This window comes from Triturus cristatus, chromosome 11, assembly GCF_964204655.1.
Source record: "Triturus cristatus chromosome 11, aTriCri1.1, whole genome shotgun sequence".
NCBI classification, from domain to species: domain Eukaryota; kingdom Metazoa; phylum Chordata; class Amphibia; order Caudata; family Salamandridae; genus Triturus; species Triturus cristatus.
Genome location: NC_140594.1, coordinates 816,859,695 through 817,003,873, shown reverse-complemented (window position 1 = coordinate 817,003,873; position 144,179 = coordinate 816,859,695).

Genomic DNA, 144,179 nt, shown 5'->3' with positions numbered 1-144,179 from the left:
TCAATGTGACCAAAATTGCCATTTTTACAGACTTTTTCTCCTACTCAGAAACTACTATTTTGACCAATATCAGGCATTAAAATGACTCTAAACACACTTATTTTAGTTCCAAAGGTGATAATTCACATGCAATATTCATTTACAGTCAAAAAACTGCAACATTAAAAAATTACCATTTCTGACAATCTGGAGAAAGTTCGACAGGTTACGGGTCATCGATTTTCATCAGAAAATTGATTTTTTTGGACTGTAGAAAAATTGACTCAAAATGTCATTTGGATTGTGCCTCATGTTGAATAACTACTTTTTAAAGCCTCAATGTGAACAAAATTGCCATTTTTACAGACTTTTTCTCCTACTCAGAAGCTTCTATTGCGACCAATTTCAGGCATTAAAATGACTCTAAACACACTTATTTTAGTTCCAAAAGTGATAATTCACATGCAATAGTAATTTACAGTAAAAAAATTCAACATTCAAAAATTACCATTTCTGACAATCTGGAGAAAGTTCGACAGGTCACGGGTCATCGTTTTTCATCAGAAAATTGATTTTTTGGACTGTAGAAAAATTGACTTAAAATGTCATTTGGATTGTGCCTCATGTTGAATAACTATTTTTTAAAGCCTCAATGTGAACAAAATTGCCATTTTTACAGACTTTTTCTCCTACTCAGAAGCTTCTATTTCTACCAATTTCAGGCATTAAAATGACTCTAAACACACTTATTTTTGTTCCAAAAGTGATAATTCACAGGCAATAGCCATTTACAGTCAAAAAATTAAAAATTAAAAAATTACCATTTCTGACCATCTGGAGAAGGTTCGACAGGAAACGGGTCATCGTTTTTCATCAGAAAATTGATTTTTGGGACCGTAGAAAAATTGACTCAAAAAGTCATTTGGATTGTGCCTCATGTTGAATAACTACTTTTTAAAGCCTCAATGTGACCAAATTGCCATTTTTACAGACTTTTTCTCCTACTCAGAAGCTTCTATTTCAACCAATTTCAGACATTACAATGACTCTAAACACACTTATTTTTGTTCCAAAAGTGATAATTCACATGCAATAGTCATTTACAGTCAAAAAAATAAAAAATACAAAATTACCATTTCTGACCATCTGGAGAAGGTTCGACAGGTCATCGTTTTTCATCAGAAAATTTATTTTTTTGACTGTAGAAAAATTGACTCAAAATGTCATTTGGATTGTGCCTCATGTTGAATAACTACTTTTTAAAGCCTCAATGTGACCAAAATTGCCATTTTTGCAGGCTTTTTCTCCTACTCAGAAGCTTCTATTTCGACCAATTTCAGGCATTAAAATGACTCTAAACGCACTTATTTTTGTTCCAAAAGTGATAATTCACATGCAATAGTCATTCACAGTCAAAAAATTTAAAATGAAACAATTACCATTTCTGACCATCTGGAGAAGGTTCGACAGGTCATCGTTTTTCATCAGAAAATTTATTTTTTTGACTGTAGAAAAATTGACTCAAAATGTCATTTGGATTGTGCCTCATGTTGAATAACTACTTTTTAAAGCCTCAATGTGACCAAAATTGCCATTTTTACAGACTTTTTCACCTACTCAGAAGCTTCTATTTCAACCAATTTCAGGCATTAAAACGACTCTAAACACACTTATTTTAGTTCCAAAAGTGATAATTCACATACAATAGTCATTTAAAGTCAAAAAACTTAAACATTAAAAAATTACCATTTCTGACCATCTGGAGAAGGTTCGACAGGTCCCAGGTCATCGTTTTTCATCAGAAAATTGATTTTTTTGACTGTAGAAAAATTGATTCAAAATGTCACGTGGATTGTGCCTCATGTTGAATAACCACTTTTTAAAGCCTCAATGTGACCAAAATTGCAATTTTTACTGACTTTTTCTCCTACTCAGAAGTTTCTATTTTGACCAATTTCAGGCTAAAATGACTTTAAACACACTTATTTTTGTTCCAAACGTGATAATTCACATGCAATAGTCATTTACAGTCAAAAAATTAAACATTAAAAAACCTACCATTTCTGAACATCTGGAGAAGTTTCGACAGGTCACGGGTCATCGTTTTTCATCAGAAAATTGATTTTTTTGACTGTAGAAAAATTGATTCAAAATGTCACTTGGATTGTGCCTCATGTTGAATAAATACTTTTTAAAGCCTCGATGTGACCAAAATTGCCATTTTTACAGACTTTTTCTCCTACTCAGAAGCTTCTATTTCGACCAATTTCATGCATTAAAATGACTTTCAACACACTTATTTTTGTTCCAAAAGTGATAATTCACATGCAATATTCATTTACAGTCAAAAAATTAAAAATTAAAAAAATACCATTTCTGACCATCTGGAGAAAGTTCAACAGGTCCCGGGTCATCGTTTTTCATCAGAAAATTGATTTTTTTGACTGTAGAAAAATTGATTCAAAATGTCACTTGGATTGTGCCTCATGTTGAATAACTACTTTTTAAAGCCTCAATGTTACCAAAATTGCCATTTTTACAGACTTTTTCGCCTACTCAGAAGCTTCTATTTCAACCAATTTCAGGCATTAAAACGACTCTAAACACACTTATTTTAGTTCCAAAAGTGATAATTCACATACAATAGTCATTTAAAGTCAAAAAACTTAAACATTAAAAAATTACCATTTCTGACCATCTGGAGAAGGTTCGACAGGTCCCAGGTCATCGTTTTTCATCAGAAAATTGATTTTTTTGACTGTAGAAAAATTGATTCAAAATGTCACGTGGATTGTGCCTCATGTTGAATAACCACTTTTTAAAGCCTCAATGTGACCAAAATTGCAATTTTTACTGACTTTTTCTCCTACTCAGAAGTTTCTATTTTGACCAATTTCAGGCTAAAATGACTTTAAACACACTTATTTTTGTTCCAAACGTGATAATTCACATGCAATAGTCATTTACAGTCAAAAAATTAAACATTAAAAAACCTACCATTTCTGAACATCTGGAGAAGTTTCGACAGGTCACGGGTCATCGTTTTTCATCAGAAAATTGATTTTTTGGACTGTAGAAAAATTGATTCAAAATGTCACTTGGATTGTGCCTCATGTTGAATAACTACTTTTTAAAGCCTCGATGTGACCAAAATTGCCATTTTTACAGACTTTTTCTCCTACTCAGAAGCTTCTATTTCGACCAATTTCATGCATTAAAATGACTTTCAACACACTTATTTTTGTTCCAAAAGTGATAATTCACATGCAATATTCATTTACAGTCAAAAAATTAAAAATTAAAAAAATACCATTTCTGACCATCTGGAGAAAGTTCAACAGGTCCCGGGTCATCGTTTTTCATCAGAAAATTGATTTTTTTGACTGTAGAAAAATTGATTCAAAATGTCACTTGGATTGTGCCTCATGTTGAATAACTACTTTTTAAAGCCTCAATGTGACCAAAATTGCCATTTTTACAGACTTTTTCGCCTACTCAGAAGCTTCTATTTCAACCAATTTCAGGCATTAAAACGACTCTAAACACACTTATTTTAGTTCCAAAAGTGATAATTCACATACAATAGTCATTTAAAGTCAAAAAATTAAAAATTAAAAAATTACCATTTCTGACCATCTGGAGAAGGTTCGACAGGTCCCGGGTCATCGTTTTTCATCAGAAAATTGATTTTTTTGACTGTAGAAAAATTGATTCAAAATGTCACGTGGATTGTGCCTCATGTTGAATAACCACTTTTTAAAGCCTCAATGTGACCAAAATTGCAATTTTTACTGACTTTTTCTCCTACTCAGAAGTTTCTATTTTGACCAATTTCAGGCTAAAATGACTTTAAACACACTTATTTTTGTTCCAAACGTGATAATTCACATGCAATAGTCATTTACAGTCAAAAAATTAAAAATTAAAAAAATACCATTTCTGACCATCTGGAGAAAGTTCAACAGGTCCCGGGTCATCGTTTTTCATCAGAAAATTGATTTTTTTGACTGTAGAAAAATTGATTCAAAATGTCACGTGGATTGTGCCTCATGTTGAATAACCACTTTTTAAAGCCTCAATGTGACCAAAATTGCAATTTTTACTGACTTTTTCTCCTACTCAGAAGTTTCTATTTTGACCAATTTCAGGCTAAAATGACTTTAAACACACTTATTTTTGTTCCAAACGTGATAATTCACATGCAATAGTCATTTACAGTCAAAAAATTAAACATTAAAAAACCTACCATTTCTGAACATCTGGAGAAGGTTCGACAGGTCACGGGTCATCGTTTTTCATCAGAAAATTGATTTTTTGGACTGTAGAAAAATTGATTCAAAATGTCACTTGGATTGTGCCTCATGTTGAATAACTACTTTTTAGAGCCTCAATGTGACCAAAATTGCCATTTTTACAGACTTTTTCTCCTACTCAGAAGCTTCTATTTGGACCAATTTCAGGCATTAAAATGACTCTAAACACACTTATTTTTGTTCCAAAAGTGATAATTCACATGCAATAATCATTTACAGTCAAAAAATTAAACTCAGAAAAATTACCATTTCTGACAATCTGGAGAAGGTTCGACAGGTCCCGGGTCATCGTTTTTCATCAGAAAATTGATTTTTTTGACTGTAGAAAAATTGATTCAAAATGTCACTTGGATTGTGCCTCATGTTGAATAACTACTTTTTAAAGACTCAATGTGACCAAAATTGCCATTTTTACAGACTTTTTCTCCTACTCAGAAGCTTCTATTTCAGGCATTAAAATGACTCTAAACACACCTATTTTTGTTCCAAAAGTGATAATTCACATGCAATAGTCATTTACAGTCAAAAAATAAAAAATTAAAAAATTTACATTTCTGACCATCTGGAGAAGGTTCGACATGTCCCGGGTCATCGTTTTTCATCAGAAAATTGATTTTTTTGACTGTAGAAAAATTGATTCAAAATGTCACTTGGATTGTGCCTCATGTTGAATAACTACTTTTTAAAGCCTCAATGTGACAAAAATTGCCATTTTTACAGACTTTTTCTCCTACTCAGAGGCTTCTATTTTGACCAATTTCTGGCATTAAGATGACTCTAAACACACTTATTTTTGTCGTAAAAGTGATAATTGACATGCAATAATCATTTACAATAAAAAAATTAAACTTAAAATAATGACCATTTCTGACCATCTGGAGAAAGTTCAACAGGTCCCGGGTCATCGTTTTTCATCAGAAAATTGATTTTTTTGACTGTAGAAAAATTGATTCAAAATGTCACTTGGATTGTGCCTCATGTTGAATAACTACTTTTTAAAGCCTCAATGTGACCAAAATTGCCATTTTTACAGACTTTTTCGCCTACTCAGAAGCTTCTATTTCAATCAATTTCAGGCATTAAAACGACTCTAAACACACTTATTTTAGTTCCAAAAGTGATAATTCACTTACAATAGTCATTTACAGTCAAAAAACGTAAACATTAAAAAATTACCATTTCTGACCATCTGGAGAAGGTTCGACAGGTCACGGGTCATCGTTTTTCATCAAAAAAAATTTTTTTGACTGTAGAAAAATTGATTCAAAATGTCACTTGGATTGTGCCTCATGTTGAATAACTACTTTTTAAAGCCTCAATGTGACCAAAATTGCCATTTTTACAGACTTTTCTCCTACTCAGAAACTTCTATTTCGACCAATTTCAGACATTAAAATGACTCTAAACACACTTATTTTTGTTCCAAAAGTGTTAATTCACATGCAATAGTCATTTACAGTCCAAAAATTAAACATTAAAAATTACCATTTCTGACCATTTGGAGAAAGTTCAACAGGTCCCGGGTCATTGTTTTTCATCAGAAAATTGATTTTTTTGACTGTAGAAAACTTGATTCAAAATGTCACTTGGATTGTGCCTCATGTTGAATAACTACTTTTTAAAGCCTCAATGTGACCAAAATTGCCATTTTTACAGACTTTTTCTCCTACTAAGAAGCTTCTATTTCGACCAATTTCAGGCATTAAAATGACTTTAAACACACTTATTTTTGTTCCAAAAGTGATAATTCACATGCAATAGTCATTTACAGTCAAAAAATAAAAATTTAAAAATTAACATTTCTGACCATCTGGAGAAGGTTCGACAGGTCATCAGAAAATTGATTTTTTTGACTGTAGAAAAATGGATTCAAAATGTCACTTGGATTGTGCCTCATGTTGAATAACTACTTTTTAAAGCCTCAATGTGACCAAAATTGCCATTTTTACAGACTTTTTCTCCTACTCAGAGGCTTCTATTTTGACCAATTTCTGGCATTAAAATGACTCTAAACACACTCATTTTTGTTCCAAAAGTGATAATTCACATGCAATAGTCATTTACAGTCAAAAAACTTAAACTTAAAAGAAATACCATTTCTGACCATCTGGAGAAAGTTCAACAGGTCCCGGGTCATCGTTTTTCATCAGAAAATTGATTTTTTTGACTGTATAAAAATTGATTCAAAATGTCACTTAGATTGTGCCTCATGTTGAATAACTACTTATTAAAGCCTCAATGTGACCAAAATGCCATTTTTACAGACTTTTTCTCCTACTCAGAGGCTTCTATTTTGACCAATTTCTGGCATTAAAATGACTCTAAACACACTTATTTTTGTTCCAAAAGTGATAATTCACATGCAATAATCATTTACAATAAAAAAATTAAACTTAAAATAATTACCATTTCTGACCATCTGGAGAAAGTTCGACAGGTCCCGGGTCATCGTTTTTCATCAGAAAATTGATTTTTTTTGACTGTAGAAAAATTGATTCAAAATGTCACTTGGATTGTGCCTCATGTTGAATAACTACTTTTTAAAGCCTCAATGTGACCAAAATTGCCATTTTTACAGACTTTTCCTCCTACTCAGAAGCTTCTATTTCGACCAATTTCAGGCATTAAAATGACTTTAAACACACTTATTTTTGTTCCAAAAGTGATAATTCACATGCAACAGTCATTTACAGTCAAAAAATTAAAAATTAAAAAAATAACATTTCTGACCATCTGGAGAAGGTTCGACAGGTCCCGGGTCATCGTTTTTCATCAGAAAATTGATTTTTTTGACTGTAGAAAAATTGATTAAAAATGTCACTTGGATTGTGCCTCATGTTGAATAACTACTTTTTAGAGCCTCAATGTGACCAAAATTGCCATTTTTACAGACTTTTTCTCCTTCTCAGAAGCTTCTATTTGGACCAATTTCAGGCATTAAAATGACTCTAAACACACTTATTTTTGTTCCAAAAGTGATAATTCACATGCAATATTCATTTACAGTCAAAAAATTAAAAAATTAAAAAAATACCATTTCTGACCATCTGGAGAAAGTTCAACAGGTCCCGGGTCATCGTTTTTCATCAGAAAATTGATTTTTTTGACTGTAGAAAAATTGATTCAAAATGTCACTTGGATTGTGCCTCATGTTGAATAACTACTTTTTAAAGCCTCAATGTGACCAAAATTGCCATTTTTACAGACTTTTTCGCCTACTCAGAAGCTTCTATTTCAACCAATTTCAGGCATTAAAACGACTCTAAACACACTTATTTTAGTTCCAAAAGTGATAATTCACATACAATAGTCATTTAAAGTCAAAAAACTTAAACATTAAAAAATTACCATTTCTGACCATCTGGAGAAGGTTCGACAGGTCCCAGGTCATCGTTTTTCATCAGAAAATTGATTTTTTTGACTGTAGAAAAATTGATTCAAAATGTCACGTGGATTGTGCCTCATGTTGAATAACCACTTTTTAAAGCCTCAATGTGACCAAAATTGCAATTTTTACTGACTTTTTCTCCTACTCAGAAGTTTCTATTTTGACCAATTTCAGGCTAAAATGACTTTAAACACACTTATTTTTGTTCCAAACGTGATAATTCACATGCAATAGTCATTTACAGTCAAAAAATTAAACATTAAAAAACCTACCATTTCTGAACATCTGGAGAAGGTTCGACAGGTCACGGGTCATCGTTTTTCATCAGAAAATTGATTTTTTGGACTGTAGAAAAATTGATTCAAAATTTCATTTGGATTGTGACTCATGTTAAATAACTACTTTTTAAAGCCTCAATGTGAAAAAAATTGCCATTTTTGCAGACTTTTTCTCCTACTCAGAAGCTTCTATTTCAACCAATTTCAGACATTAAAATGACTCTAAACACACTTATTTTTGTTCCAAAAGTGATAATTCACATGCAATAGTCATTTACAGTCAAAAAAATAAAAAATACAAAATTACCATTTCTGACCATCTGGAGAAGGTTCGACAGGTCATCGTTTTTCATCAGAAAATTTATTTTTTTGACTGTAGAAAAATTGACTCAAAATGTCATTTGGATTGTGCCTCATGTTGAATAACTACTTTTTAAAGCCTCAATGTGACCAAAATTGCCATTTTTGCAGGCTTTTTCTCCTACTCAGAAGCTTCTATTTCGAACAATTTCAGGCATTAAAACGACTCTAAACACACTTATTTTAGTTCCAAAAGTGATAATTCACTTACAATAGTCATTTACAGTCAAAAAACGTAAACATTAAAAAATTACCATTTCTGACCATCTGGAGAAGGTTCGACAGGTCATCGTTTTTCATCAGAAATTTTTTTTTTGACTGTAGAAAAATTGATTCAAAATGTCACTTGGATTGTGCCTCATGTTGAATAACTACTTTTTAAAGCCTCAATGTGACCAAAATTGCCATTTTTACAGACTTTTTCGCCTACTCAGAAGCTTCTTTTTCAATCAATTTCAGGCATTAAAACGGCTCTAAACACACTTATTTTAGTTCCAAAAGTGATAATTCACTTACAATAGTCATTTACAGTCAAAAAACGTAAACATTAAAAAATTACCATTTCTGACCATCTGGAGAAGGTTCGACAGGTCATGGGTCATCGTTTTTCATCAGAAATTTATTTTTTTGACTGTAGAAAAATTGACTCAAAATGTCATTTGGATTGTGCCTCATGTTGAATAACTACTTTTTAAAGCCTCAATGTGACCAAAATTGCCATTTTTACAGACTTTTCTCCTACTCAGAAGCTTCTATTTCGACCAATTTCAGGCATTAAAATGACTCTAAACACACTTATTTTTGTTCCAAAAGTGTTAATTCACATGCAATAGTCATTTACAGTCCAAAAATTAAACATTAAAAATTACCATTTCTGACCATTTGGAGAAAGTTCAACAGGTCCCGGGTCATTGTTTTTCATCAGAAAATTGATTTTTTTGACTGTAGAAAACTTGATTCAAAATGACACTTGGATTGTGCCTCATGTTGAATAACTACTTTTTAAAGCCTCAATGTGACCAAAATTGCCATTTTTACAGACTTTTTCTCCTACTAAGAAGCTTCTATTTCGACCAATTTCAGGCATTAAAATGACTTTAAACACACTTATTTTTGTTCCAAAAGTGATAATTCACATGCAATAGTCATTTACAGTCAAAAAATAAAAATTTAAAAATTAACATTTCTGACCATCTGGAGAAGGTTCGACAGGTCATCAGAAAATTGATTTTTTTGACTGTAGAAAAATGGATTCAAAATGTCACTTGGATTGTGCCTCATGTTGAATAACTACTTTTTAAAGCCTCAATGTGACCAAAATTGCCATTTTTACAGACTTTTTCTCCTACTCAGAGGCTTCTATTTTGACCAATTTCTGGCATTAAAATGACTCTAAACACACTCATTTTTGTTCCAAAAGTGATAATTCACATGCAATAGTCATTTACAGTCAAAAAACTTAAACTTAAAAGAAATACCATTTCTGACCATCTGGAGAAAGTTCAACAGGTCCCGGGTCATCGTTTTTCATCAGAAAATAGATTTTTTTGACTGTATAAAAATTGATTCAAAATGTCACTTAGATTGTGCCTCATGTTGAATAACTACTTATTAAAGCCTCAATGTGACCAAAATTGCCATTTTTACAGACTTTTTCTCCTACTCAGAGGCTTCTATTTTGACCAATTTCTGGCATTAAAATGACTCTAAACACACTTATTTTTGTTCCAAAAGTGATAATTCACATGCAATAATCATTTACAATAAAAAAATTAAACTTAAAATAATTACCATTTCTGACCATCTGGAGAAAGTTCGACAGGTCCCGGGTCATCGTTTTTCATCAGAAAATTGATTTTTTTTGACTGTAGAAAAATTGATTCAAAATGTCACTTGGATTGTGCCTCATGTTGAATAACTACTTTTTAAAGCCTCAATGTGACCAAAATTGCCATTTTTACAGACTTTTCCTCCTACTCAGAAGCTTCTATTTCGACCAATTTCAGGCATTAAAATGACTTTAAACACACTTATTTTTGTTCCAAAAGTGATAATTCACATGCAACAGTCATTTACAGTCAAAAAATTAAAAATTAAAAAATTAACATTTCTGACCATCTGGAGAAGGTTCGACAGGTCCCGGGTCATCGTTTTTCATCAGAAAATTGATTTTTTTGACTGTAGAAAAATTGATTCAAAATGTCACTTGGATTGTGCCTCATGTTGAATAACTACTTTTTAGAGCCTCAATGTGACCAAAATTGCCATTTTTACAGACTTTTTCTCCTTCTCAGAAGCTTCTATTTGGACCAATTTCAGGCATTAAAATGACTCTAAACACACTTATTTTTGTTCCAAAAGTGATAATTCACATGCAATAATCATTTACAGTCAAAAAATTAAACTCAGAAAAATTACCATTTCTGACAATCTGGAGAAGGTTCGACAGGTCCCGGGTCATCGTTTTTCATCAGAAAATTTATTTTTTTGACTGTAGAAAAATTGATTCAAAATGTCACTTGGATTGTGCCTCATGTTGAATAACTACTTTTTAAAGACTCAATGTGACCAAAATTGCCATTTTTACAGATTTTTTCTCCTACTCAGAAGCTTCTATTTCAGGCATTAAAATGACTCTAAACACACCTATTTTTGTTCCAAAAGTGATAATTCACATGCAATAGTCATTTACAGTCAAAAAATAAAAATTTAAAAATTAACATTTCTGACCATCTGGAGAAGGTTCGACAGGTCCCGGGTCATCGTTTTTCATCAGAAAATTGATTTTTTTTGACTGTAGAAAAATTGATTCAAAATGTCACTTGGATTGTGCCTCATGTTGAATAACTACTTTTTAGAGCCTCAATGTGACCAAAATTGCCATTTTTACAGACTTTTTCTCCTACTCAAAAGCTTCTATTTCGACCAATTTCAGGCATTAAAATGACTTTAAACACACTTATTTGTGTTCCAAAAGTGATAATTCACATGCAATAGTCATTTACAGTCAAAAAATAAAAAATAAAAAAAAAGAACATTTCTGACCATCTGGAGAAAGTTCGACAGGTCCCGGGTCATCGTTTTTCATCAGAAAATTGATTTTTTGGACTGTAGAAAAATTGATTCAAAATGTCACTTGGATTGTGCCTCATGTTGAATAACTACTTTTTAAAGACTCAATGTGACCAAAATTGCCATTTTTACAGACTTTTTCTCCTACTCAGAAGCTTCTATTTCGACCAATTTCAGGCATTAAAATGACTCTAAACACACTTATTTTTGTTCCAAAAGTGATAATTCACATGCAATAATCATTTACAGTCAAAAAATTAAACTTAGAAAAATTACCATTTCTGACCATCTGGAGAAGGTTCGACAGGTCATCAGAAAATTGATTTTTTTGACTGTAGAAAAATTGATTCAAAATGTCACTTGGATTGTGCCTCATGTTGAATAACTACTTTTTAAAGCCTCAATGTGACCAAAATTGCCATTTTTACAGACTTTTTCTCCTACTCAGAGGCTTCTATTTTGACCAATTTCTGGCATTGAAATGACTCTAAACACACTCATTTTTGTTCCAAAAGTGATAATTCACATGCAATAGTCATTTACAGTCAAAAAACTTAAACTTAAAAGAAATACCATTTCTGACCATCTGGAGAAAGTTCAACAGGTCCCGGGTCATCGTTTTTCATCAGAAAATTGATTTTTTTGACTGTAGAAAAATTGATTCAAAATGTCACTTGGATTGTGCCTCATGTTGAATAACTACTTTTTAAAGCCTCAATGTGACCAAAATTGCCATTTTTACAGACTTTTCCTCCTACTCAGAAGCTTCTATTTCGACCAATTTCAGGCATTAAAATGACTTTAAACACACTTATTTTTGTTCCAAAAGTGATAATTCACATGCAACAGTCATTTACAGTCAAAAAATTAAAAATTAAAAAATTAACATTTCTGACCATCTGGAGAAGGTTCGACAGGTCCCGGGTCATCGTTTTTCATCAGAAAATTGATTTTTTTGACTGTAGAAAAATTGATTCAAAATGTCACTTGGATTGTGCCTCATGTTGAATAACTACTTTTTAAAGCCTCGATGTGACCAAAATTGCCATTTTTACAGACTTTTTCTCCTACTCAGAAGCTTCTATTTCGACCAATTTCATGCATTAAAATGACTTTCAACACACTTATTTTTGTTCCAAAAGTGATAATTCACATGCAATATTCATTTACAGTCAAAAAATTAAAAATTAAAAAAATACCATTTCTGACCATCTGGAGAAAGTTCAACAGGTCCCGGGTCATCGTTTTTCATCAGAAAATTGATTTTTTTGACTGTAGAAAAATTGATTCAAAATGTCACTTGGATTGTGCCTCATGTTGAATAACTACTTTTTAAAGCCTCAATGTGACCAAAATTGCCATTTTTACAGACTTTTTCGCCTACTCAGAAGCTTCTATTTCAACCAATTTCAGGCATTAAAACGACTCTAAACACACTTATTTTAGTTCCAAAAGTGATAATTCACATACAATAGTCATTTAAAGTCAAAAAACGTAAACATTAAAAAATTACCATTTCTGACCATCTGGAGAAGGTTCGACAGGTCCCAGGTCATCGTTTTTCATCAGAAAATTGATTTTTTTGACTGTAGAAAAATTGATTCAAAATGTCACGTGGATTGTGCCTCATGTTGAATAACTACTTTTTAAAGCCTCAATGTGACCAAAATTGCAATTTTTACAGACTTTTTCTCCTACTCAGAAGTTTCTATTTTGACCAATTTCAGGCTAAAATGACTTTAAACACACTTATTTTTGTTCCAAACGTGATAATTCACATGCAATAGTCATTTACAGTCAAAAAATTAAACATTAAAAAACCTACCATTTCTGAACATCTGGAGAAGGTTCGACAGGTCACGGGTCATCGTTTTTCATCAGAAAATTGATTTTTTGGACTGTAGAAAAATTGATTCAAAATTTCATTTGGATTGTGACTCATGTTAAATAACTACTTTTTAAAGCCTCAATGTGACCAAAATTGCCATTTTTGCAGACTTTTTCTCCTACTCAGAAGCTTCTATTTCAACCAATTTCAGACATTAAAATGACTCTAAACACACTTATTTTTGTTCCAAAAGTGATAATTCACATGCAATAGTCATTTACAGTCAAAAAAATAAAAAATACAAAATTACCATTTCTGACCATCTGGAGAAGGTTCGACAGGTCATCGTTTTTCATCAGAAAATTTATTTTTTTGACTGTAGAAAAATTGACTCAAAATGTCATTTGGATTGTGCCTCATGTTGAATAACTTCGTTTTAAAGCCTCAATGTGACCAAAATTGCCATTTTTGCAGGCTTTTTCTCCCTCAGAAGCTTCTATTTCGACCAATTTCAGGCATTAAAATGACTCTAAACGCACTTATTTTTGTTCCAAAAGTGATAATTCACATGCAATAGTCATTCACAGTCAAAAAATTTAAAATGAAACAATTACCATTTCTGACCATCTGGAGAAGGTTCTACAGGTCAAGGTTTTTCATCAGAAAATTTATTTTTTTGACTGTAGAAAAATTGACTCAAAATGTCATTTGGATTGTGCTTCATGTTGAATAACTACTTTTTAAAGCCTCAATGTGAACAAAATTGCCATTTTTACAGACTTTTTCTCCTACTCAGAAGCTTCTATTTTGACCAATATCAGGCATTAAAATGACTCTAAACACACTTATTTTAGTTCCAAAGATGATAATTCACATGCAATATTCATTTACAGTCAAAAAACTGCAACATTAAAAAATTACCATTTCTGACAATCTGGAGAAAGTTCGACAGGTTACGGGTCATCGATTTTCATCAGAAAATTGATTTTTTTGGACTGTAGAAAAATTGACTCAAAATGTCATTTGGATTGTGCCTCATGTTGAATAACTACTTTTTAAAGCCTCAATGTGAACAAAATTGCCATTTTTACAGACTTTTTCTCCTACTCAGAAGCTTCTATTTCGACCAATTTCAGGCATTAAAATGACTCTAAACACACTTATTTTAGTTCCAAAAGTGATACTTCACATGCAATAGTAATTTACAGTAAAAAAATTCAACATTCAAAAATTACCATTTCTGACAATCTGGAGAAAGTTCGACAGGTCACGGGTCATCGTTTTTCATCAGAAAATTGATTTTTTGGACTGTAGAAAAATTGACTTAAAATGTCATTTGGATTGTGCCTCATGTTGAATAACTATTTTTTAAAGCCTCAATGTGAACAAAATTGCCATTTTTACAGACTTTTTCTCCTACTCAGAAGCTTCTATTTCTACCAATTTCAGGCATTAAAATGACTCTAAACACACTTATTTTTGTTCCAAAAGTGATAATTCACAGGCAATAGCCATTTACAGTCAAAAAATTAAAAATTAAAAAATTACCATTTCTGACCATCTGGAGAAGGTTCGACAGGAAACGGGTCATCGTTTTTCATCAGAAAATTGATTTTTGGGACCGTAGAAAAATTGACTCAAAAAGTCATTTGGATTGTGCCTCATGTTGAATAACTACTTTTTAAAGCCTCAATGTGACCAAATTGCCATTTTTACAGACTTTTTCTCCTACTCAGAAGCTTCTATTTCAACCAATTTCAGACATTAAAATGACTCTAAACACACTTATTTTTGTTCCAAAAGTGATAATTCACATGCAATAGTCATTTACAGTCAAAAAAATAAAAAATACAAAATTACCATTTCTGACCATCTGGAGAAGGTTCGACAGGTCATCGTTTTTCATCAGAAAATTGATTTTTTTGACTGTAGAAAAATGGACTCAAAATGTCATTTGGATTGTGCCTCATGTTGAATAACTACTTTTTAAAGCCTCAATGTGACCAAAATTGCCATTTTTGCAGGCTTTTTCTCCTACTCAGAAGCTTCTATTTCGACCAATTTCAGGCATTAAAATGACTCTAAACGCACTTATTTTTGTTCCAAAAGTGATAATTCACATGCAATAGTCATTCACAGTCAAAAAATTTAAAATGAAACAATTACCATTTCTGACCATCTGGAGAAGGTTCGACAGGTCATCGTTTTTCATCAGAAAATTTATTTTTTTGACTGTAGAAAAATTGACTCAAAATGTCATTTGGATTGTGCCTCATGTTGAATAACTACTTTTTAAAGCCTCAATGTGACCAAAATTGCCATTTTTACAGACTTTTTACTCCTACTCAGAAGATTCTATTTCGACCAATTTCAGGCATTAAAATGACTTTAAACACACTTATTTTAGTTCCAAAAGTGATAATTCACATGCAAAAGTCATTTACAGTCAACAAATTCAACATTAAAAAATTACCATTTCTGACAATCTGGAGAAAGTTCAACAGGTCACGGGTCATCGTTTTTCATCAGAAAATTGATTTTTTGGACTGTAGAAAAATTGACTCAAAATGTCATTTGGATTGTGCTTCATGTTGAATAACTACTTTTTAAAGCCTCAATGTGACCAAAATTGCCATTTTTACAGACTTTTTCTACTACTCAGAAGCTTCTATTTTGACCAATATCAGGCATTAAAATGACTCTAAACACACTTATTTTAGTTCCAAAGGTGATAATTCACATGCAATATTCATTTACAGTCAAAAAACTGCAACATTAAAAAATTACCATTTCTGACAATCTGGAGAAAGTTCGACAGGTTACGGGTCATCGTTTTTCATCAGAAAATTGATTTTTTGGACTGTAGAAAAATTGACTCAAAATGTCATTTGGATTGTGCCTCATGTTGAATAACTACTTTTTAAAGCCTCAATGTGAACAAAATTGCCATTTTTACAGACTTTTTCTCCTACTCAGAAGCTTCTATTTCGACCAATTTCAGGCATTAAAATGACTCTAAACACACTTATTTTAGTTCCAAAAGTGATAATTCACATGCAATAGTAATTTACAGTCAAAAACATTAAACATTCAAAAATTACCATTTCTGACCATCTGGAGAAAGTTCGACAGGTCCCGGGGCATCGTTTTTCATCAGAAAATTGATTTTTTTGACTGTAGAAAAATTGATTCAAAATGTCACTTGGATTGTGCCTCATGTTGAATAACTACTTTTTAAAGCCTCAATGTGACCAAAATTGCCATTTTTACAGACTTTTCCTCCTACTCAGAAGCTTCTATTTCGACCAATTTCAGGCATTAAAATGACTTTAAACACACTTATTTTTGTTCCAAAAGTGATAATTCACATGCAATAATCATTTACAGTCAAAAAATTAAACTCAGAAAAATTACCATTTCTGACAATCTGGAGAAGGTTCGACAGGTCCCGGGTCATCGTTTTTCATCAGAAAATTGATTTTTTTGACTGTAGAAAAATTGATTCAAAATGTCACTTGGATTGTGCCTCATGTTGAATAACTACTTTTTAAAGACTCAATGTGACCAAAATTGCCATTTTTACAGACTTTTTCTCCTACTCAGAAGCTTCTATTTCAGGCATTAAAATGACTCTAAACACACCTATTTTTGTTCCAAAAGTGATAATTCACATGCAATAGTCATTTACAGTCAAAAAATAAAAAATTAAAAAATTTACATTTCTGACCATCTGGAGAAGGTTCGACATGTCCCGGGTCATCGTTTTTCATCAGAAAATTGATTTTTTTGACTGTAGAGAAATTGATTCAAAATGTCACTTGGATTGTGCCTCATGTTGAATAACTACTTTTTAAAGCCTCAATGTGACCAAAATTGCCATTTTTACAGACTTTTTCTCCTACTCAGAAGCTTCTATTTCGACCTATTTCAGGCATTAAAATGACTTTAAACACACTTATTTTTGTTCGAAAAGTGATAATTCACATGCAATAGTCATTTACAGTCAAAAAATTAAAAATTAAAAAATTAACATTTCTGACCATCTGGAGAAGGTTCGACAGGTCCCGGGTCATCGTTTTTCATCAGAAAATTGATTTTTTTGACTGTAGAAAAATTGATTCAAAATGTCACTTGGATTGTGCCTCATGTTGAATAACTACTTTTTAGAGCCTCAATGGGACCAAAATTGCCATTTTTACAGACTTTTTCTCCTACTCAGAAGCTTCTATTTCGACCAATTTCAGGCATTAAAATGACTTTAAACACACTTATTTGTGTTCCAAAAGTGATAATTCACATGCAATAGTCATTTACAGTCAAAAAATCAAAAATAAAAAAAAAAAAAAATTCTGACAATCCGGAGACAGTTCAACAGGTCCCGGGTCATCGTTTTTCATCAGAAAATTGATTTTTTGGACTGTAGAAAAATTGATTCAAAATTTCACTTGGATTGTGCCTCAAGTGAATAACTACTTTTTAAAGACTCAATGTGACCAAAATTGCCATTTTTACAGACTTTTTCTCCTACTCAGAAGCTTCTATTTCAGGCATTAAAATGACTCTAAACACACCTATTTTTGTTCCAAAAGTGATAATTCACATGCAATAGTCATTTACAGTCAAAAAATAAAAAATTAAAAAATTTACATTTCTGACCATCTGGAGAAGGTTCGACAGGTCCCGGGTCATCGTTTTTCATCAGAAAATTGATTTTTTTGACTGTAGAAAAATTGATTCAAAATGTCACTTGGATTGTGCCTCATGTTGAATAACTACTTTTTAGAGCCTCAATGTGACCAAAATTGCCATTTTTACAGACTTTTTCTCCTACTCAAAAGCTTCTATTTCGACCAATTTCAGGCATTAAAATGACTCTAAACACACTTATTTTTGTTCCTAAAGTGATAATTCACATGCAATAATCATTTACAGTCAAAAAATTAAACTTAGAAAAATTACCATTTCTGACCATCTGGAGAAGGTTCGACACGTCCCGGGTCATCGTTTTTCATCAGAAAATTGATTTTTTTGACTGTAGAAAAATTGATTCAAAATGTCACTTGGATTGTGCCTCATGTTGAATAACTACTTTTTAAAGCTTCAATGTGACCAAAATTGCCATTTTTACAGACTTTTTTTCCTACTCAGAGGCTTCTATTTTGACCAATTTCTGGCATTAAAATGACTCTAAACACACTCATTTTTGTTCCAAAAGTGATAATTCACATGCAATAGTCATTTACAGTCAAAAAATTAAAAATTAAAAAATTTACATTTCTGACCATCTGGAGAAGGTTCGACAGGTCCCGGGTCATCGTTTTTCATCAGAAAATTGATTTTTTTGACTGTAGAAAAATTGATTCAAAATGTCACTTGGATTGTGCCTCATGTTGAATAACTACTTTTTAAAGCCTCAATGGGACCAAAATTGCCATTTTTACAGACTTTTTCTCCTACTCAGAAGCTTCTATTTCGACCAGTTTCAGGCATTAAAATGACTCTAAACACACTTATTTTTGTTCCAAAAGTGATAATTCACATGCAATAATCATTTACAGTCAAAAAATTAAAAATTAATAAATTACCATTTCTGACCATCTGGAGAAGGTTCGACAGGTCCCGGGTCATCGTTTTTCATCAGAAAATTGATTTTTTTGACTGTAGAAAAATTGATTCAAAATGTCACTTGGATTGTGCCTCATGTTGAATAACTACTTTTTAAAGCCTCAATGTGACCAAAATTGCCATTTTTACAGACTTTTTCTCCTACTCAGAAGCTTCTATTTCAGGCATTAAAATGACTCTAAACACACCTATTTTTGTTCCAAAAGTGATAATTCACATGCAATAGTCATTTACAGTCAAAAAATAAAAAAATAACAAATTTACATTTCTGACCATCTGGAGAAGGTTCGACAGGTCCCGGGTCATCGTTTTTCATCAGAAAATTGATTTTTTTTGACTGTAGAAAAATTGATTCAAAATGTCACTTGGATTGTGCCTCATGTTGAATAACTACTTTTTAAAGCCTCAATGTGACCAAAATTGCCATTTTTACAGACTTTTTCTCCTACTCAGAAGCTTCTATTTCGACCAATTTCATGCATTAAAATGACTTTCAACACACTTATTTTTGTTCCAAAAATGATAATTCACATGCAATAGTCATTTACAGTCAAAAAATTAAAAATTAAAAAAATACCATTTCTGACCATCTGGAGAAAGTTCAACAGGTCCCGGGTCATCGTTTTTCATCAGAAAATTGATTTTTTTTGACTGTAGAAAAATTGATTCAAAATGTCACTTGGATTGTGCCTCATGTTGAATAACTACTTTTTAAAGCCTCAATGTGACCAAAATTGCCATTTTTACAGACTTTTTCGCCTACTCAGAAGCTTCTATTTCAACCAATTTCAGGCATTAAAACGACTCTAAACACACTTATTTTAGTTCCAAAAGTGATAATTCACATACAATAGTCATTTAAAGTCAAAAAACGTAAACATTAAAAAATTACCATTTCTGACCATCTGGAGAAGGTTCGACAGGTCCCGGGTCATCGTTTTTCATCAGAAAATTGATTTTTTTGACTGTAGAAAAATTGATTCAAAATGTCATTTGGATTGTGCCTCATGTTGAATAACTACTTTTTAAAGCCTCAATGTGACCAAAATTGCCATTTTTACAGACTTTTTCTCCTACTCAGAAGCTTCTATTTCGACCAATTTCATGCATTAAAATGACTTTAAACACACTTATTTTTGTTCCAAAAGTGATAATTGACATGCAATAATCATTTACAATAAAAAAATTAAACTTAAAATAATGACCATTTCTGACCATCTGGAGAAAGTTCAACAGGTCCCGGGTCATCGTTTTTCATCAGAAAATTGATTTTTTTGACTGTAGAAAAATTGATTCAAAATGTCACTTGGATTGTGCCTCATGTTGAATAACTACTTTTTAAAGCCTCAATGTGACCAAAATTGCCATTTTTACAGACTTTTTCGCCTACTCAGAAGCTTCTATTTCAATCAATTTCAGGCATTAAAACGACTCTAAACACACTTATTTTAGTTCCAAAAGTGATAATTCACTTACAATAGTCATTTACAGTAAAAAAACGTAAACATTAAAAAATTACCATTTCTGACCATCTGGAGAAGGTTCGACAGGTCACGGGTCATCGTTTTTCATCAGAAATCTTTTTTTTGACTGTAGAAAAATTGATTCAAAATGTCACTTGGATTGTGCCTCATGTTGAATAACTACTTTTTAAAGCCTCAATGTGACCAAAATTGCCATTTTTACAGACTTTTTCGCCTACTCAGAAGCTTCTTTTTCAATCAATTTCAGGCATTAAAACGGCTCTAAACACACTTATTTTAGTTCCAAAAGTGATAATTCACTTACAATAGTCATTTACAGTCAAAAAACGTAAACATTAAAAAATTACCATTTCTGACCATCTGGAGAAGGTTCGACAGGTCATGGGTCATCGTTTTTCATCAGAATTTTTTTTTTTGACTGTAGAAAAATTGATTCAAAATGTCACTTGGATTGTGCCTCATGTTGAATAACTACTTTTTAAAGCCTCAATGTGACCAAAATTGCTATTTTTACAGACTTTTCTCCTACTCAGAAGCTTCTATTTCGACCAATTTCAGGCATTAAAATGACTCTAAACACACTTATTTTTGTTCCAAAAGTGATAATTCACATGCAATAGTCATTTACAGTCCAAAAATTAAACATTAAAAATTACCATTTCTGACCATCTGGAGAAAGTTCAACAGGTCCCGGGTCATTGTTTTTCATCAGAAAATTGATTTTTTTGACTGTAGAAAACTTGATTCAAAATGTCACTTGGATTGTGCCTCATGTTGAATAACTACTTTTTAAAGCCTCAATGTGACCAAAATTGCCATTTTTAGAGACTTTTTCTCCTACTAAGAAGCTTCTATTTCGACCAATTTCAGGCATTAAAATGACTTTAAACACACTTATTTTTGTTCCAAAAGTGATAATTCACATGCAATAGTCATTTACAGTCAAAAAATAAAAATTTAAAAATTAACATTTCTGACCATCTGGAGAAGGTTCGACAGGTCCCGGGTCATCGTTTTTCATCAGAAAATTGATTTTTTTTGACTGTAGAAAAATTGATTCAAAATGTCACTTGGATTGTGCCTCATGTTGAATAACTACTTTTTAGAGCCTCAATGTGACCAAAATTGCCATTTTTACAGACTTTTTCTCCTACTCAAAAGCTTCTATTTCGACCAATTTCAGGCATTAAAATGACTCTAAACACACTTATTTTTGTTCCAAAAGTGATAATTCACATGCAATAATCATTTACAGTCAAAAAATTAAACTTAGAAAAATTACCATTTCTGACCATCTGGAGAAGGTTCGACAGGTCATCAGAAAATTGATTTTTTTGACTGTAGAAAAATTGATTCAAAATGTCACTTGGATTGTGTCTCATGTTGAAAAACTACTTTTTAAAACCTCAATGTGAGCAAAATTGCCATTTTTACATACTTTTTCTCCTACTCAGAAGCTTCTATTTCGACCAATTTCAGGCATTAAAATGACTCTAAACACATTTATTTTTGTTCCAAAAGTGATAATTCACATGCAATAGTCATTTACAGTCAAAAAATTCCAAATTAAAAAATTACCATTTCTGACCATCTGGAGAAGGTTCGACAGGTCCCGGGTCATCGTTTTTCATCAGAAAATTGATTTTTTTGACTGTAGAAAAATTGATTCAAAATGTCACTTGGATTGTGCCTCATGTTGAATAACTACTTTTTAAAGCCTCAATGTGACCAAAATTGCCATTTTTACAGACGTTTTCTCCTACTCAGAATCTTCTATTTCGACCAATTTCAGGCATTAAAATGACTCTAAACACACTTATTTTTGTTCCAAAAGTGATAATTCACATGCAATAGTCATTTACAGTCAAAAAACTTAAACTTAAAAGAAATACCATTTCTGACCATCTGGAGAAAGTTCAACAGGTCCCGGGTCATCGTTTTTCATCAGAAAATAGATTTTTTTGACTGTATAAAAATTGATTCAAAATGTCACTTAGATTGTGCCTCATGTTGAATAACTACTTATTAAAGCCTCAATGTGACCAAAATTGCCATTTTTACAGACTTTTTCTCCTACTCAGAGGCTTCTATTTTGACCAATTTCTGGCATTAAAATGACTCTAAACACACTTATTTTTGTTCCAAAAGTGATAATTCACATGCAATAATCATTTACAATAAAAAAACTTAAACTTAAAATAATTACCATTTCTGACCATCTGGAGAAAGTTCGACAGGTCCCGGGTCATCGTTTTTCATCAGGAAATTGATTTTTTTGACTGTAGAAAAATTGATTCAAAATGTCACTTGGATTGTGCCTCATGTTGAATAACTACTTTGTAAAGCCTCAATGTGACTAAAATTGCCATTTTTACAGACTGTTCCTCCTACTCAGAAGCTTCTATTTCGACCAATTTCAGGCATTAAAATGACTTTAAACACACTTATTTTTGTTCCAAAAGTGATAATTCACATGCAACAGTCATTTACAGTCAAAAAATAAAAAATTAAAAAATTTACATTTCTGACCATCTGGAGAAGGTTCGACATGTCCCGGGTCATCGTTTTTCATCAGAAAATTGATTTTTTTGACTGTAGAAAAATTGATTCAAAATGTCATTTGGATTGTGCCTCATGTTGAATAACTACTTTTTAAAGCCTCAATGTGACCAAAATTGCCATTTTTACAGACTTTTTCTCCTACTCAGAAGCTTCTATTTCGACCAATTTCATGCATTAAAATGACTTTAAACACACTTATTTTAGTTCCAAAAGTGATAATTCACATACAATAGTCATTTAAAGTCAAAAAACGTAAACATTAAAAAATTACCATTTCTGACCATCTGGAGAAGGTTCGACAGGTCCCGGGTCATCGTTTTTCATCAGAAAATTGATTTTTTTGACTGTAGAAAAATTGATTCAAAATGTCATTTGGATTGTGCCTCATGTTGAATAACTACTTTTTAAAGCCTCAATGTGACCAAAATTGCCATTTTTACAGACTTTTTCTCCTACTCAGAAGCTTCTATTTCGACCAATTTCATGCATTAAAATGACTTTAAACACACTTATTTTTGTTCCAAAAGTGATAATTGACATGCAATAATCATTTACAATAAAAAAATTAAACTTAAAATAATGACCATTTCTGACCATCTGGAGAAAGTTCAACAGGTCCCGGGTCATCGTTTTTCATCAGAAAATTGATTTTTTTGACTGTAGAAAAATTGATTCAAAATGTCACTTGGATTGTGCCTCATGATGAATAACTACTTTTTAAAGCCTCAATGTGACCAAAATTGCCATTTTTACAGACTTTTTCGCCTACTCAGAAGCTTCTATTTCAATCAATTTCAGGCATTAAAACGACTCTAAACACACTTATTTTAGTTCCAAAAGTGATAATTCACTTACAATAGTCATTTACAGTAAAAAAACGTAAACATTAAAAAATTACCATTTCTGACCATCTGGAGAAGGTTCGACAGGTCACGGGTCATCGTTTTTCATCAGAAATCTTTTTTTTGACTGTAGAAAAATTGATTCAAAATGTCACTTGGATTGTGCCTCATGTTGAATAACTACTTTTTAAAGCCTCAATGTGACCAAAATTGCCATTTTTACAGACTTTTTCGCCTACTCAGAAGCTTCTTTTTCAATCAATTTCAGGCATTAAAACGGCTCTAAACACACTTATTTTAGTTCCAAAAGTGATAATTCACTTACAATAGTCATTTACAGTCAAAAAACGTAAACATTAAAAAATTACCATTTCTGACCATCTGGAGAAGGTTCGACAGGTCATGCGTCATCGTTTTTCATCAGAATTTTTTTTTTTGACTGTAGAAAAATTGATTCAAAATGTCACTTGGATTGTGCCTCATGTTGAATAACTACTTTTTAAAGCCTCAATGTGACCAAAATTGCCATTTTTACAGACTTTTTCTCCTACTAAGAAGCTTCTATTTCGACCAATTTCAGGCATTAAAATGACTTTAAACACACTTATTTTTGTTCCAAAAGTGATAATTCACATGCAATAGTCATTTACAGTCAAAAAATAAAAATTTAAAAATTAACATTTCTGACCATCTGGAGAAGGTTCGACAGGTCCCGGGTCATCGTTTTTCATCAGAAAATTGATTTTTTTTGACTGTAGAAAAATTGATTCAAAATGTCACTTGGATTGTGTCTCATGTTGAAAAACTACTTTTTAAAACCTCAATGTGACCAAAATTGCCATTTTTACATACTTTTTCTCCTACTCAGAAGCTTCTATTTCGACCAATTTCAGGCATTAAAATGACTCTAAACACACTTATTTTTGTTCCAAAAGTGATAATTCACATGCAATAGTCATTTACAGTCAAAAAACTTAAACTTAAAAGAAATACCATTTCTGACCATCTGGAGAAAGTTCAACAGGTCCCGGGTCATCGTTTTTCATCAGAAAATTGATTTTTTTGACTGTATAAAAATTGATTCAAAATGTCACTTAGATTGTGCCTCATGTTGAATAACTACTTATTAAAGCCTCAATGTGACCAAAATTGCCATTTTTACAGACTTTTTCTCCTACTCAGAGGCTTCTATTTTGACCAATTTCTGGCATTAAAATGACTCTAAACACACTTATTTTTGTTCTAAAAGTGATAATTCACATGCAATAATCATTTACAATAAAAAAATTAAACTTAAAATAATTACCATTTCTGACCATCTGGAGAAAATTCGACAGGTCCCGGGTCATCGTTTTTCATCAGAAAATTGATTTTTTTGACTGTAGAAAAATTGATTCAAAATGTCACTTGGATTGTGCCTCATGTTGAATAACTACTTTTTAAAGCCTCAATGTGACCAAAATTGCCATTTTTACAGACTTTTTCTCCTACTCAGAGGCTTCTATTTTGACCAATTTCTGGCATTAAGATGACTCTAAACACACTTATTTTTGTTCCAAAAGTGATAATTCACATGCAATAGTCATTTACAGTCAAAAAATTAAAAATTAAAAAATTACCATTTCTGACCATCTGGAGAAGGTTCGACAGGTCCCGGGTCATCGTTTTTCATCAGAAAATTGATTTTTTTTGACTGTAGAAAAATTGATTCAAAATGTCATTTGGATTGTGCCTCATGTTGAATAACTACTTTTTAAAGCCTCAATGTGACCAAAATTGCCATTTTTACAGACTTTTTCTCCTACTCAGAAGCTTCTATTTCGACCAATTTCATGCATTAAAATGACTTTCAACACACTTATTTTTGTTCCAAAAGTGATAATTCACATGCAATATTCATTTACAGTCAAAAAATTAAAAATTAAAAAAATACCATTTCTGACCATCTGGAGAAAGTTCAACAGGTCCCGGGTCATCGTTTTTCATCAGAAAATGGATTTTTTTGACTGTAGAAAAATTGATTCAAAATGTCACTTGGATTGTGCCTCATGTTGAATAACTACTTTTTAAAGCCTCAATGTGACCAAAATTGCCATTTTTACAGACTTTTTCGCCTACTCAGAAGCTTCTATTTCAACCAATTTCAGGCATTAAAACGACTCTAAACACACTTATTTTAGTTCCAAAAGTGATAATTCACATACAATAGTCATTTAAAGTCAAAAAACTTAAACATTAAAAAATTACCATTTCTGACCATCTGGAGAAGGTTCGACAGGTCCCGGGTCATCGTTTTTCATCAGAAAATTGATTTTTTTGACTGTAGAAAAATTGATTTAAAATGTCACGTGGATTGTGCCTCATGTTGAATAACTACTTTTTAAAGCCTCAATGTGACCAAAATTGCCATTTTTACAGACTTTTTCTCCTACTCAGAAGTCTCTATTTTGACCAATTTCAGGCTAAAATGACTTTAAACACACTTATTTTTGTTCCAAACGTGATAATTCACATGCAATAGTCATTTACAGTCAAAAAATTAAACATTAAAAAACCTACCATTTCTGAACATCTGGAGAAGGTTCGACAGGTCACGGGTCATCGTTTTTCATCAGAAAATTGATTTTTTGGACTGTAGAAAAATTGATTCAAAATTTCATTTGGATTGTGACTCATGTTAAATAATGACTTTTTAAAGCCTCAATGTGACCAAAATTGCCATTTTTGCAGACTTTTTCTGCTACTCAGATGCTTCTATTTCAACCAATTTCAGACATTAAAATGACTCTAAACACACTTATTTTTGTTCCAAAAGTGATAATTCACATGCAATAGTCATTTACAGTCAAAAAAATAAAAAATACAAAATTACCATTTCTGACCATCTGGAGAAGGTTCGACAGGTCATTGTTTTTCATCAGAAAATTTATTTTTTTGACTGTAGAAAAATTGACTCAAAATGTCATTTGGATTGTGCCTCATGTTGAATAACTTCGTTTTAAAGCCTCAATGTGAGCAAAATTGCCATTTTTGCAGGCTTTTTCTCCTACTCAGAAGCTTCTATTTCGACCAATTTCAGGCATTAAAATGACTCTAAACGCACTTATTTTTGTTCCAAAAGTGATAATTCACATGCAATAGTCATTCACAGTCAAAAAATTTAAAATGAAACAATTACCATTTCTGACCATCTGGAGAAGGTTCGACAGGTCATCGTTTTTCATCAGAAAATTTATTTTTTTGACTGTAGAAAAATTGACTCAAAATGTCATTTGGATTGTGCCTCATGTTGAATAACTACTTTTTAAAGCCTCAATGTGACCAAAATTGCCATTTTTACAGACTTTTTACTCCTACTCAGAAGGTTCTATTTCGACCAATTTCAGGCATTAAAATGACTTTAAACACACTTATTTTAGTTCCAAAAGTGATAATTCACATGCAAAAGTCATTTACAGTCAACAAATTCAACATTAAAAAATTACCATTTCTGACAATCTGGAGAAAGTTCAACAGGTCACGGGTCATCGTTTTTCATCAGAAAATTTATTTTTTTGACTGTAGAAAAATTGACTCAAAATGTCATTTGGATTGTGCCTCATGTTGAATAACTTCGTTTTAAAGCCTCAATGTGACCAAAATTGCCATTTTTGCAGGCTTTTTCTCCTACTCAGAAGCTTCTATTTCGACCAATTTCAGGCATTAAAATGACTCTAAACGCACTTATTTTTGTTCCAAAAGTAATAATTCACATGCAATAGTCATTCACAGTCAAAAAATTTAAAATGAAACAATTACCATTTCTGACCATCTGGAGAAGGTTCTACAGGTCATCGTTTTTCATCAGAAAATTTATTTTTTTGACTGTAGAAAAATTGACTCAAAATGTCATTTGGATTGTGCCTCATGTTGAATAACTACTTTTTAAAGCCTCAATGTGACCAAAATTGCCATTTTTACAGACTTTTTACTCCTACTCAGAAGGTTCTATTTCGACCAATTTCAGGCATTAAAATGACTTTAAACACACTTATTTTAGTTCCAAAAGTGATAATTCACATGCAAAAGTCATTTACAGTCAAAAAATTCAACATTAAAAAATTACCATTTCTGACAATCTGGAGAAAGTTCAACAGGTCACGGGTCATCGTTTTTCATCAGAAAATTTATTTTTTGGACTGTAGAAAAATTGACTCAAAATGTCATTTGGATTGTGCTTCATGTTGAATAACTACTTTTTAAAGCCTCAATGTGACCAAAATTGCCATTTTTACAGACTTTTTCTCCTACTCAGAAACTACTATTTTGACCAATATCAGGCATTAAAATGACTCTAAACACACTTATTTTAGTTCCAAAGGTGATAATTCACATGCAATATTCATTTACAGTCAAAAAACTGCAACATTAAAAAATTACCATTTCTGACAATCTGGAGAAAGTTCGACAGGTTACGGGTCATCGATTTTCATCAGAAAATTGATTTTTTTGGACTGTAGAAAAATTGACTCAAAATGTCATTTGGATTGTGCCTCATGTTGAATAACTACTTTTTAAAGCCTCAATGTGAACAAAATTGCCATTTTTACAGACTTTTTCTCCTACTCAGAAGCTTCTATTGCGACCAATTTCAGGCATTAAAATGACTCTAAACACACTTATTTTAGTTCCAAAAGTGATAATTCACATGCAATAGTAATTTACAGTAAAAAAATTCAACATTCAAAAATTACCATTTCTGACAATCTGGAGAAAGTTCGACAGGTCACGGGTCATCGTTTTTCATCAGAAAATTGATTTTTTGGACTGTAGAAAAATTGACTTAAAATGTCATTTGGATTGTGCCTCATGTTGAATAACTATTTTTTAAAGCCTCAATGTGAACAAAATTGCCATTTTTACAGACTTTTTCTCCTACTCAGAAGCTTCTATTTCTACCAATTTCAGGCATTAAAATGACTCTAAACACACTTATTTTTGTTCCAAAAGTGATAATTCACAGGCAATAGCCATTTACAGTCAAAAAATTAAAAATTAAAAAATTACCATTTCTGACCATCTGGAGAAGGTTCGACAGGAAACGGGTCATCGTTTTTCATCAGAAAATTGATTTTTGGGACCGTAGAAAAATTGACTCAAAAAGTCATTTGGATTGTGCCTCATGTTGAATAACTACTTTTTAAAGCCTCAATGTGACCAAATTGCCATTTTTACAGACTTTTTCTCCTACTCAGAAGCTTCTATTTCAACCAATTTCAGACATTACAATGACTCTAAACACACTTATTTTTGTTCCAAAAGTGATAATTCACATGCAATAGTCATTTACAGTCAAAAAAATAAAAAATACAAAATTACCATTTCTGACCATCTGGAGAAGGTTCGACAGGTCATCGTTTTTCATCAGAAAATTTATTTTTTTGACTGTAGAAAAATTGACTCAAAATGTCATTTGGATTGTGCCTCATGTTGAATAACTACTTTTTAAAGCCTCAATGTGACCAAAATTGCCATTTTTGCAGGCTTTTTCTCCTACTCAGAAGCTTCTATTTCGACCAATTTCAGGCATTAAAATGACTCTAAACGCACTTATTTTTGTTCCAAAAGTGATAATTCACATGCAATAGTCATTCACAGTCAAAAAATTTAAAATGAAACAATTACCATTTCTGACCATCTGGAGAAGGTTCGACAGGTCATCGTTTTTCATCAGAAAATTTATTTTTTTGACTGTAGAAAAATTGACTCAAAATGTCATTTGGATTGTGCCTCATGTTGAATAACTACTTTTTAAAGCCTCAATGTGACCAAAATTGCCATTTTTACAGACTTTTTACTCCTACTCAGAAGGTTCTATTTCGACCAATTTCAGGCATTAAAATGACTTTAAACACACTTATTTTAGTTCCAAAAGTGATAATTCACATGCAAAAGTCATTTACAGTCAACAAATTCAACATTAAAAAATTACCATTTCTGACAATCTGGAGAAAGTTCAACAGGTCACGGGTCATCGTTTTTCATCAGAAAATAGATTTTTTGGACTGTAGAAAAATTGACTCAAAATGTCATTTGGATTGTGCTTCATGTTGAATAACTACTTTTTAAAGCCTCAATGTGACCAAAATTGCCATTTTTACAGACTTTTTCTCCTACTCAGAAGCTTCTGTTTTGACCAATATCAGGCATTAAAATGACTCTAAACACACTTATTTTAGTTCCAAAGGTGATAATTCACATGCAATATTCATTTACAGTCAAAAAACTGCAACATTAAAAAATTACCATTTCTGACAATCTGGAGAAAGTTCGACAGGTTACGGGTCATCGTTTTTCATCAGAAAATTGATTTTTTTGGACTGTAGAAAAATTGACTCAAAATGTCATTTGGATTGTGCCTCATGTTGAATAACTACTTTTTAAAGCCTCAATGTGAACAAAATTGCCATTTTTACAGACTTTTTCTACTACTCAGAAGCTTCTATTTCGACCAATTTCAGGCATTAAAATGACTCTAAACACACTTATTTTAGTTCCAAAAGTGATAATTCACATGCAATAGTAATTTACAGTAAAAAAATTCAACATTCAAAAATTACCATTTCTGACAATCTGGAGAAAGTTCGACAGGTCACGGGTCATCGTTTTTCATCAGAAAATTGATTTTTTGGACTGTAGAAAAATTGACTTAAAATGTCATTTGGATTGTGCCTCATGTTGAATAACTATTTTTTAAAGCCTCAATGTGAACAAAATTGCCATTTTTACAGACTTTTTCTCCTACTCAGAAGCTTCTATTTCTACCAATTTCAGGCATTAAAATGACTCTAAACACACTTATTTTTGTTCCAAAAGTGATAATTCACAGGCAATAGCCATTTACAGTCAAAAAATTAAAAATTAAAAAATTACCATTTCTGACCATCTGGAGAAGGTTCGACAGGAAACGGGTCATCGTTTTTCATCAGAAAATTGATTTTTGGGACCGTAGAAAAATTGACTCAAAAAGTCATTTGGATTGTGCCTCATGTTGAATAACTACTTTTTAAAGCCTCAATGTGACCAAATTGCCATTTTTACAGACTTTTTCTCCTACTCAGAAGCTTCTATTTCAACCAATTTCAGACATTAAAATGACTCTAAACACACTTATTTTTGTTCCAAAAGTGATAATTCACATGCAATAGTCATTTACAGTCAAAAAAATAAAAAATACAAAATTACCATTTCTGACCATCTGGAGAAGGTTCGACAGGTCATCGTTTTTCATCAGAAAATTTATTTTTTTGACTGTAGAAAAATTGACTCAAAATGTCATTTGGATTGTGCCTCATGTTGAATAACTACTTTTTAAAGCCTCAATGTGACCAAAATTGCCATTTTTGCAGGCTTTTTCTCCTACTCAAAAGCTTCTATTTCGACCAATTTCAGGCATTAAAATGACTCTAAACGCACTTATTTTTGTTCCAAAAGTGATAATTCACATGCAATAGTCATTCACAGTCAAAAAATTTAAAATGAAACAATTACCATTTCTGACCATCTGGAGAAGGTTCGACAGGTCATCGTTTTTCATCAGAAAATTTATTTTTTTGACTGTAGAAAAATTGACTCAAAATGTCATTTGGATTGTGCCTCATGTTGAATAACTACTTTTTAAAGCCTCAATGTGACCAAAATTGCCATTTTTACAGACTTTTTCGCCTACTCAGAAGCTTCTATTTCAACCAATTTCAGGCATTAAAACGACTCTAAACACACTTATTTTAGTTCCAAAAGTGATAATTCACATACAATAGTCATTTAAAGTCAAAAAACTTAAACATTAAAAAATTACCATTTCTGACCATCTGGAGAAGGTTCGACAGGTCCCGGGTCATCGTTTTTCATCAGAAAATTGATTTTTTTGACTGTAGAAAAATTGATTTAAAATGTCACGTGGATTGTGCCTCATGTTGAATAACTACTTTTTAAAGCCTCAATGTGACCAAAATTGCCATTTTTACAGACTTTTTCTCCTACTCAGAAGTCTCTATTTTGACCAATTTCAGGCTAAAATGACTTTAAACACACTTATTTTTGTTCCAAACGTGATAATTCACATGCAATAGTCATTTACAGTCAAAAAATTAAACATTAAAAAACCTACCATTTCTGAACATCTGGAGAAGGTTCGACAGGTCACGGGTCATCGTTTTTCATCAGAAAATTGATTTTTTGGACTGTAGAAAAATTGATTCAAAATTTCATTTGGATTGTGACTCATGTTAAATAATGACTTTTTAAAGCCTCAATGTGACCAAAATTGCCATTTTTGCAGACTTTTTCTGCTACTCAGATGCTTCTATTTCAACCAATTTCAGACATTAAAATGACTCTAAACACACTTATTTTTGTTCCAAAAGTGATAATTCACATGCAATAGTCATTTACAGTCAAAAAAATAAAAAATACAAAATTACCATTTCTGACCATCTGGAGAAGGTTCGACAGGTCATTGTTTTTCATCAGAAAATTAATTTTTTTGACTGTAGAAAAATTGACTCAAAATGTCATTTGGATTGTGCCTCATGTTGAATAACTTCGTTTTAAAGCCTCAATGTGAGCAAAATTGCCATTTTTGCAGGCTTTTTCTCCTACTCAGAAGCTTCTATTTCGACCAATTTCAGGCATTAAAATGACTCTAAACGCACTTATTTTTGTTCCAAAAGTGATAATTCACATGCAATAGTCATTCACAGTCAAAAAATTTAAAATGAAACAATTACCATTTCTGACAATCTGGAGAAAGTTCGACAGGTTACGGGTCATCGTTTTTCATCAGAAAATTGATTTTTTGGACTGTAGAAAAATTGACTTAAAATGTCATTTGAATTGTGCCTCATGTTGAATAACTATTTTTTAAAGCCTCAATGTGAACAAAATTGCCATTTTTACAGACTTTTTCTCCTACTCAGAAGCTTCTATTTCTACCAATTTCAGGCATTAAAATGACTCTAAACACACTTATTTTTGTTCCAAAAGTGATAATTCACAGGCAATAGCCATTTACAGTCAAAAAATTAAAAATTAAAAACATTACCATTTCTGACCATCTGGAGAAGGTTCGACAGGAAACGGGTCATCGTTTTTCATCAGAAAATTGATTTTTGGGACCGTAGAAAAATTGACTCAAAAAGTCATTTGGATTGTGCCTCATGTTGAATAACTACTTTTTAAAGCCTCAATGAGACCAAATTGCCATTTTTACAGACTTTTTCTCCTACTCAGAAGCTTCTATTTCAACCAATTTCAGACATTAAAATGACTCTAAACACACTTATTTTTGTTCCAAAAGTGATAATTCACATGCAATAGTCATTTACAGTCAAAAAAATAAAAAATACAAAATTACCATTTCTGACCATCTGGAGAAGGTTCGACAGGTCATCGTTTTTCATCAGAAAATTTATTTTTTTGACTGTAGAAAAATTGACTCAAAATGTCATTTGGATTGTGCCTCATGTTGAATAACTACTTTTTAAAGCCTCAATGTGACCAAAATTGCCATTTTTGCAGGCTTTTTCTCCTACTCAGAAGCTTCTATTTCGACCAATTTCAGGCATTAAAATGACTCTAAACGCACTTATTTTTGTTCCAAAAGTGATAATTCACATGCAATAGTCATTCACAGTCAAAAAATTTAAAATGAAACAATTACCATTTCTGACCATCTGGAGAAGGTTCGACAGGTCATCGTTTTTCATCAGAAAATTTATTTTTTTGACTGTAGAAAAATTGACTCAAAATGTCATTTGGATTGTGCCTCATGTTGAATAACTACTTTTTAAAGCCTCAATGTGACCAAAATTGCCATTTTTACAGACTTTTTACTCCTACTCAGAAGGTTCTATTTCGACCAATTTCAGGCATTAAAATGACTTTAAACACACTTATTTTAGTTCCAAAAGTGATAATTCACATGCAAAAGTCATTTACAGTCAACAAATTCAACATTAAAAAATTACCATTTCTGACAATCTGGAGAAAGTTCAACAGGTCACGGGTCATCGTTTTTCATCAGAAAATTTATTTTTTTGACTGTAGAAAAATTGACTCAAAATGTCATTTGGATTGTGCCTCATGTTGAATAACTTCGTTTTAAAGCCTCAATGTGACCAAAATTGCCATTTTTGCAGGCTTTTTCTCCTACTCAGAAGCTTCTATTTCGACCAATTTCAGGCATTAAAATGACTCTAAACGCACTTATTTTTGTTCCAAAAGTAATAATTCACATGCAATAGTCATTCACAGTCAAAAAATTTAAAATGAAACAATTACCATTTCTGACCATCTGGAGAAGGTTCTACAGGTCATCGTTTTTCATCAGAAAATTTATTTTTTTGACTGTAGAAAAATTGACTCAAAATGTCATTTGGATTGTGCCTCATGTTGAATAACTACTTTTTAAAGCCTCAATGTGACCAAAATTGCCATTTTTACAGACTTTTTACTCCTACTCAGAAGGTTCTATTTCGACCAATTTCAGGCATTAAAATGACTTTAAACACACTTATTTTAGTTCCAAAAGTGATAATTCACATGCAAAAGTCATTTACAGTCAAAAAATTCAACATTAAAAAATTACCATTTCTGACAATCTGGAGAAAGTTCAACAGGTCACGGGTCATCGTTTTTCATCAGAAAATTTATTTTTTGGACTGTAGAAAAATTGACTCAAAATGTCATTTGGATTGTGCTTCATGTTGAATAACTACTTTTTAAAGCCTCAATGTGACCAAAATTGCCATTTTTACAGACTTTTTCTCCTACTCAGAAACTACTATTTTGACCAATATCAGGCATTAAAATGACTCTAAACACACTTATTTTAGTTCCAAAGGTGATAATTCACATGCAATATTCATTTACAGTCAAAAAACTGCAACATTAAAAAATTACCATTTCTGACAATCTGGAGAAAGTTCGACAGGTTACGGGTCATCGATTTTCATCAGAAAATTGATTTTTTTGGACTGTAGAAAAATTGACTCAAAATGTCATTTGGATTGTGCCTCATGTTGAATAACTACTTTTTAAAGCCTCAATGTGAACAAAATTGCCATTTTTACAGACTTTTTCTCCTACTCAGAAGCTTCTATTGCGACCAATTTCAGGCATTAAAATGACTCTAAACACACTTATTTTAGTTCCAAAAGTGATAATTCACATGCAATAGTAATTTACAGTAAAAAAATTCAACATTCAAAAATTACCATTTCTGACAATCTGGAGAAAGTTCGACAGGTCACGGGTCATCGTTTTTCATCAGAAAATTGATTTTTTGGACTGTAGAAAAATTGACTTAAAATGTCATTTGGATTGTGCCTCATGTTGAATAACTATTTTTTAAAGCCTCAATGTGAACAAAATTGCCATTTTTACAGACTTTTTCTCCTACTCAGAAGCTTCTATTTCTACCAATTTCAGGCATTAAAATGACTCTAAACACACTTATTTTTGTTCCAAAAGTGATAATTCACAGGCAATAGCCATTTACAGTCAAAAAATTAAAAATTAAAAAATTACCATTTCTGACCATCTGGAGAAGGTTCGACAGGAAACGGGTCATCGTTTTTCATCAGAAAATTGATTTTTGGGACCGTAGAAAAATTGACTCAAAAAGTCATTTGGATTGTGCCTCATGTTGAATAACTACTTTTTAAAGCCTCAATGTGACCAAATTGCCATTTTTACAGACTTTTTCTCCTACTCAGAAGCTTCTATTTCAACCAATTTCAGACATTACAATGACTCTAAACACACTTATTTTTGTTCCAAAAGTGATAATTCACATGCAATAGTCATTTACAGTCAAAAAAATAAAAAATACAAAATTACCATTTCTGACCATCTGGAGAAGGTTCGACAGGTCATCGTTTTTCATCAGAAAATTTATTTTTTTGACTGTAGAAAAATTGACTCAAAATGTCATTTGGATTGTGCCTCATGTTGAATAACTACTTTTTAAAGCCTCAATGTGACCAAAATTGCCATTTTTGCAGGCTTTTTCTCCTACTCAGAAGCTTCTATTTCGACCAATTTCAGGCATTAAAATGACTCTAAACGCACTTATTTTTGTTCCAAAAGTGATAATTCACATGCAATAGTCATTCACAGTCAAAAAATTTAAAATGAAACAATTACCATTTCTGACCATCTGGAGAAGGTTCGACAGGTCATCGTTTTTCATCAGAAAATTTATTTTTTTGACTGTAGAAAAATTGACTCAAAATGTCATTTGGATTGTGCCTCATGTTGAATAACTACTTTTTAAAGCCTCAATGTGACCAAAATTGCCATTTTTACAGACTTTTTACTCCTACTCAGAAGGTTCTATTTCGACCAATTTCAGGCATTAAAATGACTTTAAACACACTTATTTTAGTTCCAAAAGTGATAATTCACATGCAAAAGTCATTTACAGTCAACAAATTCAACATTAAAAAATTACCATTTCTGACAATCTGGAGAAAGTTCAACAGGTCACGGGTCATCGTTTTTCATCAGAAAATAGATTTTTTGGACTGTAGAAAAATTGACTCAAAATGTCATTTGGATTGTGCTTCATGTTGAATAACTACTTTTTAAAGCCTCAATGTGACCAAAATTGCCATTTTTACAGACTTTTTCTCCTACTCAGAAGCTTCTGTTTTGACCAATATCAGGCATTAAAATGACTCTAAACACACTTATTTTAGTTCCAAAGGTGATAATTCACATGCAATATTCATTTACAGTCAAAAAACTGCAACATTAAAAAATTACCATTTCTGACAATCTGGAGAAAGTTCGACAGGTTACGGGTCATCGTTTTTCATCAGAAAATTGATTTTTTTGGACTGTAGAAAAATTGACTCAAAATGTCATTTGGATTGTGCCTCATGTTGAATAACTACTTTTTAAAGCCTCAATGTGAACAAAATTGCCATTTTTACAGACTTTTTCTACTACTCAGAAGCTTCTATTTCGACCAATTTCAGGCATTAAAATGACTCTAAACACACTTATTTTAGTTCCAAAAGTGATAATTCACATGCAATAGTAATTTACAGTAAAAAAATTCAACATTCAAAAATTACCATTTCTGACAATCTGGAGAAAGTTCGACAGGTCACGGGTCATCGTTTTTCATCAGAAAATTGATTTTTTGGACTGTAGAAAAATTGACTTAAAATGTCATTTGGATTGTGCCTCATGTTGAATAACTACTTTTTAAAGCCTCAATGTGACCAAATTGCCATTTTTACAGACTTTTTCTCCTACTCAGAAGCTTCTATTTCAACCAATTTCAGACATTAAAATGACTCTAAACACACTTATTTTTGTTCCAAAAGTGATAATTCACATGCAATAGTCATTTACAGTCAAAAAAATAAAAAATACAAAATTACCATTTCTGACCATCTGGAGAAGGTTCGACAGGTCATCGTTTTTCATCAGAAAATTTATTTTTTTGACTGTAGAAAAATTGACTCAAAATGTCATTTGGATTGTGCCTCATGTTGAATAACTACTTTTTAAAGCCTCAATGTGACCAAAATTGCCATTTTTGCAGGCTTTTTCTCCTACTCAAAAGCTTCTATTTCGACCAATTTCAGGCATTAAAATGACTCTAAACACACTTATTTTTGTTCCAAAAGTGATAATTCACATGCAATAGTCATTCACAGTCAAAAAATTTAAAATGAAACAATTACCATTTCTGACCATCTGGAGAAGGTTCGACAGGTCATCGTTTTTCATCAGAAAATTTATTTTTTTGACTGTAGAAAAATTGACTCAAAATGTCATTTGGATTGTGCCTCATGTTGAATAACTACTTTTTAAAGCCTCAATGTGACCAAAATTGCCATTTTTACAGACTTTTTCGCCTACTCAGAAGCATCTATTTCAACCAATTTCAGGCATTAAAACGACTCTAAACACACTTATTTTAGTTCCAAAAGTGATAATTCACATACAATAGTCATTTAAAGTCAAAAAACTTAAACATTAAAAAATTACCATTTCTGACCATCTGGAGAAGGTTCGACAGGTCCCGGGTCATCGTTTTTCATCAGAAAATTGATTTTTTTGACTGTAGAAAAATTGATTTAAAATGTCACGTGGATTGTGCCTCATGTTGAATAACTACTTTTTAAAGCCTCAATGTGACCAAAATTGCCATTTTTACAGACTTTTTCTCCTACTCAGAAGTCTCTATTTTGACCAATTTCAGGCTAAAATGACTTTAAACACACTTATTTTTGTTCCAAACGTGATAATTCACATGCAATAGTCATTTACAGTCAAAAAATTAAACATTAAAAAACCTACCATTTCTGAACATCTGGAGAAGGTTCGACAGGTCACGGGTCATCGTTTTTCATCAGAAAATTGATTTTTTGGACTGTAGAAAAATTGATTCAAAATTTCATTTGGATTGTGACTCATGTTAAATAATGACTTTTTAAAGCCTCAATGTGACCAAAAATGCCATTTTTGCAGACTTTTTCTGCTACTCAGATGCTTCTATTTCAACCAATTTCAGACATTAAAATGACTCTAAACACACTTATTTTTGTTCCAAAAGTGATAATTCACATGCAATAGTCATTTACAGTCAAAAAAATAAAAAATACAAAATTACCATTTCTGACCATCTGGAGAAGGTTCGACAGGTCATTGTTTTTCATCAGAAAATTTATTTTTTTGACTGTAGAAAAATTGACTCAAAATGTCATTTGGATTGTGCCTCATGTTGAATAACTTCGTTTTAAAGCCTCAATGTGAGCAAAATTGCCATTTTTGCAGGCTTTTTCTCCTACTCAGAAGCTTCTATTTCGACCAATTTCAGGCATTAAAATGACTCTAAACGCACTTATTTTTGTTCCAAAAGTGATAATTCACATGCAATAGTCATTCACAGTCAAAAAATTTAAAATGAAACAATTACCATTTCTGACAATCTGGAGAAAGTTCGACAGGTTACGGGTCATCGTTTTTCATCAGAAAATTGATTTTTTGGACTGTAGAAAAATTGACTTAAAATGTCATTTGGATTGTGCCTCATGTTGAATAACTATTTTTTAAAGCCTCAATGTGAACAAAATTGCCATTTTTACAGACTTTTTCTCCTACTCAGAAGCTTCTATTTCTACCAATTTCAGGCATTAAAATGACTCTAAACACACTTATTTTTGTTCCAAAAGTGATAATTCACAGGCAATAGCCATTTACAGTCAAAAAATTAAAAATTAAAAACATTACCATTTCTGACCATCTGGAGAAGGTTCGACAGGAAACGGGTCATCGTTTTTCATCAGAAAATTGATTTTTGGGACCGTAGAAAAATTGACTCAAAAAGTCATTTGGATTGTGCCTCATGTTGAATAACTACTTTTTAAAGCCTCAATGAGACCAAATTGCCATTTTTACAGACTTTTTCTCCTACTCAGAAGCTTCTATTTCAACCAATTTCAGACATTAAAATGACTCTAAACACACTTATTTTTGTTCCAAAAGTGATAATTCACATGCAATAGTCATTTACAGTCAAAAAAATAAAAAATACAAAATTACCATTTCTGACCATCTGGAGAAGGTTCGACAGGTCATCGTTTTTCATCAGAAAATTTATTTTTTTGACTGTAGAAAAATTGACTCAAAATGTCATTTGGATTGTGCCTCATGTTGAATAACTACTTTTTAAAGCCTCAATGTGACCAAAATTGCCATTTTTGCAGGCTTTTTCTCCTACTCAGAAGCTTCTATTTCGACCAATTTCAGGCATTAAAATGACTCTAAACGCACTTATTTTTGTTCCAAAAGTGATAATTCACATGCAATAGTCATTCACAGTCAAAAAATTTAAAATGAAACAATTACCATTTCTGACCATCTGGAGAAGGTTCGACAGGTCATCGTTTTTCATCAGAAAATTTATTTTTTTGACTGTAGAAAAATTGACTCAAAATGTCATTTGGATTGTGCCTCATGTTGAATAACTACTTTTTAAAGCCTCAATGTGACCAAAATTGCCATTTTTACAGACTTTTTACTCCTACTCAGAAGGTTCTATTTCGACCAATTTCAGGCATTAAAATGACTTTAAACACACTTATTTTAGTTCCAAAAGTGATAATTCACATGCAAAAGTCATTTACAGTCAACAAATTCAACATTAAAAAATTACCATTTCTGACAATCTGGAGAAAGTTCAACAGGTCACGGGTCATCGTTTTTCATCAGAAAATAGATTTTTTGGACTGTAGAAAAATTGACTCAAAATGTCATTTGGATTGTGCTTCATGTTGAATAACTACTTTTTAAAGCCTCAATGTGACCAAAATTGCCATTTTTACAGACTTTTTCTCCTACTCAGAAGCTTCTGTTTTGACCAATATCAGGCATTAAAATGACTCTAAACACACTTATTTTAGTTCCAAAGGTGATAATTCACATGCAATATTCATTTACAGTCAAAAAACTGCAACATTAAAAAATTACCATTTCTGACAATCTGGAGAAAGTTCGACAGGTTACGGGTCATCGTTTTTCATCAGAAAATTGATTTTTTTGGACTGTAGAAAAATTGACTCAAAATGTCATTTGGATTGTGCCTCATGTTGAATAACTACTTTTTAAAGCCTCAATGTGAACAAAATTGCCATTTTTACAGACTTTTTCTACTACTCAGAAGCTTCTATTTCGACCAATTTCAGGCATTAAAATGACTCTAAACACACTTATTTTAGTTCCAAAAGTGATAATTCACATGCAATAGTAATTTACAGTAAAAAAATTCAACATTCAAAAATTACCATTTCTGACAATCTGGAGAAAGTTCGACAGGTCACGGGTCATCGTTTTTCATCAGAAAATTGATTTTTTGGACTGTAGAAAAATTGACTTAAAATGTCATTTGGATTGTGCCTCATGTTGAATAACTATTTTTTAAAGCCTCAATGTGAACAAAATTGCCATTTTTACAGACTTTTTCTCCTACTCAGAAGCTTCTATTTCTACCAATTTCAGGCATTAAAATGACTCTAAACACACTTATTTTTGTTCCAAAAGTGATAATTCACAGGCAATAGCCATTTACAGTCAAAAAATTAAAAATTAAAAAATTACCATTTCTGACCATCTGGAGAAGGTTCGACAGGAAACGGGTCATCGTTTTTCATCAGAAAATTGATTTTTGGGACCGTAGAAAAATTGACTCAAAAAGTCATTTGGATTGTGCCTCATGTTGAATAACTACTTTTTAAAGCCTCAATGTGACCAAATTGCCATTTTTACAGACTTTTTCTCCTACTCAGAAGCTTCTATTTCAACCAATTTCAGACATTAAAATGACTCTAAACACACTTATTTTTGTTCCAAAAGTGATAATTCACATGCAATAGTCATTTACAGTCAAAAAAATAAAAAATACAAAATTACCATTTCTGACCATCTGGAGAAGGTTCGACAGGTCATCGTTTTTCATCAGAAAATTTATTTTTTTGACTGTAGAAAAATTGACTCAAAATGTCATTTGGATTGTGCCTCATGTTGAATAACTACTTTTTAAAGCCTCAATGTGACCAAAATTGCCATTTTTGCAGGCTTTTTCTCCTACTCAAAAGCTTCTATTTCGACCAATTTCAGGCATTAAAATGACTCTAAACGCACTTATTTTTGTTCCAAAAGTGATAATTCACATGCAATAGTCATTCACAGTCAAAAAATTTAAAATGAAACAATTACCATTTCTGACCATCTGGAGAAGGTTCGACAGGTCATCGTTTTTCATCAGAAAATTTATTTTTTTGACTGTAGAAAAATTGACTCAAAATGTCATTTGGATTGTGCCTCATGTTGAATAACTACTTTTTAAAGCCTCAATGTGACCAAAATTGCCATTTTTACAGACTTTTTACTCCTACTCAGAAGGTTCTATTTCGACCAATTTCAGGCATTAAAATGACTTTAAACACACTTATTTTAGTTCCAAAAGTGATAATTCACATGCAAAAGTCATTTACAGTCAACAAATTCAACATTAAAAAATTACCATTTCTGACAATCTGGAGAAAGTTCAACAGGTCACGGGTCATCGTTTTTCATCAGAAAATAGATTTTTTGGACTGTAGAAAAATTGACTCAAAATGTCATTTGGATTGTGCTTCATGTTGAATAACTACTTTTTAAAGCCTCAATGTGACCAAAATTGCCATTTTTACAGACTTTTTCTCCTACTCAGAAGCTTCTATTTTGACCAATATCAGGCATTAAAATGACTCTAAACACACTTATTTTAGTTCCAAAGGTGATAATTCACATGCAATATTCATTTACAGTCAAAAAACTGCAACATTAAAAAATTACCATTTCTGACAATCTGGAGAAAGTTCGACAGGTTACGGGTCATCGTTTTTCATCAGAAAATTGATTTTTTGGACTGTAGAAAAATTGACTCAAAATGTCATTTGGATTGTGCCTCATGTTGAATAACTACTTTTTAAAGCCTCAATGTGAACAAAATTGCCATTTTTACAGACTTTTTCTACTACTCAGAAGCTTCTATTTCGACCAATTTCAGGCATTAAAATGACTCTAAACACACTTATTTTAGTTCCAAAAGTGATAATTCACATGCAATAGTAATTTACAGTAAAAAAATTCAACATTAAAAAATTACCATTTCTGACAATCTGGAGAAAGTTCGACAGGTCACGGGTCATCGTTTTTCATAGGAAAATTGATTTTTTGGACTGTAGAAAAATTGACTTAAAATGTCATTTGGATTGTGCCTCATGTTGAATAACTATTTTTTAAAGCCTCAATGTGAACAAAATTGCCATTTTTACAGACTTTTTCTCCTACTCAGAAGCTTCTATTTCTACCAATTTCAGGCATTAAAATGACTCTAAACACACTTATTTTTGTTCCAAAAGTGATAATTCACAGGCAATAGCCATTTACAGTCAAAAAATTAAAAATTAAAAAATTACCATTTCTGACCATCTGGAGAAGGTTCGACAGGAAACGGGTCATCGTTTTTCATCAGAAAATTGATTTTTGGGACCGTAGAAAAATTGACTCAAAAAGTCATTTGGATTGTGCCTCATGTTGAATAACTACTTTTTAAAGCCTCAATGTGACCAAATTGCCATTTTTACAGACTTTTTCTCCTACTCAGAAGCTTCTATTTCAACCAATTTCAGACATTAAAATGACTCTAAACACACTTATTTTTGTTCCAAAAGTGATAATTCACATGCAATAGTCATTTACAGTCAAAAAAATAAAAAATACAAAATTACCATTTCTGACCATCTGGAGAAGGTTCGACAGGTCATCGTTTTTCATCAGAAAATTTATTTTTTTGACTGTAGAAAAATTGACTCAAAATGTCATTTGGATTGTGCCTCATGTTGAATAACTACTTTTTAAAGCCTCAATGTGACCAAAATTGCCATTTTTGCAGGCTTTTTCTCCTACTCAGAAGCTTCTATTTCGACCAATTTCAGGCATTAAAATGACTCTAAACGCACTTATTTTTGTTCCAAAAGTGATAATTCACATGCAATAGTCATTCACAGTCAAAAAATTTAAAATGAAACAATTACCATTTCTGACCATCTGGAGAAGGTTCGACAGGTCATCGTTTTTCATTAGAAAATTTATTTTTTTGACTGTAGAAAAATTGACTCAAAATGTCATTTGGATTGTGCCTCATGTTGAATAACTACTTTTTAAAGCCTCAATGTGACCAAAATTGCCATTTTTACAGACTTTTTACTCCTACTCAGAAGGTTCTATTTCGACCAATTTCAGGCATTAAAATGACTTTAAACACACTTATTTTAGTTCCAAAAGTGATAATTCACATGCAAAAGTCATTTACAGTCAACAAATTCAACATTAAAAAATTACCATTTCTGACAATCTGGAGAAAGTTCAACAGGTCACGGGTCATCGTTTTTCATCAGAAAATAGATTTTTTGGACTGTAGAAAAATTGACTCAAAATGTCATTTGGATTGTGCTTCATGTTGAATAACTACTTTTTAAAGCCTCAATGTGACCAAAATTGCCATTTTTACAGACTTTTTCTCCTACTCAGAAGCTTCTGTTTTGACCAATATCAGGCATTAAAATGACTCTAAACACACTTATTTTAGTTCCAAAGGTGATAATTCACATGCAATATTCATTTACAGTCAAAAAACTGCAACATTAAAAAATTACCATTTCTGACAATCTGGAGAAAGTTCGACAGGTTACGGGTCATCGTTTTTCATCAGAAAATTGATTTTTTTGGACTGTAGAAAAATTGACTCAAAATGTCATTTGGATTGTGCCTCATGTTGAATAACTACTTTTTAAAGCCTCAATGTGAACAAAATTGCCATTTTTACAGACTTTTTCTACTACTCAGAAGCTTCTATTTCGACCAATTTCAGGCATTAAAATGACTCTAAACACACTTATTTTAGTTCCAAAAGTGATAATTCACATGCAATAGTAATTTACAGTAAAAAAATTCAACATTCAAAAATTACCATTTCTGACAATCTGGAGAAAGTTCGACAGGTCACGGGTCATCGTTTTTCATCAGAAAATTGATTTTTTGGACTGTAGAAAAATTGACTTAAAATGTCATTTGGATTGTGCCTCATGTTGAATAACTATTTTTTAAAGCCTCAATGTGAACAAAATTGCCATTTTTACAGACTTTTTCTCCTACTCAGAAGCTTCTATTTCTACCAATTTCAGGCATTAAAATGACTCTAAACACACTTATTTTTGTTCCAAAAGTGATAATTCACAGGCAATAGCCATTTACAGTCAAAAAATTAAAAATTAAAAAATTACCATTTCTGACCATCTGGAGAAGGTTCGACAGGAAACGGGTCATCATTTTTCATCAGAAAATTGATTTTTGGGACCGTAGAAAAATTGACTCAAAAAGTCATTTGGATTGTGCCTCATGTTGAATAACTACTTTTTAAAGCCTCAATGTGACCAAATTGCCATTTTTACAGACTTTTTCTCCTACTCAGAAGCTTCTATTTCAACCAATTTCAGACATTAAAATGACTCTAAACACACTTATTTTTGTTCCAAAAGTGATAATTCACATGCAATAGTCATTTACAGTCAAAAAAATAAAAAATACAAAATTACCATTTCTGACCATCTGGAGAAGGTTCGACAGGTCATCGTTTTTCATCAGAAAATTTATTTTTTTGACTGTAGAAAAATTGACTCAAAATGTCATTTGGATTGTGCCTCATGTTGAATAACTACTTTTTAAAGCCTCAATGTGACCAAAATTGCCATTTTTGCAGGCTTTTTCTCCTACTCAAAAGCTTCTATTTCGACCAATTTCAGGCATTAAAATGACTCTAAACGCACTTATTTTTGTTCCAAAAGTGATAATTCACATGCAATAGTCATTCACAGTCAAAAAATTTAAAATGAAACAATTACCATTTCTGACCATCTGGAGAAGGTTCGACAGGTCATCGTTTTTCATCAGAAAATTTATTTTTTTGACTGTAGAAAAATTGACTCAAAATGTCATTTGGATTGTGCCTCATGTTGAATAACTACTTTTTAAAGCCTCAATGTGACCAAAATTGCCATTTTTACAGACTTTTTACTCCTACTCAGAAGGTTCTATTTCGACCAATTTCAGGCATTAAAATGACTTTAAACACACTTATTTTAGTTCCAAAAGTGATAATTCACATGCAAAAGTCATTTACAGTCAACAAATTCAACATTAAAAAATTACCATTTCTGACAATCTGGAGAAAGTTCAACAGGTCACGGGTCATCGTTTTTCATCAGAAAATAGATTTTTTGGACTGTAGAAAAATTGACTTAAAATGTCATTTGGATTGTGCCTCATGTTGAATAACTATTTTTTAAAGCCTCAATGTGAACAAAATTGCCATTTTTACAGACTTTTTCTCCTACTCAGAAGCTTCTATTTCTACCAATTTCAGGCATTAAAATGACTCTAAACACACTTATTTTTGTTCCAAAAGTGATAATTCACAGGCAATAGTCATTTACAGTCAAAAAATTAAAAATTAAAAAATTACCAGTTCTGACCATCTGGACAAGGTTCGACAGGAAACGGGTCATCGTTTTTCATCAGAAAATTGATTTTTGGGACCGTAGAAAAATTGACTCAAAAAGTCATTTGGATTGTGCCTCATGTTGAATAACTACTTTTTAAAGCCTCAATGTGACCAAATTGCCATTTTTACAGACTTTTTCTCCTACTCATAAGCTTCTATTTTGTCCAATTTCAGGGATTAAAATGACTTTAAACACACTTATTTTTATTCCAAAAGTGATAATTCACATGCAATAGTCATTTACAGTCAAAAAATTAAAAATTAAAAAAATACCAATTCTGACCATCTGGAGAAAGTTCAACAGGTCCCGGGTCATCGTTTTTCATCAGAAAATTTATTTTTTTGACTGTAGAAAAATTGATTCAAAATGTCACTTGGATTGTGCCTCATGTTGAATATCTACTTTTTAAAGCCTCAATGTGACCAAAATTGCCATTTTTGCAGACTTTTTCTCCCACTCAGAAGCTTCTATTGCGACCAATTTCAGGCATTAAAATGACTCTAAACACACTTATTTTTGTTCCAAAAGTGATAATTCACATGCAATAGTCATTTACAGTCAAAAAATTAAAAATTAAAAAATTACCATTTCTTACCATCTGGAGAAGGTTCGACAGGTCCCGGGTCATCGTTTTTCATCAGAAAATTGATTTTTTTGACTGTAGAAAAATTGATTCAAAATGTCACTTGGATTGTGCCTCATGTTGAATAACTACTTTTTAAAGCCTCAATGTGACCAAAATTGCAATTTTTACAGACTTTTTCTCCTACTCAGAAGCTTCTATTTCGACCAATTTCAGGCATTAAAATGACTTTAAACACACTTATTTTTGTTCCAAAAGTGATAATTCACATGCAATAGTCATTTACAGTCAAAAAATAAAAAAATTAAAAATTACCATTTCTGACCATCTGGAGAAGGTTCAACAGGTCCCGGGTCATCGTTTTTCATCAGAAAATTGATTTTTTTGACTGTAGAAAAATTGATTTAAAATGTCACTTGGATTGTGCCTCATGTTGAATAACTACTTTTTAAAGCCTCAATGTGACCAAAATTGCCATTTTTACAGACTTTTTCTCCTACTCAGAAGCTTCTATTTAGACCAATTTCAGGCATTAAAATGACTCTAAACACATTTATTTTTGTTCCAAAAGGGATAATTCACATGCAATAGTCATTTACAGTCAAAAAATTCCAAATTAAAAAATTACCATTTCTGACCATCTGGAGAAGGTTCAACAGGTCCCGGGTCATCGTTTTTCATCAGAAAATTGATTTTTTTGACTGTAGAAAAATTGATTCAAAATGTCACTTGGATTGTGCCTCATGTTGAATAACTACTTTTTAAAGCCTCAATGTGACCAAAATTGCCATTTTTACAGACTTTTTCTCCTACTCAGAAGCTTCTATTTCGACCAATTTCAGGCATTAAAATGACTTTAAACACACTTATTTTTGTTCCAAAAGTGATAATTCACATGCAATAGTAATTTACAGTAAAAAAATTAATCATTAAAAAATTACCATTTCTGACCATCTGGAGAAAGTTCAACAGGTCCCGGGTCAACGTTTTTCATCAGAAAATTGATTTTTTTGACTGTAGAAATATTGATTCAAAATGTCACTTGGATTGTGCCTCATGTTGAAAAACTACTTTTTAAAGCCTCAATGTGACCAAAATTGCCATTTTTACAGACTTTTTCTCCTACTCAGAAGCTTCTATTTCGACCAATTTCAGGCATTAAAATGACCCGAAACACACTTATTTTTGTTCCAAAAGTGATAATTCACATGCAATAGTCATTTACAGTCAAAAAATTAAAAATTAAAAAATTACCATTTCTGACCATCTGGAGAAGGTTCAACAGGTCCCGGGTCATCGTTTTTCATCAGAAAATTGATTTTTTGGACTGTAGAAAAATTGATTCAAAATGTCACTTGGATTGTGCCTCATGTTGAATAACTACTTTTTAAAGCCTCAATGTGACCAAAATTGCCATTTTTACAGACGTTTTCTCCTACTCAGAATCTTCTATTTCGACCAATTTCAGGCATTAAAATGACTTTAAACACACTTATTTTTGTTCCAAAGGTGATAATTCACATGCAATAGTCATTTACAGTAAAAAAATTAATCATTAAAAAATTACCATTTCTGACCATCTGGAGAAAGTTCAACAGGTCCCGGGTCAACGTTTTTCATCAGAAAATTGATTTTTTTGACTGTAGAAATATTGATTCAAAATGTCACTTGGATTGTGCCTCATGTTGAAAAACTACTTTTTAAAGCCTCAATGTGACCAAAATTGCCATTTTTACAGACTTTTTCTCCTACTCAGAAGCTTCTATTTCGACCAATTTCAGGCATTAAAATGACCCGAAACACACTTATTTTTGTTCCAAAAGTGATAATTCACATGCAATAGTCATTTACAGTCAAAAAATAAAAATTTAAAAATTAACATTTCTGACCATCTGGAGAAGGTTCGACAGGTCCCGGGTCATCGTTTTTCATCAGAAAATTGATTTTTTTTGACTGTAGAAAAATTGATTCAAAATGTCACTTGGATTGTGCCTCATGTTGAATAACTACTTTTTAGAGCCTCAATGTGACCAAAATTGCCATTTTTACAGACTTTTTCTCCTACTCAAAAGCTTCTATTTCGACCAATTTCAGGCATTAAAATGACTCTAAACACACTTATTTTTGTTCCAAAAGTGATAATTCACATGCAATAATCATTTACAGTCAAAAAATTAAACTTAGAAAAATTACCATTTCTGACCATCTGGAGAAGGTTCGACAGGTCATCAGAAAATTGATTTTTTTGACTGTAGAAAAATTGATTCAAAATGTCACTTGGATTGTGTCTCATGTTGAAAAACTACTTTTTAAAACCTCAATGTGAGCAAAATTGCCATTTTTACATACTTTTTCTCCTACTCAGAAGCTTCTATTTCGACCAATTTCAGGCATTAAAATGACTCTAAACACATTTATTTTTGTTCCAAAAGTGATAATTCACATGCAATAGTCATTTACAGTCAAAAAATTCCAAATTAAAAAATTACCATTTCTGACCATCTGGAGAAGGTTCGACAGGTCCCGGGTCATCGTTTTTCATCAGAAAATTGATTTTTTTGACTGTAGAAAAATTGATTCAAAATGTCACTTGGATTGTGCCTCATGTTGAATAACTACTTTTTAAAGCCTCAATGTGACCAAAATTGCCATTTTTACAGACGTTTTCTCCTACTCAGAATCTTCTATTTCGACCAATTTCAGGCATTAAAATGACTCTAAACACACTTATTTTTGTTCCAAAAGTGATAATTCACATGCAATAGTCATTTACAGTCAAAAAACTTAAACTTAAAAGAAATACCATTTCTGACCATCTGGAGAAAGTTCAACAGGTCCCGGGTCATCGTTTTTCATCAGAAAATAGATTTTTTTGACTGTATAAAAATTGATTCAAAATGTCACTTAGATTGTGCCTCATGTTGAATAACTACTTATTAAAGCCTCAATGTGACCAAAATTGCCATTTTTACAGACTTTTTCTCCTACTCAGAGGCTTCTATTTTGACCAATTTCTGGCATTAAAATGACTCTAAACACACTTATTTTTGTTCCAAAAGTGATAATTCACATGCAATAATCATTTACAATAAAAAAACTTAAACTTAAAATAATTACCATTTCTGACCATCTGGAGAAAGTTCGACAGGTTACGGGTCATCGTTTTTCATCAGGAAATTGATTTTTTTGACTGTAGAAAAATTGATTCAAAATGTCACTTGGATTGTGCCTCATGTTGAATAACTACTTTGTAAAGCCTCAATGTGACTAAAATTGCCATTTTTACAGACTGTTCCTCCTACTCAGAAGCTTCTATTTCGACCAATTTCAGGCATTAAAATGACTTTAAACACACTTATTTTTGTTCCAAAAGTGATAATTCACATGCAACAGTCATTTACAGTCAAAAAATAAAAAATTAAAAAATTTACATTTCTGACCATCTGGAGAAGGTTCGACATGTCCCGGGTCATCGTTTTTCATCAGAAAATTGATTTTTTTGACTGTAGAAAAATTGATTCAAAATGTCATTTGGATTGTGCCTCATGTTGAATAACTACTTTTTAAAGCCTCAATGTGACCAAAATTGCCATTTTTACAGACTTTTTCTCCTACTCAGAAGCTTCTATTTCGACCAATTTCATGCATTAAAATGACTTTAAACACACTTATTTTAGTTCCAAAAGTGATAATTCACATACAATAGTCATTTAAAGTCAAAAAACGTAAACATTAAAAAATTACCATTTCTGACCATCTGGAGAAGGTTCGACAGGTCCCGGGTCATCGTTTTTCATCAGAAAATTGATTTTTTTGACTGTAGAAAAATTGATTCAAAATGTCATTTGGATTGTGCCTCATGTTGAATAACTACTTTTTAAAGCCTCAATGTGACCAAAATTGCCATTTTTACAGACTTTTTCTCCTACTCAGAAGCTTCTATTTCGACCAATTTCATGCATTAAAATGACTTTAAACACACTTATTTTTGTTCCAAAAGTGATAATTGACATGCAATAATCATTTACAATAAAAAAATTAAACTTAAAATAATGACCATTTCTGACCATCTGGAGAAAGTTCAACAGGTCCCGGGTCATCGTTTTTCATCAGAAAATTGATTTTTTTGACTGTAGAAAAATTGATTCAAAATGTCACTTGGATTGTGCCTCATGATGAATAACTACTTTTTAAAGCCTCAATGTGACCAAAATTGCCATTTTTACAGACTTTTTCGCCTACTCAGAAGCTTCTATTTCAATCAATTTCAGGCATTAAAACGACTCTAAACACACTTATTTTAGTTCCAAAAGTGATAATTCACTTACAATAGTCATTTACAGTAAAAAAACGTAAACATTAAAAAATTACCATTTCTGACCATCTGGAGAAGGTTCGACAGGTCACGGGTCATCGTTTTTCATCAGAAATCTTTTTTTTGACTGTAGAAAAATTGATTCAAAATGTCACTTGGATTGTGCCTCATGTTGAATAACTACTTTTTAAAGCCTCAATGTGACCAAAATTGCCATTTTTACAGACTTTTTCGCCTACTCAGAAGCTTCTTTTTCAATCAATTTCAGGCATTAAAACGGCTCTAAACACACTTATTTTAGTTCCAAAAGTGATAATTCACTTACAATAGTCATTTACAGTCAAAAAACGTAAACATTAAAAAATTACCATTTCTGACCATCTGGAGAAGGTTCGACAGGTCATGCGTCATCGTTTTTCATCAGAATTTTTTTTTTTGACTGTAGAAAAATTGATTCAAAATGTCACTTGGATTGTGCCTCATGTTGAATAACTACTTTTTAAAGCCTCAATGTGACCAAAATTGCCATTTTTACAGACTTTTTCTCCTACTAAGAAGCTTCTATTTCGACCAATTTCAGGCATTAAAATGACTTTAAACACACTTATTTTTGTTCCAAAAGTGATAATTCACATGCAATAGTCATTTACAGTCAAAAAATAAAAATTTAAAAATTAACATTTCTGACCATCTGGAGAAGGTTCGACAGGTCCCGGGTCATCGTTTTTCATCAGAAAATTGATTTTTTTTGACTGTAGAAAAATTGATTCAAAATGTCACTTGGATTGTGTCTCATGTTGAAAAACTACTTTTTAAAACCTCAATGTGACCAAAATTGCCATTTTTACATACTTTTTCTCCTACTCAGAAGCTTCTATTTCGACCAATTTCAGGCATTAAAATGACTCTAAACACACTTATTTTTGTTCCAAAAGTGATAATTCACATGCAATAGTCATTTACAGTCAAAAAACTTAAACTTAAAAGAAATACCATTTCTGACCATCTGGAGAAAGTTCAACAGGTCCCGGGTCATCGTTTTTCATCAGAAAATTGATTTTTTTGACTGTATAAAAATTGATTCAAAATGTCACTTAGATTGTGCCTCATGTTGAATAACTACTTATTAAAGCCTCAATGTGACCAAAATTGCCATTTTTACAGACTTTTTCTCCTACTCAGAGGCTTCTATTTTGACCAATTTCTGGCATTAAAATGACTCTAAACACACTTATTTTTGTTCTAAAAGTGATAATTCACATGCAATAATCATTTACAATAAAAAAATTAAACTTAAAATAATTACCATTTCTGACCATCTGGAGAAAATTCGACAGGTCCCGGGTCATCGTTTTTCATCAGAAAATTGATTTTTTTGACTGTAGAAAAATTGATTCAAAATGTCACTTGGATTGTGCCTCATGTTGAATAACTACTTTTTAAAGCCTCAATGTGACCAAAATTGCCATTTTTACAGACTTTTTCTCCTACTCAGAGGCTTCTATTTTGACCAATTTCTGGCATTAAGATGACTCTAAACACACTTATTTTTGTTCCAAAAGTGATAATTCACATGCAATAGTCATTTACAGTCAAAAAATTAAAAATTAAAAAATTACCATTTCTGACCATCTGGAGAAGGTTCGACAGGTCCCGGGTCATCGTTTTTCATCAGAAAATTGATTTTTTTTGACTGTAGAAAAATTGATTCAAAATGTCATTTGGATTGTGCCTCATGTTGAATAACTACTTTTTAAAGCCTCAATGTGACCAAAATTGCCATTTTTACAGACTTTTTCTCCTACTCAGAAGCTTCTATTTCGACCAATTTCATGCATTAAAATGACTTTCAACACACTTATTTTTGTTCCAAAAGTGATAATTCACATGCAATATTCATTTACAGTCAAAAAATTAAAAATTAAAAAAATACCATTTCTGACCATCTGGAGAAAGTTCAACAGGTCCCGGGTCATCGTTTTTCATCAGAAAATGGATTTTTTTGACTGTAGAAAAATTGATTCAAAATGTCACTTGGATTGTGCCTCATGTTGAATAACTACTTTTTAAAGCCTCAATGTGACCAAAATTGCCATTTTTACAGACTTTTTCGCCTACTCAGAAGCTTCTATTTCAACCAATTTCAGGCATTAAAACGACTCTAAACACACTTATTTTAGTTCCAAAAGTGATAATTCACATACAATAGTCATTTAAAGTCAAAAAACTTAAACATTAAAAAATTACCATTTCTGACCATCTGGAGAAGGTTCGACAGGTCCCGGGTCATCGTTTTTCATCAGAAAATTGATTTTTTTGACTGTAGAAAAATTGATTTAAAATGTCACGTGGATTGTGCCTCATGTTGAATAACTACTTTTTAAAGCCTCAATGTGACCAAAATTGCCATTTTTACAGACTTTTTCTCCTACTCAGAAGTCTCTATTTTGACCAATTTCAGGCTAAAATGACTTTAAACACACTTATTTTTGTTCCAAACGTGATAATTCACATGCAATAGTCATTTACAGTCAAAAAATTAAACATTAAAAAACCTACCATTTCTGAACATCTGGAGAAGGTTCGACAGGTCACGGGTCATCGTTTTTCATCAGAAAATTGATTTTTTGGACTGTAGAAAAATTGATTCAAAATTTCATTTGGATTGTGACTCATGTTAAATAATGACTTTTTAAAGCCTCAATGTGACCAAAATTGCCATTTTTGCAGACTTTTTCTGCTACTCAGATGCTTCTATTTCAACCAATTTCAGACATTAAAATGACTCTAAACACACTTATTTTTGTTCCAAAAGTGATAATTCACATGCAATAGTCATTTACAGTCAAAAAAATAAAAAATACAAAATTACCATTTCTGACCATCTGGAGAAGGTTCGACAGGTCATTGTTTTTCATCAGAAAATTTATTTTTTTGACTGTAGAAAAATTGACTCAAAATGTCATTTGGATTGTGCCTCATGTTGAATAACTTCGTTTTAAAGCCTCAATGTGAGCAAAATTGCCATTTTTGCAGGCTTTTTCTCCTACTCAGAAGCTTCTATTTCGACCAATTTCAGGCATTAAAATGACTCTAAACGCACTTATTTTTGTTCCAAAAGTGATAATTCACATGCAATAGTCATTCACAGTCAAAAAATTTAAAATGAAACAATTACCATTTCTGACCATCTGGAGAAGGTTCGACAGGTCATCGTTTTTCATCAGAAAATTTATTTTTTTGACTGTAGAAAAATTGACTCAAAATGTCATTTGGATTGTGCCTCATGTTGAATAACTACTTTTTAAAGCCTCAATGTGACCAAAATTGCCATTTTTACAGACTTTTTACTCCTACTCAGAAGGTTCTATTTCGACCAATTTCAGGCATTAAAATGACTTTAAACACACTTATTTTAGTTCCAAAAGTGATAATTCACATGCAAAAGTCATTTACAGTCAACAAATTCAACATTAAAAAATTACCATTTCTGACAATCTGGAGAAAGTTCAACAGGTCACGGGTCATCGTTTTTCATCAGAAAATTTATTTTTTTGACTGTAGAAAAATTGACTCAAAATGTCATTTGGATTGTGCCTCATGTTGAATAACTTCGTTTTAAAGCCTCAATGTGACCAAAATTGCCATTTTTGCAGGCTTTTTCTCCTACTCAGAAGCTTCTATTTCGACCAATTTCAGGCATTAAAATGACTCTAAACGCACTTATTTTTGTTCCAAAAGTAATAATTCACATGCAATAGTCATTCACAGTCAAAAAATTTAAAATGAAACAATTACCATTTCTGACCATCTGGAGAAGGTTCTACAGGTCATCGTTTTTCATCAGAAAATTTATTTTTTTGACTGTAGAAAAATTGACTCAAAATGTCATTTGGATTGTGCCTCATGTTGAATAACTACTTTTTAAAGCCTCAATGTGACCAAAATTGCCATTTTTACAGACTTTTTACTCCTACTCAGAAGGTTCTATTTCGACCAATTTCAGGCATTAAAATGACTTTAAACACACTTATTTTAGTTCCAAAAGTGATAATTCACATGCAAAAGTCATTTACAGTCAAAAAATTCAACATTAAAAAATTACCATTTCTGACAATCTGGAGAAAGTTCAACAGGTCACGGGTCATCGTTTTTCATCAGAAAATTTATTTTTTGGACTGTAGAAAAATTGACTCAAAATGTCATTTGGATTGTGCTTCATGTTGAATAACTACTTTTTAAAGCCTCAATGTGACCAAAATTGCCATTTTTACAGACTTTTTCTCCTACTCAGAAACTACTATTTTGACCAATATCAGGCATTAAAATGACTCTAAACACACTTATTTTAGTTCCAAAGGTGATAATTCACATGCAATATTCATTTACAGTCAAAAAACTGCAACATTAAAAAATTACCATTTCTGACAATCTGGAGAAAGTTCGACAGGTTACGGGTCATCGATTTTCATCAGAAAATTGATTTTTTTGGACTGTAGAAAAATTGACTCAAAATGTCATTTGGATTGTGCCTCATGTTGAATAACTACTTTTTAAAGCCTCAATGTGAACAAAATTGCCATTTTTACAGACTTTTTCTCCTACTCAGAAGCTTCTATTGCGACCAATTTCAGGCATTAAAATGACTCTAAACACACTTATTTTAGTTCCAAAAGTGATAATTCACATGCAATAGTAATTTACAGTAAAAAAATTCAACATTCAAAAATTACCATTTCTGACAATCTGGAGAAAGTTCGACAGGTCACGGGTCATCGTTTTTCATCAGAAAATTGATTTTTTGGACTGTAGAAAAATTGACTTAAAATGTCATTTGGATTGTGCCTCATGTTGAATAACTATTTTTTAAAGCCTCAATGTGAACAAAATTGCCATTTTTACAGACTTTTTCTCCTACTCAGAAGCTTCTATTTCTACCAATTTCAGGCATTAAAATGACTCTAAACACACTTATTTTTGTTCCAAAAGTGATAATTCACAGGCAATAGCCATTTACAGTCAAAAAATTAAAAATTAAAAAATTACCATTTCTGACCATCTGGAGAAGGTTCGACAGGAAACGGGTCATCGTTTTTCATCAGAAAATTGATTTTTGGGACCGTAGAAAAATTGACTCAAAAAGTCATTTGGATTGTGCCTCATGTTGAATAACTACTTTTTAAAGCCTCAATGTGACCAAATTGCCATTTTTACAGACTTTTTCTCCTACTCAGAAGCTTCTATTTCAACCAATTTCAGACATTACAATGACTCTAAACACACTTATTTTTGTTCCAAAAGTGATAATTCACATGCAATAGTCATTTACAGTCAAAAAAATAAAAAATACAAAATTACCATTTCTGACCATCTGGAGAAGGTTCGACAGGTCATCGTTTTTCATCAGAAAATTTATTTTTTTGACTGTAGAAAAATTGACTCAAAATGTCATTTGGATTGTGCCTCATGTTGAATAACTACTTTTTAAAGCCTCAATGTGACCAAAATTGCCATTTTTGCAGGCTTTTTCTCCTACTCAGAAGCTTCTATTTCGACCAATTTCAGGCATTAAAATGACTCTAAACGCACTTATTTTTGTTCCAAAAGTGATAATTCACATGCAATAGTCATTCACAGTCAAAAAATTTAAAATGAAACAATTACCATTTCTGACCATCTGGAGAAGGTTCGACAGGTCATCGTTTTTCATCAGAAAATTTATTTTTTTGACTGTAGAAAAATTGACTCAAAATGTCATTTGGATTGTGCCTCATGTTGAATAACTACTTTTTAAAGCCTCAATGTGACCAAAATTGCCATTTTTACAGACTTTTTACTCCTACTCAGAAGGTTCTATTTCGACCAATTTCAGGCATTAAAATGACTTTAAACACACTTATTTTAGTTCCAAAAGTGATAATTCACATGCAAAAGTCATTTACAGTCAACAAATTCAACATTAAAAAATTACCATTTCTGACAATCTGGAGAAAGTTCAACAGGTCACGGGTCATCGTTTTTCATCAGAAAATAGATTTTTTGGACTGTAGAAAAATTGACTCAAAATGTCATTTGGATTGTGCTTCATGTTGAATAACTACTTTTTAAAGCCTCAATGTGACCAAAATTGCCATTTTTACAGACTTTTTCTCCTACTCAGAAGCTTCTGTTTTGACCAATATCAGGCATTAAAATGACTCTAAACACACTTATTTTAGTTCCAAAGGTGATAATTCACATGCAATATTCATTTACAGTCAAAAAACTGCAACATTAAAAAATTACCATTTCTGACAATCTGGAGAAAGTTCGACAGGTTACGGGTCATCGTTTTTCATCAGAAAATTGATTTTTTTGGACTGTAGAAAAATTGACTCAAAATGTCATTTGGATTGTGCCTCATGTTGAATAACTACTTTTTAAAGCCTCAATGTGAACAAAATTGCCATTTTTACAGACTTTTTCTACTACTCAGAAGCTTCTATTTCGACCAATTTCAGGCATTAAAATGACTCTAAACACACTTATTTTAGTTCCAAAAGTGATAATTCACATGCAATAGTAATTTACAGTAAAAAAATTCAACATTCAAAAATTACCATTTCTGACAATCTGGAGAAAGTTCGACAGGTCACGGGTCATCGTTTTTCATCAGAAAATTGATTTTTTGGACTGTAGAAAAATTGACTTAAAATGTCATTTGGATTGTGCCTCATGTTGAATAACTATTTTTTAAAGCCTCAATGTGAACAAAATTGCCATTTTTACAGACTTTTTCTCCTACTCAGAAGCTTCTATTTCTACCAATTTCAGGCATTAAAATGACTCTAAACACACTTATTTTTGTTCCAAAAGTGATAATTCACAGGCAATAGCCATTTACAGTCAAAAAATTAAAAATTAAAAAATTACCATTTCTGACCATCTGGAGAAGGTTCGACAGGAAACGGGTCATCGTTTTTCATCAGAAAATTGATTTTTGGGACCGTAGAAAAATTGACTCAAAAAGTCATTTGGATTGTGCCTCATGTTGAATAACTACTTTTTAAAGCCTCAATGTGACCAAATTGCCATTTTTACAGACTTTTTCTCCTACTCAGAAGCTTCTATTTCAACCAATTTCAGACATTAAAATGACTCTAAACACACTTATTTTTGTTCCAAAAGTGATAATTCACATGCAATAGTCATTTACAGTCAAAAAAATAAAAAATACAAAATTACCATTTCTGACCATCTGGAGAAGGTTCGACAGGTCATCGTTTTTCATCAGAAAATTTATTTTTTTGACTGTAGAAAAATTGACTCAAAATGTCATTTGGATTGTGCCTCATGTTGAATAACTACTTTTTAAAGCCTCAATGTGACCAAAATTGCCATTTTTGCAGGCTTTTTCTCCTACTCAAAAGCTTCTATTTCGACCAATTTCAGGCATTAAAATGACTCTAAACGCACTTATTTTTGTTCCAAAAGTGATAATTCACATGCAATAGTCATTCACAGTCAAAAAATTTAAAATGAAACAATTACCATTTCTGACCATCTGGAGAAGGTTCGACAGGTCATCGTTTTTCATCAGAAAATTTATTTTTTTGACTGTAGAAAAATTGACTCAAAATGTCATTTGGATTGTGCCTCATGTTGAATAACTACTTTTTAAAGCCTCAATGTGACCAAAATTGCCATTTTTACAGACTTTTTCGCCTACTCAGAAGCTTCTATTTCAACCAATTTCAGGCATTAAAACGACTCTAAACACACTTATTTTAGTTCCAAAAGTGATAATTCACATACAATAGTCATTTAAAGTCAAAAAACTTAAACATTAAAAAATTACCATTTCTGACCATCTGGAGAAGGTTCGACAGGTCCCGGGTCATCGTTTTTCATCAGAAAATTGATTTTTTTGACTGTAGAAAAATTGATTTAAAATGTCACGTGGATTGTGCCTCATGTTGAATAACTACTTTTTAAAGCCTCAATGTGACCAAAATTGCCATTTTTACAGACTTTTTCTCCTACTCAGAAGTCTCTATTTTGACCAATTTCAGGCTAAAATGACTTTAAACACACTTATTTTTGTTCCAAACGTGATAATTCACATGCAATAGTCATTTACAGTCAAAAAATTAAACATTAAAAAACCTACCATTTCTGAACATCTGGAGAAGGTTCGACAGGTCACGGGTCATCGTTTTTCATCAGAAAATTGATTTTTTGGACTGTAGAAAAATTGATTCAAAATTTCATTTGGATTGTGACTCATGTTAAATAATGACTTTTTAAAGCCTCAATGTGACCAAAATTGCCATTTTTGCAGACTTTTTCTGCTACTCAGATGCTTCTATTTCAACCAATTTCAGACATTAAAATGACTCTAAACACACTTATTTTTGTTCCAAAAGTGATAATTCACATGCAATAGTCATTTACAGTCAAAAAAATAAAAAATACAAAATTACCATTTCTGACCATCTGGAGAAGGTTCGACAGGTCATTGTTTTTCATCAGAAAATTTATTTTTTTGACTGTAGAAAAATTGACTCAAAATGTCATTTGGATTGTGCCTCATGTTGAATAACTTCGTTTTAAAGCCTCAATGTGAGCAAAATTGCCATTTTTGCAGGCTTTTTCTCCTACTCAGAAGCTTCTATTTCGACCAATTTCAGGCATTAAAATGACTCTAAACGCACTTATTTTTGTTCCAAAAGTGATAATTCACATGCAATAGTCATTCACAGTCAAAAAATTTAAAATGAAACAATTACCATTTCTGACAATCTGGAGAAAGTTCGACAGGTTACGGGTCATCGTTTTTCATCAGAAAATTGATTTTTTGGACTGTAGAAAAATTGACTTAAAATGTCATTTGAATTGTGCCTCATGTTGAATAACTATTTTTTAAAGCCTCAATGTGAACAAAATTGCCATTTTTACAGACTTTTTCTCCTACTCAGAAGCTTCTATTTCTACCAATTTCAGGCATTAAAATGACTCTAAACACACTTATTTTTGTTCCAAAAGTGATAATTCACAGGCAATAGCCATTTACAGTCAAAAAATTAAAAATTAAAAACATTACCATTTCTGACCATCTGGAGAAGGTTCGACAGGAAACGGGTCATCGTTTTTCATCAGAAAATTGATTTTTGGGACCGTAGAAAAATTGACTCAAAAAGTCATTTGGATTGTGCCTCATGTTGAATAACTACTTTTTAAAGCCTCAATGAGACCAAATTGCCATTTTTACAGACTTTTTCTCCTACTCAGAAGCTTCTATTTCAACCAATTTCAGACATTAAAATGACTCTAAACACACTTATTTTTGTTCCAAAAGTGATAATTCACATGCAATAGTCATTTACAGTCAAAAAAATAAAAAATACAAAATTACCATTTCTGACCATCTGGAGAAGGTTCGACAGGTCATCGTTTTTCATCAGAAAATTTATTTTTTTGACTGTAGAAAAATTGACTCAAAATGTCATTTGGATTGTGCCTCATGTTGAATAACTACTTTTTAAAGCCTCAATGTGACCAAAATTGCCATTTTTGCAGGCTTTTTCTCCTACTCAGAAGCTTCTATTTCGACCAATTTCAGGCATTAAAATGACTCTAAACGCACTTATTTTTGTTCCAAAAGTGATAATTCACATGCAATAGTCATTCACAGTCAAAAAATTTAAAATGAAACAATTACCATTTCTGACCATCTGGAGAAGGTTCGACAGGTCATCGTTTTTCATCAGAAAATTTATTTTTTTGACTGTAGAAAAATTGACTCAAAATGTCATTTGGATTGTGCCTCATGTTGAATAACTACTTTTTAAAGCCTCAATGTGACCAAAATTGCCATTTTTACAGACTTTTTACTCCTACTCAGAAGGTTCTATTTCGACCAATTTCAGGCATTAAAATGACTTTAAACACACTTATTTTAGTTCCAAAAGTGATAATTCACATGCAAAAGTCATTTACAGTCAACAAATTCAACATTAAAAAATTACCATTTCTGACAATCTGGAGAAAGTTCAACAGGTCACGGGTCATCGTTTTTCATCAGAAAATTTATTTTTTTGACTGTAGAAAAATTGACTCAAAATGTCATTTGGATTGTGCCTCATGTTGAATAACTTCGTTTTAAAGCCTCAATGTGACCAAAATTGCCATTTTTGCAGGCTTTTTCTCCTACTCAGAAGCTTCTATTTCGACCAATTTCAGGCATTAAAATGACTCTAAACGCACTTATTTTTGTTCCAAAAGTAATAATTCACATGCAATAGTCATTCACAGTCAAAAAATTTAAAATGAAACAATTACCATTTCTGACCATCTGGAGAAGGTTCTACAGGTCATCGTTTTTCATCAGAAAATTTATTTTTTTGACTGTAGAAAAATTGACTCAAAATGTCATTTGGATTGTGCCTCATGTTGAATAACTACTTTTTAAAGCCTCAATGTGACCAAAATTGCCATTTTTACAGACTTTTTACTCCTACTCAGAAGGTTCTATTTCGACCAATTTCAGGCATTAAAATGACTTTAAACACACTTATTTTAGTTCCAAAAGTGATAATTCACATGCAAAAGTCATTTACAGTCAAAAAATTCAACATTAAAAAATTACCATTTCTGACAATCTGGAGAAAGTTCAACAGGTCACGGGTCATCGTTTTTCATCAGAAAATTTATTTTTTGGACTGTAGAAAAATTGACTCAAAATGTCATTTGGATTGTGCTTCATGTTGAATAACTACTTTTTAAAGCCTCAATGTGACCAAAATTGCCATTTTTACAGACTTTTTCTCCTACTCAGAAACTACTATTTTGACCAATATCAGGCATTAAAATGACTCTAAACACACTTATTTTAGTTCCAAAGGTGATAATTCACATGCAATATTCATTTACAGTCAAAAAACTGCAACATTAAAAAATTACCATTTCTGACAATCTGGAGAAAGTTCGACAGGTTACGGGTCATCGATTTTCATCAGAAAATTGATTTTTTTGGACTGTAGAAAAATTGACTCAAAATGTCATTTGGATTGTGCCTCATGTTGAATAACTACTTTTTAAAGCCTCAATGTGAACAAAATTGCCATTTTTACAGACTTTTTCTCCTACTCAGAAGCTTCTATTGCGACCAATTTCAGGCATTAAAATGACTCTAAACACACTTATTTTAGTTCCAAAAGTGATAATTCACATGCAATAGTAATTTACAGTAAAAAAATTCAACATTCAAAAATTACCATTTCTGACAATCTGGAGAAAGTTCGACAGGTCACGGGTCATCGTTTTTCATCAGAAAATTGATTTTTTGGACTGTAGAAAAATTGACTTAAAATGTCATTTGGATTGTGCCTCATGTTGAATAACTATTTTTTAAAGCCTCAATGTGAACAAAATTGCCATTTTTACAGACTTTTTCTCCTACTCAGAAGCTTCTATTTCTACCAATTTCAGGCATTAAAATGACTCTAAACACACTTATTTTTGTTCCAAAAGTGATAATTCACAGGCAATAGCCATTTACAGTCAAAAAATTAAAAATTAAAAAATTACCATTTCTGACCATCTGGAGAAGGTTCGACAGGAAACGGGTCATCGTTTTTCATCAGAAAATTGATTTTTGGGACCGTAGAAAAATTGACTCAAAAAGTCATTTGGATTGTGCCTCATGTTGAATAACTACTTTTTAAAGCCTCAATGTGACCAAATTGCCATTTTTACAGACTTTTTCTCCTACTCAGAAGCTTCTATTTCAACCAATTTCAGACATTACAATGACTCTAAACACACTTATTTTTGTTCCAAAAGTGATAATTCACATGCAATAGTCATTTACAGTCAAAAAAATAAAAAATACAAAATTACCATTTCTGACCATCTGGAGAAGGTTCGACAGGTCATCGTTTTTCATCAGAAAATTTATTTTTTTGACTGTAGAAAAATTGACTCAAAATGTCATTTGGATTGTGCCTCATGTTGAATAACTACTTTTTAAAGCCTCAATGTGACCAAAATTGCCATTTTTGCAGGCTTTTTCTCCTACTCAGAAGCTTCTATTTCGACCAATTTCAGGCATTAAAATGACTCTAAACGCACTTATTTTTGTTCCAAAAGTGATAATTCACATGCAATAGTCATTCACAGTCAAAAAATTTAAAATGAAACAATTACCATTTCTGACCATCTGGAGAAGGTTCGACAGGTCATCGTTTTTCATCAGAAAATTTATTTTTTTGACTGTAGAAAAATTGACTCAAAATGTCATTTGGATTGTGCCTCATGTTGAATAACTACTTTTTAAAGCCTCAATGTGACCAAAATTGCCATTTTTACAGACTTTTTACTCCTACTCAGAAGGTTCTATTTCGACCAATTTCAGGCATTAAAATGACTTTAAACACACTTATTTTAGTTCCAAAAGTGATAATTCACATGCAAAAGTCATTTACAGTCAACAAATTCAACATTAAAAAATTACCATTTCTGACAATCTGGAGAAAGTTCAACAGGTCACGGGTCATCGTTTTTCATCAGAAAATAGATTTTTTGGACTGTAGAAAAATTGACTCAAAATGTCATTTGGATTGTGCTTCATGTTGAATAACTACTTTTTAAAGCCTCAATGTGACCAAAATTGCCATTTTTACAGACTTTTTCTCCTACTCAGAAGCTTCTGTTTTGACCAATATCAGGCATTAAAATGACTCTAAACACACTTATTTTAGTTCCAAAGGTGATAATTCACATGCAATATTCATTTACAGTCAAAAAACTGCAACATTAAAAAATTACCATTTCTGACAATCTGGAGAAAGTTCGACAGGTTACGGGTCATCGTTTTTCATCAGAAAATTGATTTTTTTGGACTGTAGAAAAATTGACTCAAAATGTCATTTGGATTGTGCCTCATGTTGAATAACTACTTTTTAAAGCCTCAATGTGAACAAAATTGCCATTTTTACAGACTTTTTCTACTACTCAGAAGCTTCTATTTCGACCAATTTCAGGCATTAAAATGACTCTAAACACACTTATTTTAGTTCCAAAAGTGATAATTCACATGCAATAGTAATTTACAGTAAAAAAATTCAACATTCAAAAATTACCATTTCTGACAATCTGGAGAAAGTTCGACAGGTCACGGGTCATCGTTTTTCATCAGAAAATTGATTTTTTGGACTGTAGAAAAATTGACTTAAAATGTCATTTGGATTGTGCCTCATGTTGAATAACTACTTTTTAAAGCCTCAATGTGACCAAATTGCCATTTTTACAGACTTTTTCTCCTACTCAGAAGCTTCTATTTCAACCAATTTCAGACATTAAAATGACTCTAAACACACTTATTTTTGTTCCAAAAGTGATAATTCACATGCAATAGTCATTTACAGTCAAAAAAATAAAAAATACAAAATTACCATTTCTGACCATCTGGAGAAGGTTCGACAGGTCATCGTTTTTCATCAGAAAATTTATTTTTTTGACTGTAGAAAAATTGACTCAAAATGTCATTTGGATTGTGCCTCATGTTGAATAACTACTTTTTAAAGCCTCAATGTGACCAAAATTGCCATTTTTGCAGGCTTTTTCTCCTACTCAAAAGCTTCTATTTCGACCAATTTCAGGCATTAAAATGACTCTAAACACACTTATTTTTGTTCCAAAAGTGATAATTCACATGCAATAGTCATTCACAGTCAAAAAATTTAAAATGAAACAATTACCATTTCTGACCATCTGGAGAAGGTTCGACAGGTCATCGTTTTTCATCAGAAAATTTATTTTTTTGACTGTAGAAAAATTGACTCAAAATGTCATTTGGATTGTGCCTCATGTTGAATAACTACTTTTTAAAGCCTCAATGTGACCAAAATTGCCATTTTTACAGACTTTTTCGCCTACTCAGAAGCATCTATTTCAACCAATTTCAGGCATTAAAACGACTCTAAACACACTTATTTTAGTTCCAAAAGTGATAATTCACATACAATAGTCATTTAAAGTCAAAAAACTTAAACATTAAAAAATTACCATTTCTGACCATCTGGAGAAGGTTCGACAGGTCCCGGGTCATCGTTTTTCATCAGAAAATTGATTTTTTTGACTGTAGAAAAATTGATTTAAAATGTCACGTGGATTGTGCCTCATGTTGAATAACTACTTTTTAAAGCCTCAATGTGACCAAAATTGCCATTTTTACAGACTTTTTCTCCTACTCAGAAGTCTCTATTTTGACCAATTTCAGGCTAAAATGACTTTAAACACACTTATTTTTGTTCCAAACGTGATAATTCACATGCAATAGTCATTTACAGTCAAAAAATTAAACATTAAAAAACCTACCATTTCTGAACATCTGGAGAAGGTTCGACAGGTCACGGGTCATCGTTTTTCATCAGAAAATTGATTTTTTGGACTGTAGAAAAATTGATTCAAAATTTCATTTGGATTGTGACTCATGTTAAATAATGACTTTTTAAAGCCTCAATGTGACCAAAATTGCCATTTTTGCAGACTTTTTCTGCTACTCAGATGCTTCTATTTCAACCAATTTCAGACATTAAAATGACTCTAAACACACTTATTTTTGTTCCAAAAGTGATAATTCACATGCAATAGTCATTTACAGTCAAAAAAATAAAAAATACAAAATTACCATTTCTGACCATCTGGAGAAGGTTCGACAGGTCATTGTTTTTCATCAGAAAATTTATTTTTTTGACTGTAGAAAAATTGACTCAAAATGTCATTTGGATTGTGCCTCATGTTGAATAACTTCGTTTTAAAGCCTCAATGTGAGCAAAATTGCCATTTTTGCAGGCTTTTTCTCCTACTCAGAAGCTTCTATTTCGACCAATTTCAGGCATTAAAATGACTCTAAACGCACTTATTTTTGTTCCAAAAGTGATAATTCACATGCAATAGTCATTCACAGTCAAAAAATTTAAAATGAAACAATTACCATTTCTGACAATCTGGAGAAAGTTCGACAGGTTACGGGTCATCGTTTTTCATCAGAAAATTGATTTTTTGGACTGTAGAAAAATTGACTTAAAATGTCATTTGGATTGTGCCTCATGTTGAATAACTATTTTTTAAAGCCTCAATGTGAACAAAATTGCCATTTTTACAGACTTTTTCTCCTACTCAGAAGCTTCTATTTCTACCAATTTCAGGCATTAAAATGACTCTAAACACACTTATTTTTGTTCCAAAAGTGATAATTCACAGGCAATAGCCATTTACAGTCAAAAAATTAAAAATTAAAAACATTACCATTTCTGACCATCTGGAGAAGGTTCGACAGGAAACGGGTCATCGTTTTTCATCAGAAAATTGATTTTTGGGACCGTAGAAAAATTGACTCAAAAAGTCATTTGGATTGTGCCTCATGTTGAATAACTACTTTTTAAAGCCTCAATGAGACCAAATTGCCATTTTTACAGACTTTTTCTCCTACTCAGAAGCTTCTATTTCAACCAATTTCAGACATTAAAATGACTCTAAACACACTTATTTTTGTTCCAAAAGTGATAATTCACATGCAATAGTCATTTACAGTCAAAAAAATAAAAAATACAAAATTACCATTTCTGACCATCTGGAGAAGGTTCGACAGGTCATCGTTTTTCATCAGAAAATTTATTTTTTTGACTGTAGAAAAATTGACTCAAAATGTCATTTGGATTGTGCCTCATGTTGAATAACTACTTTTTAAAGCCTCAATGTGACCAAAATTGCCATTTTTGCAGGCTTTTTCTCCTACTCAGAAGCTTCTATTTCGACCAATTTCAGGCATTAAAATGACTCTAAACGCACTTATTTTTGTTCCAAAAGTGATAATTCACATGCAATAGTCATTCACAGTCAAAAAATTTAAAATGAAACAATTACCATTTCTGACCATCTGGAGAAGGTTCGACAGGTCATCGTTTTTCATCAGAAAATTTATTTTTTTGACTGTAGAAAAATTGACTCAAAATGTCATTTGGATTGTGCCTCATGTTGAATAACTACTTTTTAAAGCCTCAATGTGACCAAAATTGCCATTTTTACAGACTTTTTACTCCTACTCAGAAGGTTCTATTTCGACCAATTTCAGGCATTAAAATGACTTTAAACACACTTATTTTAGTTCCAAAAGTGATAATTCACATGCAAAAGTCATTTACAGTCAACAAATTCAACATTAAAAAATTACCATTTCTGACAATCTGGAGAAAGTTCAACAGGTCACGGGTCATCGTTTTTCATCAGAAAATAGATTTTTTGGACTGTAGAAAAATTGACTCAAAATGTCATTTGGATTGTGCTTCATGTTGAATAACTACTTTTTAAAGCCTCAATGTGACCAAAATTGCCATTTTTACAGACTTTTTCTCCTACTCAGAAGCTTCTGTTTTGACCAATATCAGGCATTAAAATGACTCTAAACACACTTATTTTAGTTCCAAAGGTGATAATTCACATGCAATATTCATTTACAGTCAAAAAACTGCAACATTAAAAAATTACCATTTCTGACAATCTGGAGAAAGTTCGACAGGTTACGGGTCATCGTTTTTCATCAGAAAATTGATTTTTTTGGACTGTAGAAAAATTGACTCAAAATGTCATTTGGATTGTGCCTCATGTTGAATAACTACTTTTTAAAGCCTCAATGTGAACAAAATTGCCATTTTTACAGACTTTTTCTACTACTCAGAAGCTTCTATTTCGACCAATTTCAGGCATTAAAATGACTCTAAACACACTTATTTTAGTTCCAAAAGTGATAATTCACATGCAATAGTAATTTACAGTAAAAAAATTCAACATTCAAAAATTACCATTTCTGACAATCTGGAGAAAGTTCGACAGGTCACGGGTCATCGTTTTTCATCAGAAAATTGATTTTTTGGACTGTAGAAAAATTGACTTAAAATGTCATTTGGATTGTGCCTCATGTTGAATAACTATTTTTTAAAGCCTCAATGTGAACAAAATTGCCATTTTTACAGACTTTTTCTCCTACTCAGAAGCTTCTATTTCTACCAATTTCAGGCATTAAAATGACTCTAAACACACTTATTTTTGTTCCAAAAGTGATAATTCACAGGCAATAGCCATTTACAGTCAAAAAATTAAAAATTAAAAAATTACCATTTCTGACCATCTGGAGAAGGTTCGACAGGAAACGGGTCATCGTTTTTCATCAGAAAATTGATTTTTGGGACCGTAGAAAAATTGACTCAAAAAGTCATTTGGATTGTGCCTCATGTTGAATAACTACTTTTTAAAGCCTCAATGTGACCAAATTGCCATTTTTACAGACTTTTTCTCCTACTCAGAAGCTTCTATTTCAACCAATTTCAGACATTAAAATGACTCTAAACACACTTATTTTTGTTCCAAAAGTGATAATTCACATGCAATAGTCATTTACAGTCAAAAAAATAAAAAATACAAAATTACCATTTCTGACCATCTGGAGAAGGTTCGACAGGTCATCGTTTTTCATCAGAAAATTTATTTTTTTGACTGTAGAAAAATTGACTCAAAATGTCATTTGGATTGTGCCTCATGTTGAATAACTACTTTTTAAAGCCTCAATGTGACCAAAATTGCCATTTTTGCAGGCTTTTTCTCCTACTCAAAAGCTTCTATTTCGACCAATTTCAGGCATTAAAATGACTCTAAACGCACTTATTTTTGTTCCAAAAGTGATAATTCACATGCAATAGTCATTCACAGTCAAAAAATTTAAAATGAAACAATTACCATTTCTGACCATCTGGAGAAGGTTCGACAGGTCATCGTTTTTCATCAGAAAATTTATTTTTTTGACTGTAGAAAAATTGACTCAAAATGTCATTTGGATTGTGCCTCATGTTGAATAACTACTTTTTAAAGCCTCAATGTGACCAAAATTGCCATTTTTACAGACTTTTTACTCCTACTCAGAAGGTTCTATTTCGACCAATTTCAGGCATTAAAATGACTTTAAACACACTTATTTTAGTTCCAAAAGTGATAATTCACATGCAAAAGTCATTTACAGTCAACAAATTCAACATTAAAAAATTACCATTTCTGACAATCTGGAGAAAGTTCAACAGGTCACGGGTCATCGTTTTTCATCAGAAAATAGATTTTTTGGACTGTAGAAAAATTGACTCAAAATGTCATTTGGATTGTGCTTCATGTTGAATAACTACTTTTTAAAGCCTCAATGTGACCAAAATTGCCATTTTTACAGACTTTTTCTCCTACTCAGAAGCTTCTATTTTGACCAATATCAGGCATTAAAATGACTCTAAACACACTTATTTTAGTTCCAAAGGTGATAATTCACATGCAATATTCATTTACAGTCAAAAAACTGCAACATTAAAAAATTACCATTTCTGACAATCTGGAGAAAGTTCGACAGGTTACGGGTCATCGTTTTTCATCAGAAAATTGATTTTTTGGACTGTAGAAAAATTGACTCAAAATGTCATTTGGATTGTGCCTCATGTTGAATAACTACTTTTTAAAGCCTCAATGTGAACAAAATTGCCATTTTTACAGACTTTTTCTACTACTCAGAAGCTTCTATTTCGACCAATTTCAGGCATTAAAATGACTCTAAACACACTTATTTTAGTTCCAAAAGTGATAATTCACATGCAATAGTAATTTACAGTAAAAAAATTCAACATTAAAAAATTACCATTTCTGACAATCTGGAGAAAGTTCGACAGGTCACGGGTCATCGTTTTTCATCAGAAAATTGATTTTTTGGACTGTAGAAAAATTGACTTAAAATGTCATTTGGATTGTGCCTCATGTTGAATAACTATTTTTTAAAGCCTCAATGTGAACAAAATTGCCATTTTTACAGACTTTTTCTCCTACTCAGAAGCTTCTATTTCTACCAATTTCAGGCATTAAAATGACTCTAAACACACTTATTTTTGTTCCAAAAGTGATAATTCACAGGCAATAGCCATTTACAGTCAAAAAATTAAAAATTAAAAAATTACCATTTCTGACCATCTGGAGAAGGTTCGACAGGAAACGGGTCATCGTTTTTCATCAGAAAATTGATTTTTGGGACCGTAGAAAAATTGACTCAAAAAGTCATTTGGATTGTGCCTCATGTTGAATAACTACTTTTTAAAGCCTCAATGTGACCAAATTGCCATTTTTACAGACTTTTTCTCCTACTCAGAAGCTTCTATTTCAACCAATTTCAGACATTAAAATGACTCTAAACACACTTATTTTTGTTCCAAAAGTGATAATTCACATGCAATAGTCATTTACAGTCAAAAAAATAAAAAATACAAAATTACCATTTCTGACCATCTGGAGAAGGTTCGACAGGTCATCGTTTTTCATCAGAAAATTTATTTTTTTGACTGTAGAAAAATTGACTCAAAATGTCATTTGGATTGTGCCTCATGTTGAATAACTACTTTTTAAAGCCTCAATGTGACCAAAATTGCCATTTTTGCAGGCTTTTTCTCCTACTCAGAAGCTTCTATTTCGACCAATTTCAGGCATTAAAATGACTCTAAACGCACTTATTTTTGTTCCAAAAGTGATAATTCACATGCAATAGTCATTCACAGTCAAAAAATTTAAAATGAAACAATTACCATTTCTGACCATCTGGAGAAGGTTCGACAGGTCATCGTTTTTCATTAGAAAATTTATTTTTTTGACTGTAGAAAAATTGACTCAAAATGTCATTTGGATTGTGCCTCATGTTGAATAACTACTTTTTAAAGCCTCAATGTGACCAAAATTGCCATTTTTACAGACTTTTTACTCCTACTCAGAAGGTTCTATTTCGACCAATTTCAGGCATTAAAATGACTTTAAACACACTTATTTTAGTTCCAAAAGTGATAATTCACATGCAAAAGTCATTTACAGTCAACAAATTCAACATTAAAAAATTACCATTTCTGACAATCTGGAGAAAGTTCAACAGGTCACGGGTCATCGTTTTTCATCAGAAAATAGATTTTTTGGACTGTAGAAAAATTGACTCAAAATGTCATTTGGATTGTGCTTCATGTTGAATAACTACTTTTTAAAGCCTCAATGTGACCAAAATTGCCATTTTTACAGACTTTTTCTCCTACTCAGAAGCTTCTGTTTTGACCAATATCAGGCATTAAAATGACTCTAAACACACTTATTTTAGTTCCAAAGGTGATAATTCACATGCAATATTCATTTACAGTCAAAAAACTGCAACATTAAAAAATTACCATTTCTGACAATCTGGAGAAAGTTCGACAGGTTACGGGTCATCGTTTTTCATCAGAAAATTGATTTTTTTGGACTGTAGAAAAATTGACTCAAAATGTCATTTGGATTGTGCCTCATGTTGAATAACTACTTTTTAAAGCCTCAATGTGAACAAAATTGCCATTTTTACAGACTTTTTCTACTACTCAGAAGCTTCTATTTCGACCAATTTCAGGCATTAAAATGACTCTAAACACACTTATTTTAGTTCCAAAAGTGATAATTCACATGCAATAGTAATTTACAGTAAAAAAATTCAACATTCAAAAATTACCATTTCTGACAATCTGGAGAAAGTTCGACAGGTCACGGGTCATCGTTTTTCATCAGAAAATTGATTTTTTGGACTGTAGAAAAATTGACTTAAAATGTCATTTGGATTGTGCCTCATGTTGAATAACTATTTTTTAAAGCCTCAATGTGAACAAAATTGCCATTTTTACAGACTTTTTCTCCTACTCAGAAGCTTCTATTTCTACCAATTTCAGGCATTAAAATGACTCTAAACACACTTATTTTTGTTCCAAAAGTGATAATTCACAGGCAATAGCCATTTACAGTCAAAAAATTAAAAATTAAAAAATTACCATTTCTGACCATCTGGAGAAGGTTCGACAGGAAACGGGTCATCATTTTTCATCAGAAAATTGATTTTTGGGACCGTAGAAAAATTGACTCAAAAAGTCATTTGGATTGTGCCTCATGTTGAATAACTACTTTTTAAAGCCTCAATGTGACCAAATTGCCATTTTTACAGACTTTTTCTCCTACTCAGAAGCTTCTATTTCAACCAATTTCAGACATTAAAATGACTCTAAACACACTTATTTTTGTTCCAAAAGTGATAATTCACATGCAATAGTCATTTACAGTCAAAAAAATAAAAAATACAAAATTACCATTTCTGACCATCTGGAGAAGGTTCGACAGGTCATCGTTTTTCATCAGAAAATTTATTTTTTTGACTGTAGAAAAATTGACTCAAAATGTCATTTGGATTGTGCCTCATGTTGAATAACTACTTTTTAAAGCCTCAATGTGACCAAAATTGCCATTTTTGCAGGCTTTTTCTCCTACTCAAAAGCTTCTATTTCGACCAATTTCAGGCATTAAAATGACTCTAAACGCACTTATTTTTGTTCCAAAAGTGATAATTCACATGCAATAGTCATTCACAGTCAAAAAATTTAAAATGAAACAATTACCATTTCTGACCATCTGGAGAAGGTTCGACAGGTCATCGTTTTTCATCAGAAAATTTATTTTTTTGACTGTAGAAAAATTGACTCAAAATGTCATTTGGATTGTGCCTCATGTTGAATAACTACTTTTTAAAGCCTCAATGTGACCAAAATTGCCATTTTTACAGACTTTTTACTCCTACTCAGAAGGTTCTATTTCGACCAATTTCAGGCATTAAAATGACTTTAAACACACTTATTTTAGTTCCAAAAGTGATAATTCACATGCAAAAGTCATTTACAGTCAACAAATTCAACATTAAAAAATTACCATTTCTGACAATCTGGAGAAAGTTCAACAGGTCACGGGTCATCGTTTTTCATCAGAAAATAGATTTTTTGGACTGTAGAAAAATTGACTTAAAATGTCATTTGGATTGTGCCTCATGTTGAATAACTATTTTTTAAAGCCTCAATGTGAACAAAATTGCCATTTTTACAGACTTTTTCTCCTACTCAGAAGCTTCTATTTCTACCAATTTCAGGCATTAAAATGACTCTAAACACACTTATTTTTGTTCCAAAAGTGATAATTCACAGGCAATAGTCATTTACAGTCAAAAAATTAAAAATTAAAAAATTACCAGTTCTGACCATCTGGACAAGGTTCGACAGGAAACGGGTCATCGTTTTTCATCAGAAAATTGATTTTTGGGACCGTAGAAAAATTGACTCAAAAAGTCATTTGGATTGTGCCTCATGTTGAATAACTACTTTTTAAAGCCTCAATGTGACCAAATTGCCATTTTTACAGACTTTTTCTCCTACTCATAAGCTTCTATTTTGTCCAATTTCAGGGATTAAAATGACTTTAAACACACTTATTTTTATTCCAAAAGTGATAATTCACATGCAATAGTCATTTACAGTCAAAAAATTAAAAATTAAAAAAATACCAATTCTGACCATCTGGAGAAAGTTCAACAGGTCCCGGGTCATCGTTTTTCATCAGAAAATTTATTTTTTTGACTGTAGAAAAATTGATTCAAAATGTCACTTGGATTGTGCCTCATGTTGAATATCTACTTTTTAAAGCCTCAATGTGACCAAAATTGCCATTTTTGCAGACTTTTTCTCCCACTCAGAAGCTTCTATTGCGACCAATTTCAGGCATTAAAATGACTCTAAACACACTTATTTTTGTTCCAAAAGTGATAATTCACATGCAATAGTCATTTACAGTCAAAAAATTAAAAATTAAAAAATTACCATTTCTTACCATCTGGAGAAGGTTCGACAGGTCCCGGGTCATCGTTTTTCATCAGAAAATTGATTTTTTTGACTGTAGAAAAATTGATTCAAAATGTCACTTGGATTGTGCCTCATGTTGAATAACTACTTTTTAAAGCCTCAATGTGACCAAAATTGCAATTTTTACAGACTTTTTCTCCTACTCAGAAGCTTCTATTTCGACCAATTTCAGGCATTAAAATGACTTTAAACACACTTATTTTTGTTCCAAAAGTGATAATTCACATGCAATAGTCATTTACAGTCAAAAAATAAAAAAATTAAAAATTACCATTTCTGACCATCTGGAGAAGGTTCAACAGGTCCCGGGTCATCGTTTTTCATCAGAAAATTGATTTTTTTGACTGTAGAAAAATTGATTTAAAATGTCACTTGGATTGTGCCTCATGTTGAATAACTACTTTTTAAAGCCTCAATGTGACCAAAATTGCCATTTTTACAGACTTTTTCTCCTACTCAGAAGCTTCTATTTAGACCAATTTCAGGCATTAAAATGACTCTAAACACATTTATTTTTGTTCCAAAAGGGATAATTCACATGCAATAGTCATTTACAGTCAAAAAATTCCAAATTAAAAAATTACCATTTCTGACCATCTGGAGAAGGTTCAACAGGTCCCGGGTCATCGTTTTTCATCAGAAAATTGATTTTTTTGACTGTAGAAAAATTGATTCAAAATGTCACTTGGATTGTGCCTCATGTTGAATAACTACTTTTTAAAGCCTCAATGTGACCAAAATTGCCATTTTTACAGACTTTTTCTCCTACTCAGAAGCTTCTATTTCGACCAATTTCAGGCATTAAAATGACTTTAAACACACTTATTTTTGTTCCAAAAGTGATAATTCACATGCAATAGTAATTTACAGTAAAAAAATTAATCATTAAAAAATTACCATTTCTGACCATCTGGAGAAAGTTCAACAGGTCCCGGGTCAACGTTTTTCATCAGAAAATTGATTTTTTTGACTGTAGAAATATTGATTCAAAATGTCACTTGGATTGTGCCTCATGTTGAAAAACTACTTTTTAAAGCCTCAATGTGACCAAAATTGCCATTTTTACAGACTTTTTCTCCTACTCAGAAGCTTCTATTTCGACCAATTTCAGGCATTAAAATGACCCGAAACACACTTATTTTTGTTCCAAAAGTGATAATTCACATGCAATAGTCATTTACAGTCAAAAAATTAAAAATTAAAAAATTACCATTTCTGACCATCTGGAGAAGGTTCAACAGGTCCCGGGTCATCGTTTTTCATCAGAAAATTGATTTTTTGGACTGTAGAAAAATTGATTCAAAATGTCACTTGGATTGTGCCTCATGTTGAATAACTACTTTTTAAAGCCTCAATGTGACCAAAATTGCCATTTTTACAGACGTTTTCTCCTACTCAGAATCTTCTATTTCGACCAATTTCAGGCATTAAAATGACTTTAAACACACTTATTTTTGTTCCAAAGGTGATAATTCACATGCAATAGTCATTTACAGTAAAAAAATTAATCATTAAAAAATTACCATTTCTGACCATCTGGAGAAAGTTCAACAGGTCCCGGGTCAACGTTTTTCATCAGAAAATTGATTTTTTTGACTGTAGAAATATTGATTCAAAATGTCACTTGGATTGTGCCTCATGTTGAAAAACTACTTTTTAAAGCCTCAATGTGACCAAAATTGCCATTTTTACAGACTTTTTCTCCTACTCAGAAGCTTCTATTTCGACCAATTTCAGGCATTAAAATGACTTTAAACACACTTATTTTTGTTCCAAAAGTGATAATTCACATGCAATAGTCATTTACAGTCAAAAAATTAAAAATTAAAAAATTACCATTTCTGACCATCTGGAGAAGGTTCAACAGGTCCCGGGTCATCGTTTTTCATCAGAAAATTGATTTTTTTGACTGTAGAAAAATTGATTCAAAATGTCACTTGGATTGTGCCTCATGTTGAATAACTACTTTTTAAAGCCTCAATGTGACCAAAATTGCCATTTTTACAGACTTTTTCTCCTACTCAGAAGCTTATATTTCGACCAATTTCAGACATTAAAATGACTTTAAACACACTTATTTTTGTTCCAAAAGTGATAATTCACATGCAATAGTCATTTACAGTAAAAAAATTAATCATTAAAAAATTACCATTTCTGACCATCTGGAGAAAGTTCAACAGGTCCCGGGGTCATCGTTTTTCATCAGAAAATTTAATATTTTGACTGTAGAAAAATTGATTCAAAATGTCACTTGGATTGTGTCTCATGTTGAAAAACTACTTTTTAAAGCCTCAATGTGACCAAAATTGCCATTTTTATAGACTTTTTCTCCTACTCAGAAGCTTCTATTTCGACCAATTTCAGGCATTAAAATGACTTTAAACACACTTATTTTTGTTCCAAAAGTGATAATTCACATGCAATAGTCATTTACAGTCAAAAAATTAAAAATTAAAAAATTACCATTTCTGACCATCTGGAGAAGGTTCAACAGGTACCGGGTCATCGTTTTTCATCAGAAAATTGATTTTTTTGACAGTAGAAAAATTGATTCAAAATGTCACTTGGATTGTGCCTCATGTTGAATAACTACTTTTTGAAGCCTCAATGTGACCAAAATTGCCATTTTTACAGACTTTTTCTCCTACTCAGAAGCTTCTATTTCGACCAATTTCCGGCATTAAAATGACTTTAAACACACTTATTTTTGTTCCAAAAGTGATAATTCACATGCAATAGTCATTTACAGTAAAAAAATTAATCATTAAAAAATTACCATTTCTGACCATCTGGAGAAAGTTCAACAGGTCCCGGGGTCATCGTTTTTCATCAGAAAATTTAATATTTTGACTGTAGAAAAATTGATTCAAAATGTCACTTGGATTGTGTCTCATGTTGAAAAACTACTTTTTAAAGCCTCAATGTGACCAAAATTGCCATTTTTACAGACTTTTTCTCCTACTCAGAAGCTTCTATTTCGACCAATTTCAGGCATTAAAATGACTTTAAACACACTTATTTTTGTTCCAAAAGTGATAATTCACATGCAATAGTCATTTACAGTCAAAAAATTAAAAATTAAAAAATTACCATTTCTGACCATCTGGAGAAGGTTCAACAGGTCCCGGGTCATCGTTTTTCATCAGAAAATTGATTTTTTTGACTGTAGAAAAATTGATTCAAAATGTCACTTGGATTGTGCCTCATGTTGAATAACTACTTTTTAAAGCCTCAATGTGACCAAAATTGCCATTTTTACAGACTTTTTCTCCTACTCAGAAGCTTCTATTTCGACCAATTTCAGGCATTAAAATGACTTTAAACACACTTATTTTTGTTCCAAAAGTGATAATTCAAATGCAATAGTCATTTACAGTAAAAAAATTAATCATTAAAAAATTACCATTTCTGACCATCTGGAGAAAGTTCAACAGGTCCCGGGGTCATCGTTTTTCATCAGAAAATTTAATATTTTGACTGTAGAAAAATTGACTCAAAATGTCACTTGGATTGTGTCTCATGTTGAAAAACTACTTTTTAAAGCCTCAATGTGACCAAAATTGCCATTTTTGCAGGCTTTTTCTCCTACTCAGAAGCTTCTATTTCGACCAATTTCAGGCATTAAAATGACTCTAAACGCACTTATTTTTGTTCCAAAAGTGATAATTCACATGCAATAGTCATTTACAGTCAAAAAAATAAAAAATACAAAATTACCATTTCTGACCATCTGGAGAAGGTTCGACAGGTCATCGTTTTTCATCAGAAAATTTATTTTTTTGACTGTAGAAAAATTGACTCAAAATGTCATTTGGATTGTGCCTCATGTTGAATAACTACTTTTTAAAGCCTCAATGTGACCAAAATTGCCATTTTTGCAGGCTTTTTCTCCTACTCAGAAGCTTCTATTTCGACCAATTTCAGGCATTAAAATGACTCTAAACGCACTTATTTTTGTTCCAAAAGTGATAATTCACATGCAATAGTCATTCACAGTCAAAAAATTTAAAATGAAACAATTACCATTTCTGACCATCTGGAGAAGGTTCGACAGGTCATCGTTTTTCATCAGAAAATTTATTTTTTTGACTGTAGAAAAATTGACTCAAAATGTCATTTGGATTGTGCCTCATGTTGAATAACTACTTTTTAAAGCCTCAATGTGACCAAAATTGCCATTTTTACAGACTTTTTACTCCTACTCAGAAGCTTCTATTTCGACCAATTTCAGGCATTAAAATGACTTTAAACACACTTATTTTTGTTCCAAAAGTGATAATTCACATGCAATAGTAATTTACAGTAAAAAAATTAATCATTAAAAAATTACCATTTCTGACCATCTGGAGAAAGTTCAACAGGTCCCGGGTCAACGTTTTTCATCAGAAAATTGATTTTTTTGACTGTAGAAATATTGATTCAAAATGTCACTTGGATTGTGCCTCATGTTGAAAAACTACTTTTTAAAGCCTCAATGTGACCAAAATTGCCATTTTTACAGTCTTTTTCTCCTACTCAGAAGCTTCTATTTCGACCAATTTCAGGCATTAAAATGACCCGAAACACACTTATTTTTGTTCCAAAAGTGATAATTCACATGCAATAGTCATTTACAGTCAAAAAATTAAAAATTAAAAAATTACCATTTCTGACCATCTGGAGAAGGTTCAACAGGTCCCGGGTCATCGTTTTTCATCAGAAAATTGATTTTTTGGACTGTAGAAAAATTGATTCAAAATGTCACTTGGATTGTGCCTCATGTTGAATAACTACTTTTTAAAGCCTCAATGTGACCAAAATTGCCATTTTTACAGACGTTTTCTCCTACTCAGAATCTTCTATTTCGACCAATTTCAGGCATTAAAATGACTTTAAACACACTTATTTTTGTTCCAAAGGTGATAATTCACATGCAATAGTCATTTACAGTAAAAAAATTAATCATTAAAAAATTACCATTTCTGACCATCTGGAGAAAGTTCAACAGGTCCCGGGTCAACGTTTTTCATCAGAAAATTGATTTTTTTGACTGTAGAAATATTGATTCAAAATGTCACTTGGATTGTGCCTCATGTTGAAAAACTACTTTTTAAAGCCTCAATGTGACCAAAATTGCCATTTTTACAGACTTTTTCTCCTACTCAGAAGCTTCTATTTCGACCAATTTCAGGCATTAAAATGACTTTAAACACACTTATTTTTGTTCCAAAAGTGATAATTCACATGCAATAGTCATTTACAGTCAAAAAATTAAAAATTAAAAAATTACCATTTCTGACCATCTGGAGAAGGTTCAACAGGTCCCGGGTCACCGTTTTTCATCAGAAAATTGATTTTTTTGACTGTAGAAAAATTGATTCAAAATGTCACTTGGATTGTGCCTCATGTTGAATAACTACTTTTTAAAGCCTCAATGTGACCAAAATTGCCATTTTTACAGACTTTTTCTCCTACTCAGAAGCTTATATTTCGACCAATTTCAGACATTAAAATGACTTTAAACACACTTATTTTTGTTCCAAAAGTGATAATTCACATGCAATAGTCATTTACAGTAAAAAAATTAATCATTAAAAAATTACCATTTCTGACCATCTGGAGAAAGTTCAACAGGTCCCGGGTCATCGTTTTTCATCAGAAAATTAATTTTTTTGACTGTAGAAATATTGATTCAAAATGTCACTTGGATTGTGCCTCATGTTGAAAAACTACTTTTTAAAGCCTCAATGTGACCAAAATTGCCATTTTTACAGACTTTTTCTCCTACTCAGAAGCTTCTATTTCGACCAATTTCAGGCATTAAAATGACCCGAAACACACTTATTTTTGTTCCAAAAGTGATAATTCACATGCAATAGTCATTTACAGTCAAAAAATTAAAAATTAAAAAATTACCATTTCTGACCATCTGGAGAAGGTTCAACAGGTCCCGGGTCATCGTTTTTCATCAGAAAATTGATTTTTTGGACTGTAGAAAAATTGATTCAAAATGTCACTTGGATTGTGCCTCATGTTGAATAACTACTTTTTAAAGCCTCAATGTGACCAAAATTGCCATTTTTACAGACGTTTTCTCCTACTCAGAATCTTCTATTTCGACCAATTTCAGGCATTAAAATGACTTTAAACACACTTATTTTTGTTCCAAAGGTGATAATTCACATGCAATAGTCATTTACAGTAAAAAAATTAATCATTAAAAAATTACCATTTCTGACCATCTGGAGAAAGTTCAACAGGTCCCGGGTCAACGTTTTTCATCAGAAAATTGATTTTTTTGACTGTAGAAATATTGATTCAAAATGTCACTTGGATTGTGCCTCATGTTGAAAAACTACTTTTTAAAGCCTCAATGTGACCAAAATTGCCATTTTTACAGACTTTTTCTCCTACTCAGAAGCTTCTATTTCGACCAATTTCAGGCATTAAAATGACTTTAAACACACTTATTTTTGTTCCAAAAGTGATAATTCACATGCAATAGTCATTTACAGTCAAAAAATTAAAAATTAAAAAATTACCATTTCTGACCATCTGGAGAAGGTTCAACAGGTCCCGGGTCATCGTTTTTCATCAGAAAATTGATTTTTTTGACTGTAGAAAAATTGATTCAAAATGTCACTTGGATTGTGCCTCATGTTGAATAACTACTTTTTAAAGCCTCAATGTGACCAAAATTGCCATTTTTACAGACTTTTTCTCCTACTCAGAAGCTTATATTTCGACCAATTTCAGACATTAAAATGACTTTAAACACACTTATTTTTGTTCCAAAAGTGATAATTCACATGCAATAGTCATTTACAGTAAAAAAATTAATCATTAAAAAATTACCATTTCTGACCATCTGGAGAAAGTTCAACAGGTCCCGGGGTCATCGTTTTTCATCAGAAAATTTAATATTTTGACTGTAGAAAAATTGATTCAAAATGTCACTTGGATTGTGTCTCATGTTGAAAAACTACTTTTTAAAGCCTCAATGTGACCAAAATTGCCATTTTTATAGACTTTTTCTCCTACTCAGAAGCTTCTATTTCGACCAATTTCAGGCATTAAAATGACTTTAAACACACTTATTTTTGTTCCAAAAGTGATAATTCACATGCAATAGTCATTTACAGTCAAAAAATTAAAAATTAAAAAATTACCATTTCTGACCATCTGGAGAAGGTTCAACAGGTCCCGGGTCATCGTTTTTCATCAGAAAATTGATTTTTTTGACTGTAGAAAAATTGATTCAAAATGTCACTTGGATTGTGCCTCATGTTGAATAACTACTTTTTAAAGCCTCAATGTGACCAAAATTGCCATTTTTACAGACTTTTTCTCCTACTCAGAAGCTTCTATTTCGACCAATTTCAGGCATTAAAATGACTTTAAACACACTTATTTTTGTTCCAAAAGTGATAATTCACATGCAATAGTCATTTACAGTCAAAAAATTAAAAATTAAAAAATTACCATTTCTGACCATCTGGAGAAGGTTCAACAGGTACCGGGTCATCGTTTTTCATCAGAAAATTGATTTTTTTGACTGTAGAAAAATTGATTCAAAATGTCACTTGGATTGTGCCTCATGTTGAATAACTACTTTTTAAAGCCTCAATGTGACCAAAATTGCCATTTTTACAGACTTTTTCTCCTACTCAGAAGCTTCTATTTCGACCAATTTCCGGCATTAAAATGACTTTAAACACACTTATTTTTGTTCCAAAAGTGATAATTCACATGCAATAGTCATTTACAGTAAAAAAATTAATCATTAAAAAATTACCATTTCTGACCATCTGGAGAAAGTTCAACAGGTCCCGGGGTCATCGTTTTTCATCAGAAAATTTAATATTTTGACTGTAGAAAAATTGATTCAAAATGTCACTTGGATTGTGTCTCATGTTGAAAAACTACTTTTTAAAGCCTCAATGTGACCAAAATTGCCATTTTTACAGACTTTTTCTCCTACTCAGAAGCTTCTATTTCGACCAATTTCAGGCATTAAAATGACTTTAAACACACTTATTTTTGTTCCAAAAGTGATAATTCACATGCAATAGTCATTTACAGTCAAAAAATTAAAAATTAAAAAATTACCATTTCTGACCATCTGGAGAAGGTTCAACAGGTCCCGGGTCATCGTTTTTCATCAGAAAATTGATTTTTTTGACTGTAGAAAAATTGATTCAAAATGTCACTTGGATTGTGCCTCATGTTGAATAACTACTTTTTAAAGCCTCAATGTGACCAAAATTGCCATTTTTACAGACTTTTTCTCCTACTCAGAAGCTTCTATTTCGACCAATTTCAGGCATTAAAATGACTTTAAACACACTTATTTTTGTTCCAAAAGTGATAATTCAAATGCAATAGTCATTTACAGTAAAAAAATTAATCATTAAAAAATTACCATTTCTGACCATCTGGAGAAAGTTCAACAGGTCCCGGGGTCATCGTTTTTCATCAGAAAATTTAATATTTTGACTGTAGAAAAATTGACTCAAAATGTCACTTGGATTGTGTCTCATGTTGAAAAACTACTTTTTAAAGCCTCAATGTGACCAAAATTGCCATTTTTGCAGGCTTTTTCTCCTACTCAGAAGCTTCTATTTCGACCAATTTCAGGCATTAAAATGACTCTAAACGCACTTATTTTTGTTCCAAAAGTGATAATTCACATGCAATAATCATTTACAGTCAAAAAAATAAAAAATACAAAATTACCATTTCTGACCATCTGGAGAAGGTTCGACAGGTCATCGTTTTTCATCAGAAAATTTATTTTTTTGACTGTAGAAAAATTGACTCAAAATGTCATTTGGATTGTGCCTCATGTTGAATAACTACTTTTTAAAGCCTCAATGTGACCAAAATTGCCATTTTTGCAGGCTTTTTCTCCTACTCAGAAGCTTCTATTTCGACCAATTTCAGGCATTAAAATGACTCTAAACGCACTTATTTTTGTTCCAAAAGTGATAATTCACATGCAATAGTCATTCACAGTCAAAAAATTTAAAATGAAACAATTACCATTTCTGACCATCTGGAGAAGGTTCGACAGGTCATCGTTTTTCATCAGAAAATTTATTTTTTTGACTGTAGAAAAATTGACTCAAAATGTCATTTGGATTGTGCCTCATGTTGAATAACTACTTTTTAAAGCCTCAATGTGACCAAAATTGCCATTTTTACAGACTTTTTACTCCTACTCAGAAGCTTCTATTTCGACCAATTTCAGGCATTAAAATGACTTTAAACACACTTATTTTTGTTCCAAAAGTGATAATTCACATGCAATAGTAATTTACAGTAAAAAAATTAATCATTAAAAAATTACCATTTCTGACCATCTGGAGAAAGTTCAACAGGTCCCGGGTCAACGTTTTTCATCAGAAAATTGATTTTTTTGACTGTAGAAATATTGATTCAAAATGTCACTTGGATTGTGCCTCATGTTGAAAAACTACTTTTTAAAGCCTCAATGTGACCAAAATTGCCATTTTTACAGTCTTTTTCTCCTACTCAGAAGCTTCTATTTCGACCAATTTCAGGCATTAAAATGACCCGAAACACACTTATTTTTGTTCCAAAAGTGATAATTCACATGCAATAGTCATTTACAGTCAAAAAATTAAAAATTAAAAAATTACCATTTCTGACCATCTGGAGAAGGTTCAACAGGTCCCGGGTCATCGTTTTTCATCAGAAAATTGATTTTTTGGACTGTAGAAAAATTGATTCAAAATGTCACTTGGATTGTGCCTCATGTTGAATAACTACTTTTTAAAGCCTCAATGTGACCAAAATTGCCATTTTTACAGACTTTTTCTCCTACTCAGAAGCTTCTATTTCGACCAATTTCAGGCATTAAAATGACTTTAAACACACTTATTTTTGTTCCAAAAGTGATAATTCACATGCAATAGTCATTTACAGTCAAAAAATTAAAAATTAAAAAATTACCATTTCTGACCATCTGGAGAAGGTTCAACAGGTCCCGGGTCATCGTTTTTCATCAGAAAATTGATTTTTTTGACTGTAGAAAAATTGATTCAAAATGTCACTTGGATTGTGCCTCATGTTGAATAACTACTTTTTAAAGCCTCAATGTGACCAAAATTGCCATTTTTACAGACTTTTTCTCCTACTCAGAAGCTTCTATTTCGACCAATTTCAGGCATTAAAATGACTTTAAACACACTTATTTTTGTTCCAAAAGTGATAATTCAAATGCAATAGTCATTTACAGTAAAAAAATTAATCATTAAAAAATTACCATTTCTGACCATCTGGAGAAAGTTCAACAGGTCCCGGGGTCATCGTTTTTCATCAGAAAATTTAATATTTTGACTGTAGAAAAATTGACTCAAAATGTCACTTGGATTGTGTCTCATGTTGAAAAACTACTTTTTAAAGCCTCAATGTGACCAAAATTGCCATTTTTGCAGGCTTTTTCTCCTACTCAGAAGCTTCTATTTCGACCAATTTCAGGCATTAAAATGACTCTAAACGCACTTATTTTTGTTCCAAAAGTGATAATTCACATGCAATAGTCATTTACAGTCAAAAAAATAAAAAATACAAAATTACCATTTCTGACCATCTGGAGAAGGTTCGACAGGTCATCGTTTTTCATCAGAAAATTTATTTTTTTGACTGTAGAAAAATTGACTCAAAATGTCATTTGGATTGTGCCTCATGTTGAATAACTACTTTTTAAAGCCTCAATGTGACCAAAATTGCCATTTTTGCAGGCTTTTTCTCCTACTCAGAAGCTTCTATTTCGACCAATTTCAGGCATTAAAATGACTCTAAACGCACTTATTTTTGTTCCAAAAGTGATAATTCACATGCAATAGTCATTCACAGTCAAAAAATTTAAAATGAAACAATTACCATTTCTGACCATCTGGAGAAGGTTCGACAGGTCATCGTTTTTCATCAGAAAATTTATTTTTTTGACTGTAGAAAAATTGACTCAAAATGTCATTTGGATTGTGCCTCATGTTGAATAACTACTTTTTAAAGCCTCAATGTGACCAAAATTGCCATTTTTACAGACTTTTTACTCCTACTCAGAAGGTTCTATTTCGACCAATTTCAGGCATTAAAATGACTTTAAACACACTTATTTTAGTTCCAAAAGTGATAATTCACATGCAAAAGTCATTTACAGTCAACAAATTCAACATTAAAAAATTACCATTTCTGACAATCTGGAGAAAGTTCAACAGGTCACGGGTCATCGTTTTTCATCAGAAAATAGATTTTTTGGACTGTAGAAAAATTGACTCAAAATGTCATTTGGATTGTGCTTCATGTTGAATAACTACTTTTTAAAGCCTCAATGTGACCAAAATTGCCATTTTTACAGACTTTTTCTCCTACTCAGAAGCTTCTGTTTTGACCAATATCAGGCATTAAAATGACTCTAAACACACTTATTTTAGTTCCAAAGGTGATAATTCACATGCAATATTCATTTACAGTCAAAAAACTGCAACATTAAAAAATTACCATTTCTGACAATCTGGAGAAAGTTCGACAGGTTACGGGTCATCGTTTTTCATCAGAAAATTGATTTTTTGGACTGTAGAAAAATTGACTCAAAATGTCATTTGGATTGTGCCTCATGTTGAATAACTACTTTTTAAAGCCTCAATGTGAACAAAATTGCCATTTTTACAGACTTTTTCTACTACTCAGAAGCTTCTATTTCGACCAATTTCAGGCATTAAAATGACTCTAAACACACTTATTTTAGTTCCAAAAGTGATAATTCACATGCAATAGTAATTTACAGTAAAAAAATTCAACATTCAAAAATTACCATTTCTGACAATCTGGAGAAAGTTCGACAGGTCACGGGTCATCGTTTTTCATCAGAAAATTGATTTTTTGGACTGTAGAAAAATTGACTTAAAATGTCATTTGGATTGTGCCTCATGTTGAATAACTATTTTTTAAAGCCTCAATGTGAACAAAATTGCCATTTTTACAGACTTTTTCTCCTACTCAGAAGCTTCTATTTCTACCAATTTCAGGCATTAAAATGACTCTAAACACACTTATTTTTGTTCCAAAAGTGATAATTCACAGGCAATAGCCATTTACAGTCAAAAAATTAAAAATAAAAAAATTACCATTTCTGACCATCTGGAGAAGGTTCGACAGGAAACGGGTCATCGTTTTTCATCAGAAAATTGATTTTTGGGACCGTAGAAAAATTGACTCAAAAAGTCATTTGGATTGTGCCTCATGTTGAATAACTACTTTTTAAAGCCTCAATGTGACCAAATTGCCATTTTTACAGACTTTTTCTCCTACTCAGAAGCTTCTATTTCAACCAATTTCAGACATTAAAATGACTCTAAACACACTTATTTTTGTTCCAAAAGTGATAATTCACATGCAATAGTCATTTACAGTCAAAAAAATAAAAAATACAAAATTACCATTTCTGACCATCTGGAGAAGGTTCGACAGGTCATCGTTTTTCATCAGAAAATTTATTTTTTTGACTGTAGAAAAATTGACTCAAAATGTCATTTGGATTGTGCCTCATGTTGAATAACTACTTTTTAAAGCCTCAATGTGACCAAAATTGCCATTTTTGCAGGCTTTTTCTCCTACTCAAAAGCTTCTATTTCGACCAATTTCAGGCATTAAAATGACTCTAAACGCACTTATTTTTGTTCCAAAAGTGATAATTCACATGCAATAGTCATTCACAGTCAAAAAATTTAAAATGAAACAATTACCATTTCTGACCATCTGGAGAAGGTTCGACAGGTCATCGTTTTTCATCAGAAAATTTATTTTTTTGACTGTAGAAAAATTGACTCAAAATGTCATTTGGATTGTGCCTCATGTTGAATAACTACTTTTTAAAGCCTCAATGTGACCAAAATTGCCATTTTTACAGACTTTTTACTCCTACTCAGAAGGTTCTATTTCGACCAATTTCAGGCATTAAAATGACTTTAAACACACTTATTTTAGTTCCAAAAGTGATAATTCACATGCAAAAGTCATTTACAGTCAACAAATTCAACATTAAAAAATTACCATTTCTGACAATCTGGAGAAAGTTCAACAGGTCACGGGTCATCGTTTTTCATCAGAAAATAGATTTTTTGGACTGTAGAAAAATTGACTCAAAATGTCATTTGGATTGTGCTTCATGTTGAATAACTACTTTTTAAAGCCTCAATGTGACCAAAATTGCCATTTTTACAGACTTTTTCTCCTACTCAGAAGCTTCTATTTTGACCAATATCAGGCATTAAAATGACTCTAAACACACTTATTTTAGTTCCAAAGGTGATAATTCACATGCAATATTCATTTACAGTCAAAAAACTGCAACATAAAAAAATTACCATTTCTGACAATCTGGAGAAAGTTCGACAGGTTACGGGTTATCGTTTTTCATCAGAAAATTGATTTTTTGGACTGTAGAAAAATTGACTCAAAATGTCATTTGGATTGTGCCTCATGTTGAATAACTACTTTTTAAAGCCTCAATGTGAACAAAATTGCCATTTTTACAGACTTTTTCTACTACTCAGAAGCTTCTATTTCGACCAATTTCAGGCATTAAAATGACTCTAAACACACTTATTTTAGTTCCAAAAGTGATAATTCACATGCAATAGTAATTTACAGTAAAAAAATTCAACATTAAAAAATTACCATTTCTGACAATCTGGAGAAAGTTCGACAGGTCACGGGTCATCGTTTTTCATAGGAAAATTGATTTTTTGGACTGTAGAAAAATTGACTTAAAATGTCATTTGGATTGTGCCTCATGTTGAATAACTATTTTTTAAAGCCTCAATGTGAACAAAATTGCCATTTTTACAGACTTTTTCTCCTACTCAGAAGCTTCTATTTCTACCAATTTCAGGCATTAAAATGACTCTAAACACACTTATTTTTGTTCCAAAAGTGATAATTCACAGGCAATAGTCATTTACAGTCAAAAAATTAAAAATTAAAAAATTACCATTTCTGACCATCTGGACAAGGTTCGACAGGAAACGGGTCATCGTTTTTCATCAGAAAATTGATTTTTGGGACCGTAGAAAAATTGACTCAAAAAGTCATTTGGATTGTGCCTCATGTTGAATAACTACTTTTTAAAGCCTCAATGTGACCAAATTGCCATTTTTACAGACTTTTTCTCCTACTCATAAGCTTCTATTTTGTCCAATTTCAGGGATTAAAATGACTTTAAACACACTTATTTTTATTCCAAAAGTGATAATTCACATGCAATAGTCATTTACAGTCAAAAAATTAAAAATTAAAAAAATACCAATTCTGACCATCTGGAGAAAGTTCAACAGGTCCCGGGTCATCGTTTTTCATCAGAAAATTTATTTTTTTGACTGTAGAAAAATTGATTCAAAATGTCACTTGGATTGTGCCTCATGTTGAATATCTACTTTTTAAAGCCTCAATGTGACCAAAATTGCCATTTTTGCAGACTTTTTCTCCCACTCAGAAGCTTCTATTGCGACCAATTTCAGGCATTAAAATGACTCTAAACACACTTATTTTTGTTCCAAAAGTGATAATTCACATGCAATAGTCATTTACAGTCAAAAAATTAAAAATTAAAAAATTACCATTTCTTACCATCTGGAGAAGGTTCGACAGGTCCCGGGTCATCGTTTTTCATCAGAAAATTGATTTTTTTTACTGTAAAAAAATTGATTCAAAATGTCACTTGGATTGTGCCTCATGTTGAATAACTACTTTTTAAAGCCTCAATGTGACCAAAATTGCAATTTTTACAGACTTTTTCTCCTACTCAGAAGCTTCTATTTCGACCAATTTCAGGCATTAAAATGACTTTAAACACACTTATTTTTGTTCCAAAAGTGATAATTCACATGCAATAGTCATTTACAGTCAAAAAATAAAAAAATTAAAAATTACCATTTCTGACCATCTGGAGAAGGTTCAACAGGTCCCGGGTCATCGTTTTTCATCAGAAAATTGATTTTTTTGACTGTAGAAAAATTGATTTAAAATGTCACTTGGATTGTGCCTCATGTTGAATAACTACTTTTTAAAGCCTCAATGTGACCAAAATTGCCATTTTTACAGACTTTTTCTCCTACTCAGAAGCTTCTATTTAGACCAATTTCAGGCATTAAAATGACTCTAAACACATTTATTTTTGTTCCAAAAGTGATAATTCACATGCAATAGTCATTTACAGTCAAAAAATTCCAAATTAAAAAATTACCATTTCTGACCATCTGGAGAAGGTTCGACAGGTCCCGGGTCATCGTTTTTCATCAGAAAATTGATTTTTTTGACTGTAGAAAAATTGATTCAAAATGTCACTTGGATTGTGCCTCATGTTGAATAACTACTTTTTAAAGCCTCAATGTGACCAAAATTGCCATTTTTACAGACGTTTTCTCCTACTCAGAATCTTCTATTTCGACCAATTTCAGGCATTAAAATGACTTTAAACACACTTATTTTTGTTCCAAAGGTGATAATTCACATGCAATAGTCATTTACAGTAAAAAAATTAATCATTAAAAAATTACCATTTCTGACCATCTGGAGAAAGTTCAACAGGTCCCGGGTCAACGTTTTTCATCAGAAAATTGATTTTTTTGACTGTAGAAATATTGATCCAAAATGTCACTTGGATTGTGCCTCATGTTGAAAAACTACTTTTTAAAGCCTCAATGTGACCAAAATTGCCATTTTTGCAGACTTTTTCTCCCACTCAGAAGCTTCTATTGCGACCAATTTCAGGCATTAAAATGACTCTAAACACACTTATTTTTGTTCCAAAAGTGATAATTCACATGCAATAGTCATTTACAGTCAAAAAATTAAAAATTAAAAAATTACCATTTCTTACCATCTGGAGAAGGTTCGACAGGTCCCGGGTCATCGTTTTTCATCAGAAAATTGATTTTTTTTACTGTAAAAAAATTGATTCAAAATGTCACTTGGATTGTGCCTCATGTTGAATAACTACTTTTTAAAGCCTCAATGTGACCAAAATTGCAATTTTTACAGACTTTTTCTCCTACTCAGAAGCTTCTATTTCGACCAATTTCAGGCATTAAAATGACTTTAAACACACTTATTTTTGTTCCAAAAGTGATAATTCACATGCAATAGTCATTTACAGTCAAAAAATAAAAAAATTAAAAATTACCATTTCTGACCATCTGGAGAAGGTTCAACAGGTCCCGGGTCATCGTTTTTCATCAGAAAATTGATTTTTTTGACTGTAGAAAAATTGATTTAAAATGTCACTTGGATTGTGCCTCATGTTGAATAACTACTTTTTAAAGCCTCAATGTGACCAAAATTGCCATTTTTACAGACTTTTTCTCCTACTCAGAAGCTTCTATTTAGACCAATTTCAGGCATTAAAATGACTCTAAACACATTTATTTTTGTTCCAAAAGTGATAATTCACATGCAATAGTCATTTACAGTCAAAAAATTCCAAATTAAAAAATTACCATTTCTGACCATCTGGAGAAGGTTCGACAGGTCCCGGGTCATCGTTTTTCATCAGAAAATTGATTTTTTTGACTGTAGAAAAATTGATTCAAAATGTCACTTGGATTGTGCCTCATGTTGAATAACTACTTTTTAAAGCCTCAATGTGACCAAAATTGCCATTTTTACAGACGTTTTCTCCTACTCAGAATCTTCTATTTCGACCAATTTCAGGCATTAAAATGACTTTAAACACACTTATTTTTGTTCCAAAGGTGATAATTCACATGCAATAGTCATTTACAGTAAAAAAATTAATCATTAAAAAATTACCATTTCTGACCATCTGGAGAAAGTTCAACAGGTCCCGGGTCAACGTTTTTCATCAGAAAATTGATTTTTTTGACTGTAGAAATATTGATCCAAAATGTCACTTGGATTGTGCCTCATGTTGAAAAACTACCTTTTAAAGCCTCAATGTGACCAAAATTGCCATTTTTACAGACTTTTTCTCCTACTCAGAAGCTTCTATTTCGACCAATTTCAGGCATTAAAATGACTTTAAACACACTTATTTTTGTTCCAAAAGTGATAATTCACATGCAATAGTCATTTACAGTCAAAAAATTAAAAATTAAAAAATTACCATTTCTGACCATCTGGAGAAGGTTCAACAGGTCCCGGGTCATCGTTTTTCATCAGAAAATTGATTTTTTTGACTGTAGAAAAATTGATTCAAAATGTCACTTGGATTGTGCCTCATGTTGAATAACTACTTTTTAAAGCCTCAATGTGACCAAAATTGCCATTTTTACAGACTTTTTCTCCTACTCAAAAGCTTATATTTCGACCAATTTCAGACATTAAAATGACTTTAAACACACTTATTTTTGTTCCAAAAGTGATAATTCACATGCAATAGTCATTTACAGTCAAAAAATTTAAAATGAAACAATTACCATTTCTGACCATCTGGAGAAGGTTCGACAGGTCATCGTTTTTCATCAGAAAATTTATTTTTTGTACTGTAGAAAAATTGACTCAAAATGTCATTTGGATTGTGCCTCATGTTGAATAACTACTTTTTAAAGCCTCAATGTGACCAAAATTGCCATTTTTACAGACTTTTTACTCCTACTCAGAAGGTTCTATTTCGACCAATTTCAGGCATTAAAATGACTTTAAACACACTTATTTTAGTTCCAAAAGTGATAATTCACATGCAAAAGTCATTTACAGTCAACAAATTCAACATTAAAAAATTACCATTTCTGACAATCTGGAGAAAGTTCAACAGGTCACGGGTCATCGTTTTTCATCAGAAAATAGATTTTTTGGACTGTAGAAAAATTGACTCAAAATGTCATTTGGATTGTGCTTCATGTTGAATAACTACTTTTTAAAGCCTCAATGTGACCAAAATTGCCATTTTTACAGACTTTTTCTCCTACTCAGAAGCTTCTATTTTGACCAATATCAGGCATTAAAATGACTCTAAACACACTTATTTTAGTTCCAAAGGTGATAATTCACATGCAATATTCATTTACAGTCAAAAAACTGCAACATAAAAAAATTACCATTTCTGACAATCTGGAGAAAGTTCGACAGGTTACGGGTTATCGTTTTTCATCAGAAAATTGATTTTTTGGACTGTAGAAAAATTGACTCAAAATGTCATTTGGATTGTGCCTCATGTTGAATAACTACTTTTTAAAGCCTCAATGTGAACAAAATTGCCATTTTTACAGACTTTTTCTACTACTCAGAAGCTTCTATTTCGACCAATTTCAGGCATTAAAATGACTCTAAACACACTTATTTTAGTTCCAAAAGTGATAATTCACATGCAATAGTAATTTACAGTAAAAAAATTCAACATTAAAAAATTACCATTTCTGACAATCTGGAGAAAGTTCGACAGGTCACGGGTCATCGTTTTTCATAGGAAAATTGATTTTTTGGACTGTAGAAAAATTGACTTAAAATGTCATTTGGATTGTGCCTCATGTTGAATAACTATTTTTTAAAGCCTCAATGTGAACAAAATTGCCATTTTTACAGACTTTTTCTCCTACTCAGAAGCTTCTATTTCTACCAATTTCAGGCATTAAAATGACTCTAAACACACTTATTTTTGTTCCAAAAGTGATAATTCACAGGCAATAGTCATTTACAGTCAAAAAATTAAAAATTAAAAAATTACCATTTCTGACCATCTGGACAAGGTTCGACAGGAAACGGGTCATCGTTTTTCATCAGAAAATTGATTTTTGGGACCGTAGAAAAATTGACTCAAAAAGTCATTTGGATTGTGCCTCATGTTGAATAACTACTTTTTAAAGCCTCAATGTGACCAAATTGCCATTTTTACAGACTTTTTCTCCTACTCATAAGCTTCTATTTTGTCCAATTTCAGGGATTAAAATGACTTTAAACACACTTATTTTTATTCCAAAAGTGATAATTCACATGCAATAGTCATTTACAGTCAAAAAATTAAAAATTAAAAAAATACCAATTCTGACCATCTGGAGAAAGTTCAACAGGTCCCGGGTCATCGTTTTTCATCAGAAAATTTATTTTTTTGACTGTAGAAAAATTGATTCAAAATGTCACTTGGATTGTGCCTCATGTTGAATATCTACTTTTTAAAGCCTCAATGTGACCAAAATTGCCATTTTTGCAGACTTTTTCTCCCACTCAGAAGCTTCTATTGCGACCAATTTCAGGCATTAAAATGACTCTAAACACACTTATTTTTGTTCCAAAAGTGATAATTCACATGCAATAGTCATTTACAGTCAAAAAATTAAAAATTAAAAAATTACCATTTCTTACCATCTGGAGAAGGTTCGACAGGTCCCGGGTCATCGTTTTTCATCAGAAAATTGATTTTTTTTACTGTAAAAAAATTGATTCAAAATGTCACTTGGATTGTGCCTCATGTTGAATAACTACTTTTTAAAGCCTCAATGTGACCAAAATTGCAATTTTTACAGACTTTTTCTCCTACTCAGAAGCTTCTATTTCGACCAATTTCAGGCATTAAAATGACTTTAAACACACTTATTTTTGTTCCAAAAGTGATAATTCACATGCAATAGTCATTTACAGTCAAAAAATAAAAAAATTAAAAATTACCATTTCTGACCATCTGGAGAAGGTTCAACAGGTCCCGGGTCATCGTTTTTCATCAGAAAATTGATTTTTTTGACTGTAGAAAAATTGATTTAAAATGTCACTTGGATTGTGCCTCATGTTGAATAACTACTTTTTAAAGCCTCAATGTGACCAAAATTGCCATTTTTACAGACTTTTTCTCCTACTCAGAAGCTTCTATTTAGACCAATTTCAGGCATTAAAATGACTCTAAACACATTTATTTTTGTTCCAAAAGTGATAATTCACATGCAATAGTCATTTACAGTCAAAAAATTCCAAATTAAAAAATTACCATTTCTGACCATCTGGAGAAGGTTCGACAGGTCCCGGGTCATCGTTTTTCATCAGAAAATTGATTTTTTTGACTGTAGAAAAATTGATTCAAAATGTCACTTGGATTGTGCCTCATGTTGAATAACTACTTTTTAAAGCCTCAATGTGACCAAAATTTCCATTTTTACAGACTTTTTCTCCTACTCAGAAGCTTCTATTTAGACCAATTTCAGGCATTAAAATGACTCTAAACACATTTATTTTTGTCCCAAAAGTGATAATTCACATGCAATAGTCATTTACAGTCAAAAAATTAAAAATTAAAAAATTACCATTTCTGACCATCTGGAGAAGGTTCAACAGGTCCCGGGTCATCGTTTTTCATCAGAAAATTGATTTTTTTGACTGTAGAAAAATTGATTCAAAATGTCACTTGGATTGTGCCTCATGTTGAATAACTACTTTTTAAAGCCTCAATGTGACCAAAATTGCCATTTTTACAGACGTTTTCTCCTACTCAGAATCTTCTATTTCGACCAATTTCAGGCATTAAAATGACTTTAAACACACTTATTTTTGTTCCAAAGGTGATAATTCACATGCAATAGTCATTTACAGTAAAAAAATTAATCATTAAAAAATTACCATTTCTGACCATCTGGAGAAAGTTCAACAGGTCCCGGGTCAACGTTTTTCATCAGAAAATTGATTTTTTTGACTGTAGAAATATTGATTCAAAATGTCACTTGGATTGTGCCTCATGTTGAAAAACTACTTTTTAAAGCCTCAATGTGACCAAAATTGCCATTTTTACAGACTTTTTCTCCTACTCAGAAGCTTCTATTTCGACCAATTTCAGGCATTAAAATGACTTTAAACACACTTATTTTTGTTCCAAAAGTGATAATTCACATGCAATAGTCATTTACAGTCAAAAAATTAAAAATTAAAAAATTACCATTTCTGACCATCTGGAGAAGGTTCAACAGGTCCCGGGTCATCGTTTTTCATCAGAAAATTGATTTTTTTGACTGTAGAAAAATTGATTCAAAATGTCACTTGGATTGTGCCTCATGTTGAATAACTACTTTTTAAAGCCTCAATGTGACCAAAATTGCCATTTTTACAGACTTTTTCTCCTACTCAGAAGCTTATATTTCGACCAATTTCAGACATTAAAATGACTTTAAACACACTTATTTTTGTTCCAAAAGTGATAATTCACATGCAATAGTCATTTACAGTAAAAAAATTAATCATTAAAAAATTACCATTTCTGACCATCTATAGAAAGTTCAACAGGTCCCGGGGTCATCGTTTTTCATCAGAAAATTTAATATTTTGACTGTAGAAAAATTGATTCAAAATGTCACTTGGATTGTGTCTCATGTTGAAAAACTACTTTTTAAAGCCTCAATGTGACCAAAATTGCCATTTTTACAGACTTTTTCTCCTACTCAGAAGCTTCTATTTCGACCAATTTCAGGCATTAAAATGACTTTAAACACACTTATTTTTGTTCCAAAAGTGATAATTCACATGCAATAGTCATTTACAGTCAAAAAATTAAAAATTAAAAAATTACCATTTCTGACCATCTGGAGAAGGTTCAACAGGTCCCGGGTCATCGTTTTTCATCAGAAAATTGATTTTTTTGACTGTAGAAAAATTGATTCAAAATGTCACTTGGATTGTGCCTCATGTTGAATAACTACTTTTTAAAGCCTCAATGTGACCAAAATTGCCATTTTTACAGACTTTTTCTCCTACTCAGAAGCTTCTATTTCGACCAATTTCAGGCATTAAAATGACTTTAAACACACTTATTTTTGTTCCAAAAGTGATAATTCACATGCAATAGTCATTTACAGTCAAAAAATTAAAAATTAAAAAATTACCATTTCTGACCATCTGGAGAAGGTTCAACAGGTCCCGGGTCATCGTTTTTCATCAGAAAATTGATTTTTTGGACTGTAGAAAAATTGATTCAAAATGTCACTTGGATTGTGCCTCATGTTGAATAACTACTTTTTAAAGCCTCAATGTGACCAAAATTGCCATTTTTACAGACTTTTTCTCCTACTCAGAAGCTTCTATTTAGACCAATTTCAGGCATTAAAATGACTCTAAACACATTTATTTTTGTTCCAAAAGTGATAATTCACATGCAATAGTCATTTACAGTCAAAAAATTCAAAATTAAAAAATTACCATTTCTTACCATCTGGAGAAGGTTCGACAGGTCCCGGGTCATCGTTTTTCATCAGAAAATTGATTTTTTTGAGTGTAGAAAAATTGATTCAAAATGTCACTTGGATTGTGCCTCATGTTGAATAACTACTTTTTAAAGCCTCAATAAGACCAAAATTGCAATTTTTACAGACTTTTTCTCCTACTCAGAAGCTTCTATTTCGACCAATTTCAGGCATTAAAATGACTTTAAACACACTTATTTTTGTTCCAAAAGTGATAATTCACATGCAATAGTCATTTACAGTCAAAAAATAAAAAATTAAAAAATTACCATTTCTGACCATCTGGAGAAAGTTCAACAGGTCCCGGGTCAACGTTTTTCATCAGAAAATTGATTTTTTTGACTGTAGAAATATTGATTCAAAATGTCACTTGGATTGTGCCTCATGTTGAAAAACTACTTTTTAAAGCCTCAATGTGACCAAAATTGCCATTTTTACAGACTTTTTCTCCTACTCAGAAGCTTCTATTTAGACCAATTTCAGGCATTAAAATGACTCTAAACACATTTATTTTTGTTCCAAAAGTGATAATTCACATGCAATAGTCATTTACAGTCAAAAAATTAAAAATTAAAAAATTACCATTTCTGACCATCTGGAGAAGGTTCAACAGGTCCCGGGTCATCGTTTTTCATCAGAAAATTGATTTTTTTGACTGTAGAAAAATTGATTCAAAATGTCACTTGGATTGTGCCACATGTTGAATAACTACTTTTTAAAGCCTCAATGTGACCAAAATTGCCATTTTTACAGACTTTTTCTCCTACTCAGAAGCTTCTATTTCGACCAATTTCAGGCATTAAAATGACTTTAAACACACTTATTTTTGTTCCAAAAGTGATAATTCACATGCAATAGTCATTTACAGTAAAAAAATTAATCATTAAAAAATTACCATTTCTGACCATCTGGAGAAAGTTCAACAGGTCCCGGGGTCATCGTTTTTCATCAGAAAATTTAATATTTTGACTGTAGAAAAATTGATTCAAAATGTCACTTGGATTGTGTCTCATGTTGAAAAACTACTTTTTAAAGCCTCAATGTGACCAAAATTGCCATTTTTACAGACTTTTTCTCCTACTCAGAAGCTTCTATTTCGACCAATTTCAGGCATTAAAATGACTTTAAACACACTTATTTTTGTTCCAAAAGTGATAATTCACATGCAATAGTCATTTACAGTCAAAAAATTAAAAATTAAAAAATTACCATTTCTGACCATCTGGAGAAGGTTCAACAGGTCCCGGGTCATCGTTTTTCATCAGAAAATTGATTTTTTTGACTGTAGAAAAATTGATTCAAAATGTCACTTGGATTGTGCCTCATGTTGAATAACTACTTTTTAAAGCCTCAATGTGACCAAAATTGCCATTTTTACAGACTTTTTCTCCTACTCAGAAGCTTCTATTTCGACCAATTTCAGGCATTAAAATGACTTTAAACACACTTATTTTTGTTCCAAAAGTGATAATTCAAATGCAATAGTCATTTACAGTAAAAAAATTAATCATTAAAAAATTACCATTTCTGACCATCTGGAGAAAGTTCAACAGGTCCCGGGGTCATCGTTTTTCATCAGAAAATTTAATATTTTGACTGTAGAAAAATTGATTCAAAATGTCACTTGGATTGTGTCTCATGTTGAAAAACTACTTTTTAAAGCCTCAATGTGACCAAAATTGCCATTTTTACAGACTTTTTCTCCTACTCAGAAGCTTCTATTTCGACCAATTTCAGGCATTAAAATGACCCGAAACACACTTATTTTTGTTCCAAAAGTGATAATTCACATGCAATAGTCATTTACAGTCAAAAAATTAAACATTAAAAAATTACCATTTCTGACCATCTGGAGAAAGTTCAACAGGTCCCGGGGTCATCGTTTTTCTTCAGAAAATTTAATATTTTGACTGTAGAAAAATTGATTCAAAATGTCACTTGGATTGTGCCTCATGTTGAATAACTACTTTTTAAAGCCTCAATGTGACCAAAATTGCCATTTTTACAGACTTTTTCTCCTACTCAGAAGCTTCTATTTCGACCAATTTCAGGCATTAAAATGACTTTAAACACACTTATTTTTGTTCCAAAAGTGATAATTCACATGCAATAGTCATTTACAGTCAAAAAATTAAAAATTAAAAAATTACCATTTCTGACCATCTGGAGAAGGTTCAACAGGTCCCGGGTCATCGTTTTTCATCAGAAAATTGATTTTTTTGACTGTAGAAAAATTGATTCAAAATGTCACTTGGATTGTGCCTCATGTTGAATAACTACTTTTTAAAGCCTCAATATGACCAAAATTGCAATTTTTACAGACTTTTTCTCCTACTCAGAAGCTTCTATTTCGACCAATTTCAGGCATTAAAATGACTTTAAACACACTTATTTTTGTTCCAAAAGTGATAATTCACATGCAATAGTCATTTACAGTCAAAAAATAAAAAATTAAAAAATTACCATTTCTGACCATCTGGAGAAAGTTCAACAGGTCCCGGGTCAACGTTTTTCATCAGAAAATTGATTTTTTTGACTGTAGAAATATTGATTCAAAATGTCACTTGGATTGTGCCTCATGTTGAAAAACTACTTTTTAAAGCCTCAATGTGACCAAAATTGCCATTTTTACAGACTTTTTCTCCTACTCAGAAGCTTCTATTTAGACCAATTTCAGGCATTAAAATGACTCTAAACACAATTATTTTTGTTCCAAAAGTGATAATTCACATGCAATAGTCATTTACAGTCAAAAAATTCAAAATTAAAAAATTACCATTTCTGACCATCTGGAGAAGGTTCAACAGGTCCCGGGTCATCGTTTTTCATCAGAAAATTGATTTTTTTGACTGTAGAAAAATTGATTCAAAATGTCACTTGGATTGTGCCTCATGTTGAATAACTACTTTTTAAAGCCTCAATGTGACCAAAATTGCCATTTTTACAGACTTTTTCTCCTACTCAGAAGCTTCTATTTCGACCAATTTCAGGCATTAAAATGACTTTAAACACACTTATTTTTGTTCCAAAAGTGATAATTCACATGCAATAGTCATTTACAGTAAAAAAATTAATCATTAAAAAATTACCATTTCTGACCATCTGGAGAAAGTTCAACAGGTCCCGGATCAACGTTTTTCATCAGAAAATTGATTTTTTTGACTGTAGAAATATTGATTCAAAATGTCACTTGGATTGTGCCTCATGTTGAAAAACTACTTTTTAAAGCCTCAATGTGACCAAAATTGCCATTTTTACATACTTTTTCTCCTACTCAGAAGCTTCTATTTCGACCAATTTCAGGCATTAAAATGACCCAAAACACACTTATTTTTGTTCCAAAAGTGATAATTCACATGCAATAGTCATTTACAGTCAAAAAATTAAAAATTAAAAAATTACCATTTCTGACCATCTGGATAAGGTTCAACAGGTCCCGGGTCATCGTTTTTCATCAGAAAATTGATTTTTTTGACTGTAGAAAAATTGATTCAAAATGTCACTTGGATTGTGCCTCATGTTGAATAACTACTTTTTAAAGCCTCAATGTGACCAAAATTGCCATTTTTACAGACTTTTTCTCCTACTCAGAAGCTTCTATTTCGACCAATTTCAGGCATTAAAATGACTTTAAACACACTTATTTTTGTTCCAAAAGTGATAATTCACATGCAATAGTAATTTACAGTAAAAAAATTAATCATTAAAAAATTACCATTTCTGACCATCTGGAGAAAGTTCAACAGGTCCCGGGTCAACGTTTTTCATCAGAAAATTGATTTGTTTGACTGTAGAAATATTGATTCAAAATGTCACTTGGATTGTGCCTCATGTTGAAAAACTACTTTTTAAAGCCTCAATGTGACCAAAATTGCCATTTTTACAGACTTTTTCTCCTACTCAGAAGCTTCTATTTCGACCAATTTCAGGCATTAAAATGACCCGAAACACACTTATTTTTGTTCCAAAAGTGATAATTCACATGCAATAGTCATTTACAGTAAAAAAATTAATCATTAAAAAATTACCATTTCTGACCATCTGGAGAAAGTTCAACAGGTCCCGGGTCAACGTTTTTCATCAGAAAATTGATTTTTTTGACTGTAGAAATATTGATTCAAAATGTCACTTGGATTGTGCCTCATGTTGAAAAACTACTTTTTAAAGCCTCAATGTGACCAAAATTGCCATTTTTACAGACTTTTTCTCCTACTCAGAAGCTTCTATTTCGACCAATTTCAGGCATTAAAATGACTTTAAACACACTTATTTTTGTTCCAAAAGTGATAATTCACATGCAATAGTCATTTACAGTCAAAAAATTAAAAATTAAAAAATTACCATTTCTGACCATCTGGAGAAGGTTCAACAGGTCCCGGGTCATCGTTTTTCATCAGAAAATTGATTTTTTTGACTGTAGAAAAATTGATTCAAAATGTCACTTGGATTGTGCCTCATGTTGAATAACTACTTTTTAAAGCCTCAATGTGACCAAAATTGCCATTTTTACAGACTTTTTCTCCTACTCAGAAGCTTATATTTCGACCAATTTCAGACATTAAAATGACTTTAAACACACTTATTTTTGTTCCAAAAGTGATAATTCACATGCAATAGTCATTTACAGTAAAAAAATTAATCATTAAAAAATTACCATTTCTGACCATCTATAGAAAGTTCAACAGGTCCCGGGGTCATCGTTTTTCATCAGAAAATTTAATATTTTGACTGTAGAAAAATTGATTCAAAATGTCACTTGGATTGTGTCTCATGTTGAAAAACTACTTTTTAAAGCCTCAATGTGACCAAAATTGCCATTTTTACAGACTTTTTCTCCTACTCAGAAGCTTCTATTTCGACCAATTTCAGGCATTAAAATGACTTTAAACACACTTATTTTTGTTCCAAAAGTGATAATTCACATGCAATAGTCATTTACAGTCAAAAAATTAAAAATTAAAAAATTACCATTTCTGACCATCTGGAGAAGGTTCAACAGGTCCCGGGTCATCGTTTTTCATCAGAAAATTGATTTTTTTGACTGTAGAAAAATTGATTCAAAATGTCACTTGGATTGTGCCTCATGTTGAATAACTACTTTTTAAAGCCTCAATGTGACCAAAATTGCCATTTTTACAGACTTTTTCTCCTACTCAGAAGCTTCTATTTCGACCAATTTCAGGCATTAAAATGACTTTAAACACACTTATTTTTGTTCCAAAAGTGATAATTCACATGCAATAGTCATTTACAGTCAAAAAATTAAAAATTAAAAAATTACCATTTCTGACCATCTGGAGAAGGTTCAACAGGTCCCGGGTCATCGTTTTTCATCAGAAAATTGATTTTTTGGACTGTAGAAAAATTGATTCAAAATGTCACTTGGATTGTGCCTCATGTTGAATAACTACTTTTTAAAGCCTCAATGTGACCAAAATTGCCATTTTTACAGACTTTTTCTCCTACTCAGAAGCTTCTATTTAGACCAATTTCAGGCATTAAAATGACTCTAAACACATTTATTTTTGTTCCAAAAGTGATAATTCACATGCAATAGTCATTTACAGTCAAAAAATTCAAAATTAAAAAATTACCATTTCTTACCATCTGGAGAAGGTTCGACAGGTCCCGGGTCATCGTTTTTCATCAGAAAATTGATTTTTTTGAGTGTAGAAAAATTGATTCAAAATGTCACTTGGATTGTGCCTCATGTTGAATAACTACTTTTTAAAGCCTCAATAAGACCAAAATTGCAATTTTTACAGACTTTTTCTCCTACTCAGAAGCTTCTATTTCGACCAATTTCAGGCATTAAAATGACTTTAAACACACTTATTTTTGTTCCAAAAGTGATAATTCACATGCAATAGTCATTTACAGTCAAAAAATAAAAAAATAAAAAATTACCATTTCTGACCATCTGGAGAAAGTTCAACAGGTCCCGGGTCAACGTTTTTCATCAGAAAATTGATTTTTTTGACTGTAGAAATATTGATTCAAAATGTCACTTGGATTGTGCCTCATGTTGAAAAACTACTTTTTAAAGCCTCAATGTGACCAAAATTGCCATTTTTACAGACTTTTTCTCCTACTCAGAAGCTTCTATTTAGACCAATTTCAGGCATTAAAATGACTCTAAACACATTTATTTTTGTTCCAAAAGTGATAATTCACATGCAATAGTCATTTACAGTCAAAAAATTAAAAATTAAAAAATTACCATTTCTGACCATCTGGAGAAGGTTCAACAGGTCCCGGGTCATCGTTTTTCATCAGAAAATTGATTTTTTTGACTGTAGAAAAATTGATTCAAAATGTCACTTGGATTGTGCCACATGTTGAATAACTACTTTTTAAAGCCTCAATGTGACCAAAATTGCCATTTTTACAGACTTTTTCTCCTACTCAGAAGCTTCTATTTCGACCAATTTCAGGCATTAAAATGACTTTAAACACACTTATTTTTGTTCCAAAAGTGATAATTCACATGCAATAGTCATTTACAGTAAAAAAATTAATCATTAAAAAATTACCATTTCTGACCATCTGGAGAAAGTTCAACAGGTCCCGGGGTCATCGTTTTTCATCAGAAAATTTAATATTTTGACTGTAGAAAAATTGATTCAAAATGTCACTTGGATTGTGTCTCATGTTGAAAAACTACTTTTTAAAGCCTCAATGTGACCAAAATTGCCATTTTTACAGACTTTTTCTCCTACTCAGAAGCTTCTATTTCGACCAATTTCAGGCATTAAAATGACTTTAAACACACTTATTTTTGTTCCAAAAGTGATAATTCACATGCAATAGTCATTTACAGTCAAAAAATTAAAAATTAAAAAATTACCATTTCTGACCATCTGGAGAAGGTTCAACAGGTCCCGGGTCATCGTTTTTCATCAGAAAATTGATTTTTTTGACTGTAGAAAAATTGATTCAAAATGTCACTTGGATTGTGCCTCATGTTGAATAACTACTTTTTAAAGCCTCAATGTGACCAAAATTGCCATTTTTACAGACTTTTTCTCCTACTCAGAAGCTTCTATTTCGACCAATTTCAGGCATTAAAATGACTTTAAACACACTTATTTTTGTTCCAAAAGTGATAATTCAAATGCAATAGTCATTTACAGTAAAAAAATTAATCATTAAAAAATTACCATTTCTGACCATCTGGAGAAAGTTCAACAGGTCCCGGGGTCATCGTTTTTCATCAGAAAATTTAATATTTTGACTGTAGAAAAATTGATTCAAAATGTCACTTGGATTGTGTCTCATGTTGAAAAACTACTTTTTAAAGCCTCAATGTGACCAAAATTGCCATTTTTACAGACTTTTTCTCCTACTCAGAAGCTTCTATTTCGACCAATTTCAGGCATTAAAATGACCCGAAACACACTTATTTTTGTTCCAAAAGTGATAATTCACATGCAATAGTCATTTACAGTCAAAAAATTAAACATTAAAAAATTACCATTTCTGACCATCTGGAGAAAGTTCAACAGGTCCCGGGGTCATCGTTTTTCTTCAGAAAATTTAATATTTTGACTGTAGAAAAATTGATTCAAAATGTCACTTGGATTGTGCCTCATGTTGAATAACTACTTTTTAAAGCCTCAATGTGACCAAAATTGCCATTTTTACAGACTTTTTCTCCTACTCAGAAGCTTCTATTTCGACCAATTTCAGGCATTAAAATGACTTTAAACACACTTATTTTTGTTCCAAAAGTGATAATTCACATGCAATAGTCATTTACAGTCAAAAAATTAAAAATTAAAAAATTACCATTTCTGACCATCTGGAGAAGGTTCAACAGGTCCCGGGTCATCGTTTTTCATCAGAAAATTGATTTTTTTGACTGTAGAAAAATTGATTCAAAATGTCACTTGGATTGTGCCTCATGTTGAATAACTACTTTTTAAAGCCTCAATATGACCAAAATTGCAATTTTTACAGACTTTTTCTCCTACTCAGAAGCTTCTATTTCGACCAATTTCAGGCATTAAAATGACTTTAAACACACTTATTTTTGTTCCAAAAGTGATAATTCACATGCAATAGTCATTTACAGTCAAAAAATAAAAAATTAAAAAATTACCATTTCTGACCATCTGGAGAAAGTTCAACAGGTCCCGGGTCAACGTTTTTCATCAGAAAATTGATTTTTTTGACTGTAGAAATATTGATTCAAAATGTCACTTGGATTGTGCCTCATGTTGAAAAACTACTTTTTAAAGCCTCAATGTGACCAAAATTGCCATTTTTACAGACTTTTTCTCCTACTCAGAAGCTTCTATTTAGACCAATTTCAGGCATTAAAATGACTCTAAACACAATTATTTTTGTTCCAAAAGTGATAATTCACATGCAATAGTCATTTACAGTCAAAAAATTCAAAATTAAAAAATTACCATTTCTGACCATCTGGAGAAGGTTCAACAGGTCCCGGGTCATCGTTTTTCATCAGAAAATTGATTTTTTTGACTGTAGAAAAATTGATTCAAAATGTCACTTGGATTGTGCCTCATGTTGAATAACTACTTTTTAAAGCCTCAATGTGACCAAAATTGCCATTTTTACAGACTTTTTCTCCTACTCAGAAGCTTCTATTTCGACCAATTTCAGGCATTAAAATGACTTTAAACACACTTATTTTTGTTCCAAAAGTGATAATTCACATGCAATAGTCATTTACAGTAAAAAAATTAATCATTAAAAAATTACCATTTCTGACCATCTGGAGAAAGTTCAACAGGTCCCGGATCAACGTTTTTCATCAGAAAATTGATTTTTTTGACTGTAGAAATATTGATTCAAAATGTCACTTGGATTGTGCCTCATGTTGAAAAACTACTTTTTAAAGCCTCAATGTGACCAAAATTGCCATTTTTACATACTTTTTCTCCTACTCAGAAGCTTCTATTTCGACCAATTTCAGGCATTAAAATGACCCAAAACACACTTATTTTTGTTCCAAAAGTGATAATTCACATGCAATAGTCATTTACAGTCAAAAAATTAAAAATTAAAAAATTACCATTTCTGACCATCTGGATAAGGTTCAACAGGTCCCGGGTCATCGTTTTTCATCAGAAAATTGATTTTTTTGACTGTAGAAAAATTGATTCAAAATGTCACTTGGATTGTGCCTCATGTTGAATAACTACTTTTTAAAGCCTCAATGTGACCAAAATTGCCATTTTTACAGACTTTTTCTCCTACTCAGAAGCTTCTATTTCGACCAATTTCAGGCATTAAAATGACTTTAAACACACTTATTTTTGTTCCAAAAGTGATAATTCACATGCAATAGTAATTTACAGTAAAAAAATTAATCATTAAAAAATTACCATTTCTGACCATCTGGAGAAAGTTCAACAGGTCCCGGGTCAACGTTTTTCATCAGAAAATTGATTTGTTTGACTGTAGAAATATTGATTCAAAATGTCACTTGGATTGTGCCTCATGTTGAAAAACTACTTTTTAAAGCCTCAATGTGACCAAAATTGCCATTTTTACAGACTTTTTCTCCTACTCAGAAGCTTCTATTTCGACCAATTTCAGGCATTAAAATGACCCGAAACACACTTATTTTTGTTCCAAAAGTGATAATTCACATGCAATAGTCATTTACAGTAAAAAAATTAATCATTAAAAAATTACCATTTCTGACCATCTGGATAAGGTTCAACAGGTCCCGGGTCATCGTTTTTCATCAGAAAATTGATTTTTTTGACTGTAGAAAAATTGATTCAAAATGTCACTTGGATTGTGCCTCATGTTGAATAACTACTTTTTAAAGCCTCAATGTGACCAAAATTGCCATTTTTACAGACTTTTTCTCCTACTCAGAAGCTTCTATTTCGACCAATTTCAGGCATTAAAATGACTTTAAACACACTTATTTTTGTTCCAAAAGTGATAATTCACATGCAATAGTAATTTACAGTAAAAAAATTAATCATTAAAAAATTACCATTTCTGACCATCTGGAGAAAGTTCAACAGGTCCCGGGTCAACGTTTTTCATCAGAAAATTGATTTTTTTGACTGTAGAAATATTGATTCAAAATGTCACTTGGATTGTGCCTCATGTTGAAAAACTACTTTTTAAAGCCTCAATGTGACCAAAATTGCCATTTTTACAGACTTTTTCTCCTACTCAGAAGCTTCTATTTCGACCAATTTCAGGCATTAAAATGACCCGAAACACACTTATTTTTGTTCCAAAAGTGATAATTCACATGCAATAGTCATTTACAGTAAAAAAATTAATCATTAAAAAATTACCATTTCTGACCATCTGGAGAAGGTTCAACAGGTCCCGCCCGGGTCATCGTTTTTCATCAGAAAATTGATTTTTTGGACTGTAGAAAAATTGATTCAAAATGTCACTTGGATTGTGCCTCATATTGAATAACTACTTTTTAAAGCCTCAATGTGACCAAAATTGCATTTTTACAGACTTTTTCTCCTACTCAAAAGCTTCTATTTAGACCAATTTCAGGCATTAAAATGACTCTAAACACATTTATTTTTGTTCCAAAAGTGATAATTCACATGCAATAGTCATTTACAGTCAAAAAATTCAAAATTAAAAAATTACCATTTCTTACCATCTGGAGAAGGTTCGACAGGTCCCGGGTCATCGTTTTTCATCAGAAAATTGATTTTTTTGACTGTAGAAAAATTGATTCAAAATGTCACTTGGATTGTGCCTCATGTTGAATAACTACTTTTTAAAGCCTCAATGTGACCAAAATTGCCATTTTTACTGACTTTTTCTCCTACTCAGAAGCTTCTATTTCGACCAATTTCAGGCATTAAAATGACTTTAAACACACTTATTTTTGTTCCAAAAGTGATAATTCACATGCAATAGTCATTTACAGTCAAAAAATTAAAAATTAAAAAATTACCATTTCTGACCATCTGGAGAAGGTTCAACAGGTCCCGGGTCATCGTTTTTCATCAGAAAATTGATTTTTTTGACTGTAGAAAAATTGATTCAAAATGTCACTTGGATTGTGCCTCATGTTGAATAACTACTTTTTAAAGCCTCAATGTGACCAAAATTGCCATTTTTACAGACTTTTTCTCCTACTCAGAAGCTTCTATTTCGACCAATTTCAGGCATTAAAATGACTTTAAACACACTTATTTTTGTTCCAAAAGTGATAATTCACATGCAATAGTCATTTACAGTAAAAAAATTAATCATTAAAAAATTACCATTTCTGACCATCTGGAGAAAGTTCAACAGGTCCCGGGGTCATCGTTTTTCATCAGAAAATTTAATATTTTGACTGTAGAAAAATTGATTCAAAATGTCACTTGGATTGTGTCTCATGTTGAAAAACTACTTTTTAAAGCCTCAATGTGACCAAAATTGCCATTTTTACAGACTTTTTCTCCTACTCAGAAGCTTCTATTTCGACCAATTTCAGGCATTAAAATGACTTTAAACACACTTATTTTTGTTCCAAAAGTGATAATTCACATGCAATAGTCATTTACAGTCAAAAAATTAAAAATTAAAAAATTACCATTTCTGACCATCTGGAGAAGGTTCAACAGGTCCCGGGTCATCGTTTTTCATCAGAAAATTGATTTTTTTGACTGTAGAAAAATTGATTCAAAATGTCACTTGGATTGTGCCTCATGTTGAATAACTACTTTTTAAAGCCTCAATGTGACCAAAATTGCCATTTTTACAGACTTTTTCTCCTACTCAGAAGCTTCTATTTCGACCAATTTCAGGCATTAAAATGACTTTAAACACACTTATTTTTGTTCCAAAAGTGATAATTCAAATGCAATAGTCATTTACAGTAAAAAAATTAATCATTAAAAAATTACCATTTCTGACCATCTGGAGAAAGTTCAACAGGTCCCGGGGTCATCGTTTTTCATCAGAAAATTTAATATTTTGACTGTAGAAAAATTGATTCAAAATGTCACTTGGATTGTGTCTCATGTTGAAAAACTACTTTTTAAAGCCTCAATGTGACCAAAATTGCCATTTTTACAGACTTTTTCTCCTACTCAGAAGCTTCTATTTCGACCAATTTCAGGCATTAAAATGACCCGAAACACACTTATTTTTGTTCCAAAAGTGATAATTCACATGCAATAGTCATTTACAGTCAAAAAATTAAACATTAAAAAATTACCATTTCTGACCATCTGGAGAAAGTTCAACAGGTCCCGGGGTCATCGTTTTTCTTCAGAAAATTTAATATTTTGACTGTAGAAAAATTGATTCAAAATGTCACTTGGATTGTGCCTCATGTTGAATAACTACTTTTTAAAGCCTCAATGTGACCAAAATTGCCATTTTTACAGACTTTTTCTCCTACTCAGAAGCTTCTATTTCGACCAATTTCAGGCATTAAAATGACTTTAAACACACTTATTTTTGTTCCAAAAGTGATAATTCACATGCAATAGTCATTTACAGTCAAAAAATTAAAAATTAAAAAATTACCATTTCTGACCATCTGGAGAAGGTTCAACAGGTCCCGGGTCATCGTTTTTCATCAGAAAATTGATTTTTTTGACTGTAGAAAAATTGATTCAAAATGTCACTTGGATTGTGCCTCATGTTGAATAACTACTTTTTAAAGCCTCAATATGACCAAAATTGCAATTTTTACAGACTTTTTCTCCTACTCAGAAGCTTCTATTTCGACCAATTTCAGGCATTAAAATGACTTTAAACACACTTATTTTTGTTCCAAAAGTGATAATTCACATGCAATAGTCATTTACAGTCAAAAAATAAAAAATTAAAAAATTACCATTTCTGACCATCTGGAGAAAGTTCAACAGGTCCCGGGTCAACGTTTTTCATCAGAAAATTGATTTTTTTGACTGTAGAAATATTGATTCAAAATGTCACTTGGATTGTGCCTCATGTTGAAAAACTACTTTTTAAAGCCTCAATGTGACCAAAATTGCCATTTTTACAGACTTTTTCTCCTACTCAGAAGCTTCTATTTAGACCAATTTCAGGCATTAAAATGACTCTAAACACATTTATTTTTGTTCCAAAAGTGATAATTCACATGCAATAGTCATTTACAGTCAAAAAATTCAAAATTAAAAAATTACCATTTCTGACCATCTGGAGAAGGTTCAACAGGTCCCGGGTCATCGTTTTTCATCAGAAAATTGATTTTTTTGACTGTAGAAAAATTGATTCAAAATGTCACTTGGATTGTGCCTCATGTTGAATAACTACTTTTTAAAGCCTCAATGTGACCAAAATTGCCATTTTTACAGACTTTTTCTCCTACTCAGAAGCTTCTATTTCGACCAATTTCAGGCATTAAAATGACTTTAAACACACTTATTTTTGTTCCAAAAGTGATAATTCACATGCAATAGTCATTTACAGTAAAAAAATTAATCATTAAAAAATTACCATTTCTGACCATCTGGAGAAAGTTCAACAGGTCCCGGATCAACGTTTTTCATCAGAAAATTGATTTTTTTGACTGTAGAAATATTGATTCAAAATGTCACTTGGATTGTGCCTCATGTTGAAAAACTACTTTTTAAAGCCTCAATGTGACCAAAATTGCCATTTTTACATACTTTTTCTCCTACTCAGAAGCTTCTATTTCGACCAATTTCAGGCATTAAAATGACCCAAAACACACTTATTTTTGTTCCAAAAGTGATAATTCACATGCAATAGTCATTTACAGTCAAAAAATTAAAAATTAAAAAATTACCATTTCTGACCATCTGGATAAGGTTCAACAGGTCCCGGGTCATCGTTTTTCATCAGAAAATTGATTTTTTTGACTGTAGAAAAATTGATTCAAAATGTCACTTGGATTGTGCCTCATGTTGAATAACTACTTTTTAAAGCCTCAATGTGACCAAAATTGCCATTTTTACAGACTTTTTCTCCTACTCAGAAGCATCTATTTCGACCAATTTCAGGCATTAAAATGACTTTAAACACACTTATTTTTGTTCCAAAAGTGATAATTCACATGCAATAGTAATTTACAGTAAAAAAATTAATCATTAAAAAATTACCATTTCTGACCCTCTGGAGAAAGTTCAACAGGTCCCGGGTCAACGTTTTTCATCAGAAAATTGATTTTTTTGACTGTAGAAATATTGATTCAAAATGTCACTTGGATTGTGCCTCATGTTGAAAAACTACTTTTTAAAGCCTCAATGTGACCAAAATTGCCATTTTTACAGACTTTTTCTCCTACTCAGAAGCTTCTATTTCGACCAATTTCAGGCATTAAAATGACCCGAAACACACTTATTTTTGTTCCAAAAGTGATAATTCACATGCAATAGTCATTTACAGTAAAAAAATTAATCATTAAAAAATTACCATTTCTGACCATCTGGAGAAGGTTCAACAGGTCCCGGGTCATCGTTTTTCATCAGAAAATAGATTTTTTTGACTGTAGAAAAATTGATTCAAAATGTCACTTGGATTGTGCCTCATGTTGAATAACTACTTTTTAAAGCCTCAATGTGACCAAAATTGCCATTTTTACAGACTTTTTCTCCTACTCAGAAGCTTCTATTTCGACCAATTTCAGGCATTAAAATGACTTTAAACACACTTATTTTTGTTCCAAAAGTGATAATTCACATGCAATAGTCATTTACAGTAAAAAAATTAATCATTAAAAAATTACCATTTCTGACCATCTGGAGAAAGTTCAACAGGTCCCGGATCAACGTTTTTCATCAGAAAATTGATTTTTTTGACTGTAGAAATATTGATTCAAAATGTCACTTGGATTGTGCCTCATGTTGAAAAACTACTTTTTAAAGCCTCAATGTGACCAAAATTGCCATTTTTACATACTTTTTCTCCTACTCAGAAGCTTCTATTTCGACCAATTTCAGGCATTAAAATGACCCAAAACACACTTATTTTTGTTCCAAAAGTGATAATTCACATGCAATAGTCATTTACAGTCAAAAAATTTAAAATTAAAAAATTACCATTTCTGACCATCTGGATAAGGTTCAACAGGTCCCGGGTCATCGTTTTTCATCAGAAAATTGATTTTTTTGACTGTAGAAAAATTGATTCAAAATGTCACTTGGATTGTGCCTCATGTTGAATAACTACTTTTTAAAGCCTCAATGTGACCAAAATTGCCATTTTTACAGACTTTTTCTCCTACTCAGAAGCTTCTATTTCGACCAATTTCAGGCATTAAAATGACTTTAAACACACTTATTTTTGTTCCAAAAGTGATAATTCACATGCAATAGTAATTTACAGTAAAAAAATTAATCATTAAAAAATTACCATTTCTGACCATCTGGAGAAAGTTCAACAGGTCCCGGGTCAACGTTTTTCATCAGAAAATTGATTTTTTTGACTGTAGAAATATTGATTCAAAATGTCACTTGGATTGTGCCTCATGTTGAAAAACTACTTTTTAAAGCCTCAATGTGACCAAAATTGCCATTTTTACAGACTTTTTCTCCTACTCAGAAGCTTCTATTTCGACCAATTTCAGGCATTAAAATGACCCGAAACACACTTATTTTTGTTCCAAAAGTGATAATTCACATGCAATAGTCATTTACAGTAAAAAAATTAATCATTAAAAAATTACCATTTCTGACCATCTGGAGAAGGTTCAACAGGGTCCGGGTCATCGTTTTTCATCAGAAAATTGATTTTTTGGACTGTAGAAAAATTGATTCAAAATGTCACTTGGATTGTGCCTCATATTGAATAACTACTTTTTAAAGCCTCAATGTGACCAAAATTGCATTTTTACAGACTTTTTCTCCTACTCAAAAGCTTCTATTTAGACCAATTTCAGGCATTAAAATGACTCTAAACACATTTATTTTTGTTCCAAAAGTGATAATTCACATGCAATAGTCATTTACAGTCAAAAAATTAAAAATTAAAAAATTACCATTTCTTACCATCTGGAGAAGGTTCGACAGGTCCCGGGTCATCGTTTTTCATCAGAAAATTGATTTTTTTGACTGTAGAAAAATTGATTCAAAATGTCACTTGGATTGTGCCTCATGTTGAATAACTACTTTTTAAAGCCTCAATGTGACCAAAATTGCCATTTTTACAGACTTTTTCTCCTACTCAGAAGCTTCTATTTCGACCAATTTCAGGCATTAAAATGACCCGAAACACACTTATTTTTGTTCCAAAAGTGATAATTCACATGCAATAGTCATTTACAGTCAAAAAATTCAAAATTAAAAAATTACCATTTTTGACCATCTGGAGAAGGTTCAACAGGTCCCGGGTCATCGTTTTTCATCAGAAAATTGATTTTTTGGACTGTAGAAAAATTGATTCAAAATGTCACTTGGATTGTGTCTCATGTTGAATAACTACTTTTTAAAGCTTCAATGTGACCAAAATTGCCATTTTTACAGACTTTTTCTCCTACTCAGAAGCTTCTATTTAGACCAATTTCAGGCATTAAAATGACTCTAAACACACTTATTTTTGTTCCAAAAGTGATAATTCACATGCAATAGTCATTTACAGTCAAAAAATTCAAAATTAAAAAATTACCATTTCTGACCATCTGGAGAAGGTTCGACAGGTCCCGGGTCATCGTTTTTCATCAGAAAATGGATTTTTTTGACTGTAGAAAAATTGATTCAAAATGTCACTTGGATTGTGCCTCATGTTGAATAACTACTTTTTAAAGCCTCAATGTGACCAAAATTGCCATTTTTACAGACTTTTTCTCCTACTCAGAAGCTTCTATTTCGACCAATTTCAGGCATTAAAATGACTTTAAACACACTTATTTTTGTTCCAAAAGTGATAATTCACATGCAATAGTCATTTACAGTAAAAAAATTAATCATTAAAAAATTACCATTTCTGACCATCTGGAGAAAGTTCAACAGGTCCCGGATCAACGTTTTTCATCAGAAAATTGATTTTTTTGACTGTAGAAATATTGATTCAAAATGTCACTTGGATTGTGCCTCATGTTGAAAAACTACTTTTTAAAGCCTCAATGTGACCAAAATTGCCATTTTTACATACTTTTTCTCCTACTCAGAAGCTTCTATTTCGACCAATTTCAGGCATTAAAATGACCCAAAACACACTTATTTTTGTTCCAAAAGTGATAATTCACATGCAATAGTCATTTACAGTCAAAAAATTAAAAATTAAAAAATTACCATTTCTGACCATCTGGATAAGGTTCAACAGGTCCCGGGTCATCGTTTTTCATCAGAAAATTGATTTTTTTGACTGTAGAAAAATTGATTCAAAATGTCACTTGGATTGTGCCTCATGTTGAATAACTACTTTTTAAAGCCTCAATGTGACCAAAATTGCCATTTTTACAGACTTTTTCTCCTACTCAGAAGCTTCTATTTCGACCAATTTCAGGCATTAAAATGACTTTAAACACACTTATTTTTGTTCCAAAAGTGATAATTCACATGCAATAGTAATTTACAGTAAAAAAATTAATCATTAAAAAATTACCATTTCTGACCATCTGGAGAAAGTTCAACAGGTCCCGGGTCAACGTTTTTCATCAGAAAATTGATTTGTTTGACTGTAGAAATATTGATTCAAAATGTCACTTGGATTGTGCCTCATGTTGAAAAACTACTTTTTAAAGCCTCAATGTGACCAAAATTGCCATTTTTACAGACTTTTTCTCCTACTCAGAAGCTTCTATTTCGACCAATTTCAGGCATTAAAATGACCCGAAACACACTTATTTTTGTTCCAAAAGTGATAATTCACATGCAATAGTCATTTACAGTAAAAAAATTAATCATTAAAAAATTACCATTTCTGACCATCTGGAGAAGGTTCAACAGGTCCCGGGTCATCGTTTTTCATCAGAAAATTGATTTTTTTGACTGTAGAAAAATTGATTCAAAATGTCACTTGGATTGTGCCTCATGTTGAATAACTACTTTTTAAAGCCTCAATGTGACCAAAATTGCCATTTTTACAGACTTTTTCTCCTACTCAGAAGCTTCTATTTCGACCAATTTCAGGCATTAAAATGACTTTAAACACACTTATTTTTGTTCCAAAAGTGATAATTCACATGCAATAGTCATTTACAGTAAAAAAATTAATCATTAAAAAATTACCATTTCTGACCATCTGGAGAAAGTTCAACAGGTCCCGGATCAACGTTTTTCATCAGAAAATTGATTTTTTTGACTGTAGAAATATTGATTCAAAATGTCACTTGGATTGTGCCTCATGTTGAAAAACTACTTTTTAAAGCCTCAATGTGACCAAAATTGCCATTTTTACATACTTTTTCTCCTACTCAGAAGCTTCTATTTCGACCAATTTCAGGCATTAAAATGACCCAAAACACACTTATTTTTGTTCCAAAAGTGATAATTCACATGCAATAGTCATTTACAGTCAAAAAATTAAAAATTAAAAAATTACCATTTCTGACCATCTGGATAAGGTTCAACAGGTCCCGGGTCATCGTTTTTCATCAGAAAATTGATTTTTTTGACTGTAGAAAAATTGATTCAAAATGTCACTTGGATTGTGCCTCATGTTGAATAACTACTTTTTAAAGCCTCAATGTGACCAAAATTGCCATTTTTACAGACTTTTTCTCCTACTCAGAAGCTTCTATTTCGACCAATTTCAGGCATTAAAATGACTTTAAACACACTTATTTTTGTTCCAAAAGTGATAATTCACATGCAATAGTAATTTACAGTAAAAAAATTAATCATTAAAAAATTACCATTTCTGACCATCTGGAGAAAGTTCAACAGGTCCCGGGTCAACGTTTTTCATCAGAAAATTGATTTTTTTGACTGTAGAAATATTGATTCAAAATGTCACTTGGATTGTGCCTCATGTTGAAAAACTACTTTTTAAAGCCTCAATGTGACCAAAATTGCCATTTTTACAGACTTTTTCTCCTACTCAGAAGCTTCTATTTCGACCAATTTCAGGCATTAAAATGACCCGAAACACACTTATTTTTGTTCCAAAAGTGATAATTCACATGCAATAGTCATTTACAGTCAAAAAATTCAAAATTAAAAAATTACCATTTTTGACCATCTGGAGAAGGTTCAACAGGTCCCGGGTCATCGTTTTTCATCAGAAAATTGATTTTTTGGACTGTAGAAAAATTGATTCAAAATGTCACTTGGATTGTGTCTCATGTTGAATAACTACTTTTTAAAGCTTCAATGTGACCAAAATTGCCATTTTTACAGACTTTTTCTCCTACTCAGAAGCTTCTATTTAGACCAATTTCAGGCATTAAAATGACTCTAAACACACTTATTTTTGTTCCAAAAGTGATAATTCACATGCAATAGTCATTTACAGTCAAAAAATTCAAAATTAAAAAATTACCATTTCTGACCATCTGGAGAAGGTTCGACAGGTCCCGGGTCATCGTTTTTCATCAGAAAATGGATTTTTTTGACTGTAGAAAAATTGATTCAAAATGTCACTTGGATTGTGCCTCATGTTGAATAACTACTTTTTAAAGCCTCAATGTGACCAAAATTGCCATTTTTACAGACTTTTTCTCCTACTCAGAAGCTTCTATTTCGACCAATTTCAGGCATTAAAATGACTTTAAACACACTTATTTTTGTTCCAAAAGTGATAATTCACATGCAATAGTCATTTACAGTAAAAAAATTAATCATTAAAAAATTACCATTTCTGACCATCTGGAGAAAGTTCAACAGGTCCCGGATCAACGTTTTTCATCAGAAAATTGATTTTTTTGACTGTAGAAATATTGATTCAAAATGTCACTTGGATTGTGCCTCATGTTGAAAAACTACTTTTTAAAGCCTCAATGTGACCAAAATTGCCATTTTTACATACTTTTTCTCCTACTCAGAAGCTTCTATTTCGACCAATTTCAGGCATTAAAATGACCCAAAACACACTTATTTTTGTTCCAAAAGTGATAATTCACATGCAATAGTCATTTACAGTCAAAAAATTTAAAATTAAAAAATTACCATTTCTGACCATCTGGATAAGGTTCAACAGGTCCCGGGTCATAGTTTTTCATCAGAAAATTGATTTTTTTGACTGTAGAAAAATTGATTCAAAATGTCACTTGGATTGTGCCTCATGTTGAATAACTACTTTTTAAAGCCTCAATGTGACCAAAATTGCCATTTTTACAGACTTTTTCTCCTACTCAGAAGCTTCTATTTCGACCAATTTCAGGCATTAAAATGACTTTAAACACACTTATTTTTGTTCCAAAAGTGATAATTCACATGCAATAGTAATTTACAGTAAAAAAATTAATCATTAAAAAATTACCATTTCTGACCATCTGGAGAAAGTTCAACAGGTCCCGGGTCAACGTTTTTCATCAGAAAATTGATTTTTTTGACTGTAGAAATATTGATTCAAAATGTCACTTGGATTGTGCCTCATGTTGAAAAACTACTTTTTAAAGCCTCAATGTGACCAAAATTGCCATTTTTACAGACTTTTTCTCCTACTCAGAAGCTTCTATTTCGACCAATTTCAGGCATTAAAATGACCCGAAACACACTTATTTTTGTTCCAAAAGTGATAATTCACATGCAATAGTCATTTACAGTAAAAAAATTAATCATTAAAAAATTACCATTTCTGACCATCTGGAGAAGGTTCAACAGGGTCCGGGTCATCGTTTTTCATCAGAAAATTGATTTTTTGGACTGTAGAAAAATTGATTCAAAATGTCACTTGGATTGTGCCTCATATTGAATAACTACTTTTTAAAGCCTCAATGTGACCAAAATTGCATTTTTACAGACTTTTTCTCCTACTCAAAAGCTTCTATTTAGACCAATTTCAGGCATTAAAATGACTCTAAACACATTTATTTTTGTTCCAAAAGTGATAATTCACATGCAATAGTCATTTACAGTCAAAAAATTCAAAATTAAAAAATTACCATTTCTTACCATCTGGAGAAGGTTCGACAGGTCCCGGGTCATCGTTTTTCATCAGAAAATTGATTTTTTTGACTGTAGAAAAATTGATTCAAAATGTCACTTGGATTGTGCCTCATGTTGAATAACTACTTTTTAAAGCCTCAATGTGACCAAAATTGCCATTTTTACAGACTTTTTCTCCTACTCAGAAGCTTCTATTTCGACCAATTTCAGGCATTAAAATGACTTTAAACACACTTATTTTTGTTCCAAAAGTGATAATTCACATGCAATAGTCATTTACAGTCAAAAAATTAAAAATTAAAAAATTACCATTTCTGACCATCTGGAGAAGGTTCAACAGGTCCCGGGTCATCGTTTTTCATCAGAAAATTGATTTTTTTGACTGTAGAAAAATTGATTCAAAATGTCACTTGGATTGTGCCTCATGTTGAATAACTACTTTTTAAAGCCTCAATGTGACCAAAATTGCCATTTTTACAGACTTTTTCTCCTACTCAGAAGCTTCTATTTCGACCAATTTCAGGCATTAAAATGACTTTAAACACACTTATTTTTGTTCCAAAAGTGATAATTCACATGCAATAGTCATTTACAGTAAAAAAATTAATCATTAAAAAATTACCATTTCTGACCATCTGGAGAAAGTTCAACAGGTCCCGGGGTCATCGTTTTTCATCAGAAAATTTAATATTTTGACTGTAGAAAAATTGATTCAAAATGTCACTTGGATTGTGTCTCATGTTGAAAAACTACTTTTTAAAGCCTCAATGTGACCAAAATTGCCATTTTTACAGACTTTTTCTCCTACTCAGAAGCTTCTATTTCGACCAATTTCAGGCATTAAAATGACTTTAAACACACTTATTTTTGTTCCAAAAGTGATAATTCACATGCAATAGTCATTTACAGTCAAAAAATTAAAAATTTAAAAATTACCATTTCTGACCATCTGGAGAAGGTTCAACAGGTCCCGGGTCATCGTTTTTCATCAGAAAATTGATTTTTTTGACTGTAGAAAAATTGATTCAAAATGTCACTTGGATTGTGCCTCATGTTGAATAACTACTTTTTAAAGCCTCAATGTGACCAAAATTGCCATTTTTACAGACTTTTTCTCCTACTCAGAAGCTTCTATTTCGACCAATTTCAGGCATTAAAATGACTTTAAACACACTTATTTTTGTTCCAAAAGTGATAATTCACATGCAATAGTCATTTACAGTAAAAAAATTAATCATTAAAAAATTACCATTTCTGACCATCTGGAGAAAGTTCAACAGGTCCCGGGGTCATCGTTTTTCATCAGAAAATTTAATATTTTGACTGTAGAAAAATTGATTAAAAATGTCACTTGGATTGTGTCTCATGTTGAAAAACTACTTTTTAAAGCCTCAATGTGACCAAAATTGCCATTTTTACAGACTTTTTCTCCTACTCAGAAGCTTCTATTTCGACCAATTTCAGGCATTAAAATGACCCGAAACACACTTATTTTTGTTCCAAAAGTGATAATTCACATGCAATAGTCATTTACAGTCAAAAAATTAAACATTAAAAAATTACCATTTCTGACCATCTGGAGAAAGTTCAACAGGTCCCGGGGTCATCGTTTTTCATCAGAAAATTTAATATTTTGACTGTAGAAAAATTGATTCAAAATGTCACTTGGATTGTGCCTCATGTTGAATAACTACTTTTTAAAGCCTCAATGTGACCAAAATTGCCATTTTTACAGACTTTTTCTCCTACTCAGAAGCTTCTATTTCGACCAATTTCAGGCATTAAAATGACTTTAAACACACTTATTTTTGTTCCAAAAGTGATAATTCACATGCAATAGTCATTTACAGTCAAAAAATTTAAAATTAAAAAATTACCATTTCTGACCATCTGGAGAAGGTTCAACAGGTCCCGGGTCATCGTTTTTCATCAGAAAATTGATTTTTTGGACTGTAGAAAAATTGATTCAAAATGTCACTTGGATTGTGCCTCATGTTGAATAACTACTTTTTAAAGCCTCAATGTGACCAAAATTGCCATTTTTACAGACTTTTTCTCCTACTCAGAAGCTTCTATTTAGACCAATTTCAGGCATTAAAATGACTCTAAACACATTTATTTTTGTTCCAAAAGTGATAATTCACATGCAATAGTCATTTACAGTCAAAAAATTAAAAATTAAAAAATTACCATTTCTTACCATCTGGAGAAGGTTCGACAGGTCCCGGGTCATCGTTTTTCATCAGAAAATTGATTTTTTTGACTGTAGAAAAATTGATTCAAAATGTCACTTGGATTGTGCCTCATGTTGAATAACTACTTTTTAAAGCCTCAATAAGACCAAAATTGCAATTTTTACAGACTTTTTCTCCTACTCAGAAGCTTCTATTTCGACCAATTTCAGGCATTAAAATGACTTTAAACACACTTATTTTTGTTCCAAAAGTGATAATTCACATGCAATGGTCATTTACAGTCAAAAAATAAAAAATTAAAAAAATACCATTTCTGACCATCTGGAGAAAGTTCAACAGGTCCCGGGTCAACGTTTTTCATCAGAAAATTGATTTTTTTGACTGTAGAAATATTGATTCAAAATGTCACTTGGATTGTGCCTCATGTTGAAAAACTACTTTTTAAAGCCTCAATGTGACCAAAATTGCCATTTTTACAGACTTTTTCTCCTACTCAGAAGCTTCTATTTAGACCAATTTCAGGCATTAAAATGACTCTAAACACATTTATTTTTGTTCCAAAAGTGATAATTCACATGCAATAGTCATTTACAGTCAAAAAATTCAAAATTAAAAAATTACCATTTCTGACCATCTGGAGAAGGTTCAACAGGTCGTTTTTCATCAGAAAATTGATTTTTTTGACTGTAGAAAAATTGATTCAAAATGTCACTTGGATTGTGCCTCATGTTGAATAACTACTTTTTAAAGCCTCAATGTGACCAAAATTGCCATTTTTACAGACTTTTTCTCCTACTCAGAAGCTTCTATTTCGACCAATTTCAGGCATTAAAATGACTTTAAACACACTTATTTTTGTTCCAAAAGTGATAATTCACATGCAATAGTCATTTACAGTCAAAAAATAAAAATTAAAAAATTACCATTTCTGACCATCTGGAGAAGGTTCAACAGGTCCCGGGTCATCGTTTTTCATCAGAAAATTGATTTTTTTGACTGTAGAAAAATTGATTCAAAATGTCACTTGGATTGTGCCTCATGTTGAATAACTACTTTTTAAAGCCTCAATGTGACCAAAATTGCCATTTTTACAGACTTTTTCTCCTACTCAGAAGCTTCTATTTCGACCAATTTCAGGCATTAAAATGACTTTAAACACACTTATTTTTGTTCCAAAAGTGATAATTCAAATGCAATAGTCATTTACAGTAAAAAAATTAATCATTAAAAAATTACCATTTCTGACCATCTGGAGAAAGTTCAACAGGTCCCGGGGTCATCGTTTTTCATCAGAAAATTTAATATTTTGACTGTAGAAAAATTGATTCAAAATGTCACTTGGATTGTGTCTCATGTTGAAAAACTACTTTTTAAAGCCTCAATGTGACCAAAATTGCCATTTTTACAGACTTTTTCTCCTACTCAGAAGCTTCTATTTCGACCAATTTCAGGCATTAAAATGACCCGAAACACACTTATTTTTGTTCCAAAAGTGATAATTCACATGCAATAGTCATTTACAGTCAAAAAATTAAACATTAAAAAATTACCATTTCTGACCATCTGGAGAAAGTTCAACAGGTCCCGGGGTCATCGTTTTTCTTCAGAAAATTTAATATTTTGACTGTAGAAAAATTGATTCAAAATGTCACTTGGATTGTGCCTCATGTTGAATAACTACTTTTTAAAGCCTCAATGTGACCAAAATTGCCATTTTTACAGACTTTTTCTCCTACTCAGAAGCTTCTATTTCGACCAATTTCAGGCATTAAAATGACTTTAAACACACTTATTTTTGTTCCAAAAGTGATAATTCACATGCAATAGTCATTTACAGTCAAAAAATTAAAAATTAAAAAATTACCATTTCTGACCATCTGGAGAAGGTTCAACAGGTCCCGGGTCATCGTTTTTCATCAGAAAATTGATTTTTTTGACTGTAGAAAAATTGATTCAAAATGTCACTTGGATTGTGCCTCATGTTGAATAACTACTTTTTAAAGCCTCAATATGACCAAAATAGCAATTTTTACAGACTTTTTCTCCTACTCAGAAGCTTCTATTTCGACCAATTTCAGGCATTAAAATGACTTTAAACACACTTATTTTTGTTCCAAAAGTGATAATTCACATGCAATAGTCATTTACAGTCAAAAAATAAAAAATTAAAAAATTACCATTTCTGACCATCTGGAGAAAGTTCAACAGGTCCCGGGTCAACGTTTTTCATCAGAAAATTGATTTTTTTGACTGTAGAAATATTGATTCAAAATGTCACTTGGATTGTGCCTCATGTTGAAAAACTACTTTTTAAAGCCTCAATGTGACCAAAATTGCCATTTTTACAGACTTTTTCTCCTACTCAGAAGCTTCTATTTAGACCAATTTCAGGCATTAAAATGACTCTAAACACATTTATTTTTGTTCCAAAAGTGATAATTCACATGCAATAGTCATTTACAGTCAAAAAATTCAAAATTAAAAAATTACCATTTCTGACCATCTGGAGAAGGTTCAACAGGTCCCGGGTCATCGTTTTTCATCAGAAAATTGATTTTTTTGACTGTAGAAAAATTGATTCAAAATGTCACTTGGATTGTGCCTCATGTTGAATAACTACTTTTTAAAGCCTCAATGTGACCAAAATTGCCATTTTTACAGACTTTTTCTCCTACTCAGAAGCTTCTATTTCGACCAATTTCAGGCATTAAAATGACTTTAAACACACTTATTTTTGTTCCAAAAGTGATAATTCACATGCAATAGTCATTTACAGTAAAAAAATTAATCATTAAAAAATTACCATTTCTGACCATCTGGAGAAAGTTCAACAGGTCCCGGATCAACGTTTTTCATCAGAAAATTGATTTTTTTGACTGTAGAAATATTGATTCAAAATGTCACTTGGATTGTGCCTCATGTTGAAAAACTACTTTTTAAAGCCTCAATGTGACCAAAATTGCCATTTTTACATACTTTTTCTCCTACTCAGAAGCTTCTATTTCGACCAATTTCAGGCATTAAAATGACCCAAAACACACTTATTTTTGTTCCAAAAGTGATAATTCACATGCAATAGTCATTTACAGTCAAAAAATTAAAAATTAAATAATTACCATTTCTGACCATCTGGATAAGGTTCAACAGGTCCCGGGTCATCGTTTTTCATCAGAAAATTGATTTTTTTGACTGTAGAAAAATTGATTCAAAATGTCACTTGGATTGTGCCTCATGTTGAATAACTACTTTTTAAAGCCTCAATGTGACCAAAATTGCCATTTTTACAGACTTTTTCTCCTACTCAGAAGCTTCTATTTCGACCAATTTCAGGCATTAAAATGACTTTAAACACACTTATTTTTGTTCCAAAAGTGATAATTCACATGCAATAGTAATTTACAGTAAAAAAATTAATCATTAAAAAATTACCATTTCTGACCATCTGGAGAAAGTTCAACAGGTCCCGGGTCAACGTTTTTCATCAGAAAATTGATTTTTTTGACTGTAGAAATATTGATTCAAAATGTCACTTGGATTGTGCCTCATGTTGAAAAACTACTTTTTAAAGCCTCAATGTGACCAAAATTGCCATTTTTACAGACTTTTTCTCCTACTCAGAAGCTTCTATTTCGACCAATTTCAGGCATTAAAATGACTTTAAACACACTTATTTTTGTTCCAAAAGTGATAATTCACATGCAATAGTCATTTACAGTCAAAAAATTAAAAATTAAAAAATTACCATTTCTGACCATCTGGAGAAGGTTCAACAGGTCCCGGGTCATCGTTTTTCATCAGAAAATTGATTTTTTTGACTGTAGAAAAATTGATTCAAAATGTCACTTGGATTGTGCCTCATGTTGAATAACTACTTTTTAAAGCCTCAATGTGACCAAAATTGCCATTTTTACAGACTTTTTCTCCTACTCAGAAGCTTCTATTTCGACCAATTTCAGGCATTAAAATGACTTTAAACACACTTATTTTTGTTCCAAAAGTGATAATTCACATGCAATAGTCATTTACAGTCAAAAAATTAAAAATTAAAAAATTACCATTTCTGACCATCTGGAGAAGGTTCAACAGGTCCCGGGTCATCGTTTTTCATCAGAAAATTGATTTTTTTGACTGTAGAAAAATTGATTCAAAATGTCACTTGGATTGTGCCTCATGTTGAATAACTACTTTTTAAAGCCTCAATGTGACCAAAATTGCCATTTTTACAGACTTTTTCTCCTACTCAGAAGCTTCTATTTCGACCAATTTCAGGCATTAAAATGACTTTAAACACACTTATTTTTGTTCCAAAAGTGATAATTCAAATGCAATAGTCATTTACAGTAAAAAAATTAATCATTAAAAAATTACCATTTCTGACCATCTGGAGAAAGTTCAACAGGTCCCGGGGTCATCGTTTTTCATCAGAAAATTTAATATTTTGACTGTAGAAAAATTGATTCAAAATGTCACTTGGATTGTGTCTCATGTTGAAAAACTACTTTTTAAAGCCTCAATGTGACCAAAATTGCCATTTTTACAGACTTTTTCTCCTACTCAGAAGCTTCTATTTCGACCAATTTCAGGCATTAAAATGACCCGAAACACACTTATTTTTGTTCCAAAAGTGATAATTCACATGCAATAGTCATTTACAGTCAAAAAATTAAACATTAAAAAATTACCATTTCTGACCATCTGGAGAAAGTTCAACAGGTCCCGGGGTCATCGTTTTTCTTCAGAAAATTTAATATTTTGACTGTAGAAAAATTGATTCAAAATGTCACTTGGATTGTGCCTCATGTTGAATAACTACTTTTTAAAGCCTCAATGTGACCAAAAAATTGCCATTTTTACAGACTTTTTCTCCTACTCAGAAGCTTCTATTTCGACCAATTTCAGGCATTAAAATGACTTTAAACACACTTATTTTTGTTCCAAAAGTGATAATTCACATGCAATAGTCATTTACAGTCAAAAAATTAAAAATTAAAAAATTACCATTTCTGACCATCTGGAGAAGGTTCAACAGGTCCCGGGTCATCGTTTTCATCAGAAAATTGATTTTTTGACTGTAGAAAAATTGATTCAAAATGTCACTTGGATTGTGCCTCATGTTGAATAACTACTTTTTAAAGCCTCAATATGACCAAAATAGCAATTTTTACAGACTTTTTCTCCTACTCAGAAGCTTCTATTTCGACCAATTTCAGGCATTAAAATGACCCGAAACACACTTATTTTTGTTCCAAAAGTGATAATTCACATGCAATAGTCTTTTACAGTCAAAAAATTAAACATTAAAAAATTACCATTTCTGACCATCTGGAGAAAGTTCAACAGGTCCCGGGGTCATCGTTTTTCTTCAGAAAATTTAATATTTTGACTGTAGAAAAATTGATTCAAATGTCACTTGGATTGTGCCTCATGTTGAATAACTACTTTTTAAAGCCTCAATGTGACCAAAATTGCCATTTTTACAGACTTTTTCTCCTACTCAGAAGCTTCTATTTCGACCAATTTCAGGCATTAAAATGACTTTAAACACACTTATTTTTGTTCCAAAAGTGATAATTCACATGCAATAGTCATTTACAGTCAAAAAATTAAAAATTAAAAATTACCATTTCTGACCATCTGGAGAAGGTTCAACAGGTCCCGGGTCATCGTTTTTCATCAGAAAATTGATTTTTTTGACTGTAGAAAATTGATTCAAAATGTCACTTGGATTGTGCCTCATGTTGAATAACTACTTTTTAAAGCCTCAATATGACCAAAATAGCAATTTTTACAGACTTTTTCTCCTACTCAGAAGCTTCTATTTCGACCAATTTCAGGCATTAAAATGACTTTAAACACACTTATTTTTGTTCCAAAAGTGATAATTCACATGCAATAGTCATTTACAGTCAAAAAATAAAAAATTAAAAAATTACCATTTCTGACCATCTGGAGAAAGTTCAACAGGTCCCGGGTCAACGTTTTTCATCAGAAAATTGATTTTTTTGACTGTAGAAATATTGATTCAAAATGTCACTTGGATTGTGCCTCATGTTGAAAAACTACTTTTTAAAGCCTCAATGTGACCAAAATTGCCATTTTTACAGACTTTTTCTCCTACTCAGAAGCTTCTATTTAGACCAATTTCAGGCATTAAAATGACTCTAAACACATTTATTTTTGTTCCAAAAGTGATAATTCACATGCAATAGTCATTTACAGTCAAAAAATTCAAAATTAAAAAATTACCATTTCTGACCATCTGGAGAAGATTCAACAGGTCCCGGGTCATCGTTTTTCATCAGAAAATTGATTTTTTTGACTGTAGAAAAATTGATTCAAAATGTCACTTGGATTGTGCCTCATGTTGAATAACTACTTTTTAAAGCCTCAATGTGACCAAAATTGCCATTTTTACAGACTTTTTCTCCTACTCAGAAGCTTCTATTTCGACCAATTTCAGGCATTAAAATGACTTTAAACACACTTATTTTTGTTCCAAAAGTGATAATTCACATGCAATAGTCATTTACAGTAAAAAAATTAATCATTAAAAAATTACCATTTCTGACCATCTGGAGAAAGTTCAACAGGTCCCGGATCAACGTTTTTCATCAGAAAATTGATTTTTTTGACTGTAGAAATATTGATTCAAAATGTCACTTGGATTGTGCCTCATGTTGAAAAACTACTTTTTAAAGCCTCAATGTGACCAAAATTGCCATTTTTACATACTTTTTCTCCTACTCAGAAGCTTCTATTTCGACCAATTTCAGGCATTAAAATGACCCAAAACACACTTATTTTTGTTCCAAAAGTGATAATTCACATGCAATAGTCATTTACAGTCAAAAAATTAAAAATTAAAAAATTACCATTTCTGACCATCTGGATAAGGTTCAACAGGTCCCGGGTCATCGTTTTTCATCAGAAAATTGATTTTTTTGACTGTAGAAAAATTGATTCAAAATGTCACTTGGATTGTGCCTCATGTTGAATAACTACTTTTTAAAGCCTCAATGTGACCAAAATTGCCATTTTTACAGACTTTTTCTCCTACTCAGAAGCTTCTATTTCGACCAATTTCAGGCATTAAAATGACTTTAAACACACTTATTTTTGTTCCAAAAGTGATAATTCACATGCAATAGTAATTTACAGTAAAAAAATTAATCATTAAAAAATTACCATTTCTGACCATCTGGAGAAAGTTCAACAGGTCCCGGGTCAACGTTTTTCATCAGAAAATTGATTTTTTTGACTGTAGAAATATTGATTCAAAATGTCACTTGGATTGTGCCTCATGTTGAAAAACTACTTTTTAAAGCCTCAATGTGACCAAAATTGCCATTTTTACAGACTTTTTCTCCTACTCGGAAGCTTCTATTTCGACCAATTTCAGGCATTAAAATGACTTTAAACACACTTATTTTTGTTCCAAAAGTGATAATTCACATGCAATAGTCATTTACAGTAAAAAAATTAATCATTAAAAAATTACCATTTCTGACCATCTGGAGAAAGTTCAACAGGTCCCGGGGTCATCGTTTTTCATCAGAAAATTTAATATTTTGACTGTAGAAAAATTGATTAAAAATGTCACTTGGATTGTGTCTCATGTTGAAAAACTACTTTTTAAAGCCTCAATGTGACCAAAATTGCCATTTTTACAGACTTTTTCTCCTACTCAGAAGCTTCTATTTCGACCAATTTCAGGCATTAAAATGACCCGAAACACACTTATTTTTGTTCCAAAAGTGATAATTCACATGCAATAGTCATTTACAGTCAAAAAATTAAACATTAAAAAATTACCATTTCTGACCATCTGGAGAAAGTTCAACAGGTCCCGGGGTCATCGTTTTTCATCAGAAAATTTAATATTTTGACTGTAGAAAAATTGATTCAAAATGTCACTTGGATTGTGCCTCATGTTGAATAACTACTTTTTAAAGCCTCAATGTGACCAAAATTGCCATTTTTACAGACTTTTTCTCCTACTCAGAAGCTTCTATTTCGACCAATTTCAGGCATTAAAATGACTTTAAACACACTTATTTTTGTTCCAAAAGTGATAATTCACATGCAATAGTCATTTACAGTCAAAAAATTTAAAATTAAAAAATTACCATTTCTGACCATCTGGAGAAGGTTCAACAGGTCCCGGGTCATCGTTTTTCATCAGAAAATTGATTTTTTGGACTGTAGAAAAATTGATTCAAAATGTCACTTGGATTGTGCCTCATGTTGAATAACTACTTTTTAAAGCCTCAATGTGACCAAAATTGCCATTTTTACAGACTTTTTCTCCTACTCAGAAGCTTCTATTTAGACCAATTTCAGGCATTAAAATGACTCTAAACACATTTATTTTTGTTCCAAAAGTGATAATTCACATGCAATAGTCATTTACAGTCAAAAAATTAAAAATTAAAAAATTACCATTTCTTACCATCTGGAGAAGGTTCGACAGGTCCCGGGTCATCGTTTTTCATCAGAAAATTGATTTTTTTGACTGTAGAAAAATTGATTCAAAATGTCACTTGGATTGTGCCTCATGTTGAATAACTACTTTTTAAAGCCTCAATAAGACCAAAATTGCAATTTTTACAGACTTTTTCTCCTACTCAGAAGCTTCTATTTCGACCAATTTCAGGCATTAAAATGACTTTAAACACACTTATTTTTGTTCCAAAAGTGATAATTCACATGCAATGGTCATTTACAGTCAAAAAATAAAAAATTAAAAAAATACCATTTCTGACCATCTGGAGAAAGTTCAACAGGTCCCGGGTCAACGTTTTTCATCAGAAAATTGATTTTTTTGACTGTAGAAATATTGATTCAAAATGTCACTTGGATTGTGCCTCATGTTGAAAAACTACTTTTTAAAGCCTCAATGTGACCAAAATTGCCATTTTTACAGACTTTTTCTCCTACTCAGAAGCTTCTATTTAGACCAATTTCAGGCATTAAAATGACTCTAAACACATTTATTTTTGTTCCAAAAGTGATAATTCACATGCAATAGTCATTTACAGTCAAAAAATTCAAAATTAAAAAATTACCATTTCTGACCATCTGGAGAAGGTTCAACAGGTCCCGGGTCATCGTTTTTCATCAGAAAATTGATTTTTTTGACTGTAGAAAAATTGATTCAAAATGTCACTTGGATTGTGCCTCATGTTGAATAACTACTTTTTAAAGCCTCAATGTGACCAAAATTGCCATTTTTACAGACTTTTTCTCCTACTCAGAAGCTTCTATTTCGACCAATTTCAGGCATTAAAATGACTTTAAACACACTTATTTTTGTTCCAAAAGTGATAATTCACATGCAATAGTCATTTACAGTCAAAAAATTAAAAATTAAAAAATTACCATTTCTGACCATCTGGAGAAGGTTCAACAGGTCCCGGGTCATCGTTTTTCATCAGAAAATTGATTTTTTTGACTGTAGAAAAATTGATTCAAAATGTCACTTGGATTGTGCCTCATGTTGAATAACTACTTTTTAAAGCCTCAATGTGACCAAAATTGCCATTTTTACAGACTTTTTCTCCTACTCAGAAGCTTCTATTTCGACCAATTTCAGGCATTAAAATGACTTTAAACACACTTATTTTTGTTCCAAAAGTGATAATTCAAATGCAATAGTCATTTACAGTAAAAAAATTAATCATTAAAAAATTACCATTTCTGACCATCTGGAGAAAGTTCAACAGGTCCCGGGGTCATCGTTTTTCATCAGAAAATTTAATATTTTGACTGTAGAAAAATTGATTCAAAATGTCACTTGGATTGTGTCTCATGTTGAAAAACTACTTTTTAAAGCCTCAATGTGACCAAAATTGCCATTTTTACAGACTTTTTCTCCTACTCAGAAGCTTCTATTTCGACCAATTTCAGGCATTAAAATGACCCGAAACACACTTATTTTTGTTCCAAAAGTGATAATTCACATGCAATAGTCATTTACAGTCAAAAAATTAAACATTAAAAAATTACCATTTCTGACCATCTGGAGAAAGTTCAACAGGTCCCGGGGTCATCGTTTTTCTTCAGAAAATTTAATATTTTGACTGTAGAAAAATTGATTCAAAATGTCACTTGGATTGTGCCTCATGTTGAATAACTACTTTTTAAAGCCTCAATGTGACCAAAATTGCCATTTTTACAGACTTTTTCTCCTACTCAGAAGCTTCTATTTCGACCAATTTCAGGCATTAAAATGACTTTAAACACACTTATTTTTGTTCCAAAAGTGATAATTCACATGCAATAGTCATTTACAGTCAAAAAATTAAAAATTAAAAAATTACCATTTCTGACCATCTGGAGAAGGTTCAACAGGTCCCGGGTCATCGTTTTTCATCAGAAAATTGATTTTTTTGACTGTAGAAAAATTGATTCAAAATGTCACTTGGATTGTGCCTCATGTTGAATAACTACTTTTTAAAGCCTCAATATGACCAAAATAGCAATTTTTACAGACTTTTTCTCCTACTCAGAAGCTTCTATTTCGACCAATTTCAGGCATTAAAATGACTTTAAACACACTTATTTTTGTTCCAAAAGTGATAATTCACATGCAATAGTCATTTACAGTCAAAAAATAAAAAATTAAAAAATTACCATTTCTGACCATCTGGAGAAAGTTCAACAGGTCCCGGGTCAACGTTTTTCATCAGAAAATTGATTTTTTTGACTGTAGAAATATTGATTCAAAATGTCACTTGGATTGTGCCTCATGTTGAAAAACTACTTTTTAAAGCCTCAATGTGACCAAAATTGCCATTTTTACAGACTTTTTCTCCTACTCAGAAGCTTCTATTTAGACCAATTTCAGGCATTAAAATGACTCTAAACACATTTATTTTTGTTCCAAAAGTGATAATTCACATGCAATAGTCATTTACAGTCAAAAAATTCAAAATTAAAAAATTACCATTTCTGACCATCTGGAGAAGGTTCAACAGGTCCCGGGTCATCGTTTTTCATCAGAAAATTGATTTTTTTGACTGTAGAAAAATTGATTCAAAATGTCACTTGGATTGTGCCTCATGTTGAATAACTACTTTTTAAAGCCTCAATGTGACCAAAATTGCCATTTTTACAGACTTTTTCTCCTACTCAGAAGCTTCTATTTCGACCAATTTCAGGCATTAAAATGACTTTAAACACACTTATTTTTGTTCCAAAAGTGATAATTCACATGCAATAGTCATTTACAGTAAAAAAATTAATCATTAAAAAATTACCATTTCTGACCATCTGGAGAAAGTTCAACAGGTCCCGGATCAACGTTTTTCATCAGAAAATTGATTTTTTTGACTGTAGAAATATTGATTCAAAATGTCACTTGGATTGTGCCTCATGTTGAAAAACTACTTTTTAAAGCCTCAATGTGACCAAAATTGCCATTTTTACATACTTTTTCTCCTACTCAGAAGCTTCTATTTCGACCAATTTCAGGCATTAAAATGACCCAAAACACACTTATTTTTGTTCCAAAAGTGATAATTCACATGCAATAGTCATTTACAGTCAAAAAATTAAAAATTAAAAAATTACCATTTCTGACCATCTGGATAAGGTTCAACAGGTCCCGGGTCATCGTTTTTCATCAGAAAATTGATTTTTTTGACTGTAGAAAAATTGATTCAAAATGTCACTTGGATTGTGCCTCATGTTGAATAACTACTTTTTAAAGCCTCAATGTGACCAAAATTGCCATTTTTACAGACTTTTTCTCCTACTCAGAAGCTTCTATTTCGACCAATTTCAGGCATTAAAATGACTTTAAACACACTTATTTTTGTTCCAAAAGTGATAATTCACATGCAATAGTAATTTACAGTAAAAAAATTAATCATTAAAAAATTACCATTTCTGACCATCTGGAGAAAGTTCAACAGGTCCCGGGTCAACGTTTTTCATCAGAAAATTGATTTTTTTGACTGTAGAAATATTGATTCAAAATGTCACTTGGATTGTGCCTCATGTTGAAAAACTACTTTTTAAAGCCTCAATGTGACCAAAATTGCCATTTTTACAGACTTTTTCTCCTACTCAGAAGCTTCTATTTCGACCAATTTCAGGCATTAAAATGACTTTAAACACACTTATTTTTGTTCCAAAAGTGATAATTCACATGCAATAGTCATTTACAGTCAAAAAATTAAAAATTAAAAAATTACCATTTCTGACCATCTGGAGAAGGTTCAACAGGTCCCGGGTCATCGTTTTTCATCAGAAAATTGATTTTTTTGACTGTAGAAAAATTGATTCAAAATGTCACTTGGATTGTGCCTCATGTTGAATAACTACTTTTTAAAGCCTCAATGTGACCAAAATTGCCATTTTTACAGACTTTTTCTCCTACTCAGAAGCTTCTATTTCGACCAATTTCAGGCATTAAAATGACTTTAAACACACTTATTTTTGTTCCAAAAGTGATAATTCACATGCAATAGTCATTTACAGTCAAAAAATTAAAAATTAAAAAATTACCATTTCTGACCATCTGGAGAAGGTTCAACAGGTCCCGGGTCATCGTTTTTCATCAGAAAATTGATTTTTTTGACTGTAGAAAAATTGATTCAAAATGTCACTTGGATTGTGCCTCATGTTGAATAACTACTTTTTAAAGCCTCAATGTGACCAAAATTGCCATTTTTACAGACTTTTTCTCCTACTCAGAAGCTTCGATTTCGACCAATTTCAGGCATTAAAATGACTTTAAACACACTTATTTTTGTTCCAAAAGTGATAATTCAAATGCAATAGTCATTTACAGTAAAAAAATTAATCATTAAAAAATTACCATTTCTGACCATCTGGAGAAAGTTCAACAGGTCCCGGGGTCATCGTTTTTCATCAGAAAATTTAATATTTTGACTGTAGAAAAATTGATTCAAAATGTCACTTGGATTGTGTCTCATGTTGAAAAACTACTTTTTAAAGCCTCAATGTGACCAAAATTGCCATTTTTACAGACTTTTTCTCCTACTCAGAAGCTTCTATTTCGACCAATTTCAGGCATTAAAATGACCCGAAACACACTTATTTTTGTTCCAAAAGTGATAATTCACATGCAATAGTCATTTACAGTCAAAAAATTAAACATTAAAAAATTACCATTTCTGACCATCTGGAGAAAGTTCAACAGGTCCCGGGGTCATCGTTTTTCTTCAGAAAATTTAATATTTTGACTGTAGAAAAATTGATTCAAAATGTCACTTGGATTGTGCCTCATGTTGAATAACTACTTTTTAAAGCCTCAATGTGACCAAAATTGCCATTTTTACAGACTTTTTCTCCTACTCAGAAGCTTCTATTTCGACCAATTTCAGGCATTAAAATGACTTTAAACACACTTATTTTTGTTCCAAAAGTGATAATTCACATGCAATAGTCATTTACAGTAAAAAAATTAATCATTAAAAAATTACCATTTCTGACCATCTGGAGAAAGTTCAACAGGTCCCGGATCAACGTTTTTCATCAGAAAATTGATTTTTTTGACTGTAGAAATATTGATTCAAAATGTCACTTGGATTGTGCCTCATGTTGAAAAACTACTTTTTAAAGCCTCAATGTGACCAAAATTGCCATTTTTACATACTTTTTCTCCTACTCAGAAGCTTCTATTTCGACCAATTTCAGGCATTAAAATGACCCAAAACACACTTATTTTTGTTCCAAAAGTGATAATTCACATGCAATAGTAATTTACAGTAAAAAAATTAATCATTAAAAAATTACCATTTCTGACCATCTGGAGAAAGTTCAACAGGTCCCGGGTCAACGTTTTTCATCAGAAAATTGATTTTTTTGACTGTAGAAATATTGATTCAAAATGTCACTTGGATTGTGCCTCATGTTGAAAAACTACTTTTTAAAGCCTCAATGTGACCAAAATTGCCATTTTTACAGACTTTTTCTCCTACTCAGAAGCTTCTATTTCGACCAATTTCAGGCATTAAAATGACTTTAAACACACTTATTTTTGTTCCAAAAGTGATAATTCACATGCAATAGTCATTTACAGTCAAAAAATTAAAAATTAAAAAATTACCATTTCTGACCATCTGGAGAAGGTTCAACAGGTCCCGGGTCATCGTTTTTCATCAGAAAATTGATTTTTTTGACTGTAGAAAAATTGATTCAAAATGTCACTTGGATTGTGCCTCATGTTGAATAACTACTTTTTAAAGCCTCAATGTGACCAAAATTGCCATTTTTACAGACTTTTTCTCCTACTCAGAAGCTTCTATTTCGACCAATTTCAGGCATTAAAATGACTTTAAACACACTTATTTTTGTTCCAAAAGTGATAATTCACATGCAATAGTCATTTACAGTCAAAAAATTTAAAATTAAAAAATTACCATTTCTGACCATCTGGAGAAGGTTCAACAGGTCCGGGTCATCGTTTTTCATCAGAAAATTGATTTTTTGGACTGTAGAAAAATTGATTCAAAATGTCACTTGGATTGTGCCTCATGTTGAATAACTACTTTTTAAAGCCTCAATGTGACCAAAATTGCCATTTTTACAGACTTTTTCTCCTACTCAGAAGCTTCTATTTAGACCAATTTCAGGCATTAAAATGACTCTAAACACATTTATTTTTGTTCCAAAAGTGATAATTCACATGCAATAGTCATTTACAGTCAAAAAATTAAAAATTAAAAAATTACCATTTCTTACCATCTGGAGAAGGTTCGACAGGTCCCGGGTCATCGTTTTTCATCAGAAAATTGATTTTTTTGACTGTAGAAAAATTGATTCAAAATGTCACTTGGATTGTGCCTCATGTTGAATAACTACTTTTTAAAGCCTCAATAAGACCAAAATTGCAATTTTTACAGACTTTTTCTCCTACTCAGAAGCTTCTATTTCGACCAATTTCAGGCATTAAAATGACTTTAAACACACTTATTTTTGTTCCAAAAGTGATAATTCACATGCAATGGTCATTTACAGTCAAAAAATAAAAAATTAAAAAAATACCATTTCTGACCATCTGGAGAAAGTTCAACAGGTCCCGGGTCAACGTTTTTCATCAGAAAATTGACTTTTTTTGACTGTAGAAATATTGATTCAAAATGTCACTTGGATTGTGCCTCATGTTGAAAAACTACTTTTTAAAGCCTCAATGTGACCAAAATTGCCATTTTTACAGACTTTTTCTCCTACTCAGAAGCTTCTATTTAGACCAATTTCAGGCATTAAAATGACTCTAAACACATTTATTTTTGTTCCAAAAGTGATAATTCACATGCAATAGTCATTTACAGTCAAAAAATTCAAAATTAAAAAATTACCATTTCTGACCATCTGGAGAAGGTTCAACAGGTCCCGGGTCATCGTTTTTCATCAGAAAATTGATTTTTTTGACTGTAGAAAAATTGATTCAAAATGTCACTTGGATTGTGCCTCATGTTGAATAACTACTTTTTAAAGCCTCAATGTGACCAAAATTGCCATTTTTACAGACTTTTTCTCCTACTCAGAAGCTTCTATTTCGACCAATTTCAGGCATTAAAATGACTTTAAACACACTTATTTTTGTTCCAAAAGTGATAATTCACATGCAATAGTCATTTACAGTCAAAAAATTAAAAATTAAAAAATTACCATTTCTGACCATCTGGAGAAGGTTCAACAGGTCCCGGGTCATCGTTTTTCATCAGAAAATTGATTTTTTTGACTGTAGAAAAATTGATTCAAAATGTCACTTGGATTGTGCCTCATGTTGAATAACTACTTTTTAAAGCCTCAATGTGACCAAAATTGCCATTTTTACAGACTTTTTCTCCTACTCAGAAGCTTCTATTTCGACCAATTTCAGGCATTAAAATGACTTTAAACACACTTATTTTTGTTCCAAAAGTGATAATTCAAATGCAATAGTCATTTACAGTAAAAAAATTAATCATTAAAAAATTACCATTTCTGACCATCTGGAGAAAGTTCAACAGGTCCCGGGGTCATCGTTTTTCATCAGAAAATTTAATATTTTGACTGTAGAAAAATTGATTCAAAATGTCACTTGGATTGTGTCTCATGTTGAAAAACTACTTTTTAAAGCCTCAATGTGACCAAAATTGCCATTTTTACAGACTTTTTCTCCTACTCAGAAGCTTCTATTTCGACCAATTTCAGGCATTAAAATGACCCGAAACACACTTATTTTTGTTCCAAAAGTGATAATTCACATGCAATAGTCATTTACAGTCAAAAAATTAAACATTAAAAAATTACCATTTCTGACCATCTGGAGAAAGTTCAACAGGTCCCGGGGTCATCGTTTTTCTTCAGAAAATTTAATATTTTGACTGTAGAAAAATTGATTCAAAATGTCACTTGGATTGTGCCTCATGTTGAATAACTACTTTTTAAAGCCTCAATGTGACCAAAATTGCCATTTTTACAGACTTTTTCTCCTACTCAGAAGCTTCTATTTCGACCAATTTCAGGCATTAAAATGACTTTAAACACACTTATTTTTGTTCCAAAAGTGATAATTCACATGCAATAGTCATTTACAGTCAAAAAATTAAAAATTAAAAAATTACCATTTCTGACCATCTGGAGAAGGTTCAACAGGTCCCGGGTCATCGTTTTTCATCAGAAAATTGATTTTTTTGACTGTAGAAAAATTGATTCAAAATGTCACTTGGATTGTGCCTCATGTTGAATAACTACTTTTTAAAGCCTCAATATGACCAAAATAGCAATTTTTACAGACTTTTTCTCCTACTCAGAAGCTTCTATTTCGACCAATTTCAGGCATTAAAATGACTTTAAACACACTTATTTTTGTTCCAAAAGTGATAATTCACATGCAATAGTCATTTACAGTCAAAAAATAAAAAATTAAAAAATTACCATTTCTGACCATCTGGAGAAAGTTCAACAGGTCCCGGGTCAACGTTTTTCATCAGAAAATTGATTTTTTTGACTGTAGAAATATTGATTCAAAATGTCACTTGGATTGTGCCTCATGTTGAAAAACTACTTTTTAAAGCCTCAATGTGACCAAAATTGCCATTTTTACAGACTTTTTCTCCTACTCAGAAGCTTCTATTTAGACCAATTTCAGGCATTAAAATGACTCTAAACACATTTATTTTTGTTCCAAAAGTGATAATTCACATGCAATAGTCATTTACAGTCAAAAAATTCAAAATTAAAAAATTACCATTTCTGACCATCTGGAGAAGGTTCAACAGGTCCCGGGTCATCGTTTTTCATCAGAAAATTGATTTTTTTGACTGTAGAAAAATTGATTCAAAATGTCACTTGGATTGTGCCTCATGTTGAATAACTACTTTTTAAAGCCTCAATGTGACCAAAATTGCCATTTTTACAGACTTTTTCTCCTACTCAGAAGCTTCTATTTCGACCAATTTCAGGCATTAAAATGACTTTAAACACACTTATTTTTGTTCCAAAAGTGATAATTCACATGCAATAGTAATTTACAGTAAAAAAATTAATCATTAAAAAATTACCATTTCTGACCATCTGGAGAAAGTTCAACAGGTCCCGGGTCAACGTTTTTCATCAGAAAATTGATTTTTTTGACTGTAGAAATATTGATTCAAAATGTCACTTGGATTGTGCCTCATGTTGAAAAACTACTTTTTAAAGCCTCAATGTGACCAAAATTGCCATTTTTACAGACTTTTTCTCCTACTCAGAAGCTTCTATTTCGACCAATTTCAGGCATTAAAATGACTTTAAACACACTTATTTTTGTTCCAAAAGTGATAATTCACATGCAATAGTCATTTACAGTCAAAAAATTAAAAATTAAAAAATTACCATTTCTGACCATCTGGAGAAGGTTCAACAGGTCCCGGGTCATCGTTTTTCATCAGAAAATTGATTTTTTTGACTGTAGAAAAATTGATTCAAAATGTCACTTGGATTGTGCCTCATGTTGAATAACTAATTTTTAAAGCCTCAATGTGACCAAAATTGCCATTTTTACAGACTTTTTCTCCTACTCAGAAGCTTCTATTTCGACCAATTTCAGGCATTAAAATGACTTTAAACACACTTATTTTTGTTCCAAAAGTGATAATTCACATGCAATAGTCATTTACAGTCAAAAAATTAAAAATTAAAAAATTACCATTTCTGACCATCTGGAGAAGGTTCAACAGGTCCCAGGTCATCGTTTTTCATCAGAAAATTGATTTTTTTGACTGTAGAAAAATTGATTCAAAATGTCACTTGGATTGTGCCTCATGTTGAATAACTACTTTTTAAAGCCTCAATGTGACCAAAATTGCCATTTTTACAGACTTTTTCTCCTACTCAGAAGCTTCGATTTCGACCAATTTCAGGCATTAAAATGACTTTAAACACACTTATTTTTGTTCCAAAAGTGATAATTCAAATGCAATAGTCATTTACAGTAAAAAAATTAATCATTAAAAAATTACCATTTCTGACCATCTGGAGAAAGTTCAACAGGTCCCGGGGTCATCGTTTTTCATCAGAAAATTTAATATTTTGACTGTAGAAAAATTGATTCAAAATGTCACTTGGATTGTGTCTCATGTTGAAAAACTACTTTTTAAAGCCTCAATGTGACCAAAATTGCCATTTTTACAGACTTTTTCTCCTACTCAGAAGCTTCTATTTCGACCAATTTCAGGCATTAAAATGACCCGAAACACACTTATTTTTGTTCCAAAAGTGATAATTCACATGCAATAGTCATTTACAGTCAAAAAATTAAACATTAAAAAATTACCATTTCTGACCATCTGGAGAAAGTTCAACAGGTCCCGGGGTCATCGTTTTTCTTCAGAAAATTTAATATTTTGACTGTAGAAAAATTGATTCAAAATGTCACTTGGATTGTGCCTCATGTTGAATAACTACTTTTTAAAGCCTCAATGTGACCAAAATTGCCATTTTTACAGACTTTTTCTCCTACTCAGAAGCTTCTATTTCGACCAATTTCAGGCATTAAAATGACTTTAAACACACTTATTTTTGTTCCAAAAGTGATAATTCACATGCAATAGTCATTTACAGTAAAAAAATTAATCATTAAAAAATTACCATTTCTGACCATCTGGAGAAAGTTCAACAGGTCCCGGATCAACGTTTTTCATCAGAAAATTGATTTTTTTGACTGTAGAAATATTGATTCAAAATGTCACTTGGATTGTGCCTCATGTTGAAAAACTACTTTTTAAAGCCTCAATGTGACCAAAATTGCCATTTTTACATACTTTTTCTCCTACTCAGAAGCTTCTATTTCGACCAATTTCAGGCATTAAAATGACCCAAAACACACTTATTTTTGTTCCAAAAGTGATAATTCACATGCAATAGTAATTTACAGTAAAAAAATTAATCATTAAAAAATTACCATTTCTGACCATCTGGAGAAAGTTCAACAGGTCCCGGGTCAACGTTTTTCATCAGAAAATTGATTTTTTTGACTGTAGAAATATTGATTCAAAATGTCACTTGGATTGTGCCTCATGTTGAAAAACTACTTTTTAAAGCCTCAATGTGACCAAAATTGCCATTTTTACAGACTTTTTCTCCTACTCAGAAGCTTCTATTTCGACCAATTTCAGGCATTAAAATGACTTTAAACACACTTATTTTTGTTCCAAAAGTGATAATTCACATGCAATAGTCATTTACAGTCAAAAAATTAAAAATTAAAAAATTACCATTTCTGACCATCTGGAGAAGGTTCAACAGGTCCCGGGTCATCGTTTTTCATCAGAAAATTGATTTTTTTGACTGTAGAAAAATTGATTCAAAATGTCACTTGGATTGTGCCTCATGTTGAATAACTACTTTTTAAAGCCTCAATGTGACCAAAATTGCCATTTTTACAGACTTTTTCTCCTACTCAGAAGCTTCTATTTCGACCAATTTCAGGCATTAAAATGACTTTAAACACACTTATTTTTGTTCCAAAAGTGATAATTCACATGCAATAGTCATTTACAGTCAAAAAATTAAAAATTAAAAAATTACCATTTCTGACCATCTGGAGAAGGTTCAACAGGTCCCGGGTCATCGTTTTTCATCAGAAAATTGATTTTTTTGACTGTAGAAAAATTGATTCAAAATGTCACTTGGATTGTGCCTCATGTTGAATAACTACTTTTTAAAGCCTCAATGTGACCAAAATTGCCATTTTTACAGACTTTTTCTCCTACTCAGAAGCTTCTATTTCGACCAATTTCAGGCATTAAAATGACTTTAAACACACTTATTTTTGTTCCAAAAGTGATAATTCAAATGCAATAGTCATTTACAGTAAAAAAATTAATCATTAAAAAATTACCATTTCTGACCATCTGGAGAAAGTTCAACAGGTCCCGGGGTCATCGTTTTTCATCAGAAAATTTAATATTTTGACTGTAGAAAAATTGATTCAAAATGTCACTTGGATTGTGTCTCATGTTGAAAAACTACTTTTTAAAGCCTCAATGTGACCAAAATTGCCATTTTTACAGACTTTTTCTCCTACTCAGAAGCTTCTATTTCGACCAATTTCAGGCATTAAAATGACTTTAAACACACTTATTTTTGTTCCAAAAGTGATAATTCACATGCAATAGTAATTTACAGTAAAAAAATTAATCATTAAAAAATTACCATTTCTGACCATCTGGAGAAAGTTCAACAGGTCCCGGGTCAACGTTTTTCATCAGAAAATTGATTTTTTTGACTGTAGAAAAATTGACTCAAAATGTCATTTGGATTGTACTTCATGTTGAATAACTACTTTTTAAAGCCTCAATGTGACCAAAATTGCCATTTTTACAGACTTTTTCTCCTACTCAGAAGCTTCTATTTCGACCAATTTCAGGCATTAAAATGACCCGAAACACACTTATTTTTGTTCCAAAAGTGATAATTCACATGCAATAGTCATTTACAGTCAAAAAATTAAACATTAAAAAATTACCATTTCTGACCATCTGGAGAAAGTTCAACAGGTCCCGGGGTCATCGTTTTTCTTCAGAAAATTTAATATTTTGACTGTAGAAAAATTGATTCAAAATGTCACTTGGATTGTGCCTCATGTTGAATAACTACTTTTTAAAGCCTCAATGTGACCAAAATTGCCATTTTTACAGACTTTTTCTCCTACTCAGAAGCTTCTATTTCGACCAATTTCAGGCATTAAAATGACTTTAAACACACTTATTTTTGTTCCAAAAGTGATAATTCACATGCAATAGTCATTTACAGTCAAAAAATTAAAAATTAAAAAATTACCATTTCTGACCATCTGGAGAAGGTTCAACAGGTCCCGGGTCATCGTTTTTCATCAGAAAATTGATTTTTTTGACTGTAGAAAAATTGATTCAAAATGTCACTTGGATTGTGCCTCATGTTGAATAACTACTTTTTAAAGCCTCAATATGACCAAAATAGCAATTTTTACAGACTTTTTCTCCTACTCAGAAGCTTCTATTTCGACCAATTTCAGGCATTAAAATGACTTTAAACACACTTATTTTTGTTCCAAAAGTGATAATTCACATGCAATAGTCATTTACAGTCAAAAAATAAAAAATTAAAAAATTACCATTTCTGACCATCTGGAGAAAGTTCAACAGGTCCCGGGTCAACGTTTTTCATCAGAAAATTGATTTTTTTGACTGTAGAAATATTGATTCAAAATGTCACTTGGATTGTGCCTCATGTTGAAAAACTACTTTTTAAAGCCTCAATGTGACCAAAATTGCCATTTTTACAGACTTTTTCTCCTACTCAGAAGCTTCTATTTAGACCAATTTCAGGCATTAAAATGACTCTAAACACATTTATTTTTGTTCCAAAAGTGATAATTCACATGCAATAGTCATTTACAGTCAAAAAATTCAAAATTAAAAAATTACCATTTCTGACCATCTGGAGAAGGTTCAACAGGTCCCGGGTCATCGTTTTTCATCAGAAAATTGATTTTTTTGACTGTAGAAAAATTGATTCAAAATGTCACTTGGATTGTGCCTCATGTTGAATAACTACTTTTTAAAGCCTCAATGTGACCAAAATTGCCATTTTTACAGACTTTTTCTCCTACTCAGAAGCTTCTATTTCGACCAATTTCAGGCATTAAAATGACTTTAAACACACTTATTTTTGTTCCAAAAGTGATAATTCACATGCAATAGTCATTTACAGTAAAAAAATTAATCATTAAAAAATTACCATTTCTGACCATCTGGAGAAAGTTCAACAGGTCCCGGATCAACGTTTTTCATCAGAAAATTGATTTTTTTGACTGTAGAAATATTGATTCAAAATGTCACTTGGATTGTGCCTCATGTTGAAAAACTACTTTTTAAAGCCTCAATGTGACCAAAATTGCCATTTTTACATACTTTTTCTCCTACTCAGAAGCTTCTATTTCGACCAATTTCAGGCATTAAAATGACCCAAAACACACTTATTTTTGTTCCAAAAGTGATAATTCACATGCAATAGTCATTTACAGTCAAAAAATTAAAAATTAAAAAATTACCATTTCTGACCATCTGGATAAGGTTCAACAGGTCCCGGGTCATCGTTTTTCATCAGAAAATTGATTTTTTTGACTGTAGAAAAATTGATTCAAAATGTCACTTGGATTGTGCCTCATGTTGAATAACTACTTTTTAAAGCCTCAATGTGACCAAAATTGCCATTTTTACAGACTTTTTCTCCTACTCAGAAGCTTCTATTTCGACCAATTTCAGGCATTAAAATGACTTTAAACACACTTATTTTTGTTCCAAAAGTGATAATTCACATGCAATAGTAATTTACAGTAAAAAAATTAATCATTAAAAAATTACCATTTCTGACCATCTGGAGAAAGTTCAACAGGTCCCGGGTCAACGTTTTTCATCAGAAAATTGATTTTTTTGACTGTAGAAATATTGATTCAAAATGTCACTTGGATTGTGCCTCATGTTGAAAAACTACTTTTTAAAGCCTCAATGTGACCAAAATTGCCATTTTTACAGACTTTTTCTCCTACTCAGAAGCTTCTATTTCGACCAATTTCAGGCATTAAAATGACTTTAAACACACTTATTTTTGTTCCAAAAGTGATAATTCACATGCAATAGTCATTTACAGTCAAAAAATTAAAAATTAAAAAATTACCATTTCTGACCATCTGGAGAAGGTTCAACAGGTCCCGGGTCATCGTTTTTCATCAGAAAATTGATTTTTTTGACTGTAGAAAAATTGATTCAAAATGTCACTTGGATTGTGCCTCATGTTGAATAACTACTTTTTAAAGCCTCAATGTGACCAAAATTGCCATTTTTACAGACTTTTTCTCCTACTCAGAAGCTTCTATTTCGACCAATTTCAGGCATTAAAATGACTTTAAACACACTTATTTTTGTTCCAAAAGTGATAATTCACATGCAATAGTCATTTACAGTCAAAAAATTAAAAATTAAAAAATTACCATTTCTGACCATCTGGAGAAGGTTCAACAGGTCCCGGGTCATCGTTTTTCATCAGAAAATTGATTTTTTTGACTGTAGAAAAATTGATTCAAAATGTCACTTGGATTGTGCCTCATGTTGAAAAACTACTTTTTAAAGCCTCAATGTGACCAAAATTGCCATTTTTACAGACTTTTTCTCCTACTCAGAAGCTTCTATTTCGACCAATTTCAGGCATTAAAATGACTTTAAACACACTTATTTTTGTTCCAAAAGTGATAATTCAAATGCAATAGTCATTTACAGTAAAAAAATTAATCATTAAAAAATTACCATTTCTGACCATCTGGAGAAAGTTCAACAGGTCCCGGGGTCATCGTTTTTCATCAGAAAATTTAATATTTTGACTGTAGAAAAATTGATTCAAAATGTCACTTGGATTGTGTCTCATGTTGAAAAACTACTTTTTAAAGCCTCAATGTGACCAAAATTGCCATTTTTACAGACTTTTTCTCCTACTCAGAAGCTTCTATTTCGACCAATTTCAGGCATTAAAATGACCCGAAACACACTTATTTTTGTTCCAAAAGTGATAATTCACATGCAATAGTCATTTACAGTCAAAAAATTAAACATTAAAAAATTACCATTTCTGACCATCTGGAGAAAGTTCAACAGGTCCCGGGGTCATCGTTTTTCTTCAGAAAATTTAATATTTTGACTGTAGAAAAATTGATTCAAAATGTCACTTGGATTGTGCCTCATGTTGAATAACTACTTTTTAAAGCCTCAATGTGACCAAAATTGCCATTTTTACAGACTTTTTCTCCTACTCAGAAGCTTCTATTTCGACCAATTTCAGGCATTAAAATGACTTTAAACACACTTATTTTTGTTCCAAAAGTGATAATTCACATGCAATAGTCATTTACAGTCAAAAAATTAAAAATTAAAAAATTACCATTTCTGACCATCTGGAGAAGGTTCAACAGGTCCCGGGTCATCGTTTTTCATCAGAAAATTGATTTTTTTGACTGTAGAAAAATTGATTCAAAATGTCACTTGGATTGTGCCTCATGTTGAATAACTACTTTTTAAAGCCTCAATATGACCAAAATAGCAATTTTTACAGACTTTTTCTCCTACTCAGAAGCTTCTATTTCGACCAATTTCAGGCATTAAAATGACTTTAAACACACTTATTTTTGTTCCAAAAGTGATAATTCACATGCAATAGTCATTTACAGTCAAAAAATAAAAAATTAAAAAATTACCATTTCTGACCATCTGGAGAAAGTTCAACAGGTCCCGGGTCAACGTTTTTCATCAGAAAATTGATTTTTTTGACTGTAGAAATATTGATTCAAAATGTCACTTGGATTGTGCCTCATGTTGAAAAACTACTTTTTAAAGCCTCAATGTGACCAAAATTGCCATTTTTACAGACTTTTTCTCCTACTCAGAAGCTTCTATTTAGACCAATTTCAGGCATTAAAATGACTCTAAACACATTTATTTTTGTTCCAAAAGTGATAATTCACATGCAATAGTCATTTACAGTCAAAAAATTCAAAATTAAAAAATTACCATTTCTGACCATCTGGAGAAGGTTCAACAGGTCCCGGGTCATCGTTTTTCATCAGAAAATTGATTTTTTTGACTGTAGAAAAATTGATTCAAAATGTCACTTGGATTGTGCCTCATGTTGAATAACTACTTTTTAAAGCCTCAATGTGACCAAAATTGCCATTTTTACAGACTTTTTCTCCTACTCAGAAGCTTCTATTTCGACCAATTTCAGGCATTAAAATGACTTTAAACACACT